General features: G+C 45.2%; 1 protein-coding gene across 4 annotated transcripts; it reads left to right on the top strand.

Moving 5' to 3' along the window:
- The first annotated feature begins 4,678 nt into the window (after positions 1-4,678).
- LOC147608583 (protein GIGANTEA-like) lies at positions 4,679-90,057 on the top strand. 4 transcript variants are annotated; one of them, XM_086788888.1, is made up of 14 exons: positions 4,679-5,075; positions 22,087-22,158; positions 22,308-22,362; positions 22,446-22,588; positions 22,749-23,035; positions 23,508-23,566; positions 23,673-23,913; positions 24,024-24,174; positions 44,874-45,092; positions 45,173-46,744; positions 46,849-46,917; positions 52,507-52,728; positions 52,913-52,996; positions 89,512-90,057. In XM_086788888.1, exons 1-14 carry the CDS (start codon positions 4,989-4,991, stop codon positions 89,770-89,772), a joined length of 3,522 nt encoding a protein of 1,173 aa, XP_086645014.1. In that variant the 5' UTR covers positions 4,679-4,988; the 3' UTR covers positions 89,773-90,057. The 4 variants fall into 4 exon arrangements, with proteins under 4 accessions (XP_086645014.1, XP_086645012.1, XP_086645015.1 ...); XM_086788886.1 differs by having other exon boundaries at positions 4,684-5,075; positions 22,740-23,035; XM_086788889.1 differs by lacking the exon at positions 22,446-22,588 and having other exon boundaries at positions 4,721-5,075; positions 22,740-23,035.
- Positions 90,058-144,179: the final 54,122 nt, after the last annotated feature.

Raw genomic sequence — 144,179 nt, forward strand, 5'->3', positions numbered from 1 at the left:
TGGAAGTTATTCTTGTCCATATTTTCACTCAAAATATGGGATGAATTGTTAGACATAATTACCTGCCAACAACTTGCAAAATGGTTCTTTTTAAAAACCTTTGCACTTTGCAGCAAACCTGTAATCTCCAACATTGCGATACTATAAAACTATTATACAACAACTATATGTGAACCAGTCACATAAATATATATCTGTCAACACCCGACAACACTTAGATTCTCTGCACAAACTGCCTTGCAACCAAAATTTTACTATGACTTTGCATCAAATAAAAAATTGGGCATATATAGTCAAAATCGATCCTTCACAGAGTGTGCACGAAAACTTGCAGAGCAAAAAAGGGGCCCAAAATGTGACCGAATCGTGCCGAAATGTGAAAAAATGTAATTTATTATTGTTAATTACGCACAATTCCTTCACCCAGGCAGCATATGCCTCAATTTGAGACAATAACTTCTCTATTTACTTGTATCTCTCACAGCTATCCAAAGGTGTTGCTCTAAAGTCAAAGGGAAAGATCACACAAACTAGAGCCCTAATACCATAAAGAGAATGCGAGGGAGAAGGAGAGCTTGAGTTCCTTGCAAGAAAACATACACACACAAGAGAGAGAGCAAGACACATGAGAGAGATGGATGGCTAATTTTTCTTCTATGTTCTTCTCTTCTCTACAACCTAACATAAAGAGATAAGAGTACATATTATAGGGAAATTACTCTTCTAATATCACATACAATGGTCGGTCTATATGAACTCGACTATATGAGCTGACGCTATAATTGTGCCATACTCTAGTAATTCAAATATGGCTATCACACAGCTTGTCCTCCACTAATAGCATATCAACCAAAAATGCCAGTGGGCATGAGTGTACGGAAGCTACCTAGGTGGGTCATCAATGTCCGCATCAACACTCATTAAGCTCGATATCTTAACAAAAGTGGGCAGCGTGACAGTGACTCAGCCAACATAGTGGTTAATAGTTATGGAGCAGGTCGATTTCCACCTTGGTTATGGCTAATAGTATTTCCTAGATTTGTGTGTACCATGGGAAGGAGTGGAGGAGGATTCATACATGGAACAAAGCTTATTAGCCTCCTACAGTTGTAACAACGGAAAGAGAGAGGGCTTCGGGAGATTCAGTTTGGACTAGTCATCCATATCGATAAAAGAACGAGTATAGGTGGGCATATGAAGAACACACAATGTAAACTCATGGAAAGAAAGCTAAGAACTCCCAATGGCTTGAGTGTCCCACCGAGCATGCCAAATTTTTCGTGTACTTGTAGTAGGTTGGGTTGCCAAATTTGTAGTGTACCTATAGGCAGGATACTAAGAGGATATCTTGGTTCACTCTTGGACAATATGTCCACAGGAGAGTCACATGATAGAATAGTAGGAAGAAATAATGGCATAACACACTTACTTAAGCAATATTTTATTAAACTAGACAAGCAAGGATTAGGTAAGGAACCGTGCACAAGAATACCTTACTCCATTTGTATTACTACCGAGCAGCAGTTACAATCACCACTCGTTGCACCGTGCAATGGTTACAGTGAGGGGATAACAAACTCTACTTCGAATGGAATGACACAAAGGACATGGGATTAAGGAGAATTACAATGGATAGCATAGAGTAGCCTTGCAATGGACAAGGTGGAACTATAGGATAGCCTCTATCCCCTTTGAATATGGTAGAATGCCTTATAACCCCGGAGTCATGAAGATGTTGATGCCGTCAGTGACCTCCTATCTTTAGAAGGTGCCAAATGCATGTAGGTGTAGCGGCATGTATCTCCTTTCTTAGAATGTGGTGCCTTAAATGCCTTGGAGTGGTGCGCTTTGAAATCTTCATGTTGGAGTACCTATTGGATTGTCCACTTGAAATTACAACACTTTAACATTACAACACCACTACTATAACACTTTAACATTACAACACCACTACTATAACACTGTCATTGTAACACTGTAACACTGTAAGACTACAACATCATATACCGCCACACTGTAACACCTCATGGCTTGGTTACAAGACAACCCCACTAACTCTATAGATGACAAATGATCTACTATGGTTCCTTTGGGACCACTTAAATTGAAAAGACTATGTGCTTAATTGCAAAGAGCACAATCCCTAAAGGGATTGAGTGCAAAAAATAATCAACAACTTGTCTAAATCATATGAAGCTAAATTATTACTCAATTCCTATAAGTAGTACTTAGAGGTGGGAGCATGCATTGTAACATCTTGTCTAATTTTATGATCAACATAGAGAGCTGAACCAATACTTAGAATGTGTTAACAAAGAGCATGGTGATCCAAAAGCAAGAGGATTATAAGAGGCCACACCACCAATAAACTTGAAATGCAAAGATCATCCATAAGTAAATGATTTATAGTAGGTAGAGGTGGTTGCTTGCACTAAATGATGGGAGCACGAGAAGTAAGGCTTGGAAGAAGGTACAAAAAGCTCGACAAGCCCAAACAACCAAACTACAAGAATCATTTGATGTTGTTAAGAAAAAAAGGTTGAAACATAAAGAGCCCCTTTTGTCCACATAAACAACTAAAGAGTCAAATAGATGAGCTAAAGGGACAAAACATGAGATTGAATGAAGAGCTTAAAGAGGCCAAGAAACAAGCCAAAGAAGAGAAGAACATAACTTTGAATGAGCTTGAAAACATGAGGAAATCACACTACAATGGTATGAAAATATGAAAGATAAAAAGCTCAAGCTGGAACAACACCATAGGGAAAATTTTGTTAATATCTTAATATATTAAGAAACTAATTTGATTTTCTTTCATATCACCAAAAATCCCTTTGAGAAGCATGCATTCATTTTACTATCTAACTTATTTAGCAACAAGATGCACAATTTAGTAGTTTCATGATTCCTTTACTTCAAGGTCTACAATGGATCACTTCTCATATCACTAGGTTTGAAAACTTTGTCTTGCATGATGATGTCGTAGTTTCAATGCAAAGCCTTCATGATTTTGAAGGTGAAATGTGTACTCAGTGCAATGTTTTGTGTCAAAATTCTTCATGGAAACGAAGAAAATTGGTCTTCCAATCCTAATGTAGGTGATATGGGAGTTTTCATGGCAGTGAACGTTTTATGCCCTTAGGGTGTTGCTTGTTTTACAAAGGCTTTCTGCAAATCACAAGTCCTAAAATCGTGGGTATGGTGATTTGTCAATAGTGACAATATCATTGATTTGCACATTCCCCATACTAAAATGTTGTGATTGGCAGTATATATATATATATATATATATATATATATATAGAGAGAGAGAGAGAGAGAGAGAGAGAGAGAGAGAGAGAGAGAGAGAGAGAGAGAGAGAGAGAGAGAGAGAGAGAGAGAGAGATGTATGTATGCATATATGTACACACACACACACATGTATATATATATAGACATACATACATACACACATATGTATGTATATATGTTGTATATATAGGTGTAGGATGGCACAATTGGGAGAAGCTTGGAATTGAACAATGGGAGTAGTCACCAAACTTGGATAAAAGCCCTTTGTTTGTTGGAAAAAGGAGTATATTTCGGACTAAAAGGTAGTGTAAAGTTGGTGCTTGGATACAACATAAAAGATAGAGAGCGCATGGCCTGCGAACCCATGAATAGGTGCTTACATGTAAAACCCCAAAAAAACGATGCTACCAATGGTTTACAGTTGTCCGCAAACTATGAAGAGTGAAACATTAGATATAGGTACAACCATGTTACCATATAGTTTGTAGTGTATTGGAATCTCTTCGCTTATGTACATATTATCTTTTTTTCTTCTTCTTTTTGCTTAGGGACCATAAAAAACAATAGCCCAAAAAAGGAAAAGTTTGTCTCTCTCTCTCTCTCTCTCTCTCTCTCTCTCTTTGCTTTCCTCCTCTCTCTCTCTCTTTGCTTTCCTCCTCTCTCTCTCTCTTCATGGAGTGCTAGGCTTGCTTATGTATGTATTATGCTTTTGCTTAGGGACCATAAAAAACAATAGCCCCAAAAAAGAAAAGTTTTAGTAGCTTTCACTACACTCTCTCTCTCTTCCAAGGTTTCTCTCTCTCTCTCTCTCTCTCTCTCTCTCTCTCTCTCGTGGTGAGCTTCCTCTCTTCATGGAGTGCTAGGCATGCGTGTGAGGTTAAGTTAAAAGCCTTTTCTCTTTCTCCCCCCTTATTCTCTCTTCTCTCTCTTGCCTCCCTTCTCTCTCTTCTCTTGCAGCCCATGGGGGTGTGTGTACAAAGAGGACAATTCCTATCACCCAAGTCTGGTGGAAATGGCTAGTGAAATTGCCCTTGGAATGGTATGAACCCACTTGGGTTCAAGTCTCTCTGTCTTTTGGGTGTGTAACCCTCTAAGACAGCGTAAAGCGACTCCATTTCTCTCTCTCTCTCTCTCTTATTTTCTCTCTCTCTTGGGCTTCACGTGTTAGTGTCCGGGTCCGCATAAGTGGAAATATCTTTTGCTGAACTTACAGAGAGCCACGTGGGGGCCATCCATCGCAGTTTGGGAAGCGTGTCAGGATGACGACCGTTGGGTATTCTCATGCAGATATTTTGCTGGATCTCCATGATTTGATGACGTGGCCACAGCGGCCGAGCCACTTGAGGCTGACATGGCAAGAAATTGGGTAAATATCGCAGAACACGTCAGAGCGGGATGCCACGTCGGATGAACATTTGCGCGCTCTCTCTCACAGTTTGCTTTCTCTCTTCTTTTCTTTTGTTTTGATCTGCCCTAAACCCATCAACTATTCTGCGCAGACAAAACCCTGTGCTTTCATTGTGATTCTCCTCTGCAAACGCAAGCATAGCTTTGCGAGTTGATCATCGAGCTATCCAGTCGATCAGCATTTTCTGCAGTTTTTACCCTTCCTCAGAGGTTCTGACGAGCGTGGAAAAAAGGAGACCTCGGAAGCAGGACGAGTAGACCAGATTACTTGTGTACTCTTGCGCACATCCATGTCTCCTCCTCGCCAGAAATGGATTCGAAGCTTGCAGTTATCTTCCCTGGTCAGGCCTCCTCCACAAGACTTGGATCAGCGACAGGTATGTCACTGGCCCATCATCAGATGGGTTTGCGTTGCTGAACCTTGCCCAGATAAGTTCTATTAGAGTTGAATTGGTATTTTGTTTCTGCTCGTTATGATTCTGGATGTCTAGCTGTTTGTCCGTACGGATATGCCATGTTTTGAGGACATGGGGGTGTCCGACCTGCAGTTTTAGATCCCTCTCCCAAGATATGTATGTACGGTGCAATTCTGCACACCTTAGCAGGTTTTTCGTCATCTGGTAGGATTGCTGATGCTATGGCAATCAGTCTTTGATCGTTCGAGATCTTGGTGGTGACAGACTGTTGATAACATCCATTTCATTAATAGAATGAGCTTGCGCAAAACCCAAAGGAGTTTTGGAGGTGCAAAAGTCCTCATCTTACAAAAGTGATTTCAAATTGTCTCACAAAAGAAAGAGCCATATTAACACCCATCTTACCATAGAGGTTCTTGAATTTGATGTCTTTGTTACCGATTCTGATTTCCTTGGGCAGGTCTTTTCTCGTCATCCTCACATAGAGGAGAATTCTCTTTCTACGGGCATGGTTTACTGATCTATGGAGTCCTCGTACCTATCTCTATGATCATGCTGATAAAGAGTTATTGTATACCTGGAAGTGGCGGGATATTATTCACGCCAGATTGTAGACTTTGGCTGCTCCAAGCCATCAATCTACCCATCCATCTTTGAAGGATCCTTCAACACCACTTGGCCATCTACATTCTTGAACAAGTTGCCCTTAGAGATTGAATCATCTCCTTTTCTCCTCATCCTCACATAAAGGAGAATGCTCTTTTTGCGGTTGTTGGCATGGTTTACTGATCTATAGAGTCCTCATACCTATCTCTATGATCATGCCGATAAAGAGGTATTGTATACTTGGAAGTGCCGGGATATTCTTCGTGCCAGGTTGTAGACTTTGGCTGCTCCAAGCCATCAATCTACCCATCTATCATGGATGGATCCTTTGGGCATCCACATGCTTGAACAAGTTGCCCTTAGAGATTGAATCATCTCCTTTTCTCCCCATCCTCTAATAGAGGTAGAATGCTCTTTCTACGGTCGTTATTGTGGACTTTGGCTACTCCAAGCCATCAATCTGGCCGTCCATCGTAGAAGGATCCTTCAACACCACTTGGCCATCCATGTTCTTGAACAAGTTGCCCTTAGAGATTAAATAAGTCATGTCTAGGTCCATGGGGTTAACACTTGTGTTCTATGCATGTACATCAAAAGTAGCTTTATTCATGGAAGCCCTTCTCTTTACGGTAATAAATGCATGTGTATCTGGATTAGAGTGAATGTATTGAGGTGTTCGGTTTCCTCCTGAAGTTGCCGCACTTGGCACCCGGAAGTCTCTATCTCCGAAGTTTCCTCCTCATGAGATGACACCAAATCAGCCGCTCTCTCTATCGCTTGTTTGCTGTTGTGAGTCAACTAAGCAAATATCAAGATCTCATGGGTATAGGACTGTTTCCACGTAAGTGTGTAAATGGAGCTCTGATACCATTGTAATGGGTGCATGTCCTCAGAGATCTTAACTATTCACTTAATTAAAGTACACAATGCAAAGTAGCTTGGATGCAAGAACCACTCTGTGTATTTCATGCACTGTCCGCCATATTGGGTCCCAATAATCTTTCCCCCCCCACCAGTATCTCTATTTGGGCACTCGGTGATTTCTCACCCAAGTACTAGATTTCCAAGAAAACACTTTAAAACAATTCGAACAACTTGATGACGACCGCTGATGAAGCCCTTCTTGCTACACCGGGACCACAACTAGAATCACAACAAACCTACCTGCGATTCTAGGCACTACAACACCTTGGGCATCGGCAGGAATTTGGTTAAACTGCACCCAACTGAGTGCTTGATTATCTAGCACTGGCAATGTAGCCCCTCTAACAAGAAGTCCAATCTCCTCCAAGCTCCCCTCCAACCTCCCATGATGACCTCGTGACTTCAACTTCAAAGCAACTACATGAGTTGTCTAGTCGTCTTTCCCCTCTAGCACAACTGAGGTCCAAGAGCACGTTGTCTTACCACACGTGGTACTACCCACACGGAAGCCAAGAACTCAAAACCTCCAAATTTACAAAGATTCTTTTGTCCCAAATCACACCAAATCAATGGTAAGGTTTTCTGCGCAAGTCTTCAATTCGTGAAACCCTTAGACAGCCTGGGTTCTACAACGCTGGGCTGGCCCGCTTTATGCACAACACTCTTAATGGTCTTACAACTCTGTTGTACTTGTCGATACACCTGTAGTACTTATTGTGCCTGCTGTTCGTACAACTCAAGTAGTACTACTAAATCTCGTACACAACACTGTGACTTGTCATATAATCTCTTAGACAGCCAGGCAGACTAACCATTGGCTTGTCTACTTCTGCACAATCCTTGAAAACAGCACGGGTCCTCAAACCATTCGCAAATCCTTACTTAGGTCAACCCCGCGCCATTAACTTTGCCCACTGCTGCCTGGACATCTTGATGATGTGGCAATGTCTGTGCTAATGTCAGCTTTTTTTTTTTTGGGGTACAGATGTGCAGCATGCCGTACAAGCTGCAAAACTAAGGTTAACACACAATAATATGATAATAAGAAGAAAGGGTTTGTACTCACCACCTGCGAAACCCATAAAACCAATTCGTGAGTGCATAGTCTGAACCATAATGTTTGTGTCACATTCACATAGGCATCCTTGAGATTTTCAGTAGTCCCCGAAACGTGGATACATTCATTTACAAAATTCTAGGCAATGTTCATGCTCAAAAACAAGTCAGGATCACATTTTCATTTCTGACGCAACATGCAAACACGACATAATCACATTATCAAGAAAATCTCTCATCTATTATAGCTTTGTTCCAAATTTTTTCACGGGGAATTCTTGGGAGATCATGACAATGGGATGTGCACATACAGGCAGATTATGTGTAAGTTTTGGATTAGTGATGAGCATCGTACACCATTGTGAGCCCTTGTCTAGGGACATGTCAGGCCAGTTCCCATCAGAATAGGCTTGGGTAAGTGTGGGTAGTTCTCTGTGCGTGAACCCCTCTTAGAGTTTTGTAATCCACTTGGAATTGAGGTGTGTACAGATCTTTGGCAGCTTATAAGGCCAATGGCCTGGCACCAGACATCAGCCTAAATTTATTAGAAGGCAAGGTGCAACTGTTCCAGGCAGTTTTGGGTCCATCTAGCAGGCAGGCTGGTGGATGGAGACCAGGTAGGTTTGCAGTGCCCTCGGCAGGTGAAGGAGCAGGACAGTTCTAGTAGCTCTAGATCTAGCTGTGGATTGGTCGAGCATGCTGACCAGCAGAAGGGGGAAATTTCTCCCTATAAACAGGCCCTTGCAGTTCCCTCGTTGATCATCTGAGACCAAGACAACAACACTCCATTTAAGCAGAGGTACAAAGTTCATATGGGAGATATTCGATTAGATAGGTTGCTTGAGAGTAACAGTTTAGAGCTGCTAGACTTGCTATTGGTAAGTCTGGATAACACTGGTCAGAGTCACAAGGAAGGAGACATCATAAGGTCAAGGCGGATCCGTGGATAGGGCTATTATTATTTATTGTGACAGCATGAGCAGCATATAGTTGCCCAGCAACCCACCAGGACAAAGCACATTGAGGTGCATTATCACTTTGTCAGGGAGAAGTTTCTAGCAGGTGATGTAGATCTGGTATATATTAGCATAGAGGATCCGATGGCTGACATCTTCACAAAGGTACTTGATACAAAGAAGCTCCATAGGTTTAGGAGGTTACTTGGAGTGTAGTGTATGTGGAGTTGAGCTCGAGGGGGAGTGTTGAGATATCGAGCTCAACTAGTGCCGCGGACATTGATGATCCACTTGGGTGATAGCTTTTGCACTTATGCCACTGGCATGGTTAGTGAGATTATGATTGATATGTTGCCAGTGTGGTGGTGGACGATAGGCTATGTGACAACCATATTTGGATTACTATAGTAGCTTCTGGTCCCTCTAACTCAAAGGAGAACGTTGATGCTGGTTTCCCTAGGATAATAAAGCCACCAGAGGGATCACAGACCTTGAGAAAGTTAAAAACTTATAGTAGATATGTTTTTCTACCAAACCAACTTTAGGATAAATTGGAGAAATTAATCAATGATATAGGGTTTAAATTAAGGGATAGAGATTAAAAGTCCATGTTACGATAAAATGCACCATTAGGAAAAATTAAAAAAACTTGGGCATGTGCGATAGTAGTCAACCTTCATACATGTGCACATAGAAAAATAAAGACACTCTTTTTAAAAAGCATTTATGTGGAGGGTTAAGAAAGGAAGATAGATTTTTAAAGGATAATAGAAACCACCCATGTAGGATGGCAGCTTATCGGCCATTCTCCGGGGCACTTTTTTTTTGCAAAAAAGGAAAAAAATATCATAAATTCAAATTGGATTTCTTATAATTGTGTTTTCTATGAAATATTAATGTTGTTAGCACATTCATCCCCAGTTTCTACCCATTTCTGGTGTCTTTTTGGTCCCTTTTGTATGGCCCTTGATTGTGGGCTGGCCACCCCCTTTTTCCATATTTTTTTGGGATTTTTCCTAGCCTATTTGGTATTTTACCAGCCGGCCAGCTCCTCTGCTCCAGTCGGCCAGCATATTCAGTCCCAGTCGGCCAGCACTACCCACATATTTACCTATAAATAGGTGGGGCTGGCCTCTCACTTTTCATTCAGTCTTGTACATATTTTGCTCCCTCACTTATGAGACTATTTGTGTCTCTTGCTTGGGACTGTTTTGCTTTAGTATATTCAGCATAGTTGCTCCATATCTCTCTCTCTTGCACTCTCTATTCAACACACTCTAGTGCCCTTTTGCTTCCGCTTTGTGCACTCTTTCATGGTATCATCGCTCCTGGTTCAGCGACTCCTCTGGTGCCCCAGATTCAGCCCTATTTTCAGCACCCTCTCCTCTGCGTTTTTCTCAGATTTGCAGCCTCTTTGTTGCTGCATTTTCTGGACAGCATCTGCTGATCACTTCCTCTTCAGATTGGCTTCATCGCTTGCAGCCATCAGGTAATTTTCTGATCAGCGTTTCATTCCTCGTGGAGTTTGGATATAGGCGGCCTGTTTTTTCAGGAGGACAACCCTTTTCTGGCTGTGTTTTCCTCTCCGGTGGTCATTCCCTTTTGCAGAGGGGGTTCGTGGTGTTTTGGGCTTTGGTGGCACCCTTGGTACTTGTGGAGGACACTTCTTCTTCTGAGATTGTGCATATTTCTGTGAGGAGAGCCCAAGCTACAGTCCTTGTTGATGCCTTTCCCTCTTGCACCCTCTTATAGCGTATTCCCAAGCCCTGTGTGGTTGCCTTTTCTCTCTATATCAAATCCGCATTTTTTGCTTCTCTCTTCTGGTGGCCTCAAGGTTGGAGGTATTGTCGATAGAAGCTTCTGTGTTTTTGGCTAGAGGAGGATTTTCGAGTGCTGTCCAGTCTCTTAGGATTGCGTTTTGGTGGGAGGAAGGGACCCACATCAGTGTTTTTTGATTTGGACAGTTTTTTCTCTTATGAGGTTTGGTCCTATTGATTGGATCAATGATGACAGCTTCAGATTTGGCTCCCGTACCACTCTCTTGTTATTTCCTTGATGAGGCAGACAAGTTGGATGGTGGTAACTTTCAGTCATGGAAGTTGCAGGTTACTTCTATTCTCAGGGAGTATGGTTTGATGGAGTTTCTCTCGTACAAGACCTATTTCTACATAACTTGGTTTTTCCTTTTTTGTATATCTCTAAATCACTCAACATGACTGGTCATGCGGTTAGAGGCGCTAAAATCCACATACCATATATCTTGAGATCCTGACACATCCCCTATTATGGAACTAAGCATGTGCTGTATCACAAACAGCTGCTCACTTCTGTCATCACCTGTCATGGCCCTGTGAAAATGGAGCAGGACAAGTGTGTGCATGGTGGTTGCAAAGTCAGAATATTTGATGATTCACATGGGGGGTGCCCGGACAGAGTTTAAGATGTGTGGACATCCCTAGGTGTGAAGGGGGGAACTAGAAACATTAAGTTTTAATGTTTATTGGAGTTTGCCCCTAGGCCTTAGTGGCCCTAGGAACTTATTTAAGTTGGGGCCCTAGGGATTAAATTGGGGAGGAGTTTTCTCTCTCTTCTATCTCTCTCTTCCCTTTTTGGGGAATCGTGTAGCAAAGGAGAAGTTTCCTTCATGCGCTTGTGTACTAGCGTGGAAAAGCTGAGAAGAAGGAGGCGGCTGTTGAATCTACTGGCTGCTGCTGATTTCTGTGTGAAAAACAGCCGTACAGTATTGTACGGCCAGATCTGCTCTGCAGGTGCATGCTCTGGTACAGGCGGCGCACAGTCAGCTGCGTGTACAATTGTTGCTGCAGGTGGCTGTAGCAGGCGGCTAACACAGGAGGCTGCAGGTTCAGGTACAGGCCGTACAGCCCTGTACGACCGCCGTACAGTGTACGGACAGGGCTGACACAAGCTGCCCTGAACAAAGCTGCTGCAGGCGGCGTTGGACAAGTGCTGGACAGAACTGTGTACGCTGATTCAGGCAGGTACAGAAGTGGACAGCAGGCTGTTTATGCAAGTACAACGCTTGGCACGTATCCCGAGGCGGTACAGACGGGTACAGTGCTGATTTTCAGATCTGTATTTTCAAGGACAGCATAGGAGTGAGCATCAGGAGGAGGATTCAGGCAAGTGCAAGCACACGTGTGAAGCAGGGTTGTGGATTCAAGTGCCTGCAAGCACAGATTGGTGCTGTTGCTTCCTCCAGTGTTGTTTCACGAGCTGAACTTGGTAAGCTCTGTTTCTGTTCATCCATCTCTCTTTCTACTGCTTGATGTCTGCTGCAGGTATGTGTTATCTGGCTCCTTGTGAGAGGAGGGGTTTGGCAGATTGACAAGGGATTAAGACAGAGATTGGACAGCACATGTATGTTTGAGCTGAGAAGATGTATCATGCTCTTGAGTTATGCCAGATGTATGCCCATGGCTGGCCTGCTTTGTGATCTTGGCTGATCAGAGGGAGGCACAGTGTGTTGCTTGAGGACACAGATCTGTGTGCATAGATCCTCTGTGCTGAGAAGGATTTGTGGGCAGTCAGATTGGACTTACAGGTGTAAACTCTTGGCTGGTCTTTGTGTTGTACTCAGCCATACATATTATTTTAATTGAATAAAGAAATACCGCAAGGGGCGCCAAGCTTTGGGGCCAACAGGTGTCGCTGTGTTTTCAGATTTGGGCACTCTAGCCCCAATCTGTGTTTTGTTTTTCATCTAGACTACAAGTGGACGGGTGATTGCTCCTACCGCACTCTGGTTTTCTATCAGAGGCCGGTTTCAAGGTTCCGTCCCCGGGACAAATCATCAACTTTCTGAAGGGGGTGAGCTCGTGGTTGCTTTGAAGAAAGCCATCGCTGAAAATTCAGCAATCATGTCTGATACAGAGGAAGAGTACTTCTATCAAGAAGAAGAAGAGCAAGAGTCTTCTCCTGAAAGAGATGTATCTGAGGATATTTTTGCAGGAGAACAGGCTGCAGATGTTGAGCCTTATGAGGATGTAACACAGCCAGAAGATGTGCATGGTAAAGAGGATGATGATGCTCGGTTCAAAGATCGATTGGCTAGTGTTATGGATACTTTTATGCAGCTCACTCAGAGTGAGAGATTTGCTGAATTTTTGAGATCTCGCTCAGAGCCCCGCACAGAGCCCCAGAAAAAGAAGAAGAAGGTTCGTTCAAAGAATCTTTCTCAGGGTCATAGTGGTACCACTCCACAGGATCCATCTCCTGCCCAGTTTCCGAACATGCAGCATGCTTTTGGTGCTAACCCACAGAGTTCCTTCTATGGACAGCCACCTATTCCTCAGCAGAACATGCATCCAGGGTACTTTGGTGGTGGCTCGGTGTTCCAATCCATGACTGGGGGTTATCCTCAGGGAGGCATGGGTATGTATGGGCCTTTTGGAGCCAATTTTCAGCCTGGCATGCAGGGGAATATGTATGGTGGTATGCAGTCCGGTATGGCTGGAAATATGTTTGGAAGCATGCAACCTGGGATGCAAGGCAATATGTTTGGTGGCATGCAGCCAGGTATGCAGCATGGAATGTTTGGAAACATGGCTGGGATGTATGGTATGCCTGGTGCTGGAATGGGAAATGTTGACCCAATGATGGGTATGAATGTTGGGGGCAGCAATCTTACAAAACCACTTCCATATGATAATCTAACGCCTATGGGAAAGGCGAAGGATTACAAGGAAGGGGGAGCTGCAGTGAAGTTTGACACTTTCAGTGGGGCCAAGGATAAATTGAAGGCACTTACCTTTTTACAGCAGTTTGATGCTGCTTTTTCTGGTGGGAATTACACAGAGTCCTTGAAGGTGAGGAAAGCTGCCACTTTTCTCAAGGGCAATGCTTTGCAGTGGTGGTCTACTCTTCTTTTGCAGGGCATAGCACCCACCACATGGGTCCAATTCAAACAGGTTTTCTCTTCCGTATGGCTCACATCTACATTTGAGGTGGATGTTATGACAGCATGGCACAAGCTGGATGCTTCAAAGTGTGATAGTTTGGAGGATTATAACAAGAAGTTTTGGGAAGCTCTACTCCCAGTGACTTCTTATCGTGCCGTGCCATTATCTGAGCAGGTAGAGAAGTATTGTTGTGGGCTGCCCAAAGAGGTACGAGATTACTGTATAAAGACAAGAGTAACGAACATGTCACAGATGATTGAAAATGCTATGACAGCTAATGCGTTACTCACGGGTGGTTCATCTGGATTTAAAGGCAGTAAGAAATTGGGCAAGAAAGCTGAAAAATTTGGGCATGCTTCTCGTGATACTAAAGGGTCTTCAGAGACAAAGTATAAGAAGTTGCCAATGCCCAAGAGGACTTCTGAGGAAAGACAGGCTTTGAGAGATGCTCAAAAGTGTTTTTACTGTACTGAAGAGGGGCATATGTCATTCAATTGTCCCAAGAGAACGTCCAAGAAGGATCCTGACAATAAAGGAGAGCCCAAGCCAAAGAAACAAAAGCCTTCTGCAGGCTTAGTTCCTGATCTTGTGGGGGAGCAGCTAAGTGGTGAAGCTACAGAGTTGTGCAGGGCATGGGGCAAAGTGAGAGATCAGAATGCTTTGATCTTCTTTGACACAGGTGCTAGAGCCAACTTCATTTCACCAGATTTGGCTAGCCGATTGGGGATTCGCGCAGAGGAGATGGGGCCGTTACATGAGGCTAATATGGCTTGTCCAGGGTATGCAGAACCCGTTACTCCTATCATTGGGAAGCTTCGGCTTCATTTGCAGGGTTATGTGGACAGCGAGGAGTTCTTCATCATGCCTTTGGATGGCTGTGATGTTTTGTTGGGGATGCCATGGTGCCACAGGGTACATGCGGTGGTGGATACTTACAATAGGAAAATTACTCTGACTCATAGAGGGAAAGAGCATGTATTGGATGTAAAACTCAAAGGGGAATCTGTTCCTATTGTATCCGCTTCGGCGATTTCATCAGTAATGAAAAAGCATCTTTCCGCGTACTTGATTTATGTAAAGGATGCACAAGATGATGAGTCTAAGTCTAATTTGTCAATGTTAGATAAGGACAGGGCTGATTTCTTAAGTGGGTTTCAAGACTGTTTTTCCGAGTCATTGCCAGGAGAATTACCTCCTGAGAGGCCAGAAGATCATGCCATAGATCTGATTCCTGGTAGTACTCCACCGAATAGACCGCCGTATCGTGTTAGTGCAGCCCAACAAGAAGAAATTATGAGTCAGGTGCAGGAGCTTTTGAATAAGGGGTTGATTCAGCCTAGCTCATCACCCTTTTGCTCACCTGTGCTCTTAGTGCAGAAGAAGGATGGTTCTTGGCGCATGTGTATAGATTACAGGGCACTGAACAAGAATACCATCAAGAATCGATTCCCCATACCGAGGATCGATGACATCTTGGACCGCTTACAGGGCTCCACAGTTTTTAGTCGTATTGACTTGAAAAGCGGGTATCATCAGATACGCATTAGACCTGAGGATGTGCATAAGACAGCATTCCGAACCACATTTGGGTTGTATGAGTTCTTGGTTATGCCCTTTGGTTTGACAAATGCGCCTGCCACATTTAACAGAATGATGGACAGGATTTTCAGGCCTCATAGAGAGTTTGTGGGCACATTCTTTGATGATATGATTGTGCATTCACGAACTGAGGAAGAGCATAGAAGGCATTTGGCCATTGTGTTTGCAGAACTCAGAAACCATAGGTTGGTGGTTAATGGCAAGAAGAGTGAGTTCTTTTTGCAGGAGATACATTTCTTGGGGCATATTGTGTCTGGTCATGGAGTCCGTATGGATCCAGCAAAGGTGGAAGCAATACTTAATTGGCCAGCTTTGAGGACCGTGCATGATGTACGCAGCTTTCTAGGATTGTGTTCCTATTAGAGGCGTTACATACAGCACTTTGCTGAAATTGCTTCGCCTCTTCATGCTTTGACGAAGAAAGCAACTCCGTTTAGATGGGCTGATCGGGAAATTGCAGCATTCAAAAAGCTCAAAGAAAAGCTTACTTCGGACCCAGTATTGACCTCCGAAAGGCTTTTGTTGTCCAGTGTGATGCATGTGGAAGTAGCATTGGTGCAGTTCTCATGCAAGAGGGACATGTGATAGCCTATGAGAGTAGAGTTTTGCAAGATGCTGAGAAGCATTTACAGGTGTATGAGAAAGAGATGTTGGCTGTAATTCACGCTCTTTCTACATGGAAACACTACTTGCTTGGGGCTGATTTTACTGTACAGACAGATCATCAGACCTTGCGTTATTTCCTCACGCAGACTAAGCTTTCAGAGAAGCATATGCGTTGGGCAAACTTTTTGTCAATGTTTCACTTCCAGATTGTACATGTGGAAGGCAAAAAGAATGTAGTGGCAGATGCTTTGTCACGCAAGCCACAGGTCTCTGCAGTTTCACTTGCTTATCATCATGAGCTTGATGAAATGAAAGAGCAGTATGCCCATGATGAGGATTTTGAAAGGTTGTATGATCAGATGTCTGAGGGTCAGCGGCATGAGCATTACACTCTCAGAGATGGGTTTTTATTGATGCATGGCAGACTGTGTGTTACCAGGCCATTGCGACTCAAGGTTATGATTGAAAGTCATGCTCCACCGTATGCAGGTCATAGAGGTATTGACGCCACGGTCAAAGCAGTGGAGACTTTCTTTTATTGGCCAACCTTGAGAAGAGATGTTGATGCCTTTGTGAGGCAATGCATCGTATGTCAGAAGGTAAAGTTTGACCGTCAGAAGACACCAGGGTTATTACAGCCTTTACCTATTCCGGATAGACCTTGGGAGAGCATTGCCATGGATTTTGTATTTGATCTTCCACGGACACAAACGGGAAATGATGGCATCTGGACTATCATATGCAGGTTCAGTAAGCAGGCTCATTTTATTCCCGTGAGGAAGACAATTAAAGTGGATCATATGGTGAAGTTGTTCATGGCGAACATCTTCAAGTATCATGGCTTGCCTACGTCTATCATTAGTGACCGTGATCCACGGATGACGAGTTTGTTTTGGCGAGGGTTGTTTGACAACATGGGTACAACTCTCAAGTTTTCATCGTCATTTCATCCACAGACAGATGGTCAGTCAGAAGAGGCTAACTCTACGGTGTTGGATCTTCTCAAATGTTATGTGTCAGAGCATAAGCAACAATGGGAAAAGTATCTTCCTTTGGTGGAGTTTGCATATAACAACACTGTACATAGCTCGACAGGCAAGGCGCCTTTTGAGATTGTAGAAGGAGGGAAGAAGGTACCACCCATTTTGCATACAAAGGATAAGATCTTTGAGGCTGATCAGTATGTGGAGAGCTTGGATGAAGCTTATCGGAGAGTTAAGTTGGCCCTCCAGAAAACTCAGCTGAAGCAAAAGAAAGCCGCAGACCGTCACAGACGTGATTTACAGTTTGCATTGGGTGATTGGGTTCTTTTGCGCTTTGAAAAGGCTAGACTCAAGAAGATGAAGGGTAAAGAGCGCTTATTCCCTAAGTTGAGCATGCGATATTATGGGCCTTTTCAGGTTTTGGAAAAGATTGGTGAGGTAACCTATCGATTGAAGTTACCAGATCACTGGAGGATTCACAATGCTTTTCACGTGAGTCTTCTTAGACCTTTCCGTGGGGATGTGCCTGAGGATGTATCAGATGAGGCTCAGCCGGAAGTTGAGGAACTTGATGAGGTTCTGATTCCAGAGCAGATACTGGCACATAAAGAAAGGAAGGTACGAGGTAAAGTTTCCCGTCGCTATCTTGTGAAGTTCAAGAACTATTCACCGATGGATGCGAAGTGGATGGAGGAAGGTGACTTAACAGATTCACCTCAGGTTTTGCAGCTTTATCTCGATGCCTTTGAGTTAGAGCCGACTCTTATTGTGGCTCATTCAGGTTCAGCAGAGCATGGGTCTGGAGCATTACCTGATGCTCAAGAGGGGGGTAGCACCTCCACTCCCTTGATACAGACAGGCTCAGATGACATCTAGAGGTCGCTTGGTGCAGTTTTTATCTCACCCGAAGGTACTGAGGCTGACAGTACATCTGTTTATGGGACTTCTATGATATATGTGTACTAGTCACATGGAGATTTTTGTGGATATGTATGGTTCACAGTGGTATACAACTTGGACTATTACTATGCCATTGGTTTGCAGTGAATATTGATACTTGTGTATGGCTCAGAGAGATTGGGACGCTGATCTTGCCATATTGTATATTTCACTTTGGATATTTTGATGCATCACCAGAATGCAATCGAGGACGCTTGCCATCTTTCAAGAGGGGGGTATGTCATGGCCCTGTGAAAATGGAGCAGGACAAGTGTGTGCATGGTGGTTGCAAAGTCAAAATATTTGATGATTCACATGGGGGGTGCCCGGACAGAGTTTAAGATGTGTGGACATCCCTAGGTGTGAAGGGGGGAACTAGAAACATTAAGTTTTAATGTTTATTGGAGTTTGCCCCTAGGCCTTAGTGGCCCTAGGAACTTATTTAAGTTGGGGCCCTAGGGATTAAATTGGGGAGGAGTTTTCTCTCTCTTCTATCTCTCTCTTCCCTTTTTGGGGAATCGTGTAGCAAAGGAGAAGTTTCCTTCATGCGCTTGTGTACTAGCGTGGAAAAGCTGAGAAGAAGGAGGCGGCTGTTGAATCTACTGGCTGCTGCTGATTTCTGTGTGAAAAACAGCCGTACAGTATTGTACGGCCAGATCTGCTGCAGGTGCATGCTCTGGTACAGGCGGCGCACAGTCAGCTGCGTGTACAATTGCTGCTGCAGGTGGCTGTAGCAGGCGGCTAACACAGGAGGCTGCAGGTTCAGGTACAGGCCGTACAGCCCTGTACGACCGCCGTACAGTGTACGGACAGGGCTGACACAAGCTGCCCTGAACAAAGCTGCTGCAGGCGGCGTTGGACAAGTGCTGGACAGAACTGTGTACGCTGATTCAGGCAGGTACAGAAGTGGACAGCAGGCTGTTTATGCAAGTACAACGCCTGGCACGTATCCCGAGGCGGTACAGACGGGTACAGTGCTGATTTTCAGATCTGTATTTTCAAGGACAGCATAGGAGTGAGCATCAGGAGGAGGATTCAGGCAAGTGCAAGCACACGTGTGAAGCAGGGTTGTGGATTCAAGTGCCTGCAAGCACAGATTGGTGCTGTTGCTTCCTCCAGTGTTGTTTCACGAGCTGAACTTGGTAAGCTCTGTTTCTGTTCATCCATCTCTCTTTCTACTGCTTGATGTCTGCTGCAGGTATGTGTTATCTGGCTCCTTGTGAGAGGAGGGGTTTGGCAGATTGACAAGGGATTAAGACAGAGATTGGACAGCACATGTATGTTTGAGCTGAGAAGATGTATCATGCTCTTGAGTTATGCCAGATGTATGCCCATGGCTGGCCTGCTTTGTGATCTTGGCTGATCAGAGGGAGGCACAGTGTGTTGCTTGAGGACACAGATCTGTGTGCATAGATCCTCTGTGCTGAGAAGGATTTGTGGGCAGTCAGATTGGACTTACAGGTGTAAACTCTTGGCTGGTCTTTGTGTTGTACTCAGCCATACATATTATTTTAATTGAATAAAGAAATACCGCAAGGGGCGCCAAGCTTTGGGGCCAACAGGTGTCGCTGTGTTTTCAGATTTGGGCACTCTAGCCCCAATCTGTGTTTTGTTTTTCATCTAGACTACAAGTGGACGGGTGATTGCTCCTACCGCACTCTGATTTTCTATCAGAGGCCGGTTTCATCACCTCCATGTTTGCTAGATGATGCATAGGTGCCTTGCTGGAACTTCCCACTTTTAATGTCATTCTTTTTTTTGTATCAGTCCTTTGCCATGTGTCCTGGTTTGCCACAGTAATAGAACTCTATGCTATTTTCATTTTGATTTCTTTGCCAACAACCACCTCGGCCTCTTTGGCTCCCCCTACCTACCACTAACATGACATCCTTCCGAGATTAGGTCCTATGAAGACAACTATAAAATCCATAGATATACTTTGCCACTCGGTGCTTGCCGGACCTTGCCTCTGCGGAGGATGTGTGTCGGTGGAGGAAGACTGACAGACAGATCTATGGCTTTCTCCTCCTGAATTGTCAGGATTCGGTTCTTTGACACTTCATCTATGCTCCTGATGATGCTTCTACTTTCTCTGTGTGGCAGTTGCTTTGTGACTTGTATGGTGATGCCAGTGATCGACAGATGGTTTCTACTTCCGGGTGCTATGCAGCCAGTGATCTTGTGGATACCTCTTTTGGAGATGTTCCTGCAGTGAAGGATAGTGGGCTAGTTTTGCTCACTGCATCTGAGGAGTTTGTTTTTCCACCTTGCCTTTGCGGAGGATGTGTGTCGGTGGAGGAAGTGACGGATAGATCTATGGCTTTCTCCTCCTGAATTGTTAGGATTCGGTTCTTCGACACTTCATCTATGCTCCTGATTATGCTTCTACTTTCTCTGTGTGGCAGTTGCTTTGTGACCTATATGGTGATGCCAGTGATCGACAGATGGTTTCTACTTCTGGGTGCTATGCAGCCAATGATCTTGTGGATATCTCTTTTGGAGATGTTCCTGCAGCAAAGGATAGTGGGCTAGTTTTGCTCACTGCATCTGAGGAGTTTGTTTCTCATGTTGCCTTGCCTTCAGTTTTTGTGCATACTTCTCCTTGCCAGGATGATATATCTGGTAATGTTTTTGAGGAAGATAGTGGGCTATCTTTGCTCACAGCTTTTGAGGGGGGTTTGTCTCCTATTGCTTCACCTTTGACTCTTTCTTCGTCAACGAGTGACCAGGATGTGTTGCTGGTCCCTTTGCCTTCTATGGAGGAGCCTGCTTCTACGTTGTGTGATGCTATTGAGGAGGCTACTACTACTTCAGTTATCACTACTGTGAATGTTCCTATTTCCCTTACTCTGTGTGAGGATTCTGGATTGTTGTCAGGTGTGTCCGTGACTATGCCTGGGACACAGTGGTACTTCTAGGGCTTGAAGGATTGGGATTTGGATTTGGTTGGGCCTGTGGAGTCCCGACATCAGTTTTCAGAGGGGGCAGTTGAGTTCTTACATCTGGCGATTCCGACCTTCGAGGAGGGTGCTATTGTACAGCATTTGGCTACTCTTGGTACAGAGTTGGAGCAGATGGACTCTATTTCTTTTGAGGGTATTATCTTCTTGGAGCTACAGGCTTCTAGGGATTTTTGTGACATTGTGTTTTCATTTGGGTTTGGCACCGATATTTGGAGCAGCACGGCGCAGCCTACATGGTTGTTTTCTTCTAGAGAGTAGTGTACCTGGCAGCTTGTTCTGTTGCTTTTGTAGCTGAGTTGCTGTGGAGATTGCTTGTGGAACTTTCTTGGTATTTGTTGTTGTTGCATTCTTTTGTCTTTGACAGAGGACGACTTCTTCGGCTTCTCGGAGGTTGTTCAGCATTGGTGCTGAGAGGGGGTGTTAGCACATTCATCCCCAGTTTCTGCCCATTTCTGGTGTCTTTTTGGTCCCTTTTGTATGGCCCTTGATTGTGGGCTGGCCACCCCTTTTTTCCATATTTTTTTGGGATTTTTACCAGCCTATTTGGTATTTTACAGTTGGCTAGCTCCTCTGCTCCAGTTGGCCAGCATATTCAGCCCCAGTCGGCCAGCACTACCCACCTTTAAATAGGTGGGGCTGACCTCTCACTTTGCATTCAGTCTTTTACATATTTTGGTCTCTCACTTATGAGACTATTTGTGTCTCTTGCTTGGGACTGTTTTGCTTCAGTATATTCAGCATAGTTGCTCCATATCTCTCTCTCTCTTTTGCACTCTCTATTCAGCACACTCTAGTGCCCTTTTGCTTCCGCTCTGTGCACTCTTTTAAATGCAAGTTTAATTTTGAACTCTATCACCCACTGGAGGTATCTCAAAGTCATGCATGATTTTCAGACTAAGGGGTCCCATACACCAGAAACCCGAGAGAAACGGGAGCTCTTTAGCCAAGAGACTTATAAGAACAAGGTCAAAAGACAAAAAAATGGCTAGTCTAGGAGCTCAAGGCTTATCCCTACATATGCAGATGTCTGATTTAGACCTTGAAGCCAGTCTTAGGCAGCCATTGAGACCTATGTCACACATTGAGGCCTCATCGTACATCTCAGAATTCAATTGGGTATGTGGTGTATTTCTTTCTCCTCTCCTCTCTTAGTATTTGCACCAAAGTAATTGCACAATTAACTTAGTTAAGTATGACCAAGGCTTCTCCATGTGACACATACTCATCCTAAACTAGCTTGTGCAATACCTCCTACCATGACATATATTTGAGGCCACCATGGATCATAGCTAATATTATAAGGCAAGGAGGTTGGCTGGTCCATTATGTTTAAACAAATTTTGTGATAAATTTGTGAGCTTTTTTTCGTGGTATTAACTTGCAAAGCTATATTTCTCATACTAGTTTGGGCGGATTTCCAGACAGAGACATTGGCATATGTGGAATTGTTTGCACAGTTTGCATCAGAGGCTTTCGGAAATGACATTAGCGAGGTAATCACATTAATGTTTTATGCTTTGTTTAATATTTTGAACAGATGTGGACGGTTCTTTTTTCACGAGTTACACTTGTTTTCCCAAAGTCAGAACTAATCTAATGAAAACTCTATATTCCTGGATGGCTTTGCATGCACAATCAACAGCTGGTGCGTAGTCACTATCCTCGTGCAGATACATCTCTCTTGGATGATGTACTTGGTAAGATTTCTTGGATTTGTAGAAGGTTAAATCTATGCTGTCCTCTAAATACGCCTAGGTTAGCTGACTTTATGGTTTTGCAGCAATGTTTATCTTGCACCATCCTGAACACGGTCATGCCATTCTACATGCGTTACTGTCTTGCATAATTGATGGAACCATAGTTTACGACAAGAAAGCACCACCTTTTGGGTCCTTTCTCTCTTTATTCAGCCCATCAAGTGATGTATGCCTTCAACATGCAACAGTGTATCTTGTTATAGGACATGATTTCTATTTTTCCTTTTACGAATGGAGTTTTTTCTGGCAATATCTACAGGCTCTTCTTACGAATTTTCAGTTTGGCTTACTTTATGAAACCCTGTTTTTGGATAAAGCATTTGCAGAAAGACTTGTCTGAGCAGTGGGCACTTGCTTGTGGGGAGATTCTCAGAGTCCTAACGCTCTATAATCGCCCAATTTCCAAAGCTGACAGTAGTAAGATTGTTCGGAGATCTGCTGAGGTCACTGGCTGTGAAGCAAGTTCCAGCAGTGCAGCCCCACGTCATGCGGTTGAGGAAGTACAAGCTTGTCAAGATCAAGAGAGAAAGGTGCCTACAAGGTTGCTTTCTCCTTGGATAACTGATAGTCTACTGGCTGCTCCATTGGGTGTCAAGAGTGACTATTTCCGATGGTAAGTGGGATCAGTCAATCTTTGGACTTTTATCCCACCTTCAAATTCATGTCATTCGTCTAGAAAACACCTTTCAATAGTTAAAAATCAAGGTACTACCACTACCTGGGCCTGTATACAGGGATCTTCTAGAGCTGCGCAAACAAAATGCAGCGCGTTTTTGAGATAGTGGAACCATAATATTTTCTTCTCCTCCACTCCTATGGGGCTTTTATGGCCGCATAGTGCGCCTGATTGGTTGAGATCTCCCGACCTTTTGGTTTGAGATCTCCCTTTGTATGATTTTATATTTCTTAATAGAAGTCTCTTTTCTGAAAAAAGTATTAAAAAAATCAAGGTACCTCTGCATGTACTCAGCGCAAAGTCAAGTGGGTCTTTCTCGGCTTGCTTTATTTACTACCTGCACCTAGTGGTTCTTGTAGCTAGCCTTTGCTATCTGCTTGACTAACTTGCCTTTTCCTGGTTCTTAAAGGTGTGGAGGTGTAATGGGGAAGTATGCAGCTGGAGGAGAGTTGAAGCCTCCTACAACAGGTGTGGAAGTGCTCAAGTTGTTCTAATGAACGTACATAATTTTTTGGGGTGTGTGTGTGTGTGAGCTATTTGTTGAGTCACTCATTAATGGTGAATGCTTGTGTAGTTGGCGCCAAGGGACCTGGAAAACATCCGCAGCTGATGCCATCGACTCCTAGATGGGCCGTTGCAAACGGTGCTGCTGTGATTCTCAGTGTTTGTGATGATGAAGTATTACGGTATGAAACAGCTGAACTCACAGCTGCAGCTGTCCCAGCCTTATTACTTCCTCCTCCAAGTACAGCTCTGGACGAGCATTTGGTAGCAGGGTTACCTCCACTCGAGCCATTTGCTCGGCTATTTCACAGGTCTAACTTCAAAACCACACTTGAATTTTTGAATTCTATCAAGAGTTGTATCAGGGTGCCAACATGTTTTGTGACAACTTCCAAGTGAGATCTAGTATGCTTACTCTCAGATACTATGCCATTGCCACACCTGGTGCAACTCAGCGACTATTTCTAGGTCTCCTTGAGGCTCCACAGTCATGGGCTCCTGATGCTCTCGATGCTGCGGTGCAACTTGTGGAGCTACTTCGAGCAGCTGAAGATTACAGCTCATCCATGCAGGTCGGTTACAGTTTTTTCGATTCTAAACAAAAAAAAATTGGTTGAGTTTTGTTTTGTTTTGTTTTAAGGGTCAAATAAATCACTCTCCTAAAAAGATAGGGGAAAGTGTTAGAAGTCATCTCCTGTCTTTATGTTGACACCAGGGCCTTTGTTGTGGGTGTGCCCGCCCTTGTAGGTGTTTTCTCATTTTTCCTCACTCCCCGTATTTTTCCCCATATTTTTTCCCATTTTTTCTGTGGCTTGGGGGCAGCACTGTGGTGGCAGGAGGACCCATTTGTTAGCCGACTGCATTAGTCTACTTGCTGGAGGTGGCCGATGTTTTTGACAGGTCGTGGACTTCACAGCGCTGGCCGACAGTGCTCAGCTGGCCAACTGGTGTTGTTGCTGGTCGTGGAGTTCTACAGGTCCTGTCGGCTGCCCATGAGCAGGCCGACTGCAGTATTGGGGCCATATAAAATGGCCCCATAGCCCCCTTGTCAAGTTGTATCATTCCGGGATTCTTCTTGTGTATATAGAGCAGAGTTACACGCCTCTCTCTCTCTCTCTCTCTCTCTCTTGTGCTGTTATTTTCTGCATTGCGTTTTGCTCGTGTTCCCAGATGTGGTCATCATCTCCACTGCGTATTCTGACATGGTATCAGAGCCTAGGCTCTAGATAGTTCTTGGGATTTGTGTGAGCAAGAGGGGGACTGTTGTGTTGCTGATTGGTGGACTGTTCGGGACTGTTCGGGAAGAGGATAAGCAAGAGGACGGCGGGATGATTAGCTGGACAGCCACTTGCAGGTCTAAGTTTTTCTTTGTTCCTACCCACCCACCCTTTTTCAGAGTACATGCCCGCAATGGCAGATCTGTTAGAGATGGCCGAGAGGCATGTGAAGATCCCTACACTCCCCACGTTCCCGGTGGACCGTCAGTTGGATGGGAACAACTACGGCATATGGAAGGTTATGATGGAATCTGTACTGGAGTCTTACGACCTCGCTGATTTCGTCGTTGTTGGGATTCCACGGCCGGAAGTAGAGGAAGGGGAGTTACCGTCGATCCGAAAGGGAGGCACAGGCACAGATGTGGGATCGTATCAACGCTAGGGTCCGTTCGTTTATCTTCCTCAATTGCACACCGCAAGTAATCAATCACGTAAGCATATGACGCTGGCTAGAGGTATATGGCAGCATTTGGCTTCTCTTTACAATAGGGTATCGTCCATGAAGAGGATTTCCTTGGAAGCACAGATGCGGGTTATGAGCCCTGCAAAGTCGTCGACGATGCGGGAGCATATTAACAAGCTGCAGGCTCTTCAGCAGGAAGTTCTTCAGGCTGGGAAAGATATATCGTCAGAGGACATGGCCATAACGTTGCGGTCGCATTTGCCCTCTCAGTACTCAGCAATTTACTCGTCTTTGATTACCAGTGGCAGGCTCAGCACCATCACGTGGAGGATGTTGGGCCCATGGTCTTGGACCAAGAGGAACGATTCACGAACCCTCCTCAGAGTGGAGGTTCGGAGGCCGGCCAACGGTCGAAAGGCCGTAACACGGGCAAAGGGAAGGCTTCATCGGAGAAGTCTTTTGAGAAGAAGTCTGTTTCTGACTGCGAGAAACTAAAGGCAGAAAGGACCTGTAATGATTGTGGCGAGAAAGGCCACTATTGGAGGCAGTGTCCGAAGCGGAAGACTGAGAAGGGTGAAGATTCCTCAGCAGCAATCATGAAGACTTTGGCTTTTGTGCACCTGGAGGTGATGGACACTGATGTTTCATTTTCTTCAGGCGGGGAGGAGGTCGGAGGATTCTCCGCAACGGATACTCGGGATTGGATTCTAGACAGTGGTGCTTCCAGGCACATGACTTCTTCCCGTTTAGATTTACAGGATCTCTGGTGGTATTCTGGTCACATTCTTACTGGGGATACATCCACTATTCCAGTTCACAGTGAGGGCAGGATGGAGATAGTTCCCGATGGCAGAGGGGGGAAGCATTCCTCCCAGGTGTTGTATGTTCCGTCACTTGGTTTTCATCTGTTGTCAGTGCATCAACTTTGCAAGACTGGCGTACGGGTGGAGTTCGATGAGCATTTTGTTGCTCTCCGGGACAAAGCAACAGGCCAAGTGGTTTGGGAAGGCGGAGTGGAGAATGGAGTTCACAAGCTTTTAGCACTCTCTCTCCTAGGTCTTCAGGTTTGTGATGAGTGGCAGTTTGGTAATAGCCACTTAAGTGTGGATACGCTGCAGGTGCAGGCTTTCCAGGACCAGATGGTGGATAGCTTGCCAGTTGATGGCAGCAGTTGGCAGGAACTTTCCAGTATAGTCAGAGGAAACTGAACAGGTAACTTATGCTCTGATGTCTCATAGTATTCGGGACAAAGAAACTCCTGTAGATGAGGATGTTCTTTTCACGGGAACCTTTCGGAAAGCCAGGCAGGTGGTAGTTGATTACCTGCAGAAGGAGGTGCATTCTCCAGGCTTTGTGGTTCCGGATTCAGATGGAGTGGTTGACAGGTTTCAGAAGGCCTTGCGTGGTCTTCAGCAGGTTTCTAGGACTTGGCTTTGCACCGTAACAGGTGTTGATCCTTGTGAGCAGTGTGATGCCCTCTTTGAGTCAGAAGCAGAATGGTTCATTGATTTGGTTGATGGACACCAGATTGGACGGGAGCTGCAGTGAAACCGATCCCGTCAAGTGGGAAAGACTCAGTTGGACACCTACACGTTTAATAGCACAACTTTAAAACCACAAATATGAAAAGGACAACTTAAAACAACTTGAAATTTAAATGAACAGAAATGGAAAGATGGACACCAGCACTGGGGCCGGAACGGGCCGACCCCCCCCTCAATATATGATATATTTATTGGGAGTATTTAAAGAATACAATGCTCCACGGGTTCTGAGAACCAGATCATGTCCATGTACATATGAAAACAGTATTAAACAAATAACTCGAATTTCGATGTAGAAAAACTTGGAGCAGAACGACCACTAGTGTGGTCCAATCACTACGGTCCTGTGCTTTCACTGGACTCCGCGGAGAGCACCACACTGGTGTTCCGAGACCACGCACAGACAGGCGCTCTCGTACTAACGCCTGGCTCTCCCGATCTCAGCACCTTTGGACCGAGGTTCGCCCATATAGCTTGGACAACCCGGCACCGAACGGGTGTAGGCCGAGCGGGACGAATCTCTTACCAGATTTAAACATTAAATGCTTTACTCAAATCTGAAAGTCACTTACTTGTAGATGGTTGATAGAAGACCAAAACTTGTAGTGTTTGTGTAGTCTTTGAAACCACCTTTGTTGGAGAAAGAGTAGCCACGTGGTGAACCTCCAAACAAGTTCCACCACAAAGGGCACAGCTGCCTGCTGTGGTTAAGTACAACTTGAGCCGCCAGAGGTTGTACGTTGTAAGCAGGTACACAGCAGCCGCCTTGAAGGGTGTATGCGCAGCAGTGGTAAAAGGAAGAGATGGCAGCCTCTTGTATGGATGGTGAAGCAGCCGCCAGGTGTATAGTACAGCCAGTCACCTGGAAGAGTGCAACGTGGAGTAAACAGCTGCCTGTAGAGTAGTTTCAGCCAACAGCAGAGGGTCGCCTGTAGAGAGTCAGGCGCAGCCGGCAGTTAACACCAGCGCACAGTTGAAGTGGCTGCAGCCAGCCTGTAGGGAAGGCGGGCACAGTAGTTAATTCAGCCGCCTTGGGGAGTCAGGCGCAGCCAGCCTGTAGAGGGTGGTTCGCAGCAGCCAGCCGACTGGAGAGAGGGAGAGACTGTCGCCAGTAGCAGCCAGTCTGCAGGGAAGGCAACCGCCTATATGGAGGAGCAGCCGTACAGCAGCAACAAGGTGAACTTCAGCCGTGTAGAGGAGAAGCGATGGATGATAGCCGCCTGGTTCTTCACGTAAGAGAGAAGCGATCCATGCCACGCTTGAAGAGGGCCCTCGCTTTTAATAAAAACTGAAGTGTAGTTAACCTTAGTCCTACCTACGCATGCATGAAGGGGACTAGTGGGGGTTGGTGACCATGCCCACCCCCACACTCACTTAAAAGTGAGGCCCCCCACCTTGGCCCCAAAGTGGGTGCCCAAAGGGGGTGCCCACTTTTAAATGAATGTGAACCCCTAACCTTATAAAAATAAAGGGTTAGAATTTAAAACATTAAAACAAACATGTGCGACATACTTACCACCTGTTCACATGCACTGAAACTTGTCAGAATACAGGGCACACTTCACGACTCACTGGCAGGCGTCCCCGCTCAGTAAGTAACACGTCAGGCAGGCAAACACACGAATACATGTCATGCGAAAACAGTTTCAAACATGCAAAATATGTGTGCATGTGCAAAAGTAACATGGACATATCTCCCGTTCATGGAACATGTACAAAATATTTGTCGGCACAAAACTGGCTCGACATAAAACATAAAAACCTGGTCTTCCTATGGAGTGACAGTCCCATAGGTAAGACACAGTTCCAGGCACGAGTTTCCCTAGGTGTGACAGTCCCATAGGTAAAACACGGCACGAATACTGGCTCTTCCATGGCGTGACAGTCCCATGGATCGAACACAGTCCAGGTCATACACGGGTGGCACTGATCTGGCTCCCGTCCATACGACACCATCCTGCTAACACACGGGTGGCACCAGTCTGGCTCCCGTCCATGTCAGCAAAATACTGGCCTCTTCACACGAGACACTGGCCTGGCCTCAAGTGAACGAGACGCAAAAATGTGGGAATGGACCAAATGGTCGGCCAATTGGTGACATCCCCCCGGGCTTCTAAAGAGTTGACCTCAACTTAAAAGCCTCAAGATATGCCTGCAACAATTGCGGATAATCTGCAAAATAATCCTCATTTACCCACTTGGCATCAATAGGCAAATAATTCTTAAACTTCACAAGGTATCTCCTGGAAAGCTTTCCTGCAGGTAGCTTTCTCTCCTTGTGAAAAACAATCTGTTCTGGCTGGAGGATCTCCTCAAGCTCTTGAATTTCTGGCGGATCTTCTGTGACAGGCTCATCAGGATCTGGCCCCACATATTTCCGAAATAGACTCACATGAAAAGCATTGTGAATCTTCCAATGACTAGGTAAAGCAAGCCTGTATGACACTTCATTGATCTTGTGAATCACCTTGAAGGGTCCATAATAGCGAGGAGAAAGCTTAGGATATGATCCTTCTCGTCCTGGCCTCTTCCGAAGCCTAGCCTTCTCAAATTTCAGCAATACCCAATCACCTTCTTTGACTTCCATGTCCCTTCTATGCTTGTCAGCAGCCATTTTATGCTTATCCTGAGATCTTGCAATGGCTGTCCGCACCTGACCAAAGGCAACATCCAAGTCACGAACATATTCATCAGCTGCAAAAATCTCATCCTTGGTACGAAGGATGGGTGGCAAGACCACTCTGCCATAAACAATCTCAAACGGAGCCTTTCCTGTAGAAGCATGGATTGTATTGTTGTAGGCAAACTCAACAAGTGGAAGATACTTCTCCCATGCACTCTTTTGATCTGCCACATAACACTTCAATAAATCCAACACAGCTGAATTTGCAGCTTCACTTTGGCCATCCGTTTGGGGATGATAAGCTGATGAAAACTCAAGCTTAGTACCCATATTATCAAACAAAGCCCTCCAAAATAGGCTTGTAGTCCTGGGATCTCTATCCCCAACAATGGATTTAGGCATACCATGATGCTTAAAAATATTAGCAAGGAAAAGCTTTACCATATGATCAGCTTTGATGGTTTTCTTGACGGGCAAGAAGTGAGCTTGCTTGCTAAACCTGTCCACAATAGTCCAAATAGCATCATTCCCATGCTGGGATCTAGGCAAATCCATAATAAAATCCATCGTGATACTTTCCCAAGGTTGCGAGGGAATAGGCAATGGCTGAAGCAAACCTGGAGGCTTTTGCCTGTCAAATTTCACCTTTTGGCAAGTGATACATGCACGCACATAAGCCTCAATGTCTTTACGCATGCTTGGCCAAAAGAAATACCTCTGAATCATGCGAGTAGTAGGCATAATACCTCTATGACCAGCATAAGGTGGAGCATGACATTCGTCCATAACCTTTGGACGCAAATCCTTCACCACACATAGGCAATTATCCTTCATTAGATAACCCTCATTGATAACATAAGAGGCATGTGAATGACCAGCCATCAAATCAGTCCATATATGGCAAAAATCAGCATCCAAATGATACAAATCTCTCATAGTAGATAGATCTCCATGAGAGGCCACTGAGACTGCAGCAATATAAGGCCTCCTAGATAGTGCATCGGCCACCAGATTTTTCTTTCCTGGAGTATGCACAATCTGAAAATGAAACATGGAAAGAAAATTCGCCATTCTCATTTGCTTCTCTGAAAGCTTGGTTTGAGATAGAAAGTATCTCAAGCTTTGATGATCTGTCTTGACCACAAATTCAGCCCCAAGAAGGTAGTGTTTCCAAATCTTTAAGGCGTGAATTACAGCCAAGAGCTCTTTCTCATAGATATCCATATGAAGCTCAGCATCATGCAAACGACGACTCTCGTATGCAACTGCATGCCCTTCTTGATTTAGGACGGCTCCTATGCAATCACCACAAGCATCACATTCAACCACGAATGACTTGTGCAAGTCAGGAACAATCAATACTGGACCACTTATGATCGCATGCTTGAGCTGCAAGAAAGCATCCTGTTCCTTTGAAGTCCATTTGAAAACAGTTTTCTTCTTCGTGAGATCATGTAGAGGAGTTGCAATCATAGCAAAATGCCTTATGAAACGCCTGTAATACGAACATAATCCCAGAAAACTACGTACTTGATGTACGTTTTGCAATTCGGGCCAATTCCGAATAGTCTCTATCTTTGCAGGATCCATTGTAACTCCATCCTTGGATACAATATGTCCCAGATAATGAATCTCTGAAAGGAAAAATTCACTTTTCTTGGCATTGACGAAAAGTTTATGCTTCCGCAACTCTTCGAACACTGTGACCAAATGAGTTCTGTGTTCCTGCTCATTCTTGGAGAAAACCAAGATATCATCAAAGAAGACTCCTGTAAACTTGCGATGGGATCGGAATATCCTATCCATCATACGATTAAAAGTAGCAGGAGCATTGGTGAGACCAAAAGGCATTACCAAGAATTCATATAATCCGAAGGCTGTCCTGAATGCAGTCTTATGGACATCTTGTGGCACCACTCGGATCTGGTGATAACCACTCTTCAAATCAAGTCTGCTAAAGCAAGCTGAGCCATCAAGCTTATCCAAGATATCATCAATACGTGGAATTGGGAATCTGTTCTTGATGGTAAGCTTGTTCAAAGCCCTATAGTCCACACACATACGGAATGATCCGTCCTTCTTTTGAACTAGAAGCACAGGAGAGCAGTAAGGTGAGGAACTGGGCTGAACCAAACCTTTCTCTAAAAGCTCGTTAACCTGCTTCATAATTTCTTCTTGTTGTGCAGCACTCACTCGGTATGCGGGTTTGTTAGGTGGAGAACTACCTGGCACAAGATCTATGCAATGATCTTCGGGCCTTTGGGGAGGTAGTTCACCTGGCAATGAGTCAGCAAAACAGTCTTTGAATGCATTAAGAAAATTCAGCCTATCATTAGACATAGCATCCACATTTTGATGATTTGGCACAAGACTATCACGCACAAAAATCAAGTACGCTGAAAGACTCTTTTTCATTGCTTTATTAATTTGGATGTGTGATACAACTGGGATAGAATCCCCTTCTTTGCCAGCATCAATAAAGTGCATGCGGCCTTTATGCATAAAAGAAATCATATTGGACTTGTAGTCTTTGCGGGGCTCAAGCCTATGATGCCACGGCTTGCCCAACAATACATCACATCCATTCAGAGGAGCAACTAAGAAATGCTCATTGTCAAGATAGCCCTGAATATGAATACGCAACTTCCCAATCAAAGGGGTAACCTGCACCTCTTTGCCAATAAATGCAGCTTCAGCTTCAATCTGAGGTCCCATGTTTTCAACCTCAATACCCAATGCAGCTGCCATTTGCATAGAGATGAAATTGTCAGTTGCACAGTCATCAAACATGAAGAGTGCGGGCTGATCCTTAACTTGCCCCCATGCCTTGCAAACCATTCTCTCTTTAGCATCATGACCTGTATTACCTTGCACATCAGGAACTGCATGAACATTTGCTTTGGTGTTCTTGTCCTCGTGCTTTGGTTTGCGATCTGGGCATTGCCGGAACATGTGGTCTTTGCTACCACAAGAAAAGCATTTTCCATCCTTAGCATATTGCTCTCTTTGCTCCGGGGTTAATCCAAATTTATTCTTTCTTGGGCCCTGTTCTTTTGATGTGTTATTTTCAGCTTTACTACCCTTGTAAGGCTCCCGGAAGTTCTTTTTAGGTGGCTGTCCGCCCTTTTGCTGATTTGGGGCAGCCTTGTCCTTCGCCTTGGAACCTCCTTGATCCTGCTTGATCTTGAGCACCAATTGCTCTGTAGCAAGGGCAGAAGCTGTGAGTTGTTGCAACGTATGTTTTGGGTGCAATTCAATACCCGATCTGTAAGCAGGTTGCAATCCAGAACGAAACTTCCTCTTTCTTTCCTCCTCTGAGATTAGCATGAAGGGAGTCACTTCCAGCAACACTTTCCAAAATTTGTTCACATACTGTTGCACACTCTCATTATCTTTTTGTTCCAGCCTGTCCCACTTTTGAGTGAGAGTTTGCTCTGCATTGGGTGGCAGGAACTGAGCATAAAATCTGTCTTTGAATTCCTTCCAAGTAGAGATGGGATCCTTGGTGATCTTTTCGGTGATCCACCAATGAGCAGCAGTGCCTTTCAGAAACATGCTAGCATGGCGCACCTTTGACTTTTCTGTAAAGTCCTCATCGCTAAAAGCAATGTCGAACTGTGCCACAAACGCTAGCACCTTAGAGGCATCATGTTCACCATGAAAGACATCAAATTTGACAGATTTATCACCTGCTTTGAACTCCTTGAGCTTCCTGGTATGAGGCTCATGGTCCTCTCTTTTTCTTTTCCCCTTATCCAACGGGGTAGCCCTGTCTGCATGGGCTCCATGGGCCGTCATAGAAGCTTCATGGGGCACGGTGGCATGTGCTCCACGAACTCGAAGCTCAGATGCATGTGACTTACCTGCATATGGCATGGTCTCTCCATGAGACAACTCAGAAGGTAAAATTTTTCTGGAAGCAGACCTGTCACCATGAGATACATATCTTGCATGCATGTGACTTTCGTGCCCTCCATGAGCACTGGCATACATAAATCTGTCAGGCTTAGTGCCTTGGGGAGAGGATGCATGACGAGAGGTGACAGTCACCTCTTCCTTTTGCATATAAGATTTCAGCCTCTGGGATGCAGGATCTCCATGCTTTAAACGAGGTGGATTTCTGAATTTTAGTTCTCCGTCATCCCCCTCTTTGATATCACCTTTGCGAAGGAGATAGGCAAGTGCCAACTCCCTTGGTTTCTTGCCCACTTCACGAGCCATAGATTCAAAGGTTACATCAACCATAGCATCAGCCTTCCTGGCTTCAATAGCACTTTGTAGATGAGGATCTTCATGCAAAAACTTCAATTCTTGCTCTTGAGCCTGCAAAAGTTTTCTCATATGTTCCATTTCAGCCCTCATAGCATCAGGGTCTTGTTCAAGCATAACTGTCTTTCCTGGAGACAGTTGACCTTTGGATTCACTATCCAGAACCCTTTCAAGGGGCTTGTGTCTACCTCGCAGGGCATCAGACCCACGAGAAGCACTAGATGGACCCCTCGAGTTTGGCACTTCCAAAGGGTTGCCTTGGCTGTCCATTGTGTTCAAAGTTTGCTAAAAGCGGGATGTCCAATACACAGATTCGTTTCCCCACTAGGAAGAGGGAAACAACCGTGCTCTGATACCAATGAAACCGATCCCGTCAAGTGGGAAAGACTCAGTTGGACACCTACACGTTTAATAGCACAACTTTAAAACCACAAATATGAAAAGGACAACTTAAAACAACTTGAAATTTAAATGAACAGAAATGGAAAGATGGACACCAGCACTGGGGCCGGAACGGGCCGACCCCCCCCTCAATATATGATATATTTATTGGGAGTATTTAAAGAATACAATGCTCCACGGGTTCTGAGAACCAGATCATGTCCATGTACATATGAAAACAGTATTAAACAAATAACTCGAATTTCGATGTAGAAAAACTTGGAGCAGAACGACCACTAGTGTGGTCCAATCACTACGGTCCTGTGCTTTCACTGGACTCCGCGGAGAGCACCACACTGGTGTTCCGAGACCACGCACAGACAGGCGCTCTCGTACTAACGCCTGGCTCTCCCGATCTCAGCACCTTTGGACCGAGGTTCGCCCATATAGCTTGGACAACCCGGCACCGAACGGGTGTAGGCCGAGCGGGACGAATCTCTTACCAGATTTAAACATTAAATGCTTTACTCAAATCTGAAAATCACTTACTTGTAGATGGTTGATAGAAGACCAAAACTTGTAGTGTTTGTGTAGTCTTTGAAACCACCTTTGTTGGAGAAAGAGTAGCCACGTGGTGAACCTCCAAACAAGTTCCACCACAAAGGGCACAGCTGCCTGCTGTGGTTAAGTACAACTTGAGCCGCCAGAGGTTGTACGTTGTAAGCAGGTACACAGCAGCCGCCTTGAAGGGTGTATGCGCAGCAGTGGTAAAAGGAAGAGATGGCAGCCTCTTGTATGGATGGTGAAGCAGCCGCCAGGTGTATAGTACAGCCAGTCACCTGGAAGAGTGCAACGTGGAGTAAACAGCTGCCTGTAGAGTAGTTTCAGCCAACAGCAGAGGGTCGCCTGTAGAGAGTCAGGCGCAGCCGGCAGTTAACACCAGCGCACAGTTGAAGTGGCTGCAGCCAGCCTGTAGGGAAGGCGGGCACAGTAGTTAATTCAGCCGCCTTGGGGAGTCAGGCGCAGCCAGCCTGTAGAGGGTGGTTCGCAGCAGCCAGCCGACTGGAGAGAGGGAGAGACTGTCGCCAGTAGCAGCCAGTCTGCAGGGAAGGCAACCGCCTATATGGAGGAGCAGCCGTACAGCAGCAACAAGGTGAACTTCAGCCGTGTAGAGGAGAAGCGATGGATGATAGCCGCCTGGTTCTTCACGTAAGAGAGAAGCGATCCATGCCACGCTTGAAGAGGGCCCTCGCTTTTAATAAAAACTGAAGTGTAGTTAACCTTAGTCCTACCTACGCATGCATGAAGGGGACTAGTGGGGGTTGGTGACCATGCCCACCCCCACACTCACTTAAAAGTGAGGCCCCCCACCTTGGCCCCAAAGTGGGTGCCCAAAGGGGGTGCCCACTTTTAAATGAATGTGAACCCCTAACCTTATAAAAATAAAGGGTTAGAATTTAAAACATTAAAACAAACATGTGCGACATACTTACCACCTGTTCACATGCACTGAAACTTGTCAGAATACAGGGCACACTTCACGACTCACTGGCAGGCGTCCCCGCTCAGTAAGTAACACGTCAGGCAGGCAAACACACGAATACATGTCATGCGAAAACAGTTTCAAACATGCAAAATATGTGTGCATGTGCAAAAGTAACATGGACATATCTCCCGTTCATGGAACATGTACAAAATATTTGTCGGCACAAAACTGGCTCGACATAAAACATAAAAACCTGGTCTTCCTATGGAGTGACAGTCCCATAGGTAAGACACAGTTCCAGGCACGAGTTTCCCTAGGTGTGACAGTCCCATAGGTAAAACACGGCACGAATACTGGCTCTTCCATGGCGTGACAGTCCCATGGATCGAACACAGTCCAGGTCATACACGGGTGGCACTGATCTGGCTCCCGTCCATACGACACCATCCTGCTAACACACGGGTGGCACCAGTCTGGCTCCCGTCCATGTCAGCAAAATACTGGCCTCTTCACACGAGACACTGGCCTGGCCTTAAGTGAACGAGACGCAAAAATGTGGGAATGGACCAAATGGTCGGCCAATTGGTGACATGCAGTTGAGCTCATGGTTGCAAACGACTCTTTGGGAGGCAGGATTGCATATCCTGTGGTTTCTGCGGCATGCGAAGGATCAAGGACTCTTTTACACAGGAGGGGAATTGATGGATGACTCTGACTCCACGGTTGGAGTGACTCAGTTTGGGGAGGAGATCCGGACACGAGGAGATCTACTTCAGGCCCAGGAGCAATTTTATGGAGCAGTAAGAGTGTCATGTGGATAGTGTGTATGTACCGTGTGCTACACGCACGCAAGACTAGTTTCGAGGCTTGGGGAAGCTTGGAGCTAGGCAGGTTGATTGACGAGCTGAGTCAGGGATAGACTAACGGGCGGGCGCCCAAGTGTGGATGCCCGATGTCCGGCCAAGAGCCTATAAAAGGGTGGCCAAGGTTAGTTATTGGGATATAGAGAGTCTCGTGAGTTTGTGAGAGCTCTATGGTCTTGGAGCCTGGATCTAGTGCAGACGTGCACCTGTTTATGCAGTCGAGGCCGGCAGCAATCTCGAGGCCCGTGAGGGCAGCTTCGTGGCAGTATGGGACGTCGCGAGGAGGAGATTGGTCGGTACGTCATCCTAGTTAGCTCAGCTCGTGGCTCGGTGGGGACAGCCAAGACTGTGGGCTCGCCCACGGCTGTCATGGTTGTGAGGTGAGTCAGGCCTGCACCCCCTTTGTTGTTTATTCGTTTGTTTGCAGGATTCGAGTTTCGAACCAAGAACGATCACGAGGAGATCCGTGGGGATTTGACAGTGGTATCAGAGCATACCTCGTGAACGAGCAAGTCGGTAGGTAGAGAAGGAGAGAACGCCGGTATTGTTGTATAGGTTGCAGGCGATGGGCTACCGGCAGCTACAGGCGGCGAGGCGCCTAGGGCTATGTAGCCAGGCGGCCAGGCCTGCGTAGCCAGGGGGCTAGGCCTGCCAAGCCAGGCGGCCAGGCCTGCCAAGCCAGGCGGCCAGGCCTGTGTAGCCAGCCAGGCAGCGCCCAGGCCAGGCCAAGCGGGCGCCCAGGCCCAGTGAGGCGGGCGCCTAGGCCTACGCCGCCTTGTGGCCACGCCTATGCGGGCTGGTGCAGGCGCAGGCTGGCGCGAAGGAACCGGCAGACACACAGGTGACGACAACAATTGTCAGGCGAGGTGGCGATGGCGCTATTCTCGACGGGACTGGGAAAAAAAAAAACCAAAGCAAACGCCCAATTCGACACGGCGTTTTGTTTTTCTTGGTTTTTATTAAACTTTTTTTTACAAAAGTTGAGGGTCCCTAAGGTTCAATGTTTTTTTTCTTTTTTTTAAAAGAAAACAGAACTTATATACATATATATATATATATATATACTTATATTTATATATATAAAACACAAAAGCAAAAGCCAAAGATAGCTTTTGGGGGCTTTTTGTTTTTGTGGAAACCTTTATAAACCCCCTTAAGTGGGCTTCTTGCCACACATCTCTCAGGTTTTCAAGCTCTCAAGCTCTCAAGTTCACTCGCACTTTTGTTGTGCAAAGATCGAATTTTCTCTCCACGTACCCTCTTCACGATGTCGACCCAAGAATCGGAGTTGGAGCCCCTCGTGGAACGCGAAGGCTTGCCGGCTACGGAAGGTACCGATGCCGATCTTTTTGACGATTTTGTGTCAAAATCAGATTTCCAACAGTTCAAAGTAGCTCTCGAAGCTTCTTCGACGGAACATCAGGCACAAATCGCAGCCTAGATGCAAGCTTTGCAGAACTCCATCGCTCTATTGACCACTACCCTCTCTACTCTATCGGGTATGGATACCTTGGCCTCTGCTTTGGGCCCCAACATTACTCCGGAACCGTTCGGGGGCGAGCAAAAGCAGCGCACCAAGGAGATTGTGGACACTTGGCTACATAAGTGGCAAGTTCACTTTCAGTTTCATCCATATGATGATGGAAAAAAGATCCAGTTAGCAGCAGGTTTCCTGTCCGGCAAAGCTTTGCTTTGGTGGAAGGAACTCAACCCTAAGCTAATGACTTGGACACAATTCGAAGACGTCTTCAAGAAAGAATTCCTCAAGAAAGAGGATGATTATGATGTTGTTGCCCGGTTTTCAGCTTTGACCATGACCTCGCAACACCTCACTTACGAGGTTTACCTCCAGAAGTTTCGTGACTTGCAGATAAAAGCTACAAAGATGGATCCCACTACTCTTTTGGGGTTTTTCATAGCTGGGTTACCAGACTCATACCGTTTATAGGTTAAAAATAACAAATTCAAAACATTGGACGAGACCATTCATTCAGCTCGTATCTATGATGATACAATGGTCTCTTCCAAGTCAAAACCCGTTACCGAGCAGGGGAACAAGCATAAACGAAAGTTCTCCGCACCTATGGCTAACACGACAGAAGGAAAGTCTTCGGACCAACCTTCGAAGAATTCAAGTTCGACACCAGCGAAGAAGAAACGACTCCCTAGGGCTTTAAAGCTCAAGAAGGAAGGACATTGTTTTATGTGCGAATAAAAAGGACACATGCGTAACGAGTTCCCAAAGCAAAAGGGTACCAAGACGAACGCAGGACCCAAGCCAAAGGCAGCTAACCAGTTGTCTTTGACAGGCACGTCAATTACTGTACTTTCTCGCCCTAGTACTTGTTCTGATTGTCTGTTCAGTTCTAAAGTATTTGGCTTGCATGATCTTCTCCGAGTTTATGGAGAAGCGAATGGCCATAAGATTCACATTCTTCTAGACCCTGGCAGCTTACACAACTTTGTTAACTACAAACTTTTGCAGAAATTGAGTCTTGATACGACACCCAGCGATCATACCTAGGAGGTATGCCTACCTGCGGGAAGGCAAGTTTGGGATCGAAAGGTGGAGATGCTTCCAATCCAGATTCAGGACTACAAAGATACTCTGGAATGCTATGTAATGCATCTAGAAAATGTAGACTTGTTATTGGGGATTGAGTGGTTTAAGACTCTTCAAGTCCAGATAGATTGGTCTAGTCATATTTTTTCTTTTCAGCACAAGGACACCCAGTATAGTATTTTAGGTGATTGTATTCATCCCTCTCAGGGACCTCTTGTAAATACAATTGATTTTGGTTAACTTTGTTCTTTTCTCGATTTTGTAGTCTTTCTTCGGAAATCTGTACGGGAGTACTCTCAGCTCACACTACCGATGACCGACTTATTGAAAGGTCGTGGACGTAAGTCAAATGAGCCTATCACTTGGAATAATGATTTGGATATGGCCTTCAGACTTTTGAAAGATAAAGTCAAGGAAGCACCTATCTTAGCATTACCTGATCCTAGTCGGCCTTATGTTCTTGAAACTGATGCCAGTGACTATGCTATCGGGGCTGCTCTATTTCAAGATGGTAGACCGGTTGCTTTTGAAAGTAAAAAGCTAGACGACACTCAATCTCGTTGGCCAACCCTTGAGAAAGAGCTTTATGCTGTGATTCATGCTCTCAAGGTTTGGAGACATTATTTATATGGCTCCAAGTTTGTGGTATTGATTGATCATCAGTCAATCAAGTATGTGTGTGATGCGGATGATTTGAGAGGAAGGAAAGCTCGTTGGGCGGAGTTAATGCAAGATTTTAATTTTGAGATCCGTTATCGGAAAGGGTCCATGAATAGTGTTGCAGATGCGCTTAGTCGAATTAGAGAGGTGAATTCTTTGTCGTTCACCGAGATTTCTACTGACTTATTTCAGTCATTGAGAGGACTTTGCAGGACTGATAGTTATTTTGGTCCATTTTGGCAGAAGATCCAGGACGGGAGCTCATTGATCGACCAAGACTCAATGATTGAGCAGTCTACCATTCAGGCTGCAGGAGGCCAGTGGATGATTCGGAATGGTTTACTATTCCGTAATGACAAAATTTGTGTACCACAGATCCCGGACATTAGGTCCAAGATTCTTAAGGAGCGTCACGACGCCCCTTTTGTTGGACACCCTGGGGTACACAGGACACTATCGTTAGTGAAACACACTTTTTATTGGCCAAAGATGAAAGGGTATGTAGAAGATTATGTTCTCAAGTGTCAAATTTGTCAGGCAAATAAAGCTGAACACTTTAGACAGGCTGGGTTGTTGCATCCTTTGCAAAACCCAGGTAATAAATGGGAAAGTATTTCCATGGATTTTATTACCGGATTGCCAAGAACACATCAAGACCACGATTCTATTTGGGTTGTGGTAGATCGCTTGACAAAAATGGCTAGATTTTTACCGACCCGGAAGACTATTACAGCTACGCAATTAGCACGGCAGTTTATCGAGCAATTGTTTAGACTGTACGGGTTATCGTAGGACATAGTTAGTGATAGGGAGTTTAAGTTTACGAGTGATTTTTGGAAACTTGTTTTTGAGAAGTTAGAAACAACTTTGAATTTGAGTTCCTCTGATCATCCACAATCTGATGGCCAGACTGAAAGAGTGAATCAGATTTTGGAGGATATGCTTCGAGCATATGTATCCAAAAGACAGAGTTCATGGGAGCATTATCTTCCTATGTTAGAATTTGCATATAACAGTACTAAGCATACGAGTATAGGTTTTAGTCCTTTCATGCCTATGTATGGTTTTCAACCTAGATCACCTGTTACAGTAGGATTCTCAGGACTTCAGCATGATGTAGCATGTAATTTTTTGCAAGATATGCAGGAAATGTTACAAGTTGCGAAGGAATCTATTAGAAGTGCTCAAGACCGAGACAGGTTTTATTCTAATAGACATCGTTCACCCAGAGAGTTCTCTGAAGGAACGATTGTGTATTTGTGAGTTCCGAAAGATTCCGAGACTTTACGGACAGGTCGATCTCCGAAATTATCCCCTAGATACTGTGGACCATTTCGTATTACACGACGGATTGGTTCAGTTGCATATGAATTGGATTTGCCTTCTCATGTGAAAGTTCATCCTGTATTTCATGTCAGTAGACTTAAGGAAGTACTGGGTGGAAAAGATCAGTTAGTTACTCCTCAAGAAATTATAGATGTGGAGGACATGACATTTGTTCTGCACGAACCTGAAAAGATTCTTGGATTTCGTGAAAGAAGATTGCGTAATACGCTTATTATGGAATACAAGATCAAGTGGAAGGATCGTGTTGAGGAGGACGCTACATGGGAGACATTGACTACTCTTCAGAGAGATTACCCTGGCTTTTTAGTGAGCTCAGGAGTGAGCTCTTAGAGGAAGGGGAGTATGTCATGTTCACAGTGTGTATGTACCGTGTGCTACACGCACGCAAGACTAGTTTTGAGGCTTGGGGAAGCTTGGAGCTAGGCAGGCTGATTGACGAGCTGAGTTAGGGATAGACTAACGGGCGGTCACCCAAGTATGGACGGGCGGGCGCCCAAGTGTGGACTCCCGATGTCCGACCAAGAGCCTATAAAAGGGTGGCCAAGGTTAGTTATTGGGATATCGAGAGTCTCCTTGCGAGTTTGTGAGAGCTCTATGGTCTTGGAGCCTGGATCTAGTGCAGACGTGCACCTGCTTTATGCAGCTGAGGCCAGCAGCAATCTCGAGGCCCGCGAGGGCAGCTTCGTGGCGGTATGGGACATCGCGAGGAGGAGATTGGTCGGTACGTCATCCTAGTTAGCTCAGCTCGTGGCTCGGTGGGGACAGCCAAGACTGTGGGCTCGCCCACGGCTGTCATGGTTGGGAGGTGAGTCAGGCCTGCACCCCCTTTGTTGTTTATTCGTTTGTTTGCAGGATTCGAGTTTCGAACCAAGAACGATCATGAGGAGATCCGTGGGGATTTGACAAAGAGGCAGTCATCTTTTGCCTTGTCGTCGACAGAGGCAGAGTACCGGGCTGCCTGTGATGCTGCTTGTGAGGTGGTGCGGCTGCAGAGGTTGCATTGCAGGATTGGGCTTCCACTTGAGGAACCCATGGTCATCCACAGGCACTTTGTTCGTGAACAGATGATGACATCTTGCTAGAGTTCTGTTCGACGGAGGACAGTACGGTGGACCTCTTCACGAAGTCGCTATCTCAGGATTTGCCCAGGCGGCAGCCCAGCTCCCTGTGGTTGGTTTCACAGCCAGGAGCTGAGAGGAGGTGTTAGAAGTCATCTTCTGTCTTTATGTTGACACCAGGGTCTTTGTTGTGGGTGTGCCCGCCCTTTTAGGTGTTTTCTCATTTTTCCTCACTCTAGGACTTGGCTTTGCACCGTAACAGGTGTTGGTCCTTGTGAGCAGTGTGATGCCTCTTTGACTCAGAAGCAGAATGGTTCATTGATTTGGTTGATGGACACCAGATTGGACGGGAGCTTCCTGATGAGGCAGTTGAGCTCATGGTTGCAAATGACTCTTTGGGAGGCAGGATTGCATATCCTGTGGTTTCTGCGGCATGCGAAGGATCAAGGACTCTTTTACACAGGAGGGGGATTGATGGATGGACTCCGACTCCACGGTTGGAGTGACTCAGTTTGGGGAGAAGATCCGGACACGAGGAGATCTACTTCAGGACCAGGAGCAATTTTATGGAGCAGTAAGAGGCAGTCATCTTTTGCCTTGTCCTCGACAGAGGCTGAGTACCGGGCTGCTTGTGATGCTGCTTGTAAGGTGGTGCGGCTGCAGAGGTTGCATTGCAGGATTGGGTTTCCACTTGAGGAACCCATGGTCATCCACAAGCACTTTGTTCGTGAACAGATCGTTGCTGATGACATCTTGCTAGAGTTCTGTTCGACGGAGGGCAGTACGGTGGACCTCTTCACAAAGTCGCTATCTCAGGATTTGCTCAGGCGGCACCCCAGCTCCCTGTGGTTGGTTTCACAGCCAAGAGCTGAGAGGAGGTGTTAGAAGTCATCTCCTGTCTTTATGTTGACACCAGGGCCTTTGTTGTGGGTGTGCCCGCCCTTTTAGGTGTTTTCTCATTTTTCCTCACTCCCCATATTTTTCCCCATATTTTTTCCCATTTTTTCTGTGGCTTGGGGGCAGCACTGTGGTGGCAGGAGGACCCATTTGTTAGCCGACCGCATTAGTGTACTTGCTGGAGGTGGCCGACTGTGTTTGACAGGTCGTGGACTTCACAGCTGCTGGCCGACAGTGCTCAGCTGGCCCACTGGTGTTGTTGCTGGTCGTGGAGTTCTACAGGTCTTGTCGGCTGCCCATGAGCAGGCCGACTGCAGTATTGGGGCCATATAAAATGGCCCCATAGCCCCCTTGTCAAGTTGTATCATTCCGGGATTCTTCTTGTGTATATAGAGCAGAGTTACACGCCTCTATCTCTCTCTCTCTTGTGCTGTTATTTTCTGCATTGCGTTTTGCTCTTGTGTTCCCAGATCTGGTCATCATCTCCACTGCGTATTCTGACAGAAAGGACCAGCAAGAGGCAATGTAGCAGTTTTGAGGCAAGCTAAACCTGGTTACTGAATAGATCTAGAAGTCAGAGCAATCTTTGCAAGCTCCAATACGATAGTTCCTTGGATATTGTGGAAGTTACCATGTAGAAGCCATGCCCATCTCAGCTTGAGAACCCAAACATCTGGTAGTGGTGCCCCTCAGGATCCAATGAGGCCTCCATCTTGAAGCAGATGAGCCCATTCTAGAATACTGAAGTTTTCATAGAGATAGAAGGTGGTTGCGCTGTCTGCTATAATATGGTCCATAAAGTAGTGGTGCCCCTCGGGATCCAAAGAGGCCTCCATCTTGAAGCAGATGAGCCCATTCTAGAATACTGAAGTTTTCATAGAGATAGAAGGTGGTTGCGCTGTGTGCTATAATATGGTCCATAAGCCTCTTTATGAGAAATGGGGAGAGGTGCTATTACTCTAAATGCTCCAAAGGAAATCAGCTTGTCTGGCTTTTGCCGATCTGGAAACTCCTTGCACCCTCCTCCATATAACGGAAAGTGTTTGAGGGATATCACATCAAATAACATAAAGGTCTTGAGTATGTACCCATCCATGGATTCTGGCCTTCCTGAGGATTAATCTACGACTACTGAATGTTATGGCATGATAGGAGAATTCGGGACTATGTTAGGGTTGTGTGAACGATTCCACGAGATGCCTTTAATTTCTGTAATATAACTTTTGTGGGGGATACTGTCCGAGAATTCCTAGGCTCCTGAGTCAACAAGCCCTCCAACTGAGGTGATCTCTTGGTGTTTGGAATCTGGTAGTGTTGGAGGAGGAGGAAGTTCATGGCAGAGCGTGACCATTTTTTGTGGGAGAATCTCTTTGATTAGTGTCCTACAATTATCACATTGAACTCGTTTTATATTCGGTGCCGCATTCCAAGTCTGCTCAATGGATGAACAGATCTGAGCTCACAGAACTTAAGCAACAATTTGAGAGGATGCTGGCTTCTGGAAGCGTTACTCTTGTGCATGTACAATCTCAGGGCCCATTTAGAGTGGTACTGCATAGAAGTCTCTTTTCTCGGGGGGAGAGAGTGTGTTCACGAACACACAAAAAGTGCTTTGCTTTGAATCAAAAGGCAGGTAACATTTCTAGGTCAAGGAACAGATAATGTAATGACCAGAACTCAATGCAGTGCGAGCATGGCAAGTGCAAGAGGAACTATCATGAATACTTGGGCAGCAGCCTTTTTCTCTCCTCTATCCCTCTTGGGCTTTGTTGGTATAATTAGGCACCTGAGTAGTCCTGTCACGGGTTGTATCCTGATGTGTCATCAGAATTTTACATTCTTTGTGTGTAGGGCAACTGCTTTAATTTTTCTTCTTTGTCATGCTGATATTGTTTTGCAGCTTCCTAGAAACTGGCTGCATTTACATTTTCTGCGTCCAGTTGGAGCAGCTATGGCCATGCGATCAGGAATTGCAGCAGATGCAGCAGCAGCTTTACTGTTTCGAGTGTTTTCACAACCGGCTTTACTCTTTCCTCTACCTGGGCATGCTCAGGATCATCATGGAAGGCAGTCAGTGTATGGATTCTCAAGGCACCCAAGTACAAGTACAAGGGAGCAGGTAATTCTGATCTGCAAATATTTTTGTTTTGCAAGACATGAAGCTCTTATCCTGTTACCAATGTGTTTTCTTTTCCTAAGATGGTCAGTGCTGCTGCAAGAGCAACTGAAGAGGCAACTGCAAGAGGCATAGCTTCCTTGATGTGTGATCATGGACCGGATGTGGAGTGGCAAATATGCACACTTTGGGAAGCAGCTTATGGACTTGTTCCTCTAAACTCCTCAGCTGCCAATTTGCCAGAACTTGTTGTGGCAGCACCATTGCAGCCGCCTCCTTTGTCATGGAATCTTTTCCGGCCTTTGCTTCGGGTGCTTGAATATTTGCCACTTGGAAGCCCCTCTGAGGCTTGCTTACTAAGAATATTCACTGCCACTGTTGAAGTAATCTTGCACAGAGCAGTTCCTACTGAAGAGAATCAAGAGCAAAGAAGTGGCTCAGTAAGACCTTCTCAATTTGGCTTGGGTAGATTCGGTTTAAAGCACATGGCCAGCACAGAGCTGCGAGCTATGGTGCATTCTTTGTTCACAGAGGCATGTCCATCAGCAGATCTTGCAGCACGACTCCTTTCAGTAGCTTTCACAGTTTGCCTCAGCCATGATGCAGTACAAGAAGGCAGCAGGAAGTCAAATATATCTCTCTCCAGTGAGATATCAGACGAGGAGGGAGTACCTCCTGCAAGGTTGAGGTTGAGGTCCTCAAGACACATTTCTGGGAAAGAGAGGGGGGCAGTCTCAACTTTTGACTCTTATGTTGTGGCTGCAGTCTGTGCCTTGGCATGCGAAGTACAGCTTCTTTCTATATCAGCGCCTGTGTTAGGAACGACTAAGCCAAGCTCATTCCAATCAGCAGGATCAGGAGTAGGTAATGCTCGCGGCATTGAGAGTCTAGGTAGTTTACAGTGTGGAGTTGTCTCTGCAGTTGAGAATGCAAAGAGGCTCCTTAGACTGTTAGAAGCTTTATTGGCCGTGGTTCCGCAGTCATCTTACGTTATCCCAGGTAGTGGTAACAGCAGTTCAGGTGAGATCGTTGCTGCTGCTGTGGTTGCTGCCCATGTATCAGAGGTTTTGGGCAAGTCGAAGGCATGCATGCATGCATTGACAGCCATAATGCGTTGTTCATGGGAGCCTAAGTTGTCTGCAAAGGCTGCCTCTGTGTTAGCACTTGTTGAAGGGAATAGAAAGGTGGTGGCTGCAGTGGTTGACACTTCAGGGGCTTCTCATGTGCATGAAGATTTGCAGGAGTGTGCATCTAAAAGTGCTATTGAATCAGTCCATGGGGTAAGAGTCCAGGTGCATTGCACTGTTTCTCAGACTCAGGATGCCATTCAGACACTGCAGGTTTGCCATGGCTGTGATAGAGGAGTTATAGGTTTTAATGGCCTAAAGCAGAACTCTGTCAATGTCACTTTGAAGACCTGTGTAGAGAAAAGTCTGGTGAACCTACCCATAAATGCATCGGATGTGGTCTCACTTCTGTGCATGGACAAAGATAGTGGGTTGAATGATAATGTGGGCTCTTTTGTAAAAACCGTGCTACAAGAGAACAAAGACTTGTCTGTGGCAGCTGTGCCGTTGCTTTGCAAAAGATTGATAACTGCACCTGAGGTTCCTACTGGTGGTGAGGGTACATCTGCCAAAAGAGGGTGGCGACAGGTAAGGGATTTCTCAGACAGTAGTATACACTCAATGTAAGATCACAGGATTTTTTCCTGCTCTAGGTTCATATGAAAGATTATCTCCCCAACTTGTGATTGCAGGTTGTGGAAGCTCTTTGCAATATTGTCTTGGTGTATCCTGAGAAAGCAGCTTCAGCAATTATGTTGCAGGCAAGCTTTTTTGAATATTAAGCCTTTTTTTGTCGTTTTCTTATTTCTAACTAGGGAAAACATCATTATGATGGTCATTGATAACACATGTTGAGTAAGGTCATTGATTGTCATTGGTGTGTGTGTGATGCTGTTTAACGATCGTAGCAATGGTGTTTGGGAAATACTGTGCTTATAGTTTCCAGTTGGACTAGGTAGCTTTATAGGGGAAACTGAACACCTAAACATATGCTGGACTAGCATTATCTCCACAACATAGTAATAACTAGGGGTGTATTTCTTTGTTGCTTCACCATCTACTGCTAAGAAATCCACCGACTCGTCAAATGGCTCTGTGCTACATAATTTAGGGAAACTGAACTAAGTAGACTAGTTTTGGCTGAAGTGGAAGCAACAGTCATGTGTCGCCCTTCCCCTCCTTGTGCACAGTAAACACATCCCTTCAGCCCTGTCTCTGCTTTGTCCCCAACCCACACACCCCATCCCCCTCTTAAAAAAGAAGAAGAAGCTTGCTTCATGCTGCGAGGCCCAGCCTGTGGGTGCAGTGTGCATCTGTAGAAGGGTTCAGCCCTGAGAATTTGGCAGTCAGTCCCTCCCGCTTTCATCTGGTTCCCCTTTACCTCCTGTCTTTCATCCTTGCTGCTTTTTTTCGGTGTGTGCTTCTCCTCTGCATATGCATTTCTAACACGGCCTCCTTCCTTTGCCCGTTTGTTGTTTCCCTACTGCTCCTGGGCCTCCCCTTTGCCCTCAGCTGTCCAATTAGCTCCCCATGGCCCTCTTCACTCTCCTTTTTTTTTTTTTTGGGGGGAAAATCAGGCACTGGGCAGACTTCAACAGTGTTTGAAATCCATGTTCCACCATTGAAAAGACTTTATGGAAAAGCTGCTTCAACTGGGCTCAAGTCAGGTATTAAAATTGGAATCCATTATCTCGTAATTTTAAAGTGGGCAGACTTCAGCTCTATTCATGGCAGATCGTTCAACTTGTATCCATTACCTTTGTTGATAGAACCCTCAGAGGTCTGCAGGCTGTTCCTATACGGGAGCATGATTGCATTGCGTACATCTGGTTTCTTTGCTGCTCAGACTTCCAATTGGAATTTGGTGTTTGACTCTGCTAAGGCTTCTCTCTGAGTCTGGGAGAGATGTGCAGCGACGGTACTTGACTGGAGGAATCTTAAGTGTCTTGAGAATGATCGGAAAGAGGCATCTACCCAGCATCTCAGAGGGAGTCACCGACTGATTGCACAGATTGATGCAGCTATACCTAACTACTGGATCACTAGTGAGTATCATCACTTGTTGTTTCCTGGTTTTTCTGGGACAGGTGTGCCCCTTCAGGTGTTGGGATTCCTGAAGCCAGAGGAGGAAAAGGGTGTTGCCTTCTATTCCATTCAGTCTAGATGGCGGATGGAGAGATGTGATGTACAGGTGATCACACCTGGCTTTGTGATCTATTCACTGAGAGTAGTGATCGCTCTGGGAACAGTTTGTATAGTGACCCTTCCCCAATTATGGTTACTCATGCGACGTGGTGCCATGGTGGATGCCCTATCAGATATCTACATTGGGACCATGGTGAGTAGGAATGGACTGATCTAACCCCATGAGGAGCATACCTTTCTTCAGCTACACTGTGCGAACGTCAGGTTGCTCATGCTTGGACAGACCAGGAGAGTTCCCACTCTTAGACCCCATTGGGAGGCGTATGACATTTCACCCCCCATTGAGAGGCGATTCTGGCAGAGACTCTGGCACCCATCTAGGAGGAGCCACAAACATGTCTATAGATACAGCATCTCGGAGCACCACTCCCAGTGTGGACCGGTTGGCACTTATGTTCGAGGGCCTCATGCAGGCCATGAAGCAGCACAATGCTCAATTGCAACAACATCAGGATAGGATGCTTGCCTTGGGGAATTGGTTACCTCTTCCACCTTCTTCTCCCCTCCTTCCTCCTCTCCCCCTTCTCGCTCCAGTTCTCACCTGGACACCTGTCCCTACTTTTTCTTCTACCACTTCAAACACTGACATGGTGTTAAGGCAGCAGCAGGCGATCCAGTATCAAGATGAGTTGAAGATACGAGAGCTTGAGCTTCTGATGCAAGCATACCATGAAGCAGCAGCGCGCGATGCAGACGGTTGGTTGTTGAACAAGAAGAGCAAAGATGGCACGTGGAACACGATCGATTCTTGTGGCCTTGTTGCAAGGGTGGCACTGGCGACTTCCTTGACTCATCTTCACGAGAAGGTGAAATTTAGTAAGTATAATGGTAAACTCCATCCCACAACTTTGTATTCTTGGATGCATAAGTTTGAAGCTTATTTTGCTGTTGGTAGGTAGTCTAATGTAGAAAAGGTTGTGTTAGTAAGTTGTTACATCGAGGGTGAGGCAATTTCTTGGTGGACTACTTGGGCCAAGCAAACACCCAGTCTAGGATTGCTTGCTATAAATGGGACCAATTCGTCACCAACCTCAAGAGACGGTTCTTACCTCCTCACTATCTTGAGTGGCTTGAGGAGAAGTTTAGGGGATTGTGCTAGATTGCATAGCCAATTCTCCAGTTTGTCTACAATTTGTCAACAAGGTCACTCACATGGCTTTGCAGTTGTGCAAATCTGAGGAGGACAAGAAAGGGAAGTTTCTATTTGGCTTGGACTCGCAAATCCAATGGGATAGAGCCCACGATCTTCGAATGGGCATTCATGCTTGTGCAAAGTGCTGAAATGAAGCACAACGGTGGAAAGCACAAGACTACATAGCCGAAGCAGCCCAAGGCATCTAATGTTTATCTCGAAACTTGACCTAAAGAGTGGGTACCATCAGCAGTAGGACAGATAATAGAGGGGTGCATTCCCCCCACTATGAGTTTGTGGGCATGCCCTTCGGGTTGACAAACGCTCTAGCAATATTTAACTGCATGATGCGTGTCTTTAGGGACTTGATAGACAAGTGTGTCTTCATCTCTTTGAATGATATATTTGTATTCTTAGCTATGGTAGAGCAGCATGACATTGATGCCAAAAAAGTGATGAAGTTGCTGGAAAGCAATGAGCTTTGTATCAATGAAAAGAAAACGGAGATCTACTTGGTCGAGGTTCACTACCTTGGCTACATCATTAGCTTAGAGGGCATTCAAGTGGCTATTTGTGGAAATTTTCTAGGCATATTCTACCCACATCAACAAGTGTTTCTGACCTCTCGATAGCTCTCACATATCTGCTCAAGGGTGTCAAGACCCGTAGGCAGCACATCCACATGACTCAAGGGTGGGCAGGCTTTTCAAGGACATCAAGATTGCTTTACGTGAGGCTCTTTGTTTAGAGCTTGGCTTGTGGAGTGATCCATTTGAGGTGACTACTCTGGAAGGATCACCTAATACACATGCATAAACAAGATTAGTACAAACAAAGGTGGATACATGGAAGCTTATCACCCAACCATAGGTTCACGTCCACAAACCTCCCCCGACCTATGGGCTACGGTTCCACTCCCACAAGTCCATGCCAGTCAGCCCTCGTGTCCCATACCACCAGTGCCTGCCCACAAGGGCTTGTGGCAAGACTACCCATGATCCACCATGTCCGTGATAGGAGTGCCTCTAAATATTGCTTATTTATGCTATAAATAAGAGTCCAATCATAAACCTTGGATTTTTTAAATCTGAACCTTAGCCTCCTGAATCTACCTACTTTTCCTAATCCTTAGAACCTCCTCCTCATATGTTTGATGGTTGAGAGTGGAGATTGTGGTTGTATGGGGGATGCCTTATAACATATTTATAGTGGGATTGATGATGGATAGGCTGGACCCAGTCACCCATGAGCGCCTGCACTTTCCTCGTGGAGTTCATGCATTATGGTAGATGGGGATGCATAGAGGTTTAATTACTATGGCAGAGGATTGCACTGCTTATGGAGAAAGCCATGCTATAGTGGCCTAGCGTATGGAGGATAGCTCTCTTTTTAGGACGAGACATTATGGAGCATACATTTGAAGATGACATAATCTCTTTTTAGACTATGTCTTTAGATCTGGCTCCAAAATGATTTTATATTACTTAATAGAAGTCTCTTTTCTGGGGAATCCTTCACTGTCCTTGTGGAGTTCTTGCATTATGGTAGATGGGGATGCATAGAGGTTTGAAAACTATGGCAGAGGATTGCACTGCTTATGGAAAAAGCCATGCTATAGTGGCCTAGCTTATAAAGGATAGCTCTCTTTCTAGGACGAGACATTATGGAGCATACATTTAAAGATGACATAATCTCTTTTTAGACTATGTCTTTAGATCTGGCTCCAAAATTATCCATCTGATTTTATATTGTTTAATAGAAGTCTCTTTTCCGGGGATTTTTTTTTTGCCCATCTGACCTCATCTTGCAGCTGTGAGCACAGATTGGGAGATTAAAGAGAGCTTGGCTGCATAGCAGGTTTTAAGAATTCATTCCACTGGCTGTTGAGGGCGTAGGGACCTTTCATATGCAATTTCTTTTGGTTGTCTGGTCATATACTATCCACACCTTATCCTCGATTGGGGATCAATCATAGAATACAGCTCAAGGCCTTCAAAGAGTAATAGCAGGCTATTGTTAAGATTTTCTGGCTGTTTTTTACATCAATGCGAATGATCTGTGCACTTACGTGTTTCTCTTTCTTGCTGAATATGGAATGTAAACTCCTTGTCAGATGGTTTTCTTACACACTGACAAGGCTGGCTGTTGGGTGAAAGGTTAGCTGTACCAAAAATTTCATGCTCTTTACTGAGACAATTTACCCAGTTTTGATAGTTCCTCACCTTTCATACCTTCTGATCCAATTATTTTGTCATGGGAATGCTTGTAATGATGGGCTCTGACACCAATCATACACTTATGTATGTGATGTGTTGAGTTTAAAAACATTTCTACTCATCTCATGAATCGTGCATGACATTATGTTACTTTGTGTTCGGCCTTAGCAACACCTGAGGGGAGACTGTAGGGAAAATTAGACTAGATGATACACCAAACATGAACTCACTTAGGTATCTTCAATAGGCCAGTTTGCCTCTGGCTCTCCAAAAACTCTGATGCTCTCAAGCTAGCATCTGTTGCGCAGGCTCAGTCAGTTGCTGCATGGGAAGGCCTAAGGAAAATTGAGTTGCCTCTGCCAAAAAGAGCAGAGTCTGAAGGGGTGCTTTCATTGAATGTGGTCCTAACTCCTTGTCACACGAGAACACCAAGTGGGACTTCATACCACAAGAAGTTTAAGTCATAAACTATGCAGTACCCGACGAATTTCCTCTTGGATACTTTGAAGCCTGGAAAGTGTGAACGAATATGATTACATCTTAGAGATTGATTTGTGGAGGGTCAATCAGCCAGAAAGAAATGAAATAGATCTATCATGTTTGTTTTTTTGGCGGGTTGACCCATATAACTCGCTGAATTATCTTGGGATGCAAATGGAATGTTTATTAGCAATGGGGGTTATATTTTGAGATCACTATTTGTTTAGCTTCCTAATTGATGACACCAACAGTGATGGTACTATAGAAGGACTATTTACAGTGAAACACCTTGACTGACATTGTGGATGTGTGCACAGGTTGAAAGAGACCTACAACCATGGGTAGGTAATGAAGATGTGCCAGATTTTGTGGATGTGTGGAGAGCAAATAAACGTATTTTGTGCCTTTTAACTGAGGTTCTACGGCTACACAATGCACCTGAAGCTCTGAACGTAGTGGCCAAGTATTCTTCTGTCCTTGAACAAGCAACTGAAGGGATGGCTGTAGATGGTGAAGCTTGTACTATGCCACAGTTAGAGGTATCTTTAAAGTCTGAAGATGTATCTGCAAGAGTTGCTAGCATATTGTTAAAGTTGATAACTTTTAGCTTCAATTGTCCCTTATCGTTACAGTTTCTTTACCTTAAAAAGGAGAGGCAGAGCTGGGGCATTAAGTTCTGGTATCATTTCATCATCACAGGTTTCTAACTAAGCTATTTTGCAGTTGTTGGAGGCTGCGGCAGTTGCTGCCCAACTTTTGGTACCTATTAACAGCTCTGCTGTAGAATCTCTATCAAACCTTCTAAAGGTAGCACATTTGTGACTCATAATTGTTCTACATGTCTTCCTTGCATTATTAAAGCTATTGAGAACAGCCTGTATGACTATAATTTTTAAAGTCACATAATGGTTTCTAGGTCTCATTAAGATCTACCGGATCTTTCCTTTGTAAAACATATTGGTGTTGGTAGGTTTCATTAAGATCTACCAGATCTTTCCTTTCCTTTGTAAAACATACTGGTGTTTGTAGGTCTCATTTAAGATCTACCAGATCTTTCATTTGTAAAACAGATCTACCAAAGGTGCTTAGGGCTTTTCATACTTGAGCTTAGATGCCACAGAGAGAGCCTATTGAGGGACAGGAGGGCAGTGGGACCAGAGCCGCCTAGATAGAGAGCCCTCACAGATTTTTTCAGAGCCAGCACTGTAACCCCACCAGCCTCTACTCCCCCATCTACAGGCCTACCTGGCAGACCACCCTCCAGAGGAGTCACCTTGGACAGAGCCATTGCCATCTGTAGAGCGAGACGCCCACGACCACGAGGATCGCGTCCACGACTCCCTCACCATCGGCAGATTCGAGCCATCATTGCCCGCCACCGGCGGAGGAGTTTACCGCGACGATTCAGCGGTTCAGCTTTCAGCTCTTAGCTCTCTTAGGATGTCACTATTTTCATTCTTTCTTTCAGATTTGTTATGATGAGACATCATCATCATCAGTTGTACCTTGTTTTGGTCTCATGGGCCATTTCGGCCTTAAGGAGACGTTAATATATCTTTCTTTCTTTCTTTCTTTCAACATGGGCAGCCATGGCCAATCTAGGAACATGTCTTCAAAATTGTCCATTGTTTTGACCAAAATCTGCTGCTGATGGTCCTAACAAAGCTAATTATTGGTCAAAACGGTGGAAAGATTTGTATGAAGTGAACTACCAGAGATGAAGTGGTGGGAATGGACTGGGGAAGATGTGGAAACTAGGTCCTGTGCTTGACATGCAATACCAGGTTCTTAGAAACTGCATGAAGGAAGCTACCTGTAGATGTCCCTAGTCAAAGGAATAGGTAACTCTGATCTAATGATGACTATGGTAGACTGTTGAAGTATGATGTGCTTTGTTTGACCAGTGATTATATCAATCCTTATCTGGAGAGAGAGCTTCATCTCTGTGTGCTTAGATTACATGCTTAGAATGGCACATCAGTATATAGAGGGATTACATGCATGCAGGATAAGTCAAACAACTGGAAGTCACTAGATTGATGATATACGTGTGGACACACAACCTTCTACGAGATAGACAAGATGTCCATAACCCAATGCATCATCTCCCTGTCATCCAATGTGTCCACTTGTCTTGCTGCCTTGATAATGTGTATCCTATGTATTCATGTCAAAGATGCAAAACTGCCAAGAAACTAAACTCAAATAATGGATTCATGTCCAAGATGCAAAACTAAACCTGAAACATGTGAGCCACAGAAGGGTCAAGTGATGTGATACCCAACATGTCACATCCCTGGGAATGATGTCAAATCATAGAAACATGGGACGGGGACGGGGAACGGGGCGGGAACGGGGCAAAAGGCCGTCCCGGGGACGGTGGAAAAAACGGCAATCTGAAAACGATTGTTTTTTTGCAATTTTTTTTAACACACTTGATTTACACTTAGAAACCAAGACATTAAGCACAAAATTGCACCAAAAAGAGGAGAAATGCATAGTCGTATTAGCAAAAAACTATAATGGGGCGCCGATGGCGTGATAAACAAAAGTGAGTGTACAATGATCAATCATCAATCTAAACAAAAATGCCAAATGGCATAATGAAAGGCCCAAGGAGGGTGTACACTCAAGGCAAAATGACTAAGTGCCAAGATACAAGACTCAAGAGTCAAGAGACTAGGCAAGAGGGTGAAAAGGGTGAAGATCAATCGTGACCTCCTCGGTGAAGTCCTCCATAGGCTGGTCCTCAAGTGGGAGGGGAGGGGGAGGTGGGGGGGACAATGCCTCGGGCACAACCTCAAGCTCCTCTAAAATCTCGGCCCTCTGCTGATCAGAGAGATGTGGGTCCTGCTGTGCCTGCTCCCATTCGGTGAAAGGATCTGCCTTCTTTGTCAAGCCCTTGCAAAGCATTCGCAAGTTGGCACTGACAAACACCAAATCATTTGCACGCTGTACACCAAGGCGGTTCCTCTTCTTAGAGGCAATGTGGCTATAAACTGACCAGAGTTGCTCTAGGCAACTGCTACTGCAAGCCTGTGAGAGTACGCGCACAGCAAATTCCTGCAACTTTGGAGTTTCCGCACCATAATCCTCCCACCAAAGTGCAGACCCTACCTTGAAGCGGTCCGCCTGTGCATCTGCCAAACCAAAAGCCCCCCGCTTCTCTCTATAAATCTGCAATTGGTCCTTGATTGTGCGGCGATCCTCCTCACTAGTGTAAAGGCGATCCAAGGTTTGTCGAAGGCCTTTGCTCACCTCTTTGTCCTTGTGTTGCCCTTTGCCTTGAAACTCAGGATCAACAATGTAGGCAGCAGCATGGAGGGGAGAGTGGTAGGCTTGCCACCTTTTCAAACATAGGGATTTGACCTGTTTATAGTGAGGCTTGACTTTGAACATTGCTTTTAGCTTCTCTGTCATGCGATCCATTGCCTCATACACTTTGCCAATGCATGGTTGAGTGGAATCCACCACCCTAAGGAGATCAATAATCGGTTGCACCATCTCCACAAGCGCCTTGGCCTCCTCCCACCATGCCGCATCATCCGCCCTTTCCTTGCAAAATTTGCCGACCGTCGTGGAAGCCTCTGAAGTGCGTGCAAACTCATCACTGAGGAAGAGTCCCCTCAATGCCCCGCTACATGTACACAAGCGGCCTAGCATGAGAAAGTTGAATGCAAACCTCGTCTCGGAATACTTAAGAAGAGAGAGGCTTGACTTCTTGGAAAACTCGTGCTGCACCCTGTGATGGTTGAGGACAAAGGTCACTATTTTGTTGGCACCCTCAATGACAGGTGCAACCCAATCCAAGGCCCCTATGTCTTTGATAAGGTTGTTGAGGCAATGGGCCATGCAAAAGCACACGGTGATGCGAGGATAGGTTGCTTGGAGAATTGTCCCCGCCGCCCTATTTGCCGGTTCTCCATCCGCACATATGGCAATGACATTCTCCGCCCCCACCGTCTCTAGTGTTGTTGCCCACTCCGCAGCAAGTATCTCGGCACTCTTCCCCGTCCCGGAAGCATCATGGGAGTCGACAAAGTATGTCTCCCCTCGTGAGTAGGCAACAACTCCATGGATGGAGCGCTTTCTAGTGTCACTCCACCCATCAACGACGAGGGTAACACCATTTTCAGCCCATTGCTCTTTCATGTGGTTGGCCGCCACCTCCACGCTTGCCTTCTCCTTGTCAAGGAGAGAGGTGCGGATGGTCTCCGAAGAGGGGGGAACATAAGAGGGTCCATACTCTGCTATCAATTTGCACATGGCCCGAAAGTATGGAGATCTATCCAAAACACCATATGCAAAACACAAACAAAATTCAGATTTTTACCATCATTTAGTCTTTTAAGTTTTAGTCTTTAAAGTTTAAAGTTTAGAGCATGATATTTGAATTTTGAATAGTACATGAGCATAGTGCCAAGGACTTACCGTGCCGCCCGAAATGCTATGTGGTCATGAAAGAAGAATCGTGCCACCGCCATGTCCACCTCCTCTTTCAATTGAGGGTTCCAATTCTCATCAAGCGTACTTTGGCGTCCCCGGGAAGCGGATGCCTCTCTTGATGAACGAGGTACATGCGGCGTTGATGTCCTCACAAAGGATGTGGGGTCGACGGCCACTTGAGGATTGCGTTTTGCCAACTCGGCCGCCTCATAAACCACAAGCTTTTCAAGGAGCTCCTTCTTCTTCTCGGCCGAAACCTCCTTGCAAAATTGCACTTCGTTGCCGGGCTCATGCAAGAAGTGAGCACGCACTTTGTGGGCACCGCCGGTTCGCTTGTAGCCGCAAAGCTTACATACCCATGGTCTTGAACCACCCCCTTGACCGTATTGTGAGCACTCTACCTCATCCCACCAACTCCATCGATGTACGGCGGGCCTCCTCCTTCGTGATGGAGCGGGTGTTGAAGTGGTGGAGGCGGCGGCGGACCCGGGTTGAGGAGAGGAAGGGGTTTGAGAAGAGGATGCCATAGTGATAGAGACTAGAGTAGAGCTTGAGATGGATGGTAGAGCTTGAGAAAGAGTCAAGATGGAGAATTGGGATGGAGATGTTGGAGGAGGAGAGCTTGGACAATGGAGAGGGTGAGCTTGGAGAGGGAGAGCTTGGATGTTGGAGAAGGAGAGCTTGAAGAGGGTGAGCTTGGAGAGAGAGAGCTTGGATGTTGGAGAAGGAGAGCTTGGAGAGGGAGAGCTTGAGCCTTGAGCCTTGGGTCTTGGAGAGGGAGAGCTTGGAGAGGAGATGGCTTGAGGAGAGCATGGAGGTCTCTTATATAGAAGAAGGGGAGCCATGTGGGAGAGCTTCAGCCTTGAGGAGGAGTTGCGCATCACCAAACGGCTAGGAGAGACAGCCGTTGAAGCCCCGCCCAACGGTCAAAAACTGCGCAACGGTCAGTTTGACCGTTCCCGTACGGACAGGGAACGCCGTTCCCGGAACGTTCCCGGGACGCGTTCCCGGCGTCCCCGTTGCGCTGGCTGGCTGCCGTCCCCGTCCCTCCGTCCCGCGGGCGTCCCGCCCCCGTCCCAGGCGTTCCCCGTCCCTAGGGTCCGTTCCCCCCGTCCCATGTCACTATGTGTCAAATGCCTGCCCCACGAGGCCATGTCATCTCCTTATGTGTCTGACCATGAGGTCACATCCAAAATTGCCTTCAAATTTCCAAGTTAATAATCTTAAACTTTGTTTTCAACCTTCCCCCATAAGCCCAAATTAATCTGTTGAATACCCAACTGCCCTCGGAAGAACTCAATTTTTTTCTCTGGGCAATGCCTTGGTGAAGATGTTTGCCGCTTGTTCATTTGTCCTAACAATCCTCAGGTATTTTTCCCTTTAAATGTCCTCTTCTGTGTTAAAATGGTGTACTTCAATATGTTTTGTCTTGGCATCTTGCCGCTTCAATGCTTGACATTTCATCCCAAGATCAGTGCTAGTGGCTGGCAAACTGGCTCTCCCACCTCTGCCTTGAGTCTTTTTAGGAATGCCACTTCACATGTAAGCCCAATGGAGCGTTCAGTGACAGATTCAACCACGTGTACAAGAGATATAGATAGATAGAGAGAAGGGGGAGAGAGAGTTGGGAAGGGGGGTTTTCACACAGCACACCACGCTGAGCGGCGAATAGGCCCCGCCCCCTCTTCAGGAATTTATTTCAGGAACAATCCACGGGCTTTACCAAGCTAGGACCAATACAACAAATGAATACAATATCAAACAAAGTGCCGATGTCAAGGCACAAGATAACTGCTGCCGAGCTCACCACGAGGATGACCCACAGGAGTCTTACACCGTGCGAGTACCAATATCTGATGTTCTCCTATACCCACTAGTATCTCTTCACCAAATCTGGACAAAGAGAATCCATAAGGCACACACGGTGGAGGATGCTGATAGACAAAAGTCGTTTTAATGCGGCAGTGGCTGAGCGTGGCTGTCGACGACTGAATGGCAGGAGGAGGAGGCGCAAGGAGACGGTTGGCTGACTGTGCTGCTGTTGGCGGCTGAGCAACCAGAGGTGGCGAGGCGGCGCTTCAAGGCAGTTCAGGCAGACTGGGGTGGCTATGCTCTGAAGGCAGTGTTTACTGGCGCTGCTGGCTGAAGCGGTGCAGGTGTCTATAGGTGCTGCAAGGTAGGTGCAGGCGCACAGAGGTATGCAGCAGAGCAGGGCGGCGCTGCTACTACACAGGTGGTGGCTGTGTGCAGAGAAACACTGGTGGCTGGCGCTGATTACTGAGTGGCGCAAGGAGGCAGAGCAGCGACAACAGGCGGCTGCCCTTGACCTGAATCCTTCACCCCTTTGCTTAGCACCCTCTTGGCTTTGTCTAGCCTCTTTTATACTACTCATGAGCAGTCGGCCAGCATACATCCAGGTGGCCAGCATAAAAGTCCCACGACTTATGCAAATTTAGCAATAAATGCTAAAATAAATCCCATAAATGCTGCGTTTTATTCCTAGCTAGCTAGGAGGTGGTGCGCCTGCATTCCAATGGCTGGGCAAGCCTTTTGCACACATCCCAAGGGCTGGGCAGCCTGTATGGGCTGCCCCATACTTGCCCTATAGCCATGTAAAGGCTGTAAATTCCTGGAATTTGCCTTATTCTTGCCCTAGGGCTATCTTACAGCCCCTCCATGGCTGGTGGTTTCAGCCTGGGCCTTCCTGGCCCTCATGGGGGTGGTTCTACACCATTCCCATGCCCACACTAAGATCTGGGGTAGCCCTATGGGTTGGCCCCTTGTCCTAAACACTAACTACACAGTGATCTGGCATCCGGTACCATACCAAATACACAGAATCACTGACATCATTCTAGAGGGAGACTCACAGCGTGGACTGGCATTGTTTCATGTGCAGGACAGTGCACACCTGACCTTAGACTCATGTGCAGGACAATGCACACTTGACCTCGGACGACTGAGATGGATCCCTGGCTGACTCGTCCCGGACTGGGCTCACATGGGACTAGTTCACCATCCCATGTCCTGCACCTTCTGAACAGAAATGTCTACGTGGCATCCAAGTGCGGGATGCACGTGACATCCCCTTCTGCTTAACTTGACGGAAGTTGCATAGCCTCCAAATAATCCGTCAATAACGCCAGATAGTCTTCGAAAAACTCTTTGTCGAGCCAAACCGCTTCATGAGTTCCTCGGTCCTGAAACTTCATGAGGAACTGTCGTAGTCTTTGGCTTGAGCCATGCTTGAAACGTCTGGTTTCGCTTCGTATATGACCTCTGAAGGGGTTGGACTTGCATATGGCTTTAACCAACTGACATGAAATACATCGTGCATAGTCCAACTCGGAGGTAGCTTTAACTGCATAGACACCTCATTAATCTTTTTCCTGATGGGGAAAGGTCCGAAGCTCCTGAAAGACAACTTTGGGCATTGCTTGCCCACCTCCTTCAATCTTTGCTTCATAATCCGAAGATAAACCCAATGCCCTTCCGAAAACTTCATATCCCTTCGGTCTTTATTGGCGTGTCGAGTGTAGGCCTCTTGCGCTTTAGTCAATCTGTCGTTTACTGACTCTAAGATCTCCTGGGTAAGACTCCGTCACTCTGTTCGCCTTCGGTACTGAAGACGAAGTCCTGGTTAGCAACGACTGGAAAGGTCTTCCAAACGCTGCCTCATATGGAGTCCTGCCAATAGCTTAAGAAAAAGAGTCATTCAAAACAGCTTGAACTAAAGGCATATATGATTCCCACTTACCTTGCTGATCCTGGACATAACACTTCAGCACATCAAAGGCCAACTGGTTGTATATCTTTGTCTGTGGGTGGTATGCACTGGAAAAATTCAACTTAGTACCAAAATTATCAAACAATGCCCTCCAAAAATGACTGGTAAACTTGGCATCTCGGTCTGACACTATGGTTCTAGGAATCCCGCCAATCGGGTACCAATGCCGAATGAACAACTGGGCAACATCCTCGGCGGTCACATTGGCCCTGCAAGGAATAAGCATAACAAATTTGCTAAACCTATCAACAATGGTTAAGCACTGCGTACCCTATCTTCTTTCCACGATGAGCTTTCACCTTTTGACAAATGTCACAGCGTTGTACATATGTAAACACATCACGCCTCATCTTTGGCCAATAGTATTGCCGTTCCAATTTCTCCAGAGTCGAATTCGCAGCACCAATCTTATTTGTCAAGAAGAAAGATGGGTCTTCCCGTTTGTGTGTCGATTATCGTGCACTCAACAAGCTAACTATCAAGAGCAGATTCCCGATGCCTCGAATTGACTATTCTCAAGAGGCTGGATGGAGCAAAGGTGTTCTCAAAACTGGATTTAAAGAGTGGGTACCACCAGGTACGGATTGTGGAGGGAGACATCCCCAAGACAGCCTTCCGTACCGAACGAGCCCACTATGAATTTGTGGTCATGCCATTTGGCTTGACGAACGCCCCAGCTACATTTAACCGCATGATGATGCGTGTTTTCCGGGATTTGATTGGAAAGTGTGTGTTCATATTTCTGGACGACATACTCGTATTTTCAGCTACGGTTGAGCAGCATGACATTGATGTGGAGAAAGTCCTTAAGTTGTTGGAAAGCAACGAGCTCTATGTCAATGAAAAGAAGTCGGAATTTTATTTGTTCCAGGTGCATTACTTGGGATATATAATTAGTACTGAAGGCATTCGACTTGATCCGGCTAAAGTGGCCGAGATTGTCAACTGGAAAGTACCTCAGACAGCCTACGGCATTAGATCCTTTGTGGGTATATGCCAGGCATACTCCACCCATATCGACAAGTATTCTGACCTCTCGGCAGATCTCACCGATCTGAGGACAAGAAGGCAAAAGATTCGAATGACTCCACCAGCGTTGGAGGCATTCCAGAACCTCAAGGTGGCTTTGTCAGAAGCTCCTTGTTTAGCACTTGCCTCATGGGACGAACCATTTCAGGTGATCACCGATGCGAGTAACATCGCAATTGGAGTTGTATTGCAACAGAATGGTCATCCAGTAGCTTACATGTCTCGTAAGTTACTGCCCGCCGAGAAGAACTACTCAGTCTATGATCGTGAACTCCTAGCAGTTATATAGGTTTTGAAACATTGGAAACATTTTCTGTATGGCCGTGACTTCGAGGTTCGCACTAACCATCAGGCATTACGCTGGATTCAGACAATGCCAAGTGCACAATGGAGTGATCGACAACACTGCTGGAGTCAGATATTCCAGCAGTTCGGTGGTATGATTGAGTACCTTCCAGGAAAGGCCAATCTAGTGGCCGACGCTTTGAGCAGGAAGGGACAAGTGTCTACGATTCAGACCACTAGACTTGACCTTGTTTGTACAGGACTAGAGGATATGAAGCACACGTACGCGGATTCCGAGGAATTCGGTACTCAGTGGGAACAGGCATTGGATGCCACAGGACCATGCCATTTTCTGATACGCGATGGTTGGCTTTTCTACAAAGTACGACTATGTGTCATGAAGTCGTTCAGGGCAGCTCTTCTCCATGATGCCCATGACGTCATTACAGGTGGTCATGGCGACACGCTGGGGCGGATGAAGCCAGCTTGCAATAATTCTTGGAGTTGGCGGTCCAACTCCGATTCCATTGCCTTAGAAAGGCGATACGGAAACTTGCTCGGGGGTTTCGAGCCTGGGAGGAGGTCAATCTTGTGGGCCTCCGGTCTGGACGGGGGGAGCTGGGGAGGGAGGCTGTCCCGAAGAAAAATCTTCTGGAACTTTTCATGGAGAACCGAGTACTTCTCGGAAGCACTGGCCACCGTCTGGGCTGTCTGGATGTAAATCATCGCACACTGTGCGCCTTTCCTGATTGCTCACTTAGCCTGCAAGTGGCTTATGAGCGGAAAGTTCGGAATTCCTGGCTCACACTTAATGGTTACTGGGGCGTTTGACACATTCTGATTGATCTGGAACGTGTGCTTGTCCCACTTGACATCAGGAAGAAACTTGTGAAACCACTGAATACCCAAAATTATGTCTGCTTCTACAAGAGGGGCAACCATAAATCGCGCACAAACTCTATGCCCTGAATCACAACTTAGCACCTAGAGCTTCATACTTGACGCTCGTTGTCATGCCTGTGCTAAAACCCTCAACCTAGCCCACACACCTCCTAATACCTCCTCCATTGGGCCATCAGGGCACCGACCACGCTCCCAGGGAGTCACCACTGATAGAGCAGTTATCTTATGTCGTGCTCCTCGGCCACGCCCACCAGGATCCCGACCACGGCATCCTCACCATCGCCAGATCAGAGCCATTATTGCTCGGTATCAGAGGCGCCTACCTCGCTTCTACAACCTCTCCATTCTAGACAGCCCCATGGCGGAGATACTTGATCTAAGGAGAGGGCAACACTTCAACTGATCAGCATACATGGATCTACCTGATATACAATTTTCAGTATTTTCCAGTATTTTCTACTCAGTATCATCTCGGAGTCTTACAGTTCTGTTCTTATATTGTAGGAGAATCAGTTTATTGTACTTTTTAGTCTCATTTAGTTGTTCTCTTTGATGAGACACCAACTTCAGATGTACTCTCAGTTTTGGTTTCATAGGCCAATATGGCCTCTTAGAGACGTTAATATATCATTTCATTTCATTTTTTCTTCTCTCTCTCACACACACACACACACATATTACACACACAGGTGGGAGGAGGGGATCAGGGGGGGAGCTTCAAAAGGCATCCAACACTAGGGCAAAAAAATAAGCAGCTTCTGTCAAATTGATATTAAGTAAAGTGAGGAAGATTTTGCTCCAGTCCATGTCAGCATCACTTATTACAAGTCCCCCCTTCCTTGGGGAACATGCCACTAGAGCCTAGAAGATGGAACTAGTTGTGTAAACTGTCTGGCCATCCTAAGGAATTTCAGTAGCCTCTAGTCAATGAAAATCTAGAAGCCTTCTTAATCAATGTGAATGCTATTCAGAACTGTATACTGAAAGCAGAAAATTTGATCAGGAAGTTCTATCAAGAGGTTGAGAAGTTGTTTTGTTGAAGGACTGGTTCTCTTTTGGACCTAGCTCTTATTGCTGTTCTATTGTATACCGACAATATTCTTCTGATTTCCAATTCACCCGAAGGGCTTGAGCAGAAGGATCTCAAGATAAACCTCAACAACATTCATCTCTTGCGTATTTATTCATCAGGGTTTATATGCTTCCAGGCCATAGTTTACTGCATTTAAAACCCCATCTTGAAGAACTTGAGGAGCCATCTTGGGAAGAACAAGAGTTCATTATCCTCACCGTTATTATCTTCCTCTCCTCCCTGCTCCACCAACTTCCCTGTGCGCCGTCTCTGTTGTGCCACTTTTCTGCCAGCACAGCCAACGCCACGCTGCCTTGCTCTCCCCCTTTATGCCACCTGTCATCGCTGCTCTGCCTCCTTGTGCCACTACTGCGCTGCTCAGTAATCAGCACCAGCCGCCAGTGTTTCTCTGCACACAGCCGCTACCTCTGTGTAGTAGCAGCGCCGCCCTGCTCTGCTGCATACCTCTGTGCGCCTGCACCTACCTTGCAGCGCCTGTAGACGCCTGCACCGCTTCCGCCAGTAGTGCCAGCAAATGCTGCCTTCAAAGTACCGCCACCCCGGTCTGCCTGCACTGCCTTGAAGCGCTGCATTGCCACCTCTGCTTGCTCAGCCGCCAACAGCAGCGCAGTCAGCCAACTGTTTCCTTGCGCCTCCTCCTCCTGCCATTCAGTCATCTCGGCAGCAGCCACACTCAGCCGCTGCCGCATTAAAACGACTTTTGTCTATCAGCATCCTCCACCGTGTGTGCCTTTTGGATTCTCTTTGTCCATATTTGGTGAAGAGGTACTAGTGGGTATAGGAGAACATTGGGTTTGATTCAAACATCAGGTATTGGTACTAGCCTGGTGCAAGACTCTCGTGGGTCATCCTCGTGGTGAGCTCGGCATAAGTTATCTTGTGCCTCGACATCGACTTCAGCCCGAGCTCGGCATAAGTTATCTTGTGCCTCGACATCGACTTCAGCCCGCGACCTCGGCATCGGCACTTTGTTTGATATTGTATTCCTTTAGTGTATTGGTCCTGGCCTGGAAAAGCCCATGGATTGTTCCTGAAATAAATTCCTGAAGAGGGGGCGGGACCTGTTCCCCGCTCAGCGTGGTTTACTGTGTGAAACCCCCCCTTCCCAACTCTCTCTCCCCATGGAGGACATTGAGGATATCCGCCATCGACCGATGAGAGACATCTTTGGATAGTGATGTGTATAATGCTTACCTTTGTTGCTAGAGTTTTCCTCCCAGAAATTATCCCCATTAGGAGCTCCTAGTACCGTACTTTTCCTCACAGTTATTTCAGTTTCAGTTAGTTGTTTTTAGCTTTTCTTACACAGACATTGTATCAGATCCACCAATTGTTGTAACCTTTTTGGTCTCATAGGTCATTTTGGCCTTTTGAAGACGTTAATATATCATTTCATTTCATTTCATTTCCCCCTTCTCTTTCTCTTATCTATTTCTCTTGTACACGTGGTTGAATTTGTCACTGCACGCTCCGTTGGGCTTACAGTGGTACTAGAGCAAGGATTTCTCTTGAAGAAATCTTTTCTGCGGTGACACAATCATGAAAATAACATTTTTTATATAAAAGAAAATCCTTTTATGCATCTATTTATGCAAAAAAATCAATTTAATAGGCAAGAGTTGAGGAAGATCAAGGGCCTCAAGAAGGGAACAACTATGAAGCCAACCCAGAGCATCAAGGAGGGATTCAAGGCCGCCAATCTGTCTCTCATGAGACCATGACATCAGCAAAATATTGAGATTTTCAAAAATTCCGACAGTATCTTCAGAATGAAGAGTTCCTAGCTTGGAGAGACAAGAAGAAACAAGACTACAGAAGAGCTTAGATGTTCGAAGACTTTATCAAAGACCAAGCCACTGAAGCTGAAGGTGTAGAAGCCGCTAAAGCATATTTACGAGGTGAAGGGGTTACCATTGAAGGAGAACCCAAAGCCACCCAATCCATCACTCATGGAGGACAGAGAGAAGTTAGCCCTAGACCTGCTCTATCTCATGCAGCTTCCTTAGGAACAGCAAGAAAGAAGAAGGCAAAGGAGCCTTCAACCGGCAAAGTGGACTTCAAACCGGGAGAGAAAAGCGTAAATTTTGATGCCTTTTATGGAAAGCAGGACACCCAAAAAGCCCTATCATTCATCAAACAGTTTGACGCCGCCTTTGGAGGGGAGGACTTCTCCAAAAAGTCCAAACTTCGCGTGGTCCGAATGCATTTGAAAGGCTAAAAGTGGTACAAGATGGGATCGAGCCTACTTCATGGACCGATTTCAAAACTATGTTCAACAAAAAGTTCCTTCCCGCAAACTTTCAGGCAGATGTGCAAAAGGAATGGGATGAGGTAAAGCAAAAGGCCGGAGAAAGCGTGGCAACATATCTCAATAATTTTTCAGCCATCTCATTGAAGCTTTTACCTCATATACTCCCATCCCATTCTTGATGGAAATGCATAAGTTTGTCAACGGATTGCAACCAAAGCTTATGCAAGCAGTTTATATGGCGGGACCTGAAACCTTGGAAGAAACTCAAGACAAAGCCTTGCAAGCCAAAGCTCTATATATACCTTGGATGGTGGGCAAATCAAAGAATGAGAATCGAGACTCGTCCCAAAAAAGCGGTTCAAAGGAGGATCTCAAGCAAGGAACAAGCCACAAGAAAAGAAGAACAAAAATGAGGATAAACTCAATGTCCTGATAGATCAAGAAGCCAAACCGCCCCAAAGTAATGCATTACCGAAAGAACTCCAACATCAAGATGATACACCACCAGAGAAGAGGCAAATTTTCAAAGCTTGGGGCAAAGTGGCAAACCAACCAGTGCTTATCCACTTTGATAGTAATGCTACCCACCACTACATCCATCCTCGAGTGGTTGAAGCCATGATCCAGATAGGTTCGGAACTCCTATTACAGCAGGTGCCGTTTTTGAAGGAATGTCGACTGAGGTGACTCCTATTTTGGGAAAGCTGCGCTTACAGATTGGAGACTATGGATCATGAGAACTTTGTTGTTGGCAAAGTTGGACATTGTGATGTGATTTTGGGTATGCCTTGGCATAAGAAGATAGACCCGACCATTGATTGGGCTGGAAATAAAATTAGGTTTCCTTTCAAGGGCAAGAATGTAACTTTTCATGTAGGAGTTGAGGAAAATTCCATTCCACTCATTAGTCATGTACAAGTTCCTAAAGCAATCTATTTCCTTGTACTTGATATATGTAAGAGATCCGAAGGAATCTGAGGGTGATGAGACACTCTCAACTCTTGATCATGAAAGGAAAGATTTCCTAAAGAAGTATGAAGATTGTTTTGCAGATACTCTTCCAGGGGAGCTACCTCCAAAGAGACTGGAAGACCATCGAATTGACATCATGCCAGGAAGCTCACCTCCTAATAGACCTCCTTATCGAGTGAGTCAGGCACAACAAGAGAAGATTATGAAGCAAGTGACCGAGCTTTTGGAAAAGGGTTTGATTCGACCTAGCTCATCACCTTTTTGCTCCCAAGTCTTATTAGTCTAGAAAAAGGATAGTTCTTGGCGTATGTGTGTTGATTACAGGACTCTTAACAAGATCACTGTAAAGAACAGGTTTCCTATCCCCAGGATTAATGACATCCTAGATAGATTGGATGGAGCCACTATCTTTACTAGGATCGACTTGAAGAGTGGTTACCATCAAGTCAGGATCGTTCTAGAGGACATTCACAAGACCGCATTCAGAACAACCTCTGTGAGTGTTTGCTGATGCCTTTTAGTCTTACCAATGCCTTGGCTACTTTCAACCGAATGATGGAAAGAATATTTCGAGCACATAGAAAGTTTGTAGCTACTTTTATTGATGAAATTATTGTGCATTCAAAGAATGAAGAGGAGCATTGAAAGCACTTGGATATGGTATTTCAAGAATTGTGGAAGCACAAGTTGTATGTGAATGGCATTTAGAGTGAGTTCTTTTTAGATTTTGAATGTTATCGTCGGCTCGCTGAAGCTTTCGCCCCCCCCCCCTCCCCTGCTCGACTGCCGCCTGCCCACCCTCGTGATCTCGCCTCTCCCCACCTGCTCGCACCCCCCCCTCCGCGCCCCTGTGCTTCTCGCGCTCCCCGCCCTCCCTTTCACGCCCGTCGCCCCCTGCCAGCCTGCCCCGTCTCCTTCGCGCCCCCCGCGCCTCCCTTCCTCCGTGTCACGCCCCCCTGCCTGCCCCCGTCCTCCCCCCCCTTTTCGCACTTTCCCCGTCCCCCCCTTCCGTTCCCCGCTGCCCTCCCCCCTTTTTTTAAAAATTTTTTTAATTATTTTTTTTTCTCTGCCTTTGCCTTTTGCCCCTCCCTCTCTGTTTTTTTCCGCCCCCCTCTGTCTTCCGCCCCTTCCCCTCTGTCTTCCACCCCTCCCCCTTTGTCTTCCGCCCTTCCCCCTCTTCCCCTCCCCGCTCCGCTTTTTCGTGCAGCTTGGTTCTTGCAGGACCCTCCGTTTTTTGCTTCGCCCTCGACTCAGCTTCAGACTCTGATGGAGGTTCCTCCCGCCCCACCTCAGAGGGACTCTTCCGCAGCCCCCTCGCCCGCCCCTGAGGATACCCCCATCAGGCTTTCTCTTTCGCCAGAAGAGGAAGCGAGCCTCGCCGCAGAGGTGGAACACCTCTGGGCACATTCCACCATCTGCCGTATAGTTGGCACTCGCCCCAGCAGAGGGGAGATCCGGGATCTTCTCCAGGCCCGCCTTCTTGTAGATGTGGGCAAGATCCTGGAAGTTCACAGTTACTGGGCCGCGGACACTACCAGATTGAGTTCGAGACAGCTCAAAGCGTGGCCCAGGTCCTAGCCATGAGTCCCCTTGACATCAGGGGCGCTTGAGCCTTCTTCAGACCTTGGCAGCATGGTTTCGACCTAGCAGCGGCCGAGCAGGGAGAGCGCCTATTCCATGTTACAGTTTGCTTTCCTGGACTTCGCCGCGAGTACCTTCCGCTCCTTTCTAGGATAGGATCATTGGTGGGCTCAGTGCTTGAGACTGGCCCCACAGCAGCTTCAGTGGTGGCTAGAGCAGCTGGCCTGCCTTCGGTCAGAGTTTTGGTTCCTGACATCTCCTCCCTTCCGAAGGTCATTCAGTTACCTAGGATAGGGGGGGGATGGATCGATCCGAGAGTGGAGTTTTCGGGGCTCCCGAACTAGTGTTTTATATGCAGGCAGGTTGGCCACCTGGCCAAGGCCTGCCCTCGCAGAAGACCGCGACCTTCACCGCAACAGCAGACCCCCGATGGCCCGCCCACAGATGCGGCTCGGCAGGCAACCTCCGGGACACCTGCTCAGCCCACAGAGACCTCGGATTGGCAGCCTGGACAGGGGCGCCGTAGAGGGAGACAGCCACAGCAGCATGCCCAGAGACCGACGCAGCGGCAATCACAGCCTCAGCATCACTGGGTTCCAGTGAGGAACAGATTCGCTCCCCTCCAAGAGGAGACCCCAGCGCAGACTGAGGATCAGGAGATGCCAACACCCTCCCCCTTCGCCCCCACCCCCCCCTCCCCCTCCCCCGTCCCCCCCTCCCGCCTCGCTTCCACCTTCGCCTCCTCCCGTTCCGGCTCTCGCTTTTTCAGCGGCTCCTTCCCCCCTCCTTCTCCCCCCCCTCCGCTCGCCCCAGCCTCCCGGGAGGCACTGGCAGTACCCTGGCGCTCACCTGCAGTCCGGCGGGCACTGAGCACCAACCTTGCTTGAGCACCGCAGAGGAGACCTACCATGCCGATTCGTGCTTCACGGATATCCTCTATCTGCAGTCAGCTAAGTAGTCTTGACACTAGACAGCACTCGGAGACTTTCGACTACTCCTTCACACGCCTTTTTTGGAGCGGAGGGCCCCCATGAGCTAGCACCTATCAGAGTTCATGTGGTGATACCTCCGGCCCGAGGGGAGGAGGCACTTGATTCAGCGGTGGCCTTCTCCTTCCCTCTCTACGGCACTAGCGACCGAGAGTTGACTCTGGATCTCGCTCTTAGTATTTTGAGGACTCAGGCAGTTGAGTTTTCTCACCATGTGAGCGATTTGGAGATGATAGACATGATAGGCCGACTCTAGGAGTTGGCACATTTCTTTGATATCGGGAGTGCGGATGCCTCCAAGATACGACATTTGGTGGTTCGCATAGTGGCCAACCTAGCACGAGACCCTGGCTATGTATGTATACATGAGGTTTCTCTCTCCGAGCGGGAGGCAGTCGCTATGGGACACAACCACTGGCGACTAGCTCGAGACTCTTGCAGCACACCGGGTGGGCAGATTCGTAGCCGCTCGGATGGGGATTACTCTCCATCCAAGCCGCTTGCGAAGGCCCGCCGTATGGCTGAGATAGCCTCCACCTCAGTAGGTCATCCATGAGGATCATCTCATGGAATGTATAGGGCCTTGGCAGCGCACACTATGTACGTTATCGTGGTTGCCTGAGGCAAGAGCTTCAGAGATGCCTGGTTGGGGGCAGTATTGATATTCTGATGATGCAGGAGCACCATTTGAGTGAGTAGGATTCGGAGATATGGTTCGGTGATGCCTGGTAGATGGGGGACATTTTGGTCTGCAGGTTTTGGCCCCTTGGGTGGGTAGGGAGGAGTATGTATGGTCATTGCGGATGTATGGCGGCAGGCCATTGTGGATCGCGGGGTCATTGTGCCTGGTGGAGCACAGTATGTTATTCTGAGGATGCACGATGAGCACTTTGGTGTGCTCAATGTCTATGCGCCCAACCATGCTAGTGCCAGAGCAGAGTTCTGGACCCTTGTTACAGATGCATTGCCCGAGGCTGCACATTGGTGTGTCGGGGGAGACTTCAACATGCTTGAGGACCCGGCCGATAGGGTGGGAGGCAGTCATGTTACAGTGCACGGCACGGAGCTTGCAGCTTCGGAGCGATTTTGTATGACACTGCGGATCATTGATGCATGGCAGCATGAGACTTTCTCCCGTTCTCAAGACAGTCTTGGTTTTTCTCGGTCTGATCGCCGACAGGGAGGGACTAATCTATCACGGATTGATCGCTTCTATGTGGGCAACAGGTTCAGGGAGCGTGGTGGCTCCGTTGGCATTCTCGCTGGCACCTCTTTTTCAGACCATGCGCCAGTTATTTTGACACTTGAGGAGAGGACACGGGAGACCAGCTTGCAGTTGAGGATTCCAGAGAGGATACTTACAGATCCCAGTCTTTCTGAGGACATTGAGAGGATATGGCATCATAGCCAGAGCTCTGACATGGATGCAGCAGACCAGTGTGCCCAGGGACTCATTGAGCTCAACTCTTTTTTGCACGCTACAGCCTTGACACGGATGGGAGAGACACGAGAGCGGGAGCGTCGTTTGAGATGTAGCCTTGCTTCGCTTCAGCATCTTCAGGAGTAGCTGCCTACATGTGAGTGGGTGGCGTCCCAGCTGAGCCAGGCACGCCAGGAGGTTAGAGAGGCAGAGGAGCAGAGACATGAGTTCTACTATCATCGCCAGGCCTCTCAGTGGATGCAGCTTGGTGATAGAGTGACTGGGGAGTTTTTTGAGATCACCGGACCCCGTCATGCTCGAGCAAGAGTACGCCAGCTCAGGAGGCAGGACGGATCGTTAGCCACTGAGCCCGGGGAGATTAGAGCCATTGCCACGGAGTTCTATAGAGACCTGCTTTCAGCGGAGCCAGCCACGGAGGCACGTGATGCTTGCAGACAGACTGTGTGGGCCCATGTGCAGAGGAGGGTCACAGATCGTATGCGCACAGTTTTGGGTGAGCCCCTTTCAGAGGTTGAGCTTGTTAGAGGCTTTGAGGGTCCTTCCGCGTCATAATTGCCCTGGAGAGGACGGATTGACGCCTGCCTTTTTTATGCGCTATTGGGACCTTTTGGGGCCAGGCCTCCCCGCAGGGGCTTTCAATATGTTTTGGACACTGGGGTGATGCCATAGAGCTTTTCAGAGGGCTTGACCTTTCTTATCCCCAAGAGGGAGGGAGTGTCAGATGATATTCGGTGTTGGAGGCCTATTACGATCCTCAATACTGTCTACAAGGTCCTAGCAAAGGCCTTGAGTTTGAGGATCCAGCCCTTCCTTGGGGAGTTGATTCATGCTACCCAGACAAGATTCGTCAAGGAGCGCAGTATCCTTGACAACATTTTCACCTTCTGGGAGGCGACGGCCCGAGCTAGATTTCTCGGTGAGGACTTGGTCGTGATGCTTCTCGATTTTGAGAAGGCATACGATAGAGTCGATTGGGGTTTCCTAGAGGGCACTATGCTTTGCCTGGGTTTTGAGCCAGACTGGATTCGAGGAGTGGCGGCTCTATATTCCACAGCTTGTAGCCAGGTGTTGATGGCAGGAGGACGGGGGCCGAGTTTTGAGTTGACCAGATCAGTCCGTCAGGGATGCCTTCTCACCTCGTTCCTTTTTCTCTTCTTTGCAGAGGCTATGAGCATGTATCTGATAGCAGAGGAGGTTGGTTTGAGAGGACTCCAGCTTCCAGTCCGGGGTGAGGACCCGCTCGATTCTGAGTTTGCTGATGACACGGGATTGTTTCTGCATGGCCAGGAGGCCAATCTACAGAGGGTAGAGCAGTCGCTACAGGTTTTTGGTGTGGCTTCGGGAGCATTGATCAATTGGCGCAAGACAATGGCTTTTTGGATCAGTAGCGCTCCCGTTCCGGCATGGAGCCCAGACCCGGGTTTTAGATGGATTCCTCCTGGCACAGCAGTGCGGTATCTGGGATGCCAGATTGGACTTGATTTGTCACCTGAGCAGCAGATCGCCCCGCTTCTTCTGAGCATTCGGAAGAAGCTTTTATATTGGAGTACAGCTCGGCTATCCTTGGTTGGGAGGGTGGTGGTGACAAATCAGGTGCTTTCAGCGACTATGTGGTACATCACGTCTTGCTGGATCTTCTCGATCTCTTGAATCAGCCAGGTACAGAGGCTGATCAGGAACTTTCTTTGGTTTGGGCGGGATGGTCAGCCGGCCCGGGCTAAGGTTGCTTGGGCAGTAATTACTTTTCCGCTGGCCTAGGGTGGCTTGGGCATTATAGATCCAGCTGATCAGAGTGGAGCCTTGTTGGGAAAGCTTATTGTTCGGGGGCTGCTTCCAGGCGCTGAGCCTTGGAAGGAGCTTCTTTTTCAGCGGCTGCAGGCTAGAGCTCCCCCAGCAGGGGGCACTTGGGCACCAAAGATACGGTGGATCTTCATAGAGATGAGGAGGACAGGCCTCAGTAGAGGATGGGAGGATAGATTTGCCTTGAGCATCTTGAGAGCTTGGGAGCTGCTGAGACCAGGGCTTTCTCAGAGACCTCCCACTTGTGATGAGGAGCGGGCCAGACAGCCGCTCATCTAGAGCCCCGCGGTACGCACAGAGCAGGGTCATATGCTGGGTTCTCGGCCTCGTCTAGCCTGAGGACCATTGGCGGCAGGCCCAGTACGCAGTTTTGGAGATTGGCAGGCCTTTTGCAATCTCCCGGAGGAGATCCAGGCGGAGAGGCTGAGTCACTTCAGAGGGGGGCTGATTATGAGGGATGACATTCAGGAGGCACTCACTGAGGACTGGTTCACGCCTTTCGAGCCAGTGGCCCCACGGTGGATGGGAGCCTTTACACAGTTGGAGATCCTGATTGCTGTCAGAGCTTGCACTGAGGATGGTAGATGCCTCTACTATGAGATACAGGATGAGGGCAGACTTCAGAGAGTGGAGGCAGAGTGGCCTTTGGTTGCAGAGTTCATCTTTCAGAGGATACGGGTAGTGGCCGCCGCTTCTCGGAAGTCGCATATTGATCCAGACCCTGCAGATGTGGACTCTGATTGGCGCATATGGGCATATGCTGCGCGCCCCTTGCAGTGGGACCCTGGCGAGTACGAGTGGCATGATCCTTATGCGTCCCCCGAGGCCACAAAGATCACCTTTTTCTAGTACACTGTTCGGTTGGGGAGGCATATTTTGACTGCGAGGAGGATGGTCTCTCCAGCTACATCGGAGCATTGGCGGATACAGAGACTCTCACAGGAGTTCCTAGAGGATTTTTGGACCAGGCTCTGGGCTAGCCGACAGGCATGCAGGATCTCGACTTTCCAGTGGGGCTGGTTGCCCACAAGGGCTCTGCAGTTGGCACCTGGCTTGTCTACAGTGGCCTTCCGTCGGCCTGCGTCCGATGCGGCCACCCATTGGAGACATAGAGACATTGCCTATGGGACTGTCCACAGGCGTAGCTGATTTGGCTGAGGGTGCTGCGCATTTTGGCCCCCCTCTCTCCAGAGGGCATGTATACGTGGGGAGCCGTTGCTTGGTCGACTTTCGCCAGGGCCTGCTCTGGGATACGAGACGGAGCAGGACAGCCAGGCCATCAGATTCATTAGGAGCCAGCCTCGCCTTGTTCCTTTACCGGATTTCTCGTCCGCCGGCTGGACACAGGAGAGGGATTTACGATGGGAGCTCCTCAGCAGCCTCACCATATGGTTCACCTGGAGAGCTCGTTGTTTCAGGGCCTTTGAGGGGAGACTGGAGCCACCAGCAGAGACTGTTCGGGGTATCTGGCAAGAGTTGATTCACACCTTGCGAGGACAGTATGACCGCATCCGGGGCGACTCGGATCGAGCGATCTTGCGGCACCAGGCCTTCCACACCGCTTGGCGCAGCGGCCCCTTCTATACTCTACACGCGAGTACCCCCCGCTAGCACTACAGGCCTCCTGTTTGGATTTTCCCCCCTCCTATTGTATGATATAGCCTCTCAGTTATTTGTACATTTTTGCACCTAGGGAGAGTCTCCCTAGCTGCCTTGATTGGATCTCTGCTCTGCCTTCTTATGAGCAGGAGAGGGTTTTGTAGCCCAGTGGGCGTTTTTTTATAACAAATGAAAGGATCTTTTCTCGGGGGGGGGGAAAAAAAAAAGAGAGTTCTTTTTGTCAGAGATTTACTACTTGGGCCATATAGTGTCCAAGGAAGGGGTTAGAATGGACCTAGATAAGGTCAAGGCTATTGTGGAATGGCCAGAGTTGCCTAGTGTGGATGCAGTTCGAAGTTTCCTTGGCTTATGCTCTTACTACAAGAAGTTCATCAAGTGGTTTGCCGTGGTAGCAAGTCCACTACATGATTTGACAAAGAAAGCCGTGAGATTTCGGTGGGCCAAAGCTGAAAAAGAATCCTTTGAAGCACTAAAGTTTTATGCTAGCAAAGAACCGGTATTGATTATTCCAAATTTATCAAAGCTATTTATGGTAGAGGGTGATGCCTCAAGAGATTGCATTGGAGCAGTCTTGAACCAAGAGGGCCATGCCGTGACCTATGAGAGTCGAAGACTTCAAGGAGCCGAAAATACCACACCCACATACGAGAAAGAATTGATGGCTATCATTTTTGCCTTAAAGATTTGGAAGCACTATCTTATGGGTGTTGAGTCTGTTATTGTCACGTGCATCCCGCACTTGGATGCCATGTAGACATTTCTGTTCAGAAGGTGCAGGACATGGGATGGTGAACTGGTCCCATGTGAGCCAAGTCCGGGACGAGTCAACCAGGGATCCATCTCAGTCGTCCGAGGTCAGGTGTGCATTGTTCTGCACATGAGTCTAAGGTCAGGTGTGCACTGTCCTGCACATGAAACAGTGCCAGTCCGCGCTGTGAGTCTCCCTCTAGAATGATGTCAGTGATTCTGTGTATGTGGTATGGTACCGGATGCCAGATCACTGTGTAGTTAGTGTTTAGGACAAGGGGCCAACCCATAGGGCTACCCCGGATCTTAGTGTGGGCATGGGAATGGTGTAGAACCACCCCCATGAGGGCCAGGAAGGCCCAGGCTGAAACCACCAGCCATGGAGGGGCTGTAGGACAGTCCTAGGGCAAGAATAAGGCAAATTCTAGGAATTTACAGCCTTTACATGGCTGTAGGGCAAGTATGGGGCAGACCATACAGGCTACCCAGCCCTTGGGATGTGTGCAAAAGGCTTGCCCAGCCATTGGAATGCAGGCGCATCACCTCCCAGCTAGCTAGGAATAAAACGCAACATTTATGGGATTTAATTTAGCATTTATTGCTGAATTTGCATGTCGTGGGACTTTTATGCTGGCCGCCTGGATGTATGCTGGCCGACTGCTCATGAGGAGTAGTATAAAAGGCTTAGCCCACAATCCCATTCATTCATCTAATTCTCCACCAAGAGCTCAAGCATAAGAGGCCAGACAAAGCCAAGAGGGTGCTAAGCAAAGGGGTGAAGGATTCAAGTCAAGGGCAGGGTATTCCCAGCCAAGAAAAGGTCCAAGATTGCTATATTTTCTTTCAGATTTCTCATCATTCTAATAAAGCAAATACACCATCCATGGTGGGGGCCCTACAGAGGGTAATTGGGACCCAATACTGTGTCCTCTCCACCTCTCCCTCTCTCTCTCTATTTTCTGCACTTCTCCTTTCAGTTTGTGCGTTAATTTCCGTCGCGAAAAGAGTGCTGAATTCTGAGTATTGAAGTTACTGATTCTTCTCCGAAGCTTCCGCATATTACAGTGGTATCAGAGCTTACTTCAAGTACAAAGATTCAACAAAGAAACCAGAATTTTTTCTCGCTCGTGTGGTTGGTTTTTAGACACCGGTGGGCTACCCCCTTTCGGAGTGACTCCTGTCCCTCGAAGGACAGTTGGTTTTTAGCCTCCGGAAGCCTCCGGACGTCTCCCACACAGATAGTGGATGGTCAGATTGCGCTCCGGAAAGGAATTGCATTTTTCTGCTATGGCGAGCTTCGACGACGAGAGAGACCAAGAGCGATGGAACCACAGTGCACCAAGCAGCCCAGCTAGGGCACCAGGCTTGAGTGTCACAGACATGTTCTAGCAAATGATGCGAGCAATCACAGAATAGACAGCCAAGTTGGATGAGCGGAAGGCGGAGATCTTGGCTCTGGAGGAGCGTACCCGCTCTCCAACGTCGTGTTTTCCATCTCCTCCTCCCTCTCCTTCCGTATCCCAGATACCACATCCTCGACACAGGGACCTCTCGCGGGGTCACAGCCGCAACCAAGCTCGTTGCTTGAGTTGCAGATGTGTGCATTGGAGATCCGACAACGGGAAGACGAAGCCATGCGACACGTGGAACACGAGCGTTACCTCACCGCCTTGGACGCTAGATTGACACCGGCGGCGCCCTCAAATCATTTTCTCGAGAAAATGAACTTTAGTAAGTATAATGGTAAACTCGATCCCACAACTCTTTATTCATGGTTACATCAATTTGAAGCTTACTTTGCCGCAGTTAGGAAAACAGATACTGACAGAGTGATCTTAGCCAGTTGGTACTTGGAAGGTGAGGCCATTCCTTGGTGGACTCAGTGGGCTCATGCCCACACCAGAGCAGGTATGGGCAGCTTATGTGTGGGACGAGTTTGTCCGCGACCTTAAGCAGCAGCGGTTTCTACCACCCCACTACCTTGAGCGACTCAAAGACGAGTTCAAGGGAGCGCGTCAGAACGCGCAACCAGTCCTTCAGTTTGCCAATAGAATTTCGACCTTATGTCTGCACTTAGGCTTATCTGATACGGACAAGAAAGGGCAGTTTTTGTATGGCCTGGACACCCAAATCCAATGGGAGGTGCGTATGTTTAGGCCAGCCACCTTTGAAGATGCACTCTCGCTTGCACAGAGTGCAAAAATGAAACACAATGGTGGCAAGCCCAAGACTTCCCAGCCGGCTTCTCCCAGGGCTACCGCCTCGGGGGGCAAAAGCCAGAACCAAACGGGGTCTTCCCCAGCCCGGGAGCCTTTGGCTCTAAGAACTCGAACAATGCGTCTAAGCTTACTCCAGACCAGACAGCGGAGGCAGGCAAGACAGGTGGCAAGTTAAGTGCTGAGGAACTTTCTCAGTACAAGGAGGGTAGATGTTTCTTTTGTCATACAAAAGGACATACTTCTCGGGATTGTCCTAAGAAGCCTACAAAGCCCGCCGCCGCCGCCTCCACAGCTTCCGTGGTGAGTTCAGCTCCCACACAGACCCCAGCGGCTACCCCTAGTTCTTCAAACCCTGGTGCTTCAGTTGGAGCAATTATTAGCCGGGAGCTCGAAGATAAGCAGAAGGGCACCCATGACCAGGAGTATGAGCGCAACGAATTGCTCAAGTCCTTTGGCTACATAGGTGGCCAGAGAGTCGTCGTCTTGTTTGACAACGGCAGCACGGAGGATGTGGTCACGGAACAGTCCACTAGGCGTGCCCGTTTCGAGCTGACTTTGGTGGACAAACGGGATGCTGGTGCCGAAGAAATCTGTCAGGGTCCTCTGTCTAGGTACATCATGGCTCGGCCTCCTGTTTGCCAAGAGAGTCTCTCTGCGTCTCCTGAGCTCAAGTAGAAACAATCCCAGGCATCTCTGATCCTCAAACTCCATGACCTTGCGTAACGGCCCAAAACCCTCTCGGAATAGGCAGTGATATCTCCCTCGGATCTCATAATAGACTGTACATCGGCAAATGTAGTGTTCCTCTGTCTCTACCTCCTGGTAGCATAGCTGACAAATGCGGTCATCCAAGATCTGATGCACATATCGCCTTGTCTCAATCTGCAGCTGGTGTGATGAGGTCCGGATCTGTCCAATGGCACAACGTATCCCATGTGATAGGTGTACATCCATGTACGCTGGGCGGGTGATAAAATCATCCAGTGAGAGGTGTAGAAAATGGCTCTTGTAGTGAGCCATTTTCGTGCCCAAGGTCTCAAGGGGGCTAGTCCATGTCCTCTCTATGTCCACTCTGATGATATCCATCCTGATCACGCGGTTTTGCTTTGTGCGGGTGATATCCAGAAATGGACAATCCAGACTGTACTGAAAGGGTGGTAGTGCCTCTATCCGCAAACCATGTAGGTCAAACCATGATCTCATTTGAGCGTACCAACAATGAGTATCTCCATCCTCTGCCAACTGTATGGATGAGGTCAATGCCAATCGGGAGTACCTCTGCTGAGGGAGCTCCCATAGCGGCTGTAAAAAGGTAACTGCCTGGAATAGGGCCTCGGTTACTACTGGTGGGGCACCCAGCTCAGCCCGAACAATCTCATGTGGTACTGATGATTTGATGCGGGCAATCATCATAATCAATGGTCTCTCCATTTGCCTCCATCCCTCATTTGTCCCTCTTTGAGATCTGTGATGTATACTAGGTCCCCAAATTGGAGCTCCGTACAGGAGGGTCGGTGTGACAAGCGTATCAAATAGCCACAATTTGGTGCGTGGCTCCTAAAACTGTATGTGTGCACACTGCCTCTCAAGTGCCCCCAAGGCTGCATGCCCTCGAGCTAATCTAGCTGCTGCTGCCTCCTTCAGGGAGAAACGCGGTCCTGTGAAAGTAACTCCCAAGTAGACATATGACCTGACATACTCTACCGGCTCCCCTCGGAAAGTGAACTGAGGCTCTGATCTCGTCACCCATGCCTGTGTGGTGTTAAACACCATAACCTTGGTTTTCCCAAGGTTCAGTCAGATCTTTATCCGCACAGAAAGCCTGTAATGCATCCAGGTGTCACCAGGAGGTGAAACTTTTTGCAGTTGTTTTCCTTATTTACATTTCTTTATAAATATATATTTTTCTTTTCTTTCTCTTTGGTTGCTGTTGCTTTCCCCCGGGATCTCTTGGAAGGGCTTGGGCCATTGCAATGTCAGAATGGGTCAGCCAGTGGGACTTTGGACCAGTGGTTGGCTAAACCTGAGAATTGCACTGAAAGATGAATGACAGTGTCCAGGACATGGGCACTGAAAGATGAATGAGTGTGTCCAGGACATGGGCACTGAAAGATGAATGACAGTATCCAGGACATGGCCACTGAATGAGGGTATAGACCAGTTTACACTAGTAAGTGGCCGCCACCGAAATGTGAATGTATCTTGAATTCTAAGCAAATTCTGAAGTGACCATAGTGGTCAAAGATGGTCTGGAGACCAGAAGGAATGCAGATGACATCATCCCTAAAATCTAGGGAACTGCTATTTTTGGCAGTGTCGAAATTGAAAAGTGTTTGCGTCAGTTTGTGCGGAATGTCAAGGGGACCAAAAGCTGACAAAGGACTGTTGTGAGAATGTGAACCAGTCAGGAGATTTTTAGCCTGGAAGATTGCATGTGGAAAAGGCTTAAAAATGTGCCAAGTGTCAAATTTTGGTGCATTTTCCTCATTGAGAAGAGGGAAGCGTGGGAATTTGGGAAAAGGAGGCTCATTTGCAGCCATCGTGTGGTTTTGTTGCAGGAAAACCAACATTTGTGGTGCACTCTCTTGCCCTACAACTTATGAATTGAGGGTTGAGCTTGCTCCCCACAGCCTCTCTCTCTCTTTCTCTCTCTTGCAGACTATGGAAATGCTCTCATCAGATAAAATCAGGTACAGTTGTGTGAATTTCATGCTTATATGCAAAGGTTAGTTGCCTCCTTGAACAGGAACAGGTGTAGTTGGTTCCTACACCAAAGCAGGGACGGAAGAGGGTAATAACCTCTTCAAAACAATGCTGTTTCAGCACTGTTTAGGTGCTGTTTTTGGGCTGTTATGTTGCCCGGTTGATGCCAAAATGCAGTAGGACTTTGCTTTAGTCCTTCAGGACAGTACAAGGGTTATTTTGGGTTGAAAACAGAGCTGAAAACAGGCCTGTGCAGAAAATTACAGCAAGCTGAATTGTGATGTTTTGGACTCCATTGGGTAGCCTGATGCCTATGGAAGTGAGCCTGTCAGTTGGGACTCATTCTGAGATGTTATGAAACAGTTTTAGTGCAGTTATGCTGGCAAATTTCTCCCAGAATTTGTAAAACTCAGCTGATGCAAGTAGAGTGCTTTGTTGCACTTGTGCTTTGTAATTTCCAACCTTTTAACAATAAAGAAATACCGCAAGGGGCGCCGGACTTCGGGGCCAATGTGTTGTTGAGCGAGGGAGCGAGGATTCTGTGATTGTGTGTCTGAGTAAGTCCAGGTTATTTGTGAATGAATTACCGCTTTATGTGTCCATATACCGGTTTCATGGTTCCATTGCCGGGATAGGGTCCTCTTTTCTGCAAGAGCCCGGACACGGATTGGATTGGGTGAACAGGAGACACACATAGTGAGGTACAACTGATTACAGGTGAGAAAGAGTACGGTCTCTTTCTTTGGATACAGGTTCCCTTAAACTTTCAGTTGATAGTATGACAGACAAAGGGAAAGGCAAGCTCCCTGCCGAAGAGAGTTCCCCTTCTACTCGCAGACAGCGTATAGAGGTGACAGGCGCCCAGGTGTCAGCCTCTGCTCGGATGGAGCCAGTAGTACAGCCAGCCTTGTTAGAGGAAGAACAGGAACAAGAGGATTTATTTCATGCGCAGCTCCTGAGCATGGTTGGTACCTTTGAACAGTTGGTGAAGAATCCCACGATGAAGAGGTATTTGCAGTCAAGGACAGGGGATTCCCAGGCTGAATCATCTCAGCATTGAGTTGAGAGGGCACAGGAACAAATGCCAAGGATGCCACAGCATGTAGAGCAGACACCAGCAGTGGCAGCTGATCCAGTGCAGCATGTTACACAGGCACAGGTACATGCATTTAATGGCCAGGAAAGTAATGTGCAAAGGGTCATGCCGACCATTCCTCCGTTCGTTGCTTTCCAGCCTGGCTATTTTGGTGGTGGGTCTGTTTTCCAGGCCATGGCTAGGCCGCCCACAGTTTTACCAGGATTGATGTCAAGAGGGTCATCAGGAATGATGCCTATGGAAGCTGTGAACCCTCTTTATGCCAATATAGGTGTGCAGCCCGGATTTCAAACTTATTTTAGTCCAGCTTTGGGGCCTGCAGCACCTGTGAGTGTGGCTGAATTTTCTCAACCTAGTGGACAAAGAGCAGTAAGGACTGATGCAGAAAAGGTGCAAAAGGATTATAAAGAAGGAGGTCAAGCAGTAAAGTTTGAGACTTTCAGTGGGATGCAGGACAAATTGAAAGCGCTGACTTTTATTGAGCAGTTTGATGCAGCATACATTGGGGGTAACTTTACAGAGTATTCTAAGGTGCGGAAGGCTGCTACTTTCTTGAAAGGTAATGCATTGCAGTGGTGGACTTCATTGTTGATGCAAGGACAAGCACCTGCTACATGGGTTCAGTTTAAGCAGCAGTTCTCTTTTGCCTGGCTTACAAATACTTTTGAAGTGGATGTTATGACAGCATGGCACAAACTAGATGCAGCTAATTGTGCAAATCTGGAAGAGTATAATAAGAAGTTTTGGGATGCACTCTTGCCAGTAACTTCCTACAGAACAGTGCCATTGTCAGAGCAAATAGAGAAGTATTGCTGTGGTTTGCCCAAAGAAATCAGGGATTATTGCATTAAGACCAATGTTTCTAATATGACTCAGCTCATTGAGAATGCAAACATGGCTAATGAATTGCTACAGGGAGGTTCACGTGGCTTTAAGAGCACAGTGAAGAAGGAACCTCAAGACAAAGGACAGAAGAGGCCACTGTATGGCAAGTCATTTGAAGAGAGAAAGGCATTGATGCAAGCTGGGAAATGTTTCATCTGTGAACAGAAAGGGCATATGGCTGCAAAATGTCCACAACAGCCACCAAAAGATGCGGAGGATAAACAAGGGCCACCCAAGAAGAAGACAATGCCGAGTGCAGGATTGATACCTGACATGGTTGGTGACCAGCCATGTGATGATGCGACAGAATTGTGCAGAGCATGGGGTAAAATCAGAGATGCTACAGTGTTGATTTTCTTTGACCCTGGTGCTCGAGCCAACTTTATTTCACCAGCATTGGCAGCCAAGTTAGGAATTCGTGCTGAAGAGATGGGACCAGTTGGACAGGCTGATTTGGCATGTCCTGGGCATTCAGTTCCTGTCACTCCTATACTTGGCAAACTTCGCATGCATATACAGAGTTATGTCGACACAGAGGAGTTTCTTATCATGCCCTTGGAAGCATGTGATGTCCTGTTAGGAATTCCATGGTGTCATAGGAAACATGCAGTGTTGGATGCTTTCAACAGGAAAATTGTTGAAATTTGAGCAAAATGATGAGCTATGGTGGATCAAACACTAGAATCAACATAATTAACAAAGTGATTAGCAAGTGATTAAGACGTAATTAGTGAATAATTAGCACATAGATTAATGTAGGCATGGATACTCAAAAACCAGCAAATTCTCATTAGGGCTATGCCTCAATTTATAGAGTTTACATCAAGCATCAAATCCCATTGATTTCTCCATGATTCACTCCTAGAATATCTCCACCTTTTTTTCTGATTCTCTCCACCTCTTCTCTTTTCCGTGATTATCTCCCAGTAGATTCTTCTAACCTTTTCACAGGTTCTTTCACAATTACATCTCCTCTTTTACAGCCTCTATCCAAGAGCTTGTTCCCACACACACCCTATTCACTTGTATATTTCAACACCTCCCCTCAAGTGAATAATCCTAGCACACCTGGACCCTGTATCAAGTTTCCCTCTTACTTGATAGCCCGCGACCAGTGCCTCAAGTCCCTAAACTCCATAGTCCTTGACACTCTCTCTCTCTATGTGTCCAAGGCTACTATAAGTGCCCGCGACCTTGACTAAAGTGCTCACACATACATCTACCACTTGGCCTACATCATCGGTGGCTCAGAGGTGGTTTTTGGGGCAGGTTACATTGGGTTGTGGGGTCTCTCTCTCTCTCTCTCTCACAGAAAAGATGATCCGACTCCACTTCCCTTGGAGCCTCCATGAAGTTTGCCGATGTCGTTCCTTCTTCACTGGCTTTGCTGTAGCATTCTCTCGCCATGTGTCCTGGCTTTCCACATTTGTGGCAAGTGAAGGTCCTCCCTCCTACTCTGCCTCTTCCTCGTCCTCGTCCTCGAGAGAATCCTCCTCGGGTGAAGAATGCTTTTTCCTCTCCTGCTGTTGAGTCGAGCCCTTTCTTCTCTTTGCCTCTGCTCTCTTGCTCTAGTAGAGCTGCTTCTATCTCGTGTATCTTCAGTTCAGGTACATTCTTTAGTGTTGCTACAATGTTTTCATAATCTCCTTTGTCCACACTCTTCAAAAGTACAGCTAATGCTTCATCATCTTCTACCTTTTTGCCAATAGCTGCCAGCTGTTGCTTAATGCTTTTATATTTGTTCAAGTGTGTGATTAAAGGTTCACTTTCCTTCATGTCCAATTTGTAGAATTGCATTAATAGATTTATCTTGGAATTTTTTGCTTGTGTACCAAATAATTTATTGAGTTCATCCCATGCATCTTTTGCCCACTGTATCCCTGTGATATGATGAATGATTTCATCATTTAAACTGAGTGCAAGAAGCTTTTTCATTCCTACTCTTCCACTCATTTTCTCCTCTCTCTGGGCATTCATCTCTCCCTTCAACTAATCCCCACAGATTTTTCCTCATCAGCAAATACATGGTTTTTGTTTGCCATGTATAAAACTGTTCCCCATTAAATTTGGCTATTTCCTGTGCTGAATTCATGGTGATGTGAAGGGGGTCTTACCTCTTGATCCAAATTCAAGATTCAAGGGCAGTGTCTACCCTTTTACAACTCAATCTGGTGTTTAATAGATGATTACAACAATTTTATCCAGCATAAAATCACCAGAAATTACATTAAATTGAGGGTAACCAATTTGTACGGGATGGTTGGAGTATCAAACCAACTCCGATTTGCAATCTGAAGCTTTAGGGATTTGTATCAGATACCTAATGGTTAATTTGAACCCTCAATTGCACCAAAGTACAGTGATTAGCACTGATTAATCACTGATTAGCCAATTAATGCTCTGGTTTGTGTGCAGAAAACAGAGTATGCGGGGAGTCCAGATCTGGTGCCTTCCACTTCAAATGAGCTCAAATGCTTTCAAAGGCATCAATAGCAATGAGTCTAGTAGAGGATTAAGCCAAGAAACACAAGATTTGACCAAATAATGAAAGCTTAATCTCTGTTTTACCAAAGTCACCTGCAGATTTGATGAAGAGCTTTGATCTCAAAGTAGACTTGATGAAATTAAATTCTGTCTTCACCAGCTTGTAGAGCATGCTTGAAAACCCCCGGGGCTAAGAGGAATTAGCTCAATTTGATTTGATGAGCTCAAGATCTGCAGATTACTCCCAGAAACAGGCGCCTGCGAAAATGACGATTTCTCCCTCGTTTCTACGCGGTTTGATGCGCCGTCTTGCTGAGCATGAAGCTAAGAGTGTTAGCTAGCTTGTGTTAAAAGCTCAAGACCTAATGTTGACTGTGCAAGAAGAATGGAGTCCTCCACTGGCTGGGAGTGAAGGGGAGAAGTGAAAACTCACTAAAAACTTGATTTTTTTTTCTAATTACCTACTAATCTTGATTAATTAACTAATGGGATCATAAACCTGGTTGATTCTAGGCATGGCTCTGATACCATGTTGAAATTTGAGCAAAATGATGAGCTATGGTGGATCAAACACTAGAATCAACATAATTAACAAAGTGATTAGCAAGTGATTAAGACGTAATTAGTGAATAATTAGCACATAGATTAATGTAGGCATGGATACTCAAAAACCAGCAAATTCTCATTAGGGCTATGCCTCAATTTATAGAGTTTACATCAAGCATCAAATCCCATTGATTTCTCCATGATTCACTCCTAGAATATCTCCACCTTTTTTTCTGATTCTCTCCACCTCTTCTCTTTTCCCTGATTATCTCCCAGTAGATTCTTCTAACCTTTTCACAGGTTCTTTCACAATTACATCTCCTCTTTTACAGCCTCTATCCAAGAGCTTGTTCCCACACACACCCTATTCACTTGTATATTTCAACAAAAATCACAATTGTACATAGGGACAAGACTCATGTTCTGGATCTGAAACTGAAAGGAGAGTCTGTCCGAGTTATTTCTGCTTTTTGAACTTGAATTCTGAATGACCTGTACATTTGTATTATATGTTTGGCAATGTACAGTTTTGACGTTTGTTGTCAATAACTTAATCAATGAATGAACTTTCAGTGCTTTGAAGTTGTATCTGTTACGCTTCAAATGAATGATTTACATGTTGTGACACTAATAGTATAAGATATATGCTATCGCCCTGTGTTGCATCCGGAAACATGTATTTGAAAGGCTTGAACCTGCGATGGCACAAATGGTAGTGGGGAATCCCTATCATCGCCCCGTGTCATCCGTTGGCAGGAGATACATGCGATGACACTAATCACCAGCGGAATCTTGTGATCGTCCTGTGTCATCCGTTTGCATGTGGACTTGCAATCGAGGTCGCTTGCTTCTTTCAAGAGGGGGGTATGTCACCAGGAGGTGAAACTTTTTGCAGTTGTCTTCCTTATTTACATTTCTTTATAAATATATATTTTTCTTTTCTTTCTCTTTGGTTGCTGTTGCTTTCCCCCGGGATCTCTTGGAAGGGCTTGGGCCATTGCAATGTCAGAATGGGTCAGCCAGTGGGACTTTGGACCAGTGGTTGGGTAAGCCTGAGAATTGCACTGAAAGATGAATGACAGTGTCCAGGACATGGGCACTGAAAGATGAATGATAGTGTCTAGGACATGGGCACTGAAAGATGAATGACAGTATCCAGGACATGGCCACTGAATGAGGGTATAGACCAGTTTACACTAGTAAGTGGCCGCCACCGAAATGTGAATGTATCTTGAATTCTAAGCAAATTTTGAAGTGACCATAGTGGTCAAAGATGGTCAGGAGACCAGAAGGAATGCAGATGACATCATCCCTAAAATCTAGGGAACTGCTATTTTTGGCAGTGTCGGAATTGAAAAGTGTTTGCGTCAGTTTGTGCGGAATGTCAAGGGGACCAAAAGCTGACAAAGGACTGTTGTGAGAATGTGAACCAGTCAGGAGATTTTTAGCCTGGAAGATTGCATGTGGAAAAGGCTTAAAAATGTGCCAAGTGTCAAATTTTGGTGCATTTTCCTCATTGAGAAGAGGGAAGCGTGGGAATTTGGGAAAAGGAGGCTCATTTGCAGCCATCGTGTGGTTTTGTTGCAGGAAAACCAACATTTGTGGTGCACTCTCTTGCCCTACAACTTATGAATTGAGGGTTGAGCTTGCTCCCCACAGCCTCTCTCTCTCTTTCTCTCTCTTGCAGACTATGGAAATGCTCTCATCAGATAAAATCAGGTACAGTTGTGTGAATTTCATGCTTATATGCAAAGGTTAGTTGCCTCCTTGAACAGGAACAGGTGTAGTTGGTTCCTACACCAAAGCAGGGACGGAAGAGGGTAATAACCTCTTCAAAACAATGCTGTTTCAGCACTGTTTAGGTGCTGTTTTTGGGCTGTTATGTTGCCCGGTTGATGCCAAAATGCAGTAGGACTTTGCTTTAGTCCTTCAGGACAGTACAAGGGTTATTTTGGGCTGAAAACAGAGCTGAAAACAGGCCTGTGCAGAAAATCACAGCAAGCTGAATTGTGATGTTTTGGACTCCATTGGGTAGCCTGATGCCTATGGAAGTGAGCCTGTCAGTTGGGACTCATTCTGAGATGTTATGAAACAGTTTTAGTGCAGTTATGCTGGCAAATTTCTCCCAGAATTTGTAAAACTCAGCTGATGCAAGTAGAGTGCTTTGTTGCACTTGTGCTTTGTAATTTCCAACCTTTAACAATAAAGAAATACCGCAAGGGGCGCCGGACTTCGGGGCCAATGTGTTGTTGAGCGAGGGAGCGAGGATTCTGTGATTGTGTGTCTGAGTAAGTCCAGGTTATTTGTGAATGAATTACCGCTTTATGTGTCCATAGACCGGTTTCATAGGTGTCTCTGTAATCTCTCCGGAGGGTTTGAGATTAGAACAATATCATCAGCATATAACAAGATGGATATCAACACCCGTGCCAGGCATGCCAATCTGTCTACATAATCAGAGACCGCATCAATGTACAGTCCAAAGAGGGTGGGCGATAGCAGGCATCCTTGCTTCATCCCTATCGTGGAGGTCACCCTATTAGATAGTCCGCCTGGAGCTCGGACTCTGCGTGTCACAAACTCATACAAAGCATATATCCTCCACTGCATATCCTCGGGTACCTCAATGTCATGCAATCTGTGCATAAGCCTGGCACGTGGTACGGTATCGAAGGCTTTGCGGAAGTCCACAAAGCAGCAGTATATCCTTCTCTTATGTGCCCTGCCCTCTTCAATAAGTGCCCGAAGTGTTAGTATGTGATCCAAGGTAGTAAATCCTCTCCTGAAGCTAGCTTGTCCATGTGCTCGATGACCATGCCTCTCTGCCCATCGGCTTAGCTCCGACTTCAATATAGAGCCATATAATTTGGCCAAGTAATGACCAATCATGATCATCCTGTAGTTGCTTGGTACCATGGGGTCCCCACTCTTAAAGAGTGGTACAATGATATGCTCTGCTAGCTTGTCGGGAAACCCTCACAAATGGCACGATTAAACACATGTACGATGAGCGGAGCCAAAGTGTCTCGTGCATATGAGAAGTGCTCTCCAACTAGCCCATCATGATCCTGTCCTTTCCATTCTGTAACCTGTCTATCGCATCTAGCACCATCCGCATAGTAAAAAAGGTGCTGCTAGCCGGTCTAGCTCCCAGTGGAGGGGGGGTGGGGGGCTGTCCTGGTGCATCATATAGCTCTCTAGCATAAGTATGCCATGCCTCAGGTGCAGTAATCGGAGTACGAGGCTGTCTCTCCTAAAACATCTTCCATGCCCTCTTGCTGTCCTTCCCCAGGAAGAGTTGGTAGATCTCCTCCTCTAGCTTAGCCAGATAGGCTCGTTTCTTCCTCCGCACAAGGCGCCGAAAGATCATCCTAGCCTATCTATGCGTGTGAGACCCAATGGCAATCTCACGTTGTAGCTGTGCTCGTGTCTCACGACACTCATCATCATACCAACTGTTCTGTGGGACAGTGCTGCAGGGGTGGGTGGAAGGGATAATAGTGCAGGGAAACGCATATGAGGCGGATGCATGTAGTACACCTGCCAATCCTCTCGTGATCTCGTCTAGAGGGCTACGCGGGTCTAAAGCGAACAAGCCATTAGATACTGCATCTCGATAAACCCCAACTGTCTCACGTGTAAACTGATATCTCGGGTACCTAGGTAGATGAGTGGCTGGCCCATCTCTCGGGGATCTACCTACTAGTGTGAAACTCAGATATGCATGATCAGCTGCTATGCCAATGGGCCTACTGGAAATCGTGAAACCCCGCACATCAGGTATCAATGAAGGAGATCCCATCAAGTAGTCCACTGTGCTCGCACCCCCTTTAGAGTTCCAGTGTGTGAGAGCATCTGATCCTTGCCATCTCGATAAGCCATTGTATATGAACAACCCATGTGCACTTCCGAGTGTGAGAAAATGCCTGCCATAATCTATAATCTCCCCCTCGATGGTGGTGCTGGCTCTAAACGGCGGCTGCGGTGACGCTTGGCTCTGCAACGGGCGGCAGCTCCTGCGCTCCTGAGAGAGAGAGAGAGAGAGAGAGAGAGAGAGAGAGAGAGAGAGCAATAGGCCTGTGTGTCTGCCCTGTAGCGCCGCACAGCAGCCTCTGTACTCTGCAGCACGGCCCGACAGTACCTCTGTACTCTACAGCACAACCCGGATGTATCTCCTTCCAAGAAGCGATTTGTGACCAGCAGCGTGGAGCTCCTCCTAACTGTTTTTCCAGGCCTCCAATCAGCGCTGCCTGCCTACAGTCCCTCCAAAAGCAAGCATAAAACGCAGCTTGCCTATGTCTGTTTTTCTCAGAAAAACCCAATTCCACGCTGCCCCCTCCAGCACTCTTTTCCAAAAAGCAAGAGAGAGAGAGAGAGAGAGAGAGAGAGAGAGAGAGAGAGAGAGAGAGAGAGAGATTCATTCTCTTCCCTTTCATGATTTACAGAAGCGCCTTCCTGCAATCATTCATTGCTTGTCCCAGAATAGTGCACATGTCAGGGCATTAAGTATGGCCCTCCTGCAAAATTATGTGTGTTCAAAGTCTGCTAGTTTAATTAATCAGAAAGACAATGGAAGTGGTGCTGATTGGAAGCTGTTGGTAGAGCAATGTGTTACACGGGAGATCCAAAATCTACAGGCAATGGGTCTGTCCATTTCAATGCTTGTCGATGCATCAACTTCCTTAGGCTGCTGTGTGCCTTTTTGATCGAGCCTCCTTGCAAAAAGTGATTAGTGGTTCCCTATTTTTCTCTATGAGGGTAGCTTATGCTTCTGATGTGGTGGACAGCCATGCCTGGCTAGTACAATGGTAGTACATATGGTTGTGCAGGTATGTTTCATTGGCAAATTGGGGTAATGTATCTATTTGTTGTGTAAAGGCCCCATTTGTGGAGGGGCTGTCAAGGAATGATCCATTTCTCCTCAAGGGAGAATTGGGTACAAACAAGGTCATTTTTAAACAACCAGAGTAAATGACGTGTGTTTCAGCTCAGCTCTCTATTTTTCTTCCAAATCCTTGTTTATGTTGACTGTTTGAAATAATTGGTGATACTGCATGCACTCTCATCGCTACCATCTGCATCAGAATTCTGCGAGGTCACCCAGCAGCAATGTGTGCTTGTACTCGCATATCCTGGCTGTCAGCATGGCCTGCATAGAAGTGTGGGTTCAGGATGTGTCCTTCAGTATACACATTGGGATGCCTAGAACCGCACAACTTCATGCACCAAGGTTATGCATTGTAGCCATTCACCCACCCTGTTCTTTCTGTTTTGTGTTGTCATTGTTGCTGCTGCTGCTTCTGTTGTTGTACATGTACTTGCTGGCATGTGTGGTTGCATGCCAAAGCGTGAGGCAAGGTCATCAGTCTTGTGTACTTTAAAATGTATCATTACAGGCATGGACCAGCAAAAAGTATGAAATCTGGCTCTGCTCTTCAAATTTGTTAATCTGATGGTCTAATTTTATTAATGTGATTAAATACCACGTGTGGGAAGTGCAGCAACACATGTTTTTTTTTTTTTTGGGAGACAGATCCTTCAATTAGTTAAAGAGAAAACAGCCACAAAAGGCTAAGTACAACCAGGAAGGGCTAAATACAAACTCGCCTCATATAAGGGTGGGAAACAAGGGATCATAAGGAGGGATGCTTGACCTCCGGTTGGCAGTTCTATGAGGAGAAGGCTATCTCATATAGGGGGAGGGGGGAGAAACAACCATACAGGTGGTCTGTAGTGCCAAATGGGGTCACCGCCTCTATCAGTGACGAAAGGGCCAGGCCTCCAAAGTCTCAAGATGGCTTTCCGTCGCTTCCGCATGCGGTCACAACCTCCCTGCAGCTTCCCCCACTGACCGTGGAGGGTGTGAATGATGTCGAGCCATATGCTCTTGATGGTCTCAGCCGGTGGAGTGTGGGTACTCTTGATGGCCTCGCTACATCTAGCATGCCAGATGTGCCAGGCTGCTATGCTACTGCAAATCTCATTGGCCATGACTAGATCATGGGTGGTATTAGCAATTGAGGGCTTATATAAAAGGGGGTAAGGGTAAGTTAGAAGCTCAATACATGGCCCATGATGGCAATGGATTTTGAGCCCTTTGAGCTGTGTTGTCCATTGGGGACCAATGTTAGCTCCCAATTTATTTGGTTGCCTTGACTTTGAAGCAGATATGTCTACTAATCAACAGATGGTGTGCTAATTGGTTTACTTTCACTATTAGCATCTAATAAGTTATCACAAGTCCAACATTCCGATTAGGCTTGCAAAGCGGCATCGCAACATTGGTTGACAGATGTACAAATGATTATGGAGCTTTGTGCTTCTTAATCCAAGAAGAAAATTTGAGGTAAGGGACTCGGTCTTTCTTGTGCGTTGCACCTCATGTGGAGATGTATCGAGCTTCTACCTTACTCGTACCCCCTCTTACAATTGCTAATAGCACCCATAATCTAGTCATGGCCAAGGAGAAGCAAGGCAGTGATGAGCCAACCCCTTAATGAGAGTCTGAGCGAGTCACCTAGTCTACTACACTAGCATAGCCTAAGATTGCATACATTAACAACCCCATGCAAGTTTGACAAGGTTCAACCTCCTAGATCAAGTTGCACAAGCTTCAACCTCCTTTGAGGGCAATAAAAGAAGTTTGTGACATATCCTAAGGGTTTCAACATTTCCAAGAATGCATGCAACTGTTATTCACAAAGCGTTGTGATCAATAGCATCTTTTCATTCTACAATGTCCTCAAGTGGAAATTACCATACCACCATCCTCATTCCTTGTGCTTGCACACATCCTCATCTTTTGTGCTGGCAACAAAAAATACCTTGTTGTTTGGCAACCTCCAGTCTTTCAGCATCTACACGGGCTTTTCAAAGCCACCATCTTTACACTTGAGTATAAAACATAAAACTACTAAGAACATTGCTTAATCTTTTGGTGCTTTTCAAAGCCACCATCATTACACTTGGGTATAAAACAAAATACTACCAAGAAAGTCTCTTAATCTTTTGGTGATTTTCAAAGCTCATTATGAAGTTATTTTGGCGTTGATGTCATTATAAAAAATTTAGAGTAAAATCGTGATCCCACAAGCTGGAATCCTCCCTTAAATAGAAGAGAGAGTGTGGTGATCAAGGTAGATCTTTCCATGAAACATGTAACTTTGCATAGGCATAATGGATCACTTTGAATTTGTATAAGTGATTCTCCAAAATAAGTCTTGCATGTTGAAATCATGGATCAAGCTCCCTAATTAACTACCTAATTAGATCCTATTCCTAATCTAATCTTACACTAATGACAAAACTAATCTAAGGTGGTTAAAAATGAATAATACTCATGGTGATGAGTGTGAGCTAATTAAGTTTAGACTCAAGTTCAGCAGGTTACAAGATGGAAACTTGTACTCATAGAAAGACTTGAGATGTTGTGCTTGTATTCCAATGCTTCAAATGTCCTCCTATACGAGGAAAGTACAACAAGGCTATGATAGCTCATGTGGAATAAATTCGCTAGGTGACTTGGCACTCTAGCATCACTCATTTCAACACCTCCCTTTGATGCTAGATTGGGTACAATTTTTAGGCTTTCACTCTTCCTCTCTCTCCTTGTGCTAGGCTGCTTTGGAGACTCATGTAAAAAAACCAGCTCAAAGATGTCCAAAAAGATTGATTTTTGCCTATTTTTGCCGCTTGCTAAAACAGATGCTCCCGGTGCGTAGACTAAGCCTTTAGCCACAAGATTTGAGCTGTGGAGGCCTTTAGGTAAGTAGAATACATGGTTAAGAGGGCTTGCCCTATTTTGATGTACACGGCATGAATGATTCAAAAGACCAGTCAGCGGTTTCTGGCGATTTTCGGGTAGCAGCGTACGAATTGGCGTGAATAGCTGAAGTTGGAGGTTTGCCTAGGCTTGTGTGAGATGCCTCTTGAAAGGCTTGGCCAATGGCGGAGAGATTGAGGAGAACAAGCTTGAGCAAGTTTAGACCATAAGTAGAAGAAGAAGATAATTATGCATGAGAAAATTTAAATGATAAAATAGGAATTCCCATGACATTTGGAATTCAAATCCTAAACTAATCCTACACTGACGACAACACTAATCTAAGGTGGATAAAAATGAACAATACTCATGGTGATGAGTGTGAGCTAATTAAGTTTAGACTCAAGTTCAATTTTTTTTTTCCCGAGAAAAGTTCCTTTCATTAGTTATATAAAAACGCCCGTAGGGCTACAAAAGATCTCTCCTGCTCATAAGAGAAACAGAGCAGTGAATACAGCAAGGCAGCCCGGGAGACTCTCCCTAGGTGCTGCAAAATACAAGCATCAGTACAAAGGACTGAGGGGCTAAATCATACAATGGGGGGGGGGGAAGCCAAACAGGAGGCCTGTAATGCCAACAGGGGGATCCCGTGCGTAAGGTGTAGAAGGGGCCTCTGCGCCAGGTGGTGTGAAAAGCCTGGCGCCGCAAGATCGCCTCATCCGAGTGCGGTCATACTGTCCTCGCAGGGTGTGGATCAACTCCTGCCAAGTCCCCCGTATAGTCTCTGCTGGTGGCTCCAGTCTCCCCTCGAAGGCCGTGAAACACCGGGCCCTCCAGGTGAACCAGATGGTGAGGGTGCTGAGGAGCTCCCATCGTAAATCCCTCTCCTGTGTCCAGCTGGTGGCGGACGAGAAATCCGGTGCCGGAACCAGGCGAGGCTGGCCCCTAATGAATCTGATGGCCTGACTGTCCTGCTCCATCTCATAGCCCATAGCAGGCCCTGACGAAGTCGACCAAGCAACGGCCCCCCACGTAAACATACCCTCTGGAGAGAGGGGGGCTAGAATACGCAGCATCCGCAGCCAAATCTGCTGCGCCTGAGGGCAATCCCAAAGGCAATGTCTCTGTGTCTCCATAGGGTGGCCGCATCGGATGCAGGCCGCCGGAAGACCGCTGTAAACAAGCCAGGTGCCAACTGCTGAGCCCCTGTGGGCGACCAGCCACTGGAAAGTCGAGATCCTGCGGGCCTGTCAACTAGCCCAGAGCCGAGCTCAAAAATCCTCCAGGAACTCCTGTGAGAGTCCCTGTAGCCGCCAATGCCCCGCTGCAGCTGGAGAGACCATCCTCCTCGCCGTCAAAATATGCCGCCCCAGCCGAACAGTATACTGGAAAAAGGTGATCTCTGTGGCCTCAAGGGATGCATAAGGATCATGCCACTCGTACTCCCCAGGGTCCCACTGTAGCCGAGCCAAGGGGCGCGCTGCATATGCCCATATGCACCAATCCGGGAGCACATCAGCAGGGTCGGGGTCAATATGCCACTTCCGAGAAGCGGCGGCCACAACCCGTATCCTCTGAAAGGTGCACTCTGCAACCAAAGGCGACTCCACCTCCACTCTCTGAGGTCTGCCCTCATCCTGAATCTCATAGTAGAGGCATCTGCCATCCTCAGTGCAAGCTCTGACAGCAATCAGGATCTCCAACTGTGTAAAGGCTCCCATCCACCGTGGGGCCACTGGCTCGAAAGGCGTGAACCACTCCTTTGTGAGTGTCTCCTGAATATCATCCCTCATAATCAACCCCCCTCTGAAGTGACTCAACCTCTCCACCTGGATCTCCTCTGGGAGACTGCAGAAGGCCTGCCAGTCTCCAAAACTACGTGCTGGGCCTGCCGCTAAAGGTCCCCAAGCTAGACGAGGCCGAGAACCCAGCATATGACCCTGCTCTGTGCGAACCGCTGGGCTCCAGATGAGCGGCTGTCTGGCCCGCTCCTCAACACAAGGAGGAGGTTGCTGAGAGAGCCTCGGTCTCAGCAGCTCCCATGCTCTCAGGATGCTCAAAGCAAATCTGTCCTCCCATCCTCTACTGAGGCCTGTCCTCCTCATCTCTATGAAGATCCAACGAATCTCTGGTGCCCAAGTGCCCCCTGCTGGGGGAACTCGAGCCTGCAGCCGCTGCAAGAGAAGCTCTTTCCAAGGCTCAGCGCCTGGAAGTAGCCCCCGAACAATAAGCTTCCCCAATAAGGCTCTACTCTGATCGACTGGATCTATAATGCCCAAGCCTCCCTGAGCCAGCGGAAGTGTAATAACTGCCCATGCAACCTTTGCCCGGGCTGGCTGACCGTCCCGCCCAGACCAAAGAAAGTTCCTGATCAGCCTCTGTACCTGGCTGATGCAAGAGCTCGAGAAGATCCAGCAAGACGTAATGTACCACATGGTCGCTAACAGCACCTGATTTGCCACCACCACCCTCCCAGCGAAGGATAGTCGAGCTGTACTCCAATACAAAAGCTTCTTCCGAATGCTCAGAAGAAGCGGGGCAATCTGCTGCTCAGGTGACAAATCTAGTCCAATCTGGCATCCCAAATACCGCACTGCTGTGCCAGGAGGAATCCATCTAAAACCGGGGTCCGGGCTCCACGCCGGAGTGGGAGCACTACTGATCCAAAAGGCCACTGTCTTGCGCCAATTGATCAATGCTCCCGAAGTTGCACTAAAAACCTGGAGCGACGCCCGAAGAAGATTGGCCTCTTGGCCATGCAAAAATAAGCCCGTGTCGTCTGCAAACTCAGCATCGAGCAGGTCCTCCCCCCGACTGGGAGCTGGAGTCCTCTCAAACCAACCTCTCTGCCGTCAAATACATGCTCATAGCCTCTGCAAAGAAGAGAAAAAGAAAAGGGGCGAGGGGACACCCCTGACGGACTGATCTGGTCAGCTCAAAACTCGGCCCCCCGTCCTCCTGCAATCAACACCTGGCTACGAGCTGTGGAATATAGAGCCGCCACCTCTCTGATCCATCCTGGCTCAAAGCCCAGGTGAAGCATAGTGCCCTCTAAGAAACCCCAATCAACTCTGTCGTATGCCTTCTCAAAATCGAGAAGCATCACGACCAAGTCCTCGCCAAGAAATCTAGCTCTGGCCGTCGCCTCCCAGAAAGTAAAGATGTTGTCAAGGATACTGCGCTCCTTGACGAATCCTGTCTGGGTAGCATGAATCAACTCCCCCAGGAAGGGCTGGATCCTCAAACTCAAGGCCTTTGCTAAGACCTTGTAGACAGTATTGAGGATCGTAATAGGCCTCCAATGCCGAATATCATCTGATACTCCCTCCCCCTTGGGGATAAGAAAGATCAAGCCCTCTGAAAAGCTCTGTGGCATCGCCCTAGTGTCCAAAACATACTGAAAGCCCCTGCAGAGGCCTGGCCCCAAAAGGTCCCAATAGGGCATAAAAGAGGCCGGCGTCAGTCCGTCCTCCCCTGGGCAACTATGTCGCGGCAGGACCCTCAAGGCCTCGGCAAGCTCAATCTCTGAAAGAGGCACACCAAGAACTGTGCGCATACGATCTGTGACCCTCCTCTGCACATGGGCCCACACAGTCTGTCTGCAAGCATCTCGATCCTCAGTGGCTGGCTCTGCTGAAAGCAGGTCTCTATAGAATGCGGTGGCAATGGCTCTGATCTCCCCGGGCTCAGTAGCTACCGATCCATCCGGTCTACCAAGCTGACGGACTCCTGCTCGAGCATGGCGAGGTCCAGTGATCTCAAAAAACTCCCCAGTCACTCTATCACCAAGTTGCGTCCACTGAGAGGCCTGACGACGATAGTAAAACTCATGTCTCTGCTCCTCTGCCTCTCTAACCTCCTGGCGTGCCTGGCTCAGCTGTGACGCCACCCACTCACATGCAGGCCGCTGCTCCTGAAGGCGCTGTAGCGAAGCAAGGCTGCGTCTCAGCCGATGCTCCCGCTCGCGAATCTCTCCCAGCCGTGTCAAAGCTGCAGCGTGCAGAAAAGAGCTAAGCTCGATGAGTCCCTGGGCACACTGGCCTGCTGCATCCTGGTCAGAGCACCGACTATCATGCCAGATCCTCTCAATGTCCTCAGCGAGACTGGGATCTGTAAGTACCCTCTCTGGGATCCTCAACTGCAAGCTGGGCTCCCGTGTCCTCTCCTCCAATGTCAAGATAACTGGCGCATGATCTGAAAATGAGGTGCCAGCGAGAATGCCGACGGAGCCCCCTCGCTCCCCTAACCAGTCGCCCACATAAAAGCGATCAATCCGTGATAGATTAGGCCCTCCCTGCCGCCGGCGATCCGACCGAGAGAAACTAAGATTGTCCTGAGAGCGGGAGAAGGCCCCATGCTGCCATGCATCAGTGATCCTCAGTGACATGCAAAACCGGTCCCAAGCTGCAAGCTCCGTGCCGTGCACTGTAACATGACTGCCTCCCACCCTATCGGCCGGGTCCTCAAGCATGTTGAAGTCTCCCCCGACACACCAATGTGCGGCCTCTGGCAATGCATCCGTAACCTGGGTCCACAACTCGGCTCTGGCACTAGCATGATTGGGCGCATAGACGTTGAGCACGCCCAATAGTTCATCATGCATCCTCAGAATGACATACTGTGCTCTACCAGGCACAATGATCCCTCGATCCACAATGGCCTGCCGCCATACATCTGCAATGACCATGCATACTCCTCCCTGTCCACCCAAAGGACCAAACCCTGCAGACCAAAAGGTGTCCCATCTACCAGGCATCACCGAACCATATCTCCGGATCCTGCTCTCACCCAAGTGGTGCTCCTGCATCATCAAAATATCAATGCTGCCACCAACCAGGCATCTCTGAAGCTCCTGCCTCAAGCAACCACGATAGCGTATAAAATGCGCTCCGCCAAGGCCCTGTACATTCCATGAGATGATCCTCATGGATGACCTGCTGAGGTGGATGCTGTCTCAGCCGTACGGCGGGCCTTCGCAAGCGGCTTGGATGGAGAGTAGTCCCCATCCGAGAGGCTGCGAATCTGCCCACCCGGTGTACTGCAAGAATCACGGATCAGGCGCCAGTGGCTGTGGCCCATGGTGACTGCCTCCTGCTCTGACAGAGCAACCTCGTGTATACATACATATCCAGGGTCGCGTGCTAAGTCTGCCACTATGCGAACGACCAAATGACGAATCCCTGAGGCATCCACACTCCCGGGATCCAAGAAAAAATGAGCCAACTCCCATAGTCGGCCTATCACATCTGTCACCTCTAGATCGCTCACATGATGGGAAAACTCAACTGCCTGAGTCTTCAAAGTGCTAAGAGCGAGCTCTAGAGTCCACTCCCGGTCGCAAGGGCCACATAGAGGGAACGAGAAGGCTACCGTTGAATCAAGTGCCTCCTCCCCGCGGGCCGGAGGTATCACTACATGAACTCGGATGGGTGCTGGCTCATGGGGGCCCTTTGCTCCAAAAAGCCGTGTGAAGGCGTAATCAAAAGCCTCCGAGCGCTCTCTAATGCCGAGGCGACTCAGCCGACTGCGGATAGATGATATCCATGAAGCCCGAATCGGCATGGTAGGTCTCCTCTGTGGTGCTCGAGCGAGGTCGATGCTCAGCGCCCTCCGGACTGCAGGTAAGCGGTAGGGGACTGCCAGGGCCTCCCGGGAAGGTGAGGCGGGCGGGGGGGGAGGAGGGGGGGGCGAGGGGGGTGGACAGGGAGCCGCTGCCGAAACCGGAGCGGGGATGGGAGGAGGCGAAGGTGGAAGCGAGGCGGTGGGAGGGGACGGGGGTGGGGGGGTGAAGGAGGGGGTGTTGGCATCTCCTGGTCCTCAGTCGTCGTCGCCGCAGGGGTCTCCTCCTGGAAGGGAGCAAAACTGTTCCTCACGGGAACCCAGTGAGGCTGAGACTGTGGCTGCTGCTGCAGCGGTCTCTGGGCGTGCTGCTGTGGCTGTCTCCCTCGGCGGCAGCCCTGTCCAAGCTGCCACTCCGAGGTCTCTGTGGCCTGAGCAGGTGTCCCGGAGGCAGCCTGCCGAGCCGCATCTGTGGGTGGGCCATTAGGGGCCTGTTGCTGCTGCTGTGGTGAGGGTCGAGGGCAGATGACCGCAGGCCTTGGCCAGATGACCGACCTGCCTGCAAATGAAGCACTGGTTCGGGAGTCCCAAGAACTCCACTTTCTGATCAATCCATCCCCCCCCCTATCCTAGGTAGCTGAATGACCTTAGGAAGGGAGGAGATGTCAGACACCAAAACTCTGACCGACGGTAGCCCAGCTGCTCTGGCCACCACTGAAGCTGCTGTGGGGCCAGTCTCTAGTACCGAGCCCACCAATGCTCCTAGCCTAGAGAGGAGCGGAAGACACTCTCGGCGGAGTCCAGGGAAGCAAACTGTAACATGGAAAAGGCGCTCTCCCTGCTCAGCCGCCGCTGCTGGGTCAAAGCCATGCTGCCAAGGTTTGAAGAAAGCCCGAGCACCCCTGATGTCAAGGGGACTCATGGCAAGGACCTTGGCCACGCTCTGGGCGGTCTCGAACTCGATCTGGTAATGTCCACGGCCCAGTAGCTGTACGTCCAGGATCTTGCCCACATCTGCAAGAAGGCGGGCCTGGAGAAGATCCGGGATCTCCCCTCTGCTGGGGCGAGTGCCGACTATACGGCAGATGGTGGAATGTGCCTGAAGGCGTTCCACCTCGCTGGCGAGGCTCGCTTCCTCTTCCGGCGAAAGAGAAATCCTGATGGGGGTGTCCTCAGGGGCGGGCGAGGGGGCTGCGGATGAGTCCCTCTGAGGTGGGGCGGGAGGAACCTCCATCAGAGTCTGAAGCTGTGTTGAAGGCGGAGCGGAGACGGAGAACCTGCACGAACCGAGCTGCACACGAAGGAGGGGGAAGGTGAAAAGTAAAAAGGTAAAAAAAATCCTTGGGGGCGGAGAAACACAGAAAGAAGAGGAGGGGGGGGCAGAGGCGGCGAAGACGGATCGCGGGGGGGGGGGGGGGGCAGCACGAAAAGGCGAGAGGGGGGGAAGCGAGAGCTGGCAAAGAGGGGGGGGGGGGGGGGGGGAGGAGGCGCTGAAGAGGAGGGGGGTGGGCACGATGGCGAAGAGCTACGGGAGGGGGGGGGGGGGGGGGCGAAGGCGAAGAGCAGTGGAGGGGGGGGCGCTTCAACGCAGGCAAGCCAGGCGAAGGGGGGGGGGGGCGGCGCAAACCCGAGGGCAGGTGGAGGGGGGAAAGCGCGATGGCGGGCAGGGAGAGGGGAGTGCAGACAGAAGCGCGAGCAGGGAGACTCAAGTTCAATTAGGTTACAAGATAGAAACTTGTACTCATAGAAAGACTTGAGATGTTGTGCTTGTATTCCAATGCTTTAAATGTCCTCCTTTTATACAAGGAAAGTACAACAAGGCTATGATAGCTCATGTGGGATAACTTGGCTAGGTGACTTGGCACTCTAGCATCACTCATTTCAACATTGCATTGGTAATCGATTTAACGGTATCAAACTCACCTTGATCACCAAATCCCCTCTTAAAGATAGACTCGTCAAATGAAAAGTAGAAAGGTGAATGTAGAGTTTTAGATTACAATATAAGCATGTGACTAGTGAACTCTTGAAATAGTGTGTGAGTAGTTCAAAAAGTGGTTTTCTACATGCGAGGCAATTGATCGTTTGAGCATTGGGCTTCTGAGCAAGGAACTTTTTTGAGCAGGTATTTTTTGAGTGAGCCCTTCATAGCAAATATTGTCCAACTAATATTTGAGGGTCGAATAAGCTAGTCTAGAGCGTAAATGTACATCACCAACATTACACAAGTTGTAAGCTTGGTGTTTTGACTGTCTTTCGGCATAAGAGAAGTCGTAAGATTGGAGATTTTCCATAATCATTTTACATGAAGTGTATTTCGCAGTACAAAAATATGGCTTAAAAGAAGTTGCCACACATAGAGTAATGTTAGCACTAGCCAATGTTGTTAACATAGCCTCCTCCCTAATCACGGTTGCATGGGTGGTTCAATGGAAGGCTTTGTAGGAAGTCCAAAAGGTAGTCTCAAACATATCCTTGAAAGTGAATATGTGCTACCCTTGCACTTTACTTGCTTGTAGTAGCCAAGTATTTGGCAAAGTGTGGGACCTTTGTTGATGTCGAAAGCCATGCCCTGTAGACCTTCGTCGAATGCGTGCCATGCTCGGAATTCCACCAAAAGTACAATGATGAGCTTGAAAAAGTAGATGGTAGCCACCATATCTGGGTAGAATGATGAGCTTGAAAAAGTAGATGGTAGCCACCATATCTGGGTTCGGCTTGGCATCGTAGTCTTGTGGATGAACATGCGCATAGTACAAAGCATCCATTCTTCATTGAGGACAAGGTGTGGTCAAGGCGGAGGGATCTAGGGGAAGTTGAACTGTAGCTTGAGATTCTTCTCCAACTCCTGCTTAAAAAGATCCTAGGCCCATCTACGTTCGATTGGAATGTAAAGTGGGTTGATCCTGAGACACCACGGGACATAGAAGTACTCTTTGCAACGCCTGGCCTTCAGGTTTCTTGCCCATAGGATCATGTATCATTGGGAATGCGATGGCCTGTCACGTCACTTACATCCTCCTCTATCCGGCTTGCGATGAGATTATGACCACTTCTAGAACTTCTACTCTAGATAAAACTTGATGACGTTAATGTAAGGTGATTAGTGATCGTGTTAGTGTAGGGGGAAGGGTCTGGGCATTACATTTGGTCCAATATTATGAGTACGTGATGAATATCTATCCTATTCAGAGGATCATACAAGTTGAATGGGCAGTGAGGGGGTGCATCTGTTGTTCTTTGATGGGGCCTTTGAGGATCTCACCTTCTTCCAAGACCTATGGTGGGAGAAAGGGGTGGTCGGCTTGCGAGGTTGAGGCTTGGTGAGTCCATTGAGGATGAGGACGCCATCGAGAGAGGTTGGTAGTGGGGTTGGCTTTGGAGATGAGAGTGACAACAACATTGGAGAGGCAGGTGGGGATATCCAGAGAAGAGTGGCAGGTGGTGAAGTGAAGGCAAGGATAGGTGTAGTGGAGGTAAGTGTTGGTCAAGGGGGAAAGGCACACAGGATTTTTCCTTCTCTTTGTCTTTGGCTGAGGGGCGAGAAGTAGGCATGCCAGAAGAGGGGCCTCCTGATGGTGAAGGGTCCTGGGAAGGTAAGCTGGGACCACGTGCTTTACTTGCTGGGGGGCCTTCTTCAGATAGGTCCTTGCTGTTGGATGCATCATCATCTTGGTTGTCCCTAGTGATTAAGTTATAGATATGAGATGCCGAACGCTTCAGCTAACTCAATTGAGACAAGATGATATAGAAAGATATAAACAATTGATTGGAATGAACTCACAACCAAGGCAGCAGAAGCAAACAGTGAGATAATAGTAGAAGTGATTGGACACACTCAATGAGATAATCTATTAGATTTAAGATTGCTACAATGATTAGAAGATGATAATGATCAGTTTTATTATCTTCACTCACTCTCCTTACTCCCATACATCTCTCTTACAAGAACTATTGAGACTATCCGTATTTATAGTTGTGTATGTAGAGGCCTGCGGTTCTGCCAAAAACTTCTGATCAGTAAATGTTGATTCAGTCACACATGGAGTGTAATCTGGAAGATAAGGATGTAGATGATGAGTAGATGAACAACTTTGTAGAGGATACGGTTGTATCTCTGCAGTCCTGAATTCTAAGAAGTAGGTAGCTGCTTTGTAGAGAACTTGATATCTCAAGATAGAATGAGAATCTTTCAATCCCAATGGTGAGATGATAGAGAATAATGTTAGGAATATTCAACTTTTTGTGCCTAGAGAAGTTAACGGTTGGATTTGGAGTTATTAGCTCTGGGAATCTACACTACTCCTTGTGGTTGAGGGAGTCAAGCCTGAAATGTAGGAGCGCTTTATACCGACCATATGAACGTGTATCCTAGTATATGCATGATTAAATATGATGATTAAGATGCATTCTAACAAGCCATATATGGTTATTATTATCCCATGAGGATTAGGCCTCCATCTAAGGCCTGTTTCACATGCATAGTTTCAACACCGCCCCTGAAGTACAGAAGTGTACTTGCACACACCAAGCTTCTTCTTGAACATGGTAAACTTTTATGGTCCAAGGGGTTTAGTGAAGATATCAGCAACTTGATCATGTGTTGAGCAACTTGATCCAAGACTCTCTCGAGTGAAATGGTAGTGAACCTCAATGTGTTTAGTCCTGGTCTGCAAGATGGGATTGTTAACGAGATAGATATTGGAGAGATTATCACAAAAGGCTTTAGTATTGATCTCAATTTTGGTTTCCCAATGTCATCAAGCATCCTCCTTAACACTAGTTTGGTACCAAAACAGGACACTTGAGTGTCCTTTTTTGGGAGTCGCGAAAAAAAATCCTAATCCTAAGGTAGGCTTTAAAAACCAAAATGCTTCATTGGGCATGTAGAACATAACCCTATGCTTATGTAAAAAATGCTAAACATATAAAATGCCTTTTTATTTGGAAGTACATAAGCAACAAAGTAGCATATGTCTTGAAAATGAAAATTTTTCAGGATTTTTCCAAATATGCAAGCATCATTCTCTCAAAAAAAAAAATCCCAATGATATCAATAGCATTTTTCCCAAGATATTTTGATAGCATACATCAGTCCAAAGAGGTAGAAGTTCATCAAAAAAATCATTTTTCTTTCCTAGAATTTTTTCCAAAAAAGTTGCATAAAATCAGCAAAAGCAACGCGTATTATCAAAACTCAATCACGCCACTAAAAAATAATGTAGCCTTATCAATGAGAATGTTGATTATTGGTTTTCATGCTTGAGATGAGATAAATAAGCCATAATTTGATGTGTATGACACTAACTTAGCCTCCACTTAAGTAGGTTCTTATCGCCTAGTTCTAAAAAAACTGTAAAAAATAAAAATACAAAATTTGATCATCTTTTATAAAAAACTAATCATAACTATGCTTGCACAAGTAGTCTACACCTATAGTTACAACAAATAATACACTTACACAGCTTTTTCCTTTGATGAAAATCAAAATTAGGCTCATAATTAGACATTTTATGTATTAAAAACAGGTTGCGCAAAAGGCCATGTATGAGAAGAGGCTCAAAAAGTGGCTCTAAAGTTTTGCGAAATTCAAAACAAAGCAGTATTTACCCTATATAACATGGGTGCGCCTCAAGTTTTACATTATTAGCTTGCATATGGAAGGAGAAAAATTCATGCTCCACTTGTATAAAAAACGTCATTTCAATATTAGCGAGTCAAAAATTTATCCAATAATTATCGTTTGATGATTCCAAGATTTAGTTTACATCATGGGCTTTCCATCTAGCCAAGTTTCATGATCAAACTATGTCCCTTCTAAAAGTTATATCCAAATTACTACTATTTTGAAAACAGCAAAAATCATGCGTTTTATCAGCATGTGTCTAAGAAAATTAAAATATTGCCTTGCAAAAGCTAAGAAAAGTGCAATTTAAAAAATCTCAAGGATTTTTTGGGTCTTGAGGAACATCTGTGGATGTTAAGCATTTCAAAACTCTTAATAGATTGCCTACAAAAATTCAAGAAAAATGCTAACTTTCAGGACACTTTAGTGTCCTCAGGACACTTAAGTGTCCAATTACAGAACTAGTGTTAACCATACAGTCTTACAAGTGACATTGGCTGCTCCTCTATATTCAGCTTCTATAGAGAATAATGCAACTGTGGGTTGTTTTTTGCTTGACCAATTGATGATGCCACTACCCAATGAGCAACACTAACCTAAAGTAGACCTTCTATCCTCAATATTTCCAACCCAATCAGCATCAGTGTATCCAAACAACTTCAAGGCTGAAGTAGACTCATAAAGCAAACCAAAATCTGTAGTACCTTTCACATACTGAGAATCCTTTTGGTTGCAATCTAGTGAGTTTGCCTAGGTTAATGCATAAATTGACTAACAAAACTTATAGCAAATGCAATATCAGGCCATGTGATGGTTAAGTATAAGGCAACCAACCAATTACCTATATATGTTGGCATCCACAAGTTTGGATCCATCATCTTTCACAAGATTGAGATTTTCTTCCATTGGAGTGAGGGCTGGTTTGCAGGACTGCATGTTGAACCTCCTCAAGATGTCATTAGCATACTTGTGTTGAGAGAGAAAAATCTGATTTTCATCCCTTAAGACTTCAAGACCAAGAAAATATTGCAGCTCACCAAGATCTTTTATATCATATTCCATTGCTAGTTGATGTTTGATTGGATCCATGCTTACAAGACTATACCAGTGAGTGTGAGATCATCCACATAAACAATGATGAGGGTAATGTGATTACCTTCATCCTTGATGTAAAGATTAGGATCTGCATTATCATAATCTTCACCATATATTTGTGCAAATCCTATTGTGCATAACCTGGCCTTGTAGCTATTGATTTTACCATCAACATTCAACTTCACTTTTTAGACCCATTTGCATCCAATGGCCCTCTTACCTTCTGGTAGATCAACAAGGTCCCATGTGTTGTTGTCCATAAGAGCTTTGTGCTCTTCATCCATGGCTGAATTCCATTATTCCTTTGTGCATGCTTCTTCATATGATTGAGGTTCAATGATTGGAGAAACCTGTAACATGAAAAATACATGTATAGTAGCCAGATTAGAAGTGTAGCTGAGTATTTCAGCAGCATGGATGACTCTTGTAGAGCTTCTAAGGGTTGGTTGGGCTGAATTTTCAGCTTCATTCTCTGATTCTTCTTCTCACCACACATCAACATTACTATGAGCTAAAGTAGATGCTGAATTTTTTGAGGTATGGCTGCCATGTAGGTTGCCCCTCCATGATATGAGCTTTGAGGGGCTGCATACCACTATCATTTTCATCAAAAGCAACATCTCTTGAGATAAAAACTTGTTAAAATCCACTTCATACAACCTGTAACCTTTGGATTGGAGAGAATAATGAGTGAAGATACATCTTTTACAATGAGCATCTAGCTTTCTTCTCAATTCACCATTGATATGCATATAGGCAACACAACCAAATACTCTAAGGTGAGATACATTGGGTTTTCTACTTGTGTATGCCTCTAGTGGATAGATATGAGAGAGTGCTTCTGTAGGAATTCTATTCATGAGATAAACAGAGGTATTCATAGCTTCAGCCCAAAAACTATTTGGAAGATTAGCATCATTCAACATAGATCTAGCATGCTCAACAATGACTTTATTGTTTCTCTCAGTAACCCCATTTTGTTGAGGGGTATACCTGCAAGTGTATTGCCTTCTAATGCCATTTTGCCAACAAAAATCTTCAAATTCATTTGAGATAAACTCCCCCCCTTCATCTGATCTTAAAACCTTGATGTATGCATTGCATTCCTTCTGATAAAATCCACCCCCTTCCGTCTGATCTTAAAACCTTGATGTATGCATTGCATTCCTTCTCTACCATTTCTTTGAACTCTTGAAACTTAGAGAATGCTTCAGATTTTTTCTTTATAGGATAGATACATACCTTTCTTGTCTTGTCATCCATAAAGGAAATGAAGTATTTGGACCCTCTCAAGGATATGGTTTGGGCCAATCCCCATATGTCCATGTCTATGATCTCTAGCCTTTGCTTTACTATGTAGGTGCTCTTCTTGAACCTTGTCTTTTGTTGCTTCCCAAAGCAACATGAGGAACATGTATGGCTATCTTCATTGAATTGGACTATGGGCAGCCCTTCAACTAGCTTCTCCCTCTTCAAGTGCATGATTCTTTTGTTATTCATGGGTCCCAATCTTCTATGCCATAGTTTGAATGAGCTAGAGGGGGTTTTAGAGGAGTACTTTGCTTGATGGGGTGTGAATGTCTTCATTTTGAACAAGCTTCCAATCTTGTCTCCTTGTGAAACCAACTTGCCATTCTCTTTGATCTCTTGTACAAAGCATCCATTTGGATTGAATCTCCCTTCAAGTCCTTGCTTAACGATTTGACCAACTGAAAGCACATTCTTTGCAATGCCAGGAACCAAAAGAACATTATACAAATCTTTTACCTTTCTTGGGGACATTTGAATAAGTATAGTGCCTTCTCCTTCAATAGTATGATGTGAATCATCTCTTATGCTAATAGTTTGAGTTGTGTTGAGGGGCTGAATTTAATTGAACCATTCTGAGTGATGATTCATGTGATTGGAGGTTCCTGAGTCCATGTACCATTCATCTTGGAGTTGCTGATTTGTGTGGCTCATGCATGTAGAGATGAAAACTTGCTCACCATGATGGGGGCTAATTTGAAGTTTATGCCAAATAATTTGTGTTTGAAGCTCTTCCATTGGCTGATCCATTTTGTAATTGGGGCCTCCTTCCTTGTTGATTTGAATCGTCCATCTTCCTTCTACATCCTCTTTCCCAATGGCTTTGCTAGCCACAATAGTTGCATTGTCCTTGTCTTGTTGGTGAGTATCCTCTTCCTCTTGCTCCTCTAAAGTTGCCTCTTCCTCTTTGAAAGTAATTGGTTGTTACTGTGGGTTGATTTGCTAAAGGATCTTCTTGATTCTGAGCTCTCGAGTTGTTGAGCTGGGTTCCTCTTCCTCTTCCATATCTTCCTCTTGTGTTGACTCTTCTTCCTCTTACCATTGTAAAGGATGATTCTTGTTTGTTGGAACTAGGTGTGTCGTCCACAAATCTTTCTTGTTCTTGAATGAGAAGGGCTTTGAGGTCTTCAAGTGAAGGAAACTTTTCCCTCATAGCAATAGAGGTGACAAAGTTCTTGTAGTCCTTCACTCCCTTGAGAATAACTTGTGCTATCTCTTCATCCTTGACAATCTCACCTAATGCCATTAGTTGATCTTGAATATCTTTAATCTTCAGCAAGTAATCATGTACATTTTAGTTTTAATTTTTTAATGGTGTTGTTTAGCTTAGATTTCAAATGCATTACTCTAATGGAACTCTTACTTTCAAGCATATTTGCCAAGATGTCCCACGTCTCCTTTGCATTTGCTGCATTTCTGATGTAGCCGACCATGCTATCACTTACATTGATGTGGATGAAGCCTTGAGCTTGAGTTTATCTTCTATCCCAATCATTCCTTTGTTCTCTTCCATGAGTTGGCCTTGCTTCTTCACACGTAACAATCTTCCACATGTTCTTGCAGCTGATTAGTAGTATTTATATCTTGAACTTGCATGCACTATAGTCGTTCTTGTTAAGCTTGCTTGCATCACCAAGCAAGGAGATATAACTTGGATCCATTAGAGATGATGAGAGAGTTGAGAGGAGTGTATTTGCAGAAGTAATACATGGTAAATATGCCAGGAGGAACCTCTAGCCAAGAGCTAGGATGAAAGCCTCTAGCCTCTTGGTGAATTTGAATCACAGTGAGAGACTGATGAATGTATAATGAGAGATTAATCTAATTGTGATCTGATACCATGATTAAAGTATAGATATAATATACCCAAAACTTCAACTAACTCAATTGAGACAAGATGATATAGAAAGATATAAAAAATTGATTGGAATGAACTCACAACCAAGGCAGCAGAAGCAAACAGTGAGATAACATTAGAAGTGATAAGACACACTCAATGAGATAATCTATTAGATTGAAGATGATTGTTACAATGATTAATTTTATTACTCTCACTAACTCTACTTACTCCCATACATCTCTCTTACAAGAACCATTGAGACTATCCCTATTTATAGTTGGGTATGTAGAGGCATGCAGTTCTGCCAAAAATTGCTGATTAGTAAATATTGATACAAATGGTGAGGATGTAGATGAACAAATTTTTATAAAATACCAACTTGATCCAACGGTTGGATGCTTCTAGAGCTGTGCTCCAAGTTGGGTAGGTCCATGTAGTCCTGAAGTCTAGGAAGTAGGTAGTTGCTTTGTAGAGTGCTTGTTGATATCTCAAGATAGAATGAGAATCTTTTCAATACCAATGGTGAGATGATAGAAAGTAAAATATTTCATCTTTTTGTGCCAAGAGAAGTTAACGGTTGGATCTAGAGTTATTAGCTCTGGGAATCTGCACTACTCCCGAGCCACCTCTGTCTTCTTAATCCTTGATGGACTAATAAAATTTCAATACCAATGTCTTCTTCATCCTTGATTTCAAGTGCAAACTTCATGGACTAATAAAATTCTAGGGTCTCTCAAGATTCCTTGCTAGAGATGGTTTGGGGGTAGCCACATGGACTATGTGAAGAGGTGGCATTTGGTGGTGCACATCATTGAACTGCTTCCAGATGCAATGGTAGAGTACAAGGATTCCAAGGGGGGTATAAGCAGTGCTTGCCTCCACGGTGAGATGGTGATATACACATTGTCAATAGCATGTCAGCCATGTGTGTGCATCCACTGGATTTCCCAGCTGTGATGATGTTAGTGGAGGCCGGGTGTAGGCATAACTCTTGTGGGACAAAGAGTTTGATGAAATCCCCCTTGTCTAGGTGGTTGGGGAAGTTCAGGACACAACACTAGGATTGGAGGTTTAGGTAAAGAACATGGTGAGGGAAGCAGAAGATGGTGGAAAGGCTTGGTGAGGGAGATGGAGTTTTGAACGAAGAGCATGACGAGGGTGGTGTGCAAGGCATAAGGGACCTTGGAGAGGATGGTGGAGAAAGTGGGTGGGGATCTCATCGTGGTGGAAAATGTTGTGTTAGAGGAGGTTAAGTTGGAGGGTGTATGTAGTGTTGCAGCTCAAGGAGGTTGAGATGGAGGGTGTATGTAGTGTTGCAGCTCAAGGAGGCCGGAGGGTGGTTGGGGAGGGATAGCAAGGTTCGGGTTGTCGATGGCTGCATCCATCAAGCAAACTACCTTCTTCTCGACGGGGCAAATGTGATTTGCTCAGGTTGGGGTCCAACTTTGTGCTTTGATAAAAGTTGCTCGAGCTAAGCAACGGTGGCATCCTTGGTGTCTAGTGCCATGCATGAAGTCTTACGATGCTCAGACATCTGGTTGTGGACTTCATCTATGAGTTTTTTGCAGGCCATGGTTTTAGCTCTCTGAAGTGGGATGGTGGCACAGGTGAGATATTCTCGGGTTTTAAATCTTACAGCTCAGGCCCATTCGACCTTCGTGTGAAGGAATTCCAGTTTACGTTGTAGTCAAGCGATCCTCTCGAAGTCAGCCGCCTTAAGGGTCTGGACCTATAATTTGTAAGGGCGATTGCCACATTTTTAGGGTCTCCAGCTAGGAGAGGTTGGTGTGTGCTCTTGTTGTTGAACCACATTTGTTTTCTATGCAACCCTGTGAGTGAGAAAGGGCATGTGAAATGCTTTTGGTCGAGGTTGCCTTGCTGGATCCAGTCTGTGATGTTTTGGGCCTGCTGCTCTGCAACCTGGTGGGGGTTTCATGAGGTTTCTCTCTAAAAAATCTGCAAAAGTCTCACTCATAGTGGCCTCCTAGTTCATCTTCTACTTCTTGTGGTTTGGAGAGTCAGCTGGGGAAGGAACGACTGGGGTGGGGTGTGGAGCTCATGATGAAAATGGTTAGCCCAATTAATGGCTTGATCTTGCTTGACGTAGGAGAGAAGGGAGATGCTACAATGGCTATACCTATTTATCTAGTAGAGGTTTGTCAGCATGGTAAGAGCGTGGGCAAGGGTATATAGGTCCTAGAGATGATGGCAGTGGGGTGATATCCTTATGCATGGTACATGTAGATATGACATAGAACTTTCCTTCCAAGAGGTTATTCCCAATGTAAAACATAGCAGTGAGAACGATTCTATGCGCATGAGGTTTTGTATGTGTCTACTTCTTCAACTTGCATGTTTGAGAGTGGCAACAACGGTTGTTGTAGCGTACACTAAGTTGCACGGGACATGAGGTTATGGGGTTGGCACCCGTGTCGACAAGTGTACGCTTATGTTCTAGGCCAATATTTGTGGTCATGCCCAGATAGAGTCTGGCGGGCTTCACCTCCCAATCCTCCTCTTCTAGGTCGAGAACTTGGGCCATGTTAAAACCAAAATATGGTAGTTGCACAACTTTTCTTGTGAGCCTTAGCTCCACGATGGGCTTCTCATTTTAGTGAAGCTTCTTTTATTTTCTCTTCTTTTTTCTGATGAATGGCTTTCAAGGGATTCTCAGTCTCCAGGGCCCATAGTAGCATCTGAGTTTGCTACCATTGAAGAGTCCTTGCATTTTGACATCGCTAAATGTTTCAATGCATGCTCATTCTTACGGGGTGAGTCTGTAGATAAGGAATGGTCCTAGCCCCTCGAGGGGTCACTATATGAAACCCCTATATATCACGTGCATTCAAGGCCTATTTTTTAAATCCAAAACCCATCTTCATGCTCTTAAGAACCATCCTCAAAGAAGGCAAGTGTACATTTGATCCTTGGTTTTTTACGAGTCTTGCATAATTTGAAGTACAAGGATTGTAAATGAAGAACTAGGAAATGACAATCCATCTTTGTTGGTAGGCACTTAGGTTGTCATCCCAACAAATGGTAAGGACGTCCACATAAGGGCATCTTGATCAATTGGAACTCTGATGGGCGACTGATGGTAAGGACGTCCACATAAGGGCATCTCGATCAATTGGAACTCTGATGGGCAACTAATGAGAAAGCCCTAACTAACCGGGAATAGATGAAACCTTGTTGCTTGTTTCCAAGATGTAACCATGCTCCATGCCTTAAGATTTGTGCTTCAATTACTTAACCCTTTGGAGATGATGAAAAAAAAGCCTGTGTATTTAGGGTTTCAGGGCATCAAGAACATTTGTGTGATCTCGATCAATTAAAAATATTATGGGGAAATGACGAGAAAGCCCTAACTACCTAGGAAAAGATGAAGAATGGTTGCTTGTTTCCAAGCTGTAACCATGCGCTAGGTGCTATGGAAATCTGGCCACCTTCATCAGGAATGATCACATTAATAATTGTGGTGTTGCATGGAGAGGTTGGTGCTACCTCAAACAAAAGTTTGAGCCTTTGAGTTCATGTAAAAGAAATACCTTGCTTGATCATTCACCCGTGGCACTGTATGTCTTGTATTGGCTAGATTCCTACATTCTTCCTAACATTTTCAAGTAGCTTGGTGTGGAGTGTTGTTTCTAAATTTCTTTAGTTCTAACCAAGGATGCAGGCAATAATTATTAATATATATGCCCAATTCAACATATATATAGTTGGGATTTTTTCACATGTGTGGCCTACAAACATACTACCACGTGTATACGATTCACTGATGTCCTATTGCCAGGTGTTACGCAAAACAATCAATTATACGGCCACGTGTCTATGTACTGACTTACACATGTCAATGTACTACTATGTGTCGCTACAATGTATAATTATATGACCACGTGTCTACATACTAACTTACACGTTTCGACGTACTCCCACGTGTCCACTGTCAACATCTAGTCGTATTTTAAGCCATACAAGGCTTTCTTCAACCTGCAAACATGCTCGGGGTGACTCACATCCTCATAACCAGGTGGCTGCAACATATACACCTCTTCTTGTAAATCCCCATGCAAGAATGCATTCTTTACATCCATCTGATGTAAAGACCATTGCTTTGACGCAGCCACTGCTATCACAACTCACTGTTGCCATCTTGGCAACTGGGCTGAAAGTTTCCTCATAATCAATGCCATATGTCTGCGCATATCCTTTGGCTACCAATCTAGCCTTGTACCTGTTTATGCTACACCCACTTGCATCCAATGGCTTTCCTTTAGGCAATTGCACTAAATCCCAAGTCTCATAAATCCCAAGTCTCATTTCCATATAGTGCATCCATCTCCTCATCCATAGCTTTCTCCCAACACACATTTCCAACAGCCTCATCAATGCATGTGGGCTCAACAACCTACACAACCTTTGCCATATATGCATAGTGATATGCCACATAACCATCATAGGTAAATCTCTGCACAGGTTTTTTCACTCTCCCAGATCTTCGCAGCTTTTCATTCATGGCTTCCATAGCCTTCTTTACACCAGGTGTTCTCATAGCTGGGATCCCAAGCTCCTCATCAAGGCTCATATCTGAGCCACTAGACTCTCCATCAACATGAGAATGTCCTGCAGAAATGTCAGGCATACTAAGGGGCTCAACCACTTTCTCTTTTCCTTTACATGATGTAATCACATTTGCAGGACTGGTATTATGACGCAGCCTACCACTCCAGGGTCTATCAACAGACCCACTAGATGAGGACTCTCCTCTGGTCCACTCAAAGACTGTGAATGCTGACCTGCATTCTGTGCAACCACACTTCCACTCACATCAGCCCCAATAGCTTCTTTTTCAGCAGCATACCAGCTGTTTATCTCATCAAAGACAACATCCCTGCTTACTCTCAACTCACGTGTAGTAGGGTTATAATACCTGTATCCCTTTTGCTCAAGGGAATATCCAATAAACACATTTTTTAGCTTTCGGATCCAGCTTAGTTCTCAGCTCATCTGGCACATGCACATATGCAATGCATCAAAAAACTTTCAGATGAGACAAATCAGGTTTTCTGCCACCACCAGTAAACCTCTCCTCTGGAGTTACATCATGTATGGCTACAGTCGGAGTCCTATTCATGATGTATACTGCTGTAGAAACAGCCTCAGCCCAATAGCTATGCGGCATATTTTTCTCTTCCATCAATGCTCGCGCAATCTCAGCAATGTGCCTGTTTTTTCGCTCAGCAACTCCATTTTGCTGCGGAGTGTATGTGCATGTAAACTGTCTTCGAATACCATTCTTCTTCAAAAATTCAGAGAACTCATTGGAGAAGTACTCTCCCCCTCCATCTGACCATAGGCACTTTACATATTTCCCTGTTTGCTTTTCAACCAAAACTCTGAAATTCTGAAAGTGAGTGAACACCTCACTCTTCTCCTTCATGAAATATACCCACACTTTCCTTGTGTGGTCATCAATGAAAGTCACATAATACCTATAGCCTCCCATAGACATGGTCTTCGTAGGATCCCATACATCTGAATGCACAACATCTAGTGCATTTTTGCTCACATATCTATTACGTGGAAACACATGCTTTGTTTGCTTCCCAAATTGGCATGCTTCACATACTCTCTGCATACCTTCCACTTTAAATTTTGGTAGCCCTGTCACAATTCCTTTAGTCTGCATAGACTTCATTCTCTGCACATTTACATGTCTAATTCTTTTATGCCAAATGTCTGTGTCTGCAACAATCCCTGAACCATTTGCAAACATCGCAGCACTCATTTCAGGCATGTCTACATTCAATAATGTAAACATTCTGCCCACTCTGTTGCCTTTTGCAACCAACCTGCACTTGTCTTTAAAGTCTTCAACATAACAACCATCAGGGTTAAACCGAACCTGCAAACCCTGCTCAATCACCTAGCCAACTGAAACCAAATTCTTTGTTATGTTCGGAACGTGAAGTACATCTACAAGGTACTTCACTTTGTCATCCTGCATAGACAATGGCACATCTCCAACATGGGCAATTGCATGAGCAGTGTCATCCCCTGTTTCCACAAAACCTGGTCTTTTTGGGTTTTTCATCTCCTTGAACCACTCCCCATGACTTGTCATGTGGTTCGAAGCACCTGAATCCACATACCATACATCATCTTTTTGTGCTGCATCAACATTTTTAGATATGGCATTCACGACATGCTGCATAACAAACAACCTTTCATTATCCTCATTATTTCTGCTTGAGGATGCATAGTTGTTTTGCTGCACTTTTTCATTTTGCATGTCAGCCTGCTTCTTATAACATTCTGCCTGCACATGTCCAGGATTACCACAATAATAGCATTCACGTGCATCATTATACTGCCTTTGCCAATTTTCACGGCCTCTTTGACTCCCCCTGCCTCTGAATTTGCCTCTTCCACCTGCGTGTTGTTGTTGTTGTTGTGTATTCTGGGACTGTTGTTGCTGCTACTGCTGCTGGCCATAATTCTGATTACCTGTTCGGCCACCTCCTTGACCGTGTCCACGGCCTCCTCTACCTCGTCCTCTACCTGAACTTGTGTAGAAGGCTTGTTGCTCTGAACTGTTTTTGTTTTGTGAAGACTGTTGATCTTCACCCAAGCTCTTCTCTTCTATAATCAGCATAGACACCAAATCTGTAAAGTTGGGAATGTTTTCCCGAGTCTGAATAGACGTCTTGAACGCCTTGTATTGTGACTTGAGACCACGTAGACAGACTTTCACCTTATCATCATCATCTCTACTGACACACCAATAGATGCAAGAGATTCCACAATACCCTTTATCTTCAATGCATAGTCATTCACCACAGACATGCTCTTTTTGCTGTTGGGTTGGTGAGTCAGTTTATGCAGGTTCCACGGAAACTGCATTTGGATGCAGTGAGACGCATACTGAGGTATGTGAGGTCTACTTTGCATTGTGGACTATTCTATGAGACTGGGACAGAGATATGTGTACATGGGTACACAGATGCTGATTGGGCTGGTAGTATCTCAGATAGGAGATCTACTAGTGGCTTCATGTTTTCTTTGGGGAGTGCTGCTGTGACGTGGAGTAGTAAGAAGCAGTCTACGGTTGCTCTATCTAGTAACAGAGGTCGAGTACAGAGGAGCTGCTATGGCAGCATGTGAGGTAGCTTGGTTGAGAAAGCTACTTGCAGATTTGGGTCTATCAGTGGATAGACAAGTCATTTTCTGTGACAACATTAGCAGTACACAGTTGGCCAGGAACCCAGTCTTTCATGCTCATACAAAGCATATAGAGGTCCACTACCACTTCGTCAGAGAGAAGGTCTTGGCAGGAGACCTTGACCTTGTTTATGTCAGCACAGAGGATCAGGTAGCTGACATCTTCACCAAAGCATTGGGTACAGAGAAGGTCCACAGATTCAGAGCTTCGCTTGGTGTACATGAGATGGAGTTGAGCTCGAGGGGGAGTGTTGAGATATCGAGCTCATCCAGTGAGGCGATGGACACTGATGATCCGCCTAGAGGATAGGCCCCACACTTACACCACTGGCATGGTTGGTGAGATCTTGGTTGATATGCGGCCAGTGGGATAACAGGTTGTGTGACAGCCATTCTAGAGACTGGCATAATTATAGCGCAAGCTCATTTAGTTGGGTTCACACTATAGAGAACCCGTGTATGTATTTGGTTGAGTATCTTTCATATTGTGTGTACTCTTATCTTGTATATGGTGTGTTGAGTGTTGAGTGTTGAGTAGAGAAGGAGAAGATTTTCAGCCTCTCACCTTGTGTGCTCTATTAGGGTTTTGTGAGTGTGTGTGTGCTTGCAAGAGCTCAAGCTCTCTTCCCCCCTGCATCTTTTCAACACATGCTATTGATGACGAGGATGTTGGGATATCTGAACCTCAGAGTTTTGATACACAGTCACTTGTTTCCTTAAAGGATATTGAAAGTTAAGAATAACTTAAGGATATTTGGATATGATCTAGGGGTCTTGGGATCAAGGACAGGGTATTTTTTATGTAATGCGGCTTTTGCTACAATTCTTGATTCAAATACCCGTGCTCTTCGAGACTACCAATGCTAAAATTTGCTTTAATATAGAGGCAAGCTACTAGAGGAAGACAAACCTGAAGAGGAGAGTGTGCCGCTTGAGGAAGACAATCCCAAAGATAAGGGAAAACAACTACACGAGGAATAAAAATAGGAGAAGACGAGGGAATGAAGAATAATTTTTTAAAGGAGCATGATGAGAACTTATATCAGCACCATGACTATGCTTCATCTTTACTCCCCATCCTACAAAAAGATACATTTTATTTAGCTTGATGGGGAGTAAAGATGAAGCAAAATTGTGACAATATTTTTGTTAGGTTTAAATTAACTTGGTCTTTAATAATTACAATATATCGTTGCATTTGCCTCCAATAGAATGTGTTGAAGAGCTTTTGTAATGCATTTGTTTTTGATTTCCCACCATCGTGTAATGAAAACAATTGATACGTAATCTTTGAGGTTCAGTCTCATCATATGGAGCTTTATGTGATGAATACTTCTCCATGTGCAGTAGTCTGTGTCAGAGCACCAAGTTGATATGGTGTCTTTTCTTTGAGTAAGGATCAACCCCTTGAGTTGCATAGCAAGGAAATAAAATAGAGCACTATTAAATAAACAATGATATAGACTCAAAGAGAACGCAAGCGATCGTGGGGAGGGAGAAAAATTAGTAAAAAGAAAAGAGAGAAAAACTCGCGAAATGCCTATGAAAGAGAGAAGTACGTTATGAATTCAAAATTTTAAATAAGTTTATTTAAAAAAACATTCACAAAGTGTACTAAAGTAGGTAAGATAGCTACCATGAATAGATAGGTGATGGCTAGCATATTAAAGACACTACCCCTAAATTTAGGTGAAAAAAAGGCATTTAATATAGCTTTTTGTCTCTACTATTTTAGTTAAATCACTTTGATTAAGAAACTTAATCCAATACTTATATGACTCCCCTTTTTTTCATTTTTGGCCCTAATGCTACACCAACTACCTCGACTAGACCCACTTCCGCTCCCTCACGTCCGTCTTCACAACGATGATGACATAGTAGGGAGGTTGGGAGGGGGCTAGTAGATGTGCTAGCAAGGGGGAGCAGGCTACTTTTGCCTTGGCAAATGTAGTACTAGGTCTCCCATTGCCTATCCCTAGCAGGTGGGCTCTTTATCTGCTCTTTATGAGCCAGCCCCAAGGAGACCGAGTCCACCATTTATTCCACGCACCCTACCATACAACGTGGATGTCGATGGTGCCCTCGTGATGGATGCATTTACTTGCTAGCCTAGAGCTCATGAACTCCTTCAAAAAGTGAAAAGCAAAAGATGAGCTTTCAAAGTAATATGTTATTGATGTGCTGAAAGAGTTACTTGTTCCGCATGCAGGCCTTTTCTTCTCAGAGGAGTGGATAAAGAGAAGAATAAAGATTTTGCTCTCTAATATAGGAGAGCAAACATAAAGAGAGTGGCAAAGAATAATTTGGAAAAGCCCATCATTTACATGCACGAGAAGCGGAGGCATGCATGCAGCTTCGTGAGAAAGCACCCACATGGTTTTCAACAACAAGCAGTGGCGAGTGCTTCCCAACTCTGGAAGCAAGGGGCTTCACACTTTGGCGCGGGAAAGTCGTCCTTCATTGCTCATTTCGTAAGTACCTATTTTAGTAATCATTTTCTGCTCCTCTTTCATGTTTTTTTTTGAACTATATTATTTTCTTTAACTAATTATATATTTTCTTAATTGTTTTTTGTAGAGGGAGGTTGTTGGGCAGGACCTAACAAAGGAGGAGTGTGACTATGGCTACAAAGTCCCCCTATCTCCAATTGTGGGCGTGGATGCGTACGTGAGGTGTACACTTAGATGAGTCTATTTTGGGGACTCAAGCAGGCGAGGTAACTAGTGAAACAACCCTTCTCTTATCTATATCTAATTGTCTTTTATTGTATTACACTCACCTTGCGCTTGATGAAATGTATGTAGGATGAAGGGGAAGAGGAAGATCCAGATTATGAGTATGAAGTGGTAGAAGGAAGTGAAGAGGAGGAAGAAGATGATGATGATGAAGAAAGTGAAGAGGAAGAGAGAAAACAAGGCTCAAACAGGGCACTTTGGCCATGGTGAATTTTGGAAACAAGCAAAATAATACCAAACCTAGACCCTATCTTCTGTACTTAACCAACTCTAGAAGTTGTATATATATTCCACTCTGTGGACCCTATTCGTTACTAAATCTCATCTCTGGTTTAACTTTTGCATCGTACCACTACTTCACACAACCACTGCTGAATTGTCACAACTCACAAGAAGACACCAAGTGGAGAAAGGAAAAAAAGAGTTGAACTCAAGTCCTAAACTCAACCTTATACACCCTTGAGATTCTAGGAACATGGACACATCACTAGTTGACAACAAATCCCACTCTTCATCACAGACCACACTTCGAAGACAATTCACAAACAATTTTTCAAAGACAATACATATCCAACACTGTCAAATACACATGAATCCACCTCTGTCCCCTTGGTTTATTAAGAGCTATATTCAGCTTGTAGATTTTACTCTTTTTGCATATAATTATTTAATATTCAGGTAAGCACACAACCAAATTGTAACAGAGACTAGAAACCTCAAACACAACCCAGAAATGCATGAAATAGGCTACTGTCCAAATTCGCAACAATAAAATTTTAGAATTCAACATTAAGCAAACGCAAGGATATTGATCATAACAAGTGAAAATCTATAGAGAAAAACTAATTCCACACTTAGTGTCACTCTCTACATCTAGTTGTGTAGCTCTCCCTCATCAAAATAAAACTCGTGGAGTTCTCCTTATGCAAGCTGCCCAAAATAGTCCACCTTTTTAAAATTGGGGTAGCCTTTTTCAGTTTTAGCTACATGTGGCCCCTTCTATGGTTCTAAACATTATTAAAAATATTCTAAATGTATTCCTAAGGCTGGATACATATGCATGCTATAATTTGGTCTAAAATTAATGAACATCTAGGCTTAAACATGACGTGGACACTAATTAGGAAAGAAAATGACATCCAAATGGGATGCGACCTGACAAGCTCTATTGGGACATCTCATCCATACATCTCAAGCTAGTTTGCTTGTGTTTTGAGTCCTATATTACAAGATATGGACGTACTTGGCTTGGCTTCAAAGTGACCCACAAATCACTACAGCATTCCACGGCCCATCAACAATAGTCCGAAAGGGGTGGAGCCTTGTACCCACATGGCATATGATGAGTTTAGAGTGTCAAATAGGCTGATCAATGTTTGGACATTTCGGTGAGAGCTATTTCAATTCTCACACTAGCTACATCTAACTACTAGCACTGCAAGAGGGCTTGATAAGATTAGGTAGCTTGGGGCACTAGCTCCAAATACAACCTCCAAACACTATCCCAATTGAAGTTCTTGGCTTGCCTCTACTTTAACCTGGTGGTTTCCTTAGAATAGTGACTACTTGGAAAAAACAACCCAAAACAGTCCAAAAACTTTCTTCAGCTGCCCAATACCACTTCCACTTATCCAAATCCAACAAAACTTGATAGGAGTAGTTATCTACCTCTTGTATACTTGCACAATAAGGCCCAACTCAGAATTCCCTCAGTAAGCCCTTCATCAGCTCACAAACATGTCCACAGCTTTAGCAACTTATGACAGTTGGACCAAACACTAATTCCATTGTTGCACCTTCTAAATAGACTCAAAAGTGATGAAAACCATTGAGATCTATCCATAGGCATTTATTAGATCCTCATGTCAAGTTTCATGTGAATCACCCTAGGGGAAGGCCTCCAAAAGTCAAAAAGATCCACTGGGCCTTATGCAATTCAAAACTGCAGCAGTGGCTAAGTAGGCAATTTTCACCCCTTGAAACACCTTCCTGTTGATTTCAAAATCTTATGAGATTTGGTACGATTTAAGAACAATATATGGGCATACTCCACACCAAACCTTGTGGCCTATCTCACTTTCAGTAGAGAGAAAACACGGCTACAATAGGGCACTTTGGTCATGATGAAGTTTTGGAAACAAGCAACAATACCAAACCTAGACCCTATCTTCTGTACTTAACCAGCTATCAGGGATTTCATTAATGTCTTCACAATTTCGTGATCACGTTAACAAAACCTATTGTTAACATATTAAAACTTGTGATCACATTGTATATTCACATGACCTGAGCAATGACCTGCCAGAACCCACTAGTCCCGTAACACCTCCGGGCTTTTGGTTTTCCCGGCGGGCCTACTGGGATAAGTGCTTATCCCGGTGGGCCCGCCGGGAAAACCAAAAAACACCGGCGGGATTCTATTCTGTTTATAAACACTGCTCGACACCCATCGTGGAACTTTTGGGGAGATAGTCCTTGTTTTGGGGGCGTGATATCTCTCCTCAAAGTACTTGTAGAGCTCTCGAGTTGCTAGAAGTGTCCTCTTGGGAAGAACGTCCTTATCTTAGGGGCTGTCGTCTTTCCTTGTAGGCACTCCTAAGGCTATTGAGCCACTCATCCTTAGTTCTTTGAATTGGGGGCAGGCTGTGGTTCGTAGCTAATACTTGTGGAGATTCAGGGACAAATTCGGAGTCATTCAGCTTTGCATTTGAGCTACGTAGGTAATCTACCTCATTCTACTTTATGAATGGTTTGATGGAGCCAAGAGTCCTGCTTAGGGGCTTGTATTGGTTCTTGATACTTGATATAGTTTAGAGTAGACAAGGGTCTATTGTCCTATACTAGAGTATTGGGCAAGCATAAATCTTTGATTTTCTTTGTGAATGTTAGAGAAGGTCTATTGTCCTATACTAGACTATTGGGCAAGCATAGATCTTTGATTGTGTAAAGTATCCTTAATTGGGTACAAAAGGCATCCTTCATTGGGGGTGCAATGTGCATGATAGTTTTGAAGTAGTTTTGTAGTCAGACCTTGCAAGATAGTTTCGAAGTAGTTTTGTGTTATGTGATGATCTTTTGTATTTGTCAAGATAGTTTCGAAGTACTTTGTCTGCTAATGTATGTTTTGTAATACGTGAGTGACTTTGTTGTTTTTTCATTTGTGTATTCATTGTTATATGCTTCGTTGAATAGGTTATTTGTTGAGATGGAGGACAATGTTGGATCCAGTGATACCTCCAATAGAGTTCAAATTTCAAATAGCAGGAAAAAAAAGGCACCTAGGATAGAGTGGCAATATACAATTAACGTTGGTGATCGATTCATAGATTGGGAGTGTAAGCTATACCATACAGTAAAATCAGGTGGGGCGCCTCGACTAAGAGAACACTTTTTAGGCAGACCGAAGAAAAAGTCATGTACCCACCCCTCTGCACCTATAGTGGCATAAGAGAAGAAATTCAAAAGAAAGATTCAAGAAAACATGACACTCCTACCGTTAATGTATCAAGGCAGCAAGAACACTGTTGTTCTAATCATCAAACTCCCGCTACATTGCCTGCTTGTACCCCGAACGTCAATGTGCAACCAGAAAGTAATCTACCCAGTGTATCTTCCTGCAAGCGAAACTTTGACGTAGGAAATATACCCATGCGTCAAACTTCATTGCAAGAAAGCCTACGTCAAGGTCGGCTCCATGATGCACAACTCGCCCTTGCTGAAGCGATTTTCTTTTTTGGGAGTGCTATGATGATGGTGGACAGTGAGCATTGGAAGAGAGCATGGAAGAAAATTGGTGAGTTTGGACCAGGGTTTTCACCGCCTACGTACCATGCTATGCGAAATGATCTATTAGAGAAATGTTATGTGTAAGTAAAAGAACGTGTACAAAGAATAATTCTTAGCAATATAGAGCTTTCTGGATGTAGGTGAGACTTTCATCCGTGCCGTGGATTCAGTTGGTTCAATCAAAACTGGGGCTTACATTGCTCAAGTCATTGGCTCTGTGATAGAGGAAGTGGGTGCCAAAAATGTAGTCCAAGTCGTCATGGACAATGCAAAGAATTACAAAAATGCATCCAAAATCCTACAGCGACAATATCCACATGTTTTTCCGGTAGGCTGTAATACTCATAGTTTGAATCTTGTATTAAAAGATTGGTATAAAAGTGATGATACCAAATGGTTTGCCTCAATCGTCGACACTGCTCGCCAGCTTGTGAGATTCATGCTCAAGAGACAGAGAGTGTTAGATATTTTTCGACCTCGCATGTCAGTTATGTTAAAGCTTCCAGCGGAGACTAGGTTTTGCACTCACTTTTACACTTTTGAGTCTCTTCTTCGAAATAAAGATGCAGTTTGCGAAACATTTACATGCATGGCATTTCATGATTGGGAGAGCACTCAACTTGAAAAAGTGAAAGAGAAAATCAAAGTCTTGAAGGCAGCGCTTACGAGAAGAAGTTGGTGGAACAGTGTGATGGATGCATACCATGTAATGATGCCTGTTATATATGCCGTATGAAGTCTTGATCAAAGAGCGCCTAATCTTGGAAAAGCATGGATGCAATGGTGGACTGTCCAGCAGAGTTTGGAGTGTCCTGAGAAATTAGAGCATTCAGTGGTGGAAAAGCAATGGCGTGTACCATTCTCCAATAGACAAAGAAAAGTCCTATTGAAGTACTTTCATGCTAGATGGATTGGAGCGCATTCACCACTACACAGTGCTGCTTACATGTTAGATCCTGAATATTGGAATATGGATTTGATGTCCAACGTTGAGGTGGTGCAAGATTTTTATAAAGTAGTAAACACTTTCTATAATAATGTTGATGATCGTGTAAAGTGCATAAAGGAGATGACCTCATTTCGATTGAAAGAGGGTTTATTTTCCAACTCCCTTGTTCAACAAATGGCTAAAGAGCAACCTGCATGGAAGTGGTGGATGATGAATGGTGGTGAGCATTATGCTTTATTGCGCAACCTTGCGATGAAGGTTCTAAGTCAGTGCTCTTCAAACTTAGGCTCAGAAAGAAACTGGAGTATGTACAAATATATTCACAGTACTATTCGCAATCGACTTCTTGCAGATCGAGCAGATAAACTTGTTTACATGTATTGCAATGAAAAGATCTTGCGAGACATTGAAAGCGAAGAGTATGAAGAAGATATGCCCAGATGGATGTACAATTGTGATGATGTAGTAGACGAGAACTTTGATGTTGGACGCACGTCGTGCACCACCCTTGAGATAGAAGACAATTTAGACATTGACTTAGATGAGCTTAATTTAGCAGACGAGAGGGTAAACGGTGAAAGAATTTTGGAGCAAGATACTGACATAGAGGAAGAAGTCATTTCATTAATTTCATAAAAAGTACTTGTACAAATGATCGTATTTGGAGAAATTATTAATACAAAAGTAGGATTTATGTCTTTCTTAGCTTTCATCTTGAAATAAATTATGAATTGCACTAGGAGTTGCATCTAAAGGTCCTGGGTGGTTTATATTCCGCTAGCCATGCGGAACACTGTATAAATACCTTGATTTATTGGGACACTGCACAATGCACATGTGGAAATATTTTGCATTTGCCTCACTAAACATATTAAGTGTGGTAGTAGTGTCCACAGGGTAGTATATACTGGCCGCTCCACCCATCGAATACTTTGTAACATACAGGACATTGGGGGGTGGAGGAACTAGTAGCCTCAGCAGAAACTCCCACAAGATCAGGATGTATCAAAAAATGAGAGATGTGGTTTCCTTGGCGCACAGGAGCAATACGTGAAGAGATGGTCTGTACATCTTGGCTGATCTTTGTGAGCTGCTCTTGAATCCCTCTATTGGCCGGGAGAGGAGTTGACACTTGAGATAATCACTCAGCTTCTTTCTCCTTCTCTGCTAGTAGCTGTGCCCCTAAGCTTTCTTTGACCTTGTTTAACTCCAATCCAGCGCCCTCCACCATGAGAGCAAGTTCCTCCCTTGTGAATGTCACTGTCTCTTCACGTATGTCGTGGGTGTTGACAGTGGCCTCTCTGGAGGCAAAGTCCACTGGAGTTTCTAGGATAAATTGTGCATATAGCATCTTAGCAAAATAGAGTGGAGCGTCGGCGTTATGGAGAGGACGACCATACACCTCCAAGAAAATGCGCTCGGCATTAATTTTTATATCATTGTGAGTGCAACGTGAAATCTTCCATCTTCCCTTCTTAATCTCGCCATCTGGACATGGCCATATTTCCTTTATCATCTCTGTGGTTACACGTTTGTTTATGTCTTTCCATTGGGCATAAGTAGGATTTGTCCATTTCGACAACCTGCATGCTGTTCTTGTAGCTTCGCGGGCTGTCAGGCCATGTGCAAGGGCCTTCATTCGCTCATATGCCTTCTTGGCTAACTCTTGATGCTCGTTGGCTTGCGCCTCTGCCATATTTGCATGAACGTAAATGACTTTAGGATTTTAATGAACTGTAAAGATCAACGTAAGATAAATTGATCATTACCCTCAAAAACTTAAAATTTAACACCACGAGAGGAGATATGTATTGCAAAGACTCAATGAGAAATATCCACTTGACTCCAAAAATACTTCAAACAATGCGCGCACATCAAATTTTGAAGAGAAAACATAAACTTAAACACCACAAGAGGAGAGAAATATTGCAAAGACTCAATGAGATAATATTTCAAACAATGGACACATCAAATTTTGAAGAGAGAAACAAAGTGCCATTCCTGAAACTTAATCTCCTGATACTGTATCATTACAAAATTGGGGTGAATGACACCGATAGCTCTACAAGAGGACGTTGTGCCCTCGTTGGGTCAGTATTTAGTGATCTAAAAAATTCCACTACTTGCAAAATTGATTTTCGCTCATCGCGATTAGGCAGGCACATCCAATTTTTGACTTTATAAATAATAGTATCCATGGTAACTTTGTCATAGGAACTATTGTCCATCCACAACTCTTGTACTTTCTGTCAAAAGTCATATAAAGTTTGTAATAAATATCCTAAAGCAAAAACATCAGATGCAGGAGTGTATGCATCTGCCAAAAACGAATCATAAAGTTCCGGGGCTATCCACGACCGTTTATTTCACTCTCTGTCTGCGTAGGAGACCGCCTGTGCCACCTTCTCAGGGTTCTTGTCTGCTTCAAATACAAAATTGAGAGACATCCATTTTTTGGGCGCTCTCAGCAGTAACCCCCAATCGATAATACCTATGCGTGGCTTCAACTCTTTTGTAAAATCCAACACTACATTGAATGGATGTAGGTCGGTATGTACAATTCCTACCAGATGTGCTGCTGCCCGCTAGGCCTTCCACCAGGGCATGCATAATATGTGGCATGGTTATTACTATTTGTTTTATTTTAGAAAGTTCTAGATGACTTAAAGGAATATTATCGGGCGGGGGTTGTCTCCATTCTCGATCCAAACAGAAAATTGTTGTGGTGAACTCACTGAATCTGAAGGGGACCTTCAGAAGAGTATCACCAAGCGAGCCGCCATTATAGTATGGAAAAATAGTGATCCAAGGAGATTCTTTTGTGAAGGCAATACACCTGACAATTGATGGGTGTAGAACGTGCATGCCCTGCTCTGCGTGGAAGCTCTCGAACTTGGCGCTGCCTTCTCCTTTGTAGTGCTTTCCACAAAAAGTAATGTGCTCTGGCAAAAATGATATACCTTTAACTGTATACTCTTTTACTATGCCAAAAACACCAGAGCCTATTGTTCGCCCTTCGAACAGAGCCTCGTGCGGGATGCCAATGAGGTGTGTGCACATAGAATTGTAGATTGTACGATTAATGGCACCTGTCCCACTCGCATCTGCCTGGTTGGACGTTGCAGTGACGTCCTGGGCAATGCGCACTCTTTTGGGGAGTGACTCTGCATCCAGCGCCTTCATGCGCTTGCTCTTGGCTCTTTGCTCGCTCCATACAATGTCCCATAACTGTAGACGATGCATATTAGCTTCAGGCGGGGCAGCATCTCTAAGATCATTGCATGCTACATGCATGCTCCCCAAAATGGTTCGTGTTATATGTTGATGGTTGAAATCTGCTATCTTCTGTCTATCAAGCAACTCAGCGTTGCCTCCGCTTCGAAGTCGACGCTGTGCATTTTCCCATATCTGGTCTATTAGATCTCGCATGAGTATCTTAGACTCATTGATCTTTTTGACGACATCATCAGCACATTGTGACACTGTGATGACTGCTTCAATGCGAATTGCTCGTAGAACGATTTTACGCTCTTCAGGGGAAAGCATGTTGGTCGTCTTCGTAAATCTAGCAAATATCACTAAACACAAAAAAATAGAATATTAAACAACATTACTAAAATCAACATCAAGCAAACGTGAGAGAACAGCAATAAGTGTATCATTACTTATCAATGTTCAAACAAAAACAGAATATCAAATAATTTTACTGAAATCAACATCATCCAATACATCATCAAACGTGAGAGAACAGCAACAAGTGTATCATTACTTATCAATGATCAAACGAAAACGGAATATCAAACAATATTACTGAACTCAACATCATGCAATACATTATTGAACGTGAGAACTGCAACAAGTGCATTATTACTTATCAAGTGTATACATGTTGCACTCCTCATCTACACACCTATCGTGACAGAGAGAGAAAGAGAGAGTTGTGAAGGGTATTATGAGAGAGAGAGAGGGGGGGAGGAAGAGAGAGAGGTGTGACAGATAGAGAGAGAGGGAACATTAGATGACATTTTTAATAGTTTTGTGAGTTCCTAAAGAGAGGAAAATAATGTTTTGTATTCCTAAAGCACTCCTCATCTACACACCTATCGTGATAGAGAGAGAGTTGTGAAGTGTATCATGAGAGAGAGAGAGAGTTGTGAAGTGTATCATGAGAGAGAGAGAGAGAGAGAGAGAGAGAGAGAGAGAGAGAGAATTGTGAAGTGTATCATGAGAGAGAGAGAGAGAGAGAGAGAGAGAGAGAGAGGAGAGGAAGAGAGAGAGTTGTGACAGATAGAGAGAAAAACATTAGATGACATTTTCAATATTTTTGTGAGTTCCAAAGAGGAAAATAATGTACTGTTTTAATTTTTAAGTAAATAGAGGGAGAAAAAAGAAATTATTAGGAATTATGTATATTTTAAGAGAAAAAAAAGAAATCCTTATCTACACATCTATCATGTTGTCAAGTGTATCATGAGAGAGAGAGAGAGAGAAAGAGTTGTGAAGTGTATCATGAGAGAGAGAGGGGGGCAGGAAGAGAGAGAGAGATATTCATTTTTTCGAGTTACGAATCACGATATTATAAAATAAAACGTTTAGACAATATGATGTAAACTTTGATCCATGAAATACTCATGCCGCATTAGCAACCAAGTATCGCATGGATCAAACACAATAAAAACAATACAAGTCAAATCAAACAAATTTACGACATTTTTTCGACCGCGTTAACGATCAAATGCCGCAATATGCAAAAAACAATATATGCACTAGCGGACGACACCAAATTGCCGCGTTAATGACAAAATGCCGCCCGATTCTATGGGAATACGAATAGGATACGAACATACACTGGCCGCGTTACCGACCATATGTCCGCATTTGACAAGGGGAAGGGAAGGTGACGTCGCCATAATGATACTATGCTTGCCGCGTTACCGACTAGTACTGGTACGGCGTGCCATACTTACCATAGGACACAGACTAGCCGCGTTACCGACTAAGTGACCCAGGGTAAGCACCATTCCGAAGAATGGCCTTACACACACACCCCTCGTGTGGCGGACCACCCACATCCTGTCGGGCATTGCGACAATGGGCTGCTGCTGCACGAACACACACCCACACACACATCCCTCGTGTGGCGGACCACCCACATCTTGCCGCGCATTGCGACAATGGGCGGCTGCCCAACCACTGTCGCAATGCGCGGCAGGATGTGGGTGTGTGTTCGTGCGGGCGGCTGTCCGCACGAACACACACCCACTCACACACACACACACACACACACACACACACACAAACACAAGTTTCATTACCTGTGTATACTGTCAGCAATGAACTCCCAAAGGGCCCCCCGGGCCCATATATATAGAAAATTGTACCCCGCCGGGCTGGATGACGACCTCGCCGGGACCCGTTGGGGTTTCCTTTTTCCCGGTGGGACTGCCGGGTATTGCAAAATCCCGGCGGGATTTTATCTGGTTATCAGGGAGCTTCCCACCGGCTTTTTTGGGAACATGTTAACATGTTAACATGTTAATAACATGTTAACACATGTTATTAACAAAAAAATTTTTGTGATCACGTGAATATAAAATCATTGCGAGCTATAGAAATTGTATTTATATAGATTCCACTCTCTAGAACCTAATATAATATTTATGATATCTGGTATGATTCAAGAACAGTATATATGGACATACTCCACACCAAACCTTCTGGCCTATCTTGCTTCGAGCTACATGTGGAACCTTCTATGGCTCTAAACATTACTAAAAATATTCTAAATATATTCCTAAGGCTGAATACATGTGCATGCTATATTGTTTTCCAAAATGGATGAACATCTAGGCTTAAACATGACTTGGACACTGATTATGAAAGCGAATGCCACACTGAGGTGTGGAGAGGTAAGCCAAGATCTTCAGTTTGGTGTTACTTTAATGTTTGGGGTTGGTATCTTTGTGTACCTGATCTCATCTAGCCTTCTTAGATTGCTAAACTAGTTATACCTAGAGTGGGAGTTGGAAACAACTCTCACCGGTAGCTAGCAATGTGCACTGGTATCTCCCAATGCATGTTGGTACATACCTAAGTATGCCATTAGCTACCCGCATGCACCAGCATGCTGAGATAGCATGCAGTATGCATTTGGTAGTATGCATTTGGTAGCTACTTAAGCATGCCGGGAGCTCTCGATGCATCGAGGTAACTATCTAAGCATGTTGGTAACTACCTAAGCATGCTAGTAGCACCGTCATGCATCAGAATGACATAGGTATGAGAACTCATTCAACACACAGGTCACGAAATGCCCACTCGTCCACACTCAAGGTGCTAGGAGTATCCATCAAGAGAGCATTCTAGATGTAGAGGGAAAGATGGTCGAGATAGAGAGCATACTCCCCTTTTCAATCTCAAATCGAGGAGATACTCTAGAGACACCATAGTATTTTCCCACAAGAGGTGAATTTTGAGGAGCTCTGTATATTTATTAAGAGAGCTAGGTCTTCACTTTCTAAGATGAGTTAATTATTGTTCATATACATACATAAGCTCATATATATGCATAAGTTCATGCTTGTGTATATACATACATAGCCTCCTAAGAACATATATACGTATGCTACACGTGCATGCATAAAAAGCAATGCATGTGCATGCTTGTACAAAATATTTAGCTCATGTATATAAATATCTTATGCTTGTGCAAACATACATAGCCTCTTAAGCACGTACATACATAAGCTTATGCTTATGCTATATGTGCATACACATAAAAAGCAATACAAGATTAATCATAGCCTCTTAAGCCAATACATACATAAGCTTATGCTTACGTTATATGTTCATGCATAAAAAATAATATGTGTACTTTAATATGCATGAAAAAAAAAATTTACATGAAAAGAGGACTTACGGTTGTTTAGGCCAAAGCTTCTTCTTTCATTTCTCCTCTACAACCACCGCTTTGCCTTTGCCACTTGTTGGAGGTGAATCTCTGACTCTTTCGTATGGTCAAGGGAGCTTCCCTTGTGATTGGCCTCTTTCTCATCATGTCTTTTGATGCTTGGATCTCCTCAATAGTGGCACCTTGCATAGCAATCAATGAATCACTTAATGTGTCCCCATCAAACCCTAAGTCTTGCAAGATTTGCATGAGAAGAACAAGCTAGAGTTTCTTTCTTGGTCCATGTGAGAAAGAGTATTGGGAAATTAATATGTAAAAGAGAGGAGAGACAAACTCTTGGCAAGCAAGAGGCAAAACTTGGGCAAATAGGTATAGCAGTTAGGAAAGCATAATACAACAAGAGAAAAGAAAAGCACAAAAAATAGAAGAAAGTCTATGATTTCTGAAATTCAAGCAGTGGAATTGCTTATGGTGGGTATTTTTCTAAAAACAAGAAATGCTAAACGTCACTTCTTGTGTAATGTAAAATGTCACACAATTTTTAATAATTTAAGTGACTTTAAACGTCACAATTTTGAGTGACATTTAATGCCATGAACTAAAAATAATAATAAAAAAATCTGCATGTAATAAACACTTTAACGCTAAATGTCGATTTAGTGATGTAAAACGTCACAAGAAGAAGAAGAAATTGAATCTATCTCATAATTGCTGAAAAAACACTTTGCCACTAACGTTATCAATGCCACAAAAATTATGATGTTAAACGTCAGTAAAAATGTCATTTTGTCTTGAAGTTGAACATCTCCTGTCATTTGGAGAAAAAAAACCAGATTCTTTTGTTATTTGAGTACATGGTTTGGTGTGACGTTAGGAAAGCGACGTTAAGCATGGTGTTTTCTTGTAATGTCTTCCTCCACTTTTAAAGTTTCATCTATATCAAATGCTATCTGGGTGTGATGATGTGTTGCCACTTGCTCTTTTTTGTATATGGCCTAAGGGGTTCCATATGCAAAAAGAGCAGGTTTGGGTAGGACATCACACCCATTTGATGTCCGATGGAGGTGAAACTTTGTGAGTGGGTCCATGGGGTGTCCTCCCCCCAAGTCTAAAGTTTTATCCCATTGAACATTGGATCATTGAGAAAAAGTTATTACAATAACATAGTCATGTTCATGATGATTGAAGTAAAGTTGGTGGTAGCAAACTAAGGGTTGTCCACCCAGAGAGAGAGAGAGAGAGAGAGAGAGAGAGAGAGAGAGAGAGAGAGAGAGAGAGAGAGAGAGGAAAGTGAGTGAGTACGTGTGTGTGTGTGTGTGTGTGTGTGTGTGAGAGAGAGAGAGAGAGAGAGAGAGAGAGAGAGAGAGAGAGAGAGATTACCCCATTAATAGTTTCATAGCCTCTACATAAATAAATATGTTGGTGTCTAAATATGTTAGCGAGCCAAGAGCAGTGAGCACAGAGCAGTGAGTTGAAATAAAGTCCTTGTGAAAGTGAGCAAGTAGGGGCATGGTATGATGTTAAGCGAGCATGTAATGTTAAAGAGAAGAGTGAAACCATAGTGCAACTCTATAATGAACAGAACAAAGAAGACTAAAAAAGTTTAAAAATGACTATTGCAAATAAAGCATTTTCAAATGAATGGTGCGGATATAAAAAATCACTACAAAACTCATACTACTTGGCTCGCTAAAAAGACGTTGAATTGGTCATTGAGCTACTAATAGAAACAAACTATTGTTGCAAACCACAGCGATGAGAGAGCATAGAAATCAAGCCATTAAAATGCACACCAATTTTAATAGCCATACCACTGACACAACAATATAATACTCTTTAGAAACCATAACCATAGGATTTAAAATTTTTATAATCCAAATAAAAATTATCCAACAATCAGCTACATGCTATTGTAAAAAACATTCACAAGCATAACATCCATCAAAACATTACTTCCAATAGTCCCAAAAAATGACTGTCTCAATTAAAAAAAAGACTATCTCTAATGGCATTCTGATGTAGACATGTGATCCTCATAACTGCAAGAGACACAAAGAAAAGAAAATAAGCTTTATCAATACAAAATTATTCTCTACTAACATATTTATCTTTTCAACATGCATACCTTTGCTGAGTATGGTTCTAACAGGTGATCATAGATCCGCTCATCCTTGTCTAACATTAAGAGTTCTAGTGCCAGCAAACAAATCCAAAATCGTGTCCCCAGGATGACTGAAGAGACGGAGACGATGTATTTGCTAAGCCGTTGACCTCTCTGACAACCGCCCCACCATGGTCTACCCTTTCTCTTCACCAGATCCTCCGATGGCACTCTTGAAAACTCACACAAACCATTAACCATATGCCATAAAGATCACCGAAAATCATTTTAAATTCTATCTTGATTTGAATGCATACATACATGTCAAAGATAAGATCTTGCCCTACATCAAGATCATCACCTAGTGCCAAATCCCTTAGCTAATCCCCATGCATCACAAAGCTTGTAGCAGGAGATGTTGAGCGAACAAAAACAGCCAATATTAGAAAAGTGACCTACAAGCAAAGACACATTGGTTGTTCATGCATTTTCACCTTAAATGGGACAAAGAAGATTTGCACAAATGACAGTCCCAAAGAGAACAACACCAATACCTGGGTAGTAATCATTTGCCCCATCTTCTTCCCAATAGGTGGAGTACACCTCACAACCTGTCTATGATAAATGCCAAACCCAACGCTCTGTGCAACCTGCTCAATGGTTCCATAGTGTAAAGGCATGTAAAGAAGCTCGATCCGAGAGACAAGAATCAACAACTTTAAAAGTAGAGTCATACATGCCATCCCCAATCTTATTCCAATATGGAACCTTGTTTGCAACACAACCTCCAATGATGATATTTGAGGGGAAGTCTGCAAATATCAACTTCACACAGTAATCGGACCCTCTACTCTTGACATTCCCTATTGTGCAAATAACATTCATGGCGTCAAGCACTTGCTTTCCCAATGAGGATGCATCCTCCATGTTCACAAAAGTAGCTGCAAGGTCCTCAATACTAACATTGAAGGCATAAATGGTTCCTATAGACAGGTTTTTGACATTTAAAATAGTCTTAAGTCAAAACAATCGGATCATGATAGAGATAAGGTAGGAAGCTCACATACCTGGAGCTTGCAATGTCTTGGTTATGATGTCAGTTGGTTGTATCCCGCCTGCACTACTATTGGATGTCTGTGTTGTTGACTCTGCTCCCTATTTGCCTCCATTGCTCGATTCACCTCCAATGCACGATTCACCTCCATTGCTCGATTCACCTCCATTGCTCGATTCACCTCCAATGCACGATTCACTATTTTCCTCCCTAAATTCACTGGCAATGACTTATGAAAAGAAGCCGATGCAATCGATGTTGCATGTGATGTGGATGTGGCCTCATTATGATCAATTTGCTGGCTACGAAGCTCCAATATAGACATATGTTGGCGATACAAATCAAGCTCCTCCTCAGGCACATGGTTTCTTTCAAGGTCCAACCACCATGGGCAGAAACGAGACTCCATGCTTGACATGGCCTGTTCAATGACAAACATGGGTAAACACAACTCACCCTCAATATTTATAATAGAATACTCATCAAGTGGCTTTGAGTAATCACCAGACATGTCACAGAAGTCTCGACCTTCCACATGAATTCCACGCCTTAGAAACTTCATATACTCCTTCTCCAAGTCACTTACCTCTTCCTCAGACAAAACCTCCTACACAGAAGTCATATTTAGTCAATAGTGTGAATAAATAAACCCATAATAGAAGACAATTACTTGTAAACCACCATAGTAAACAATCACTCCCTAACACAGTGACAAGAAGAAGAACTCCAAAACATTTAAAAAATGACAAGCCAAGACATCACGAAAAAGAGCCTAACGTGGAAGCTGCCTGATGTAGCTGTGCCATAACATTACACTTCTGGGGGATGAAGGCTCTGCAAAGGATGTAAGAAAACGAAGTCTCTAGGGTGAGAGGAAAGAGGGAATGATGGTGACGACCCTAAACAGAGTGAAGATGCAAAAAAAAACAATGGGGGATGGAAGGGAAAGAGGAAGTGTAGTCCCCATTCTGCTCTATGGCTGGGAGGTGAACTAGAGCTAGGCCTTCTTCCTCTCCGTGTATCTCATGACCATGGAAGCTTGAAGGGCTATCTCTCTCTCTCATCGTCTCCTGCAGAGCAGCCGGCAAGGAGAAAAGGTCTTTATCCTCTCCCGTCTCTGTAATATCATTAGTAAAAACATCGATACAGGGCTGTCGGGATAAGCGGGCATATCGATATACACGAAATATACGTTGGTAAGATTATCAAAATACACATCGGTATATGGGTTGAAATATGTATATATAGACGCTTATACCAACTCTGGTTGTAATTAACGTTTATACCGACATAAGCTTATTTTGATGCTTATATGTGGCAACGATGTTTTTTTCAAATTTGATTAATTAGTGAGGCAATAGGGACCTTAGGCAAGAGGGACTTTAGGCTTTAAAAAAAAACCTTGACGTTAGAGGGAGATTTTTTTGTTAAAAAAAATCTCGAATGTTCTCAACCGCCTCAGCGCAAGAATCAGCTACCTTTCTCATTTGGGGAAAGGCCCCGCGAGAGAGAGAGAGAGGACGCGTAAAGAGAGAGACGATATGGTGTGCTTGAAAGAGAAGGGCGATCACAAAGGGCGAGATATTTTGATTTCCTGTGAGCATCCGATCCTTTGTGATGTGCGCGCGAGAGATGAAAAAAATGAGGGGGCGCATACAGCCCAGCCAAGTAAGTAGCGCAGGGGCGCGTATAGCCCAGCCACAACAGAGACGGCAGCCCCGTCACAGCAGAGCAACGGCGACCAGACCAACAGCCCCAAGTAGCACGAACAACAAGCAACTGCAGCACCGCAGCACCCGCGTGGGGAGTTACCACTCTCTCTCCCTCTCTCTCATTTCACTTGACCGGTAGCCAGCACAACGATGCCCAACCACAAATGGCACCACGAGTAAGAAACGGCAGCAATAGCCGGTGCACACAAACAACCACGCATGAGGAAAGAGTGAGCACAGTCTCCAACTCAGCCACACCCAGGTGTAAGAAGAAGGGGAGTGAGTAACAGCAAACTCTCTCTCGACCCCCCAGAGTCGTGGCTGGCACAACAGAAAACCGTTGGTTGCAGTACAAGTGAAAACATCCTATTATTTTGTGCACTGAGCGCACAAAATAATAGGATGTTTTGTGCGCTTAATAGGATGTTTTGTGTGTTGAGCGCAAACTCTCTCTCTCGACCCCCCAGAGTCATGGCTAAACTCTCTCTCGACCCCCCAGAGTCGTGGCTGGCACAACAGAAAACCGTTGGTTGCAGTACAAGTGAAAACATCCTATTATTTTGTGCGCTGAGTGCACAAATTCATTCAAGAAAAATAGCAAGAAGTAACGCCTCACATCTCATACTGTGTGTGGAGTGTGGCGGCAGCAAAACATCCTATTATTTTGTGCGCTGAGCGTACAAATTCATTCAGGCAAAATAGCATAAATTCATGGATGATACCTTTCTGCGTCTCTTTGTTGGGGAAAAAGATTGGAGTGGGGAGAGGGCCCTGCGCATGAGATCAGCGTTTCTTTGCTGGGGAGACGTATGATGCTTCATGATCGCTTCTTTGCGTGTGTGTTCGAGGGAAGATGCTTCTGTGCCGACTACTAAAAGCCTTAAGAGTAGCCGACTACTAAAAACCCTAAGTTAGGTACTGGACAAATTTTTTTATCCTAACACTAATGAATTTCAACACTAAAATTTAAGGGTTTATTTTTTTGATTTTTTTAAATCTAGCTAGCACAGTTATGCTATGGCATCCAACTGGTAGAGTTTTTGAAATCTAACAGGATATTATGAAAAAGCGCAAGAACTAACACAAAGAAAATATGTGTGTGTGTGTGTGTGTGTGTGTACATACACACACACACACAAACATATATACATATATACAACATGTACTCTTTTTGATACCCTTCATTATGACTATTTTTACAATAAATATTTTTATTTGCTTCTACCCATAGTCTTAAAATGAGCCTGGTGAAATTGTATTATGGCTGGTATATGCTATTGATTAGAGCAAGAACATCTAGTATTAAAATATTTTTGGCTAATATTCAATGTAAATTCCTTAATTGTTGTTGTGATTGCATTATGCAGGGAGGCTCGTGTGTTCCTCCTGGGTGCATGCATCCGAGTCCCCTTCTCGAATGGCAAATGTCGTGTCAATCAACATGATCCGGGGGAAGCTTGGAACTATTGGTGGGATAAATGTGGAGGCCTTACTTGAAATTGGAGGAGAGTATGAGCCCATTTGTCCTTTACACTTGTATGCAGGGATTGGAGATGAGGCATATTTTATCCTGGAGCATTCATTGTCCTCTGTATATATTGCCGAATCAGAGAATTGTTTTGAGACCCCAGAACAAGGCCCCTCAACTATATTTCCTCCCGGTTCTCGAAAGAGTACTCCAATGTAAGTGGCATTAACTTTGACTTTGACATTTTTTGTTTTGCATTGTGCATTGAATTAGAGAGCATTGTGCTTTGCAGTGACTTGGACATTTTTTGTTTTGCATTGAATTAGAGAGCATTGTGCTTTGCAGTGACTTGGACACTGAAGAGATAGAAGAAATCAATGTCCAGGCACATGGGTCGTTGCACGAGGAGGTAGAGGTCTCTCCTGTGGAAAAGTACTTTCAACATTTGGAAGAGGAAGATGTTTAGTTTGATAGTGCGGTCTCTTGCTTTCAAATAATCTGCATGTTACCTCCTACTAATGGCTTACACACTTTAATCCATGATTGTGATTACAAAGGCAAGGTAAAAGAGCTTCCCAAGGTGTACCCAGAGTTCAGTACGTACGAGCTTAAAGGTGGGAAAGGTATGGAAGGGATGGAGCAAAAATATGAGGGCAACATTTGGACAACGCCACAAACGCAAACTAGGGCCAATAAAACTTTTGTTCTTAGGAAGAGCTTCTGCGGGGGAACCTTCCAGTGCATGCATGAATGAGCACTGCTCCACGGCAAGGAGATGATTGAAAGGGAAAGGTCATGTTTATGGCATTGGGAAGACAACCTTCGTGTCCACACGGAGAGGTACATCTATAGCCCACATCAAGAAAAGCCCAACGACGGCAAGGAGATGATTGAAAGGGAAAGGTCATGTTTATGGCATTGGGAAGACAACCTTCGTGTCCACACGCAGAGGTACATCTATAGCCCACATCAAGAAAAGCACAAGGAGATGTGTGAGAAGTGGAGGACTGCCCCAAACAAAGAAAGTGCCCTTCAGCAATTTCGCAGGATACGAGCATGGTTGGCAACTGGCAAGGCAGCTGATAGACACATCCCTAAGCTTGTTAGCTCGTTGAGTTGGTGGCACTATAGGGTTAGTCGATGGGGTCATTTCATTTTAAAGGTAATGTTTGTAAGAGATTATTCATTGTATTATTGTGTGCCTCCTACTTATGTGCACTGCATTGTTTTTAATCAATTTCTACCACTCTCTTGTAGGATGGAGAGCCTATTGTCAATGCTCTTGTCCCAAGGATAAATATGTCGGAGACCAAGCATGCAAGCTGGTTGGTAGGGGAGGGGTATAGGCAAAAGATTAGTCTTTATGATGCTTGTGTGACAGATCTAATCAATGCTTACTTCCAATGTGCCAGACAACTGGCTTTCTTGGAAGGAAAATACATAGGTTGTGGGCCTACATTGGAGCTTTTGGTTCTTTCTCGACAGAAAGCAAGTCCATCCCCAATAGCTACCTCACGAGCAGTGGATGATGCAGTGGGGCAGGGACCCCTATGTTTTCAAATAGGGTAAAATTCAAGGGTGAGAATAAAACTATTCGAGCCAAAAGGCCACTACACGACTCGACAGAAGAAAACTTTGGCAACTCTAGCCATAGGCTTGAGTTTAACTATGTGACAAGAGAGAGGTTAGAGCCTGCAATAGAGGTCGATGAGCAATGCAAAGTTTTAGAGAGCCTTGAAAGTGATGTGCATGATACAAAGTGGGCCTTGCGGAGGATACCAACAGTGAATTGAGTTGAGTGCAACCATTGGGCACATCGGGGAAAAAGTGTAGCTCAAAGTTGTGAGGGGGTGATATCAGTCCTTGTTTTTGGAGTGATTGTCAACTATCCTCCTGGAAAAAGGAGAAGTATTGCTATTTTTGTAATATTGATGTTAGGCACACTTGGAAAATTACAAAGACAATATTACATCCACCAGAGGATGTCCCTTGTGTTTGGCCCATTGCTAAAGGTACCAAGTTACAAGTGAAAGAAGCCTGCAAGCTTATTAGAGCAGGATATGACATTGGTATTCCTCTTGAGTTTTTTCTAGAAAAGGAGCTTGCAAAAGGCACTAGCAAGACAAACAAGGAGGTGAAACAATTTCCATATCGACGAGGAATTTCAAAGGCTGCATTTGGTCAAATCACTGCGGCCTTAGATATGCATGCAGAAGTTGTAGGCAGCCATATACATATAGAAGGGGTAAAGGAAACATTTAGTATTAATCCAATGGGAGCCAAGACACACCTCTGATAGAGGTCACTATTCAAAAGAATCCAATGTGTTCATGTTTGGAGTTCAGAGATAGAGTGGCCAAGAAAAGACCATATCTTGCATGCAAGCACATACACTTTGTGTTCTTAATGATTCTTGGACAGGATGTGAATAACAATATGCATATTCATCAAGTTTGTATTTCTGAGAGAATTGTAAAAGACATGCTAACTAAGTCTATTAGAAGTCGTCCTCAACAGCTTTAGGAACCTGCAACCCACTTTAGTTGAAATATTTATGGGGGTCATGTCATACCAGCTGAACCGTAGTACGAGTTTATTAGTGATTGTTTTGGAAATGTTTTGGTTATTTTATAAATTTTCCTGTCTATTGTCTTTTGTTTACTAATGGCTCTCCAACATTGTGAATACTATAGATTCAACATCTTTTTAGCGAGCCAAGCAATATGGGTTTAATAGTGAATTTTTGTATCTGCACCATTGGTTCGAAAAAAAATTATTGCAATGGTCATTTTAGAACATTTCATGTCTTCTTTGTTTGATTGCTACAGAATTGCACTGTGGTTCCACTCTTCTCTTTTTAACATTGCATGCTCGCTTAACATCATACCATGCCCCTACCTGCTCACTTTCACAAGAACTTGAGCTCTACTCATTGCTTTGTGCTCGCTGCTCTTGGCTCGCTTTTTGACCACCCCCAAGATTGAGTACCCAGGAAATTTAATTCCCTAGTTTTATGTAGGAAATCCCCCTTTACATAACTAGGAAATCTCCCAAATTCCCTACCTAAAAGTTTCGTATGCTTGACTAGGGTGACTTGCATGAGATCTCGTATTCATCCCCAAGCTAGACTGCTAGCAAACTTAGAAACTAGTGCAATAGTGGATTCGAATGAAGCACTACACAAGGAGGCCAGGAATTGGAGGTCCACTTTTGGTAGTTCATAGTTGATGGAGGCCTTCGATGCAAAATTTATGGTCATAAATTCCTCCGAAGGGGAATGTTAAAGGCCATTGAATAATTGGTGTGATAAGAGAAACCTATCCAAGGGACAACAAGAAAAAGGCCAGAACATAGAGAGAAAAAAAGAGGTGGGGGTGAGAGGAAAGGTTAAGGCTTAGAAGGAGAAAAAAGTGGGTGCTAAGGAAGGAGATGGCTGGGTGGCAAGAAAAACTAGGAGACATAGGGGCAAAGACGGGAAGGAGAATAGGGTGGAGGAACAAGGTACATTGTGTAAAAGTCTTCACATAGGCACATGTGCATGCACAAGCGAGGGGAACCACATGCAACCCCATCACAGGGTGCCACCTAGCCATCCTCCAAAGGGACATTTGATAAGGATAAACAAATGAAGTAACTGCTCCAACTTTTATATGGCTCAATTCTTCACCAACCCATGTTGGATATTTGTCCTCATGTCTTCTACAACACATAAGACTGTTTCAACCCCACGGCAGGTTGCTATGCACATCATGCCTCTACGTTCCCCATGGGTTCTTTAGAAGATTGACATGAATGCGTGGCTCTGATACCATGGGAAAGTCTTCATGTAGGCATAAGTGCATGTGTAAGCAAGGGGAACTGCGTACAACCCCATGATAGGGTGTGCCGCCTAGCCATCCTCAAAAGGTCCCTCTTAGGAGATGAACATATGAAGTAATCATTGGAGCTTTTACACAGCTCAATTCTTTCATCTCACCAACCAATGTGAGATCTTTGTCCTATCTTGTAAAACATGTAAGACCTTTTCAACCACACAACAAAGTGCATAGAAGGTTGACGGGAATGCACGGATTTACTAATTCCATGTGAAAGTCTTCACATAGGCACATGTGCATGTCCATGTGAAGGGGACTACATGTAATGCCATCACATGGTGCCACCTAAGTGTCCTCAAAAGGGCCCTCTCAAGATGAAAATATGAAGCAACGTGTTTGGATTTTATAGGGCTCAATTCTTTCATTACCAACCAATGTGGGATCTTTGTTCGTCACATGTCTTCTACAATGGGCAAGCACTTTTAACTACATAGCATGATCGGCATGTTGAGACAGAATGTGCATAGCAACTTGCTATGGAAAAAGCATGGAGGTGGCTAGGCACACGAGAGGCAGGAAGGCAGCAAGAAAGGCAAAGGCGGGCATAAAACATGTGACAAGGAGTCTAGGGTGTAGAATATGGATGCGGATGAGCAATAGATGTAAGAAAAGCTGGTAGGATCATGGCTCTACATAGGCTAGGAGGGACTGTACACAAGGGTGAAGAAGAGAAGGAAGCCTTGGGGTGTGGAATGTTGCACAAGGAGAGAAGGAGATCTACCTCTGAGATGGAGTGATTTGTGCTAGATCTTTATCTTGGTGTTATTAAATAACTCTCTTTGGCCACACATAAGTGGAATGTTGCACAAGGAGAGAAGGAGATCTACCTCTGAGATGGAGTGATTTGTGCTAGATCTTTATCTTGGTGTTATTAAATAACTCTCTTTGGCCACACATAAGTGGTTCTTGAAGCATACCCATTTATATTAAACCTTGTACCATGCCTTTAGAAAACAAGGTATGGTGGAATACTTCTTTTTCAAAGAAAGACTGGCTTTCAGCATGATTTGCAGATGAACTAGCTAGCATCTCTTGTTAAGTACATTTCTAGCTACCTCTTGCCATGAAACTATCCGACTTATGTGAACGGGAACTGCTGAAACTTAAGGATGAAGCTCCCATGGAGATGAAAGTGTACTTATCCTATATTAACAACATGATTAATGCTAATCTAAACTAAGGAGGATGATACCTAAACATAATCATGATGAATACGTTAAATTAATTAAGCTTTAGACTCAAGCATAATTAGGTTACAAGATTAAGACTTGAGCTTGCTTCATGTTTCATTGCTTTTGAAATGGTCCCGTTTTATATGAGGAGGTAAATTCTTGGGCTTGTACATCAATGTGGGATACGTCTCCACTCTTCTCTCTAGCTCACGTCACCTCAAATGTCGACACCCCCCCTTGATGGTGACTTGACCTATCTTTGAGTCCTAGAGGTCATCTCTCAGAGTGAGGTCCCCCCCTTGATAGAGACTTGACCTATATTTGAGGTCTCTTCTAAGGGTAGGGTTACAAATTTTGGCTATTTCTTCTACCTTGGAGAGACATCATTGGTATCATAGGGTAGGACATACAAAGTTTTCAGAAAAGACGATTGGAGCTAGAGGCATCATTTTCTGCCACAAAGTGACCATCTTCCACATAGTTATTTTCTTGATTATGTTTGGAGTAGCAATTGCCCAATCCTTCCACATGCACTACAAATTCATTTTGGTTTATTTTTAAAATGATAATTTGCAAAGATGTGACCAAGCTTGCCACAATGATTACATCTTGGAGGTTGAGATGTTGACTGATTTTTCCTTTGAAATCTCCTACCCTTTGTGTACAATTATTGCCCACTTGAATTCCATTTGAATGGTTTTTTATCCTTGAATTTTGATTCTTTTTCAAGTAGAGATGATTCTACATCTTGAACTTAAGTGTTGGGCACATTTTTAACTGTAGCAACAAGTGATTCATAAGGTTCTTTGTCGACTCTTTTTAACAATGTCTCAGTCTCCTTATTATCGATCTTGTAAAACGGCATGAGAAGGTTGTTCTTTGAGCTCTTTGAGTCAGTGCCGAAACTCTTGTTGAGTTCTTGCCATGTCAACTTGGCATCCTTGATGCCAGCAATGTGACGAATCACATCATCATCAAGATTTTGTTGTTTTAAAGTGGCTCCAAAGCCCTTATGCATAAGCAAGTACATGGTCTTGCCTTGCTATCGTGTATAAAAACCATCACCATTCAATCTTGAAACAACTTCAACATTCTCCATACTAAGAAGGTCTTCCTAACAAGATTTTATTTTGCTTTGTTAGAGCAGTGTCTAATCTCATACAAATTTGTAGTGAGAAGATCTTTGCACGTGATAATCATTCACAGCTAGTGTCTAGTCCCAGTAAAAGAATGACAATGAAAAAAACTCTTCAATTGAGTAATGCAAGAGAATGTAATGAATTTTTGTTGTAAAACCGAACTTCCCACAATGAATGTATACCCCAATTTTCTAATTTTGGACTTTAATTAGCCCAAGTTCTGCTAACAGAACACTAATTAATTACAATGATTACTATGTTGAATTATAGAGGCTTCAATTGAGCTCATTGATGAGAGTTATGCTAGGACATTTGACATTTAACTCTTCTTCTTGATAAGAAGCTTGGGTTTGAGTTAAATAGCCAGCTCCTCTTTGGCAAAAATGACTGCAATCCTCAAGAAATGGCAACTGGTTTTTGGCCTGGTTCTCCTCGATCCATAGACGAAACTCGACAAGATTCGAGTTGTAAGAGCCTTACACTATGCTCTAGCCTCAATTCGGTGTGTAGAAGCGGAATGGTGCAAAAGACCAAAAAAATGGCAATAGAGTGAATTCGTTTGATAGACGACGAGTTTGATGATTTCTTGTGGTGTGTGTGGTCGCCTACCAAGGTACAAGATGTGCCTAAGAGAACTTGCTCAATGATCAAGAGGATAGGGAGATTAGAGCTTTGTAATCTCGACCTCTCTTCTTGAATAAAGGATAAGGTTGAGGTTTAGTGGGAAATGATAACTAATAAAATGAGATTAGTGCAAATGATGCTAGAGAGGGTGAATGCTAAGGTGAAGGGGGCAAGAATCGTGACTGTGATACCATGTTGAAACTTGAGGATCAAGCTCCGATGGACGGACGGGGCAGCTCTCATTGATTGCGGCACATTCTTGTGCACCGTGTGGGACTCGGCGGATGATCGTTTTGTTGGATATTTGAATCGATGCATATATTGCAACTTGCACGAGGGGAATCGGTTGAGATTCTAAGATGCCCTTATTTTTAAAGGAATCGGTTGAGATTCTAAGATGCCCTTATTTTTAAAGGAATGATTTTCCAGATATATTTTAGTTATAAAACCAGATCGATTAAAGATTTTGAAACAAAACCGAATAGACTAAAGATTTTTGTCCTTTATTTTGATTGGTTGAAAAATATGTTTTTTTTAAGGCCCAAGAGATTCTTATATTACATTCTATATTTTATGCTAAGAGCCTTCTCCCCAAAGAATCATGCCCATTTAACGAGTTTACTCAAATTAATACTTCTGGTGATGACATCATTTCTTGAGAAGATTTCCCCCATGGCACTTAGTCTCTTGAACATGTTGTAACCTTGGTGCAAAAGTTGCTTAACTCAAATTTTCTCTACTCAAAAAGATTCAAACCCCAACAACATCATTGTAGACATTTCAAAATGGTATGGGAATCAAAAGAACGCTCTTGCGCATATCTAGTAGAAGGTGTTGCAAATCCGTTTCACATCACTATGAATTTTGAATGTACTGTGGATATTATTACGTGTAGTCTTGTCAAGCTCTTGCAAGATCGACATAGTATAACACTTGTCAAGGTAAAAAGTAGCAATTGGCCTTTTGAGTCATATGCATCTTTTCTACTAAAGCAAGCATCTTTTCACAAACTAAGGAACAAGAAAGTAATTAATTGGAGATCTAAAAAAATACACACTATTGAGATTTTATTATGACTAATTTCCTTCAAGATTGCAATTTTATCTCACTTTCTTTTTCTCTAAATCATCAAATTCTATGTTAACTCTTTTTGTTATCTCGTTTTGCAAAACCT

This window comes from Cibotium barometz, chromosome 53, assembly GCF_041138505.1.
Source record: "Cibotium barometz isolate CiBa-2024 chromosome 53, ASM4113850v1, whole genome shotgun sequence".
Lineage (NCBI taxonomy): Eukaryota > Viridiplantae > Streptophyta > Polypodiopsida > Cyatheales > Cibotiaceae > Cibotium > Cibotium barometz.

What these genes read in the sequence shown, in the direction of transcription:
- LOC147608583 (XM_086788886.1), top strand. Translation starts at nt 4,989, where the DNA reads ATGTCTCCTCCTCGCCAGAAATGGATTCGAAGCTTGCAGTTATCTTCC. An exon ending in ATTACAGCTCATCCATGCAG is followed by an intron (nt 24,175 to 44,873) that starts GTCGGTTACAGT and finishes ATTGTTTTGCAG; the next exon opens with CTTCCTAGAAACTGGCTGCA. An exon ending in CTCTATCAAACCTTCTAAAG is followed by an intron (nt 52,997 to 89,511) that starts GTAGCACATTTG and finishes CATGATTTACAG; the next exon opens with AAGCGCCTTCCTGCAATCAT.